We start from the raw sequence: 134,279 nt of genomic DNA, 5'->3' as shown, positions 1-134,279 counted from the left end.
GTGGAAGTTTTATCTTTATCTTTTGGACAAACTCCACACTGAGTCCCACTGCTGTTAGCAGTCACACCAATGGTGAATAAATTTTCCCTTCTCCCACATTCTTAGTACCCTTTGTTGTCTGTCATTTTTTCCTCATGGGTAGACACTTTGACAGGAGTGAGATGGAGTTCCATAGACTTATTTTTCATTTCTTTGGTGTGTAAGAGTTTTGCCCACTTTTTACAGTATTTATTAACCTCTGTACTTATCCTTTGAGAATTTGTTGTTCAGTTCCATACACAATGGCTTATGTTCTTGTCACTTAGATTCTTGTGTCTTTTGTAGAGTCCTGATATTAACATTCTGACATATGTACAGCTAGCAAAGCTTTTCTCAAAATCTTCAGGATGCCACTGAAGATCATCAGCAGCAAACACTGGTCTCCATCTATAACTGTCCTTTCTTCTTCTTCTTCTTTTTTTTTTTTTTTTTTTGAGACAGGGTTTCTCTGTGTAGGTTTGCGCCTTTCCTGGAACTCACTTGGTAGTCCAGGCTGGCCTCGAACTTACAGAAATCTGCCTGACTCTGCCTCCCGAGTGCTGGGATTAAAGGCGTGTGCCACCACCGCCCGGCTATAACTGTCCTTTCTACACAGAGGTGTTTAAATTTTATATTGTTTCATATCTTTATTTTTTTTTTACTTATTCCCCCTATGGCTAGAATCCTAGTCAGAAAATCCTTATGTGTGTGTATTCTTTAAAATACAAGTTTCAGGTGTCTTCAGTTGAAGTACTTTACCCAGCTGGATTTGATTATTGTGCACAGTGGGAGATAGGGGTCTAGGTTGTTTCTTTTACATTTGTCTGTCTCATGGCACTACTTGTGAAAGATACTGTCTTTTCTCAAATGAGTGTTTTTTCATCTTTGTCAAAAATCAGGAGTCTAACTTTCATCTATGTCCACTTCTTTATTTATTAAAACTACTTTGTCTGTATGATTATTTGCTTATTATCAGTGTACCTTGTGAGCATGGGTACTCCTTCATCCATATTGATTGTTTTTTATCAAGATGACTTAGGCTGTTGCGAGTCTTTTATGCTTCCAAATGAATTACAAGACAGTTTTTTTTTTTTGGTGTTTCGAGACAGGGTTTCTCTGCGTAGCTTTGCGCCTTTCCTGGAGCTCACTTGGTAGCCCAGGCTGGCCTCGAACTCACAGAGATCCGCCTGCCTCTGCCTCCCAAGTGCTGGGATTAAAGGCGTGCGCCACCACGCCTGGCTCAAGACAGTTTTTTTTTTAAAGAATAGCCCTGCAGTTTTCATTGAGCTACAGGATCCATGGTTCCCTTTAGAAAGTATGTCCATTTTCACAATATTAATGTTTTGCACCAATGAGGATTGAAGTTACTTCCATCTTCTAATGTCTTCAATTTATTACGTCAGTATTACAGAGCTTTATTGTAGATAATTGTGAGGCCTTTGATGACCTTTATTCAAAAGTAATTTTGGAACCTATGGGATATGAGATTTCTCCCCTTCTCTCTGACTCCGTGTGTTATTCCCTGTTACAGAGGAAGGTTTTGTGATTTTTTTATATAATCATTGTAACCTGCCACAACCTGAAACTGCTGTGGCATATTCTTTTATGCTGTTTGAATGTATGTGATTGTAACTGGTCTAATAAAGAAACTGATTGGCAAATATCTGGACAGAATAAGTTTAGGTGGAAAACCCAAACAAAGCACAGGAAAGAACAGTGATGTCTGGAGGGAAACCATCCAGCCACTGAGGGAGCAAGAGATACTAGAGGACAGGCAAAGCCACAAGCACAAGCCATGTGGTAAAACATAGATTAATAGAAGTGGGTTCATTTAAGTGTAAGAGCTAGTAACAAGCCTCTGAGTGGTTTTTTGGGACCAGGCAGTTGGGACAGGAAAACTCTGCCTACATGAAACTGTTTATCAGCTCTAGGAATTGTTCCATGAAATCTTCTAATACCTTAATTATTTAATCAGATAACCTGCAAAGATGAATATTCTGACTTTCTCTTATTTACATGTATTTGTCCTTCACTTGCCTTGTTTATCTACCAGAAATTCCAACCCTTGGTTACTTGGCATGGAGAAAGGTTTTCTGATTACTACTGTCTTGATTATGATGTCTTTAGGAATATTTTTCTCCATTATCATGATGTTTGACTACAGGTCTGCTATACATAGCCTTTATTATATTGAGATATGTTCCATTCCTAATCTGTAATCCCTCCAGGGTTTTTGATATAAATGGATGCTGGATTTCCATACCTATTGACACAATCATGAAATTACTAATCATGAGATCATTGTGAGGTAAATTACACTTATTGATTGATGCCTGTTGAAGCATTCCTGCATGTTCATATTAAAACTGACTTGAAAAGGATGAGTTACATTTTTGATGTGTTATTGAAATATGTTAAAAGGTGTTTTACTGTGTTATTTGCCTATGATCATCGGGGTAACAAATCCACAATTTTCTTTTCACTGTGTATTTTTCTGCTTTTGCAACCAGTGTGATACTAGCTTTCCAGAAAGGTTTTATATTATATTGAGTAATTTGAAAATAACTGGTTTTCAATCTTTTTTTTATGTGGTAGAGGAGCTAGTACGATGGACTAACAATTTTTACTTGTGAGTGGTTATGAATGAGTCATTGTAAAGCAATTCCACTATAATCAGGGACAAGACAAGGCTGTCTACTTTCCCCATACTTATTCAATATAGTACTTGAAGTTGTAGTTAGAGCAATAACACAACAAAAGGAGATCAAGTGGATACAAATTGGAAAGGAAGAAATCAAACTTTCATTATTTGCAGATGATATGATAGTATACATAAGTGACCCCAAAAAATCTACCAGGGAACTCCTACAGCTGATAAACTCCTTCAGTAAAGTGGCAGGATACAAGATCAACTCAAAAAAAAAAAATCAGTAGCCCTCCTATATACAAATGAAAAAGGGGCTGAGAAAGAAATCAGATAAACATCACCCTTTACAATAGCCACAAATAATATAAAATACCTTGGGGTAACACTAACTAAGCAAGTGAAAGACCTGTATGATAAGAACGTTAAGTCTCTGAAGAAAGAAATAGAAGATATCAGAAAATGGAAAAATCTCCCATGCTCATAGATAGGTAGAATCAACATAGTAAAAACGGCAATCTTACCAAAAGCAATCTACAGATTCAATGCAATCCCCATCAAAATACCAACACAATTTTTCATAGACTTAGAAAGAACAATACTTAACTTCATATGGAAAAACAAAAAACCTAGGATAGCTAAAAGCAACCACTGGAGGCATCATGATCCCTGAACTCAAGCTCTATTATAGACCTATAGTAATAAAAACAGCTTGGTACCGGCATAAAAGCCGACATGTGGACCAATGGAATCAAGGCCCTGACATTAATCCACACACCTATGAACATGTGATTTTTGACAAAGAAGCCAAAACTGTACCATGGAAAAAAGAAAGCATCTTCAACAAATGGTGCTGGCATAACTGGATGTCTACATAAAGATGATTGGAAACAGATCCATATCTTTCACCATGTACAAAACTCAAGTCCAAGTGGATCAAAGACCTCAACCTAAGACCAGTTACACTGAACTTGATAGAAGAGAAAGTAGGAAGTAGTCTTGAACGCACTGGCACAGGAGAGCACTTCCTAAATATAACACCAGTAGCACAGACACTGAGAGCAACAATTAATAAATGGAACCTCCTGAAACCGAGAAGCTTTTGTAGAGCAAAGGACAGCCTACAGAATGGAAAAAGATCTTCACCAACCCCAAATCTGACAGGGCTGATCTCCAAAATAGATAAAGATCTCAAAAAGCTAGACATCAAAATACTGAACAATCCAATTAAAAATGGGCTACAGATTGATTCCCAATTTTCTAAGAAAGCACCATATTGATTTCCAAAGTGGTTGTACAAGCTTGCATTCCCACCAGCAGAGGAGGAGAGTTCCCCTAGCTCATTCTCCCCCAAGACCCAGCTATACCACTGTGGTGGTATTCTATTTGTACTGAAATGTGATTTTGATTGTATGTTAATAAATAAAGTTGCCCGGGGGTCAGAGCTATTAGAGCCATAGCAAGAGTATAGTGGTGGTGGTGGTGGCGGCGGCGGCGGCGGCGGCGGCGGCGGCGGCGGCGGCGGCGGCGCACGCCTTTAATCCCAGCACTTTTAGACAGAGCTAGGTAAGTCTCTGTGTGTTCAGGGATACAGTCAGCATTGGAGACACACACCTTTAAGACCTGGAAGGGTGTACTTACAGGCAGTGATGAGGCAGTCACGTGTTTGGGTTTGCAACCAATGAGAAGGCAGAAAAGAAAGACTATATTAAAGACAAACACACAGGAAGCAGCTCTCTTTCGTAGAGGTAGGAGCACCGCAGGAGGAAGGGTAAGATTTTAGCTCTGAGCTCTGACCTCTTGGCTTACTCTTTTACATTGGTTCTGAGTTTCTTATTTAATAAGACGATTGGTTACATCTACATACCACTCTTGGACATATACCCAAGGAATGCTCAGTCATACCACAAGGGCACTTGCTCAACTATGTTCATATCAGCATTGTTTGTAATAGCCAGAACCTGGAAACAATCTAGATGCCCTTCAACTGAAGAATGGATAAATAATGGTACATATACACAATGGAATACTACTCAGCAGAGAAAAACAATGACATCATGAGGTTTGCAGGCAAATGGATGGATCTAGAAAAACATCATCCTGAGTGTGGCAACCCAGACACAGAAAGACAAACATGGTATGTACTCACTCATAGGAGGATACTAGATGTGGAACAAGGATGACTACTCACATCACCAGTGAGGCTACCTGGAAAGCAGGACCCCTAGAAAGACACGAGGATTGCCCAATGACGGAGAAATGGATGAGATCTACATGAACAGCCTGGACATAAGTGGGGGTAATGAAGGGTGAGGGTCGAGGGAAAGAGAGCTTGGGGGAGCAGGAGATCCCAGCTGGATCAAGAACAGAGAGGGAGAAGGAATAGGAGACCATGGTAAATGGATACCACATGAGAATAGGAAGAAGCAAAGTGCTAGAGAGGCCCACATAAATCCACAAAGATACCCCCACAATAGACTGCTGGCAATGGTCGAGAGACAGCCAGAATTGACCTACTCTGGTGATAGGATGGCCAAACATCCTAATTGTCGTGCCAGAAACGCCATCCAATGACTGGGGGAATTCGATGCAGAGCTCCACAGCTAGGCCCCAGGTAGAGCTCCGGGAGTCCAATTAGCGAGAAAGAGGAGGGTTTATATGGGTGAAAATTGTTGAGACCAAGGCTGAATAAAGCACAGGGACAAAGAGCCAAATGAATGGAAGCACATGAACTATGAACCAATGGCTGAGGGGCCCCCAACTGGATCAGGCCCTCTGAATAGGTGAGACATTTGATTGGCTTGATCTGTTTGGGAGGCAACTAGGCAGTGGGGCTAGGTCCTGTGCTCAGTGCACGAGTTAGGTGTTTGAAACCTGGGGCTTATGCAGGGACGTTTGGCTCAGCCTTGGAGGAGGGGACAGGACCTCCCTGGACTGAGTCTACCAGGTTGATCTCAATCCTCTGAGGAATCTTTGCCCTAGAGGTGGTGGGAATGGGGGAGGGCTGGGGAGAAGGGGAGGGTTGCGGGAGGGGGGAGAACAAGGGAATCTGTGGCTGATACGTAGAACTAAATTATATTGTAAAATAAAATAAAATTTTAAAAAATGGGCTACAGAACTTAACAGAGAATTCTCAACAGAAGAATCTCAAATGGCTGAAAGACATTTAAGGAATTGTTCAACATCCTTAGTCATCAGGGAAATGCAAATCAAAACAACTTTGAGATACCATCTTATACCTGTCAGAATGGCTAAGATCAAAAACACTGAAGACAGCTTATGTTAGAGAGGATGTGGAGAAAGGGGAACACTCCTCCACTGTTGGTGGGAATGCAAACTTGTTCAGCCACTCTTGAAATCAGTATGGTGGTTTCTCAGAAAATTGGGAATAAGTCTTCCTCAAGAACCAGCTATACCACTCTTGGGTATATACACAAGGAATGCTCAATCTTACCACAAGGACACATGGTTAGCTATGTTCATATCAGCATTATTCATAATAGCATGAACCTGGAAACAACCTAGATGCCCCTCAACTGATGAATGGATAAAGAAAATATGGCACATATACACAATGGAGTAAAAAAAAAAAAACAATGAAAAAACAATGATATCATGAAATTTTCAGGCAAATGGATGGATCTAGAAATTGTCATCTTGAGTGAGGTAACCCAGACTTAGAAAGACAGACATAGTATGTACTCACTCATAAGTGGATACTAAATGGGAGGGAAGGGATAGCCAGACTACAACCCACAACTGCAGAGAGGCCAGCTAACAGGAAAAGACCCTAGGAGGAACACATGGATGACTCTGTGAAGGAGAAGTGGATGAGTTCTATATAAGTGGACTGGGTGTGGGGCGTGGCAGAGGGCAAGGAGTGGGGGATGAGAACATAGGGAAATGGGAGCATCAAGCTGGAACAGGAACAGAGTGGGAGAGCAGGGAAGAGGATACCATGATATATGAGGACATCATGGGAGTAGGAAGAGTCAGGGTGCTGGGGAATCTCAGGAATCCACAAGGTTGACCCCACCTTGGTCTGCTGGCATTTGCCCAGAGGGTGCCTGGACCAGTCTACTCTGGTGTCCAGCCTAGCAAATAACCTACCTGTCATCATAGAGCCTTTGTCCAGTGACAGATGGAGGCAGATACAGAGATCCACAGCCAGATACCAGGCTGAGCTCTGGGAATTCAATTGATGAGAGAGAGGAGAGATATTGCAGGCAAGGGATGTCAAGAGCATGATGGGAGGATGTGCAGAGATGAGTGGCCACACTAGTGTAAACCCATGAACTGTGGACTGGTGGCTGTGGAGCCCCCATGGAACTGGACTAGGGCCTCTGGACACAGAAGTTATTTGTTTGGCTCTGTTTGGGGGGCCCCCAGGCAGGGGGATCGGGATCAGTCCCTGGTGCATGGACAGGCTTCTGGGAATTTGGTGCCTGTGATGTGACACCTTGCACAGACTTGGTGCAATTGGCAGGGGCTTGGACCTGTCTAGGCTCAGTGTTCTGGGCTCTGCTGACTCCCCATGGGAGAACTCAATTTGGGGGATGTAGGGATGCGGGGTGGCTTGGGAAAGAGGACTGGGGGTGAAAGGAGGGAGGAAGGGGGTCTGTGGATAACATGAGGAGTGAGTAGAAATTTTCTTAATAAAGAAAAAAATGAGTCATTGCTTTGGGGTTTGAATGGAATCATGTCTCTTTTCCCCTCTCATCACTGGTACCTCACCTGACTTAGGCTTGTACGGGCCCTCTGTATCCCATCCCAGTCTCTGTGCATTTTTATTGGCATTGGCCCTGCTGTTCTTACAAACCTTGTTTCCTTGGTATCTTCTGTCTCCACTATCTCTTACAATCTTACTGCCTCCACATTCATAGAGTTCTCTGAGCCCTGAAGGAAGGGATATGATGGAGACATCCAACTCAGGACTGAGTGTTTGATAGTCTCACACTCTGCACATTGCCAGTAGTGGGTATCTGCATTTGTTCCCATCCAATGCAGAATGAGGAAATCTTTGATGGTGGATGAGTAAGGTACTGACTATAACAAAATGTTGTGAGAAGTCATTTACCACTGTATTCCTTTTGTAAAACAGAAGTAATTTTCCCCTTAGATGCATGGTCTATCTGACGTCAAGTTCTTAGCCTTGGAAAGATGCAGAAATGGGTACCATCTCATGGAGTAGGCCTTAAATCCAATCATCTAGTGGTTGGTTACCACCACAACTTTGGTACCATTATTGAACCAGCATATGTTGCAGGTGAGTCACTATTGTCAATCACAGGATTCGTAGCAGTGTTGGTGTTTCCTTTCTCCTCTGGTAGTGTGCAGATCACCTTCCTGTACCCTGAACACTACTCAGTGGTGAAGGCTCTACATAGGCACCAAGTGATCTCAATGCTGTCAACTGTATGTAAGAAACAAAATATGTATCTGAGTCTCATGACCTTTCATTACTCCCCTGGAACCGATCTAAACACATGATGAGTATTCAGACTTTTCTAATTACCTGATTTTCTGGATGGACCTATTTATTTTCAAATTCATATCATATTATAGATACAGTGTTTATTTTAGTAGGCTTTCCTGGATAGATTTGTGTCAACTTGAGAGAAGGTAGATTCAGTTGGAAAGAGGGAACTTCAATTGAGAAAATATAAAGACAGGTTTGCCTGTGGAAAAGCCTGACTTGTGAGGATTTTCTTGATTGATTCATATAAGAGTGCCTACCTCATTGTGGGTTGTGCCACATATCAGCAGATGTTCCTGTGTGCAAAAGAATCAGACTGTGAAAGTCATAAGAAGCAAGCCAATAAGCAGTTTTTTCCCATGACCTCTGAATGAGTCCCAGCAACCAGGTTCCTGCCTTAAGTTTCTTCCCTGGCTTCCCTAGATAATAGACTGTAAGCCGTAAGATGAATTAAACTCTTTCCTCCTTAAGGTGAGTTTTGTCTTTGTTTTTTCTTTTAATCAGAACAGTAGGAACCCTAACCAAGACAGTTTACTTTCCAACATTTCCCATGGTCAGTTGTGGTTTTCCTTTTAGACTTGTAGCAAGAGAAAAGAGAGCGATGAAGATATGTAGCTGTTTTAGTCATATGTTTTGCTTCTTCAAAAACAGTACCTTATAAAATAATATATGTGGATTTTTTATTAAGAGATTTTCTATTCATTTTACATACCAACCACAGATTCCCCTGTCCTCCATCCTCCTGCCCCCACCCCCAGCTTTTCCCCCAACCCATTCCCTCATTCCCACCTCCTCCAAGGCAAGGTCTCCCATAGGGAGTCAGCAGAGCCTGATACACTCAGTTGAGGCAAGTCCAAGCCCCTCCTCCCTGCAACAAAGCTGTGCAAAGTGTCTCACCATAGGCACTAGGTTCCAAAAAGCCAGCTCATGCACTAGGGTCAGGTCCCAATATGTGGATTTTTCTTGGCTCACAGTTTGTGAGTATATTCTGTCACAGCAAAAAGTCATGTCCTTAGGAGATGGAGGCAGCTGGACACATGGGATCCCACATAGTGAGAAACAACGAATGTGCCTTGCTGCTACTAACATATGTTCCTCTTTTTCACTTTTTAGGGACCATGTCTGATTAATTGGTGTTATCTACCCTTAGGATCTTGCTTCTCAAACTAACCTACTCTAAAAAATCTCGAACACCAATGTTCCAAGATTGGTTTTCACAGTGATTATAAATCTTGTCATGTTGACCTGACTGACCATTGAAGGAAAACTCACTTTAATTTGCAGCCAGGAGGCCAGAGATGGGATGGGTTTGAAATTCCAATAAGCCTTTCATGGATTTACTAGGAAGGACCCAATACGGTCCTTCTTTGCTTCACTTCATAAGGTTTCCACAATTTTCCAGTAAATTTGGTGGAGTCCCCCAGCATTTTTGGAGAAACCAAGTCTTCTTGATGATAACAAAGAACAGCAACGGGTGACAACTGTGTATGCTGTGGGTTACAGAGTAAAAGGAATGAAGGTAATTAAATGTGGCCCCCAAAGGCCTTGAGTAAATCCCATAGGAAAGATTTTGAATTACTAGATAGAGTTAATTAATTTAATTTAATAAATAAATTATTAATAATTTGTGAATAATAAATGAATTTAATTTAATTTTTTTTTGCTTTGTTCAGATTCTGACTCTATCCTGGTTCTCCTCTCTTAGAATAAGTGTATTAGATATGTTGGATTATATATTACCTCACAGGGAAATACCATAGATTTTGTGGTGGACTATAGTGAGAGTGGGTAGGGTTGGGAATGGTGGGGGATCAAATTCAGAGGAGGGGGCAATACACTTAGAGAAATGACTGAAATTGGTGGGTGCAAGGTGAAAACCTAGTGCAATGGAAACTCATACAATCTACAAGACTAGCCCTAGCAAAGAAGCCTATCCATGGGGGATATGGAGCCTGAACTAGGCATCTGTAACCAGTCAAGGCCTCGAATGCAGGGACTGGGGCGTGATCACAGCTGCAAAACCTTCAACCTACAGTTGACCCTGCATCCAGAATTTTCTGGGACCACAGCCTAGCAGAATCATCATCAAGAGACCAGAGAGACTTCATCCAGCAAGTGATGGGAGCATATGCAGAATCCCAAAGCAAAACATTAGGCAGAGTTTGGGGAGTCCTGTGGACGACGAGGAGGAGGAAGGATGGGAAAAATCTGGAATTAGGGACACCAAGGGAACATGGACCACAGATTCAGTTGACCTGGACTCACATAGGCTCACAGAGATCAGGGAGCCTATACGAGTCTAATCTAGATCTCCACATATATGAAGTGACTGAGTAGCTTGGTGTTCCTGTGGGATTCCGACATGGTTTTGGGGACTGTCACTGATTCTTTTGCCTACTTGTGAAACCGTTTTTCTCCTACTGGAGAAACTATCCCATTTTTTCCTTTAATTTATTTTATTTTACAATACCATTCAGTTCAGCATATCAGCTACAGGTTCCCCTGTTCTCCCCCCTCCCATCCCCTTTCCTTACCCCGAACCCATCCCCCATCCCCACCTCCTCCAGGGCAAAAGCCTCCCCCAAGGACTGGGATCGACCTGTTAGTCTCAGTCCAGGCAGTTCCAGTCCCTTCCTCCCAGACTGAGCCAAGTGTCCCTGCATAAGCCCCAGGTTTCAAACAACCAACTCATGCAATGAGCACAGGACTCGGTCCCACTGCCTAGTTGCCTCCCAAACGGATCAAGCCAATCAACTGTCTCACCTATTCAGAGGGCCTGATCCAGCTGGGGGCCCCTCAGCCATTGGTTCATAGTTCATGTGTTTCCATTCGTTTGGCTATTTTTTTATAATTAAAAAAGGAAATGCCTATGAAGATACAAGAAGCCTATAGAACAACAAACTGACTAGACCCCCCAAAAAAGTCCCCTTGACATATAATAATTAAACAACTAAATGTACAGAATAAAGAAAGAATATTAAGAGTAGCAAAGGAAAAAGGCCAAGTGACCTATAAAGGCAAACCCATGAGAATAACACCCGATTTCTCAATGGAGACATTGAAAGCCAGAAGGACCTGGACAGATGTAATGCAGACACTAAGAGACCATGGATGTCAGCCCAGACTAATATACCCAGCAAAACTTTCAATCATCATAGACGGAATGAACAAGACATTCCAAGACAAAGCCAGATTCAAACAATACTTATCCACAAACCCAGCCCTACAGAAAGCACTAGAAGGAAAATTCCAACCGTAGGAAATCAGATACACACTCGAAAACACAGGCAATAGATAAAGCCACAGCAATAAACCCCAAAGAAGAGAAGTACACACACGCTACCACAAAAAAATAACAGGGATGAACAATTATTGGTCATTAATATCCCTTAATATCAACGGACTTAATTCACCTATAAAAAGACATAGGCTTACAGAATGGATACGAAAGCAGGACCCATCTTTCTGCTGCATACAAGAAACATATCTCAAACTCAAAGACAGACACTACCTAAGAATAAAAGGCTGGGAAAAGACTTTCCAATCAAATGGTCTTAAGAAACAAGGGGGTGTAGCCATCCTGATATTCAGCAAAATAGACTTCAAACTAAAATCAATCAAAAGAGATCAAGAAGGGCATTACATACTCATCACAGGAAAGATCCACCAAGATGAAGTTTCAATTCTGAACATTTATGCCCCAAACACAGGAGTACCCACATATGTAAAAGAAACATTACTAAAGCTTAAACCACATATAAAACCCCACACATTAATAGTGGGAGATCTCAACATCCCACTTTCATCACTGGACAGATCTCCCAAATAGAAACTTAACAGAGAAATAGAGGACTTAACTGATGCCATGACTTTAAATACACCTAATAGATATCTACAGAACATTCCACCCTAGCAAAAAAGAATATATCTTCTTCTCAGCACCCCATGGACCCTTCTCTAAAATCGACCACATACTTGGCCACAAAGCAAATCTCAACAGATACAAAACAATTGGAATAACCTCCTGTGTTCTATCAGACCACCATGGTTTAAAGTTAGATTTCAACAACAAAAACTACAGAAAACCTACAATCTCATGGAAACTGAATAAGGTTCACCCGAATCACCAATGGATTAAGGAAGAAATAAAGAAAGAAATTAAAGACTTCCTAGAGATCAATGAAAATGAAGACACCACATACCCAAACTTATGGGACACTATGAAAGCAGTGCTAAGAGGGAAATTCATAGCACTAAATGTTCACATAAAGAAGTTGGAGAAATCTCACACTAGTGACTTAACAGCACACTTGAAAGCTCTAGAAAAAGAAGAAGCAAAGTCTCCCAGGAAGAATGGATGCCAGGAAATTATCCAAGTGAGAGGTGAAATTAATAAAATAGAAACTAAGAGAATAATACAAAAAATTAATAAAACAAAGAGTTGGTTCTTTGAGAAAATCAACAAGATAGACAAGCCCTTATCCACACTAACCAAAAGACAGAGAGAGAGAATCCAACTCATCAAAATCAGAAATGAAAAGGGGGACATAACAACAGACATTGGGGAAATCCAGAGAATTATCAGGTCATATTTCAAAAAGCTCTACTCCACAAATCTGGAAAACGTAAAAGAAATGGACAATTTTCTAGATAGGTACCACATACCTAAGTTAAATCAAGACCAGATGAACTATTTAAATAGTCCAATAACCCCTAAGGAAATAGAAGTAGTCATTAAAAGTCTCCCAACCAAAAAAAAGCCCAGGACTGGATGGTTTCAGCACAGAATTCTACCAGATCTTCAAAGAAGAGTTAATACCAATTCTCTCTAAATTGTTCCACATAATAGAAACAGAAGGAACGTTACCAAACTCCTTCTATGAGGCTACAATAACCCTGATTCCCAAACCAAACAAGGATACAACAAAGAAAGAGAACTACAGACCGATCTCCCTCATAAACATTGATGCAAAAATACTCAATAAAATACTGACAAACAGACTCCAAGAATACATCAAAACAATTATCCACCATGATCAAGTAGGCTTCATACCAGGGATGCAAGGGTGGTTCGACATATGAAAGTCCGTCAATGTAATACACCATATAAACAAACTCAAAGAAAAAAACCACATGATCATCTCACTAGATGCAGAAAAGGCATTTGACAAAATCCAACACCCCTTCATGATAAAAGTCTTGGAGTGATCAGGAATACAGGGAACATACCTAAACATAATAAAGGCAATTTACAGAAATCCAACAGCCAACATCAAATTAAATGGAGAGAAACTCAAAGCAATTCCACTAAAATCAGGAATGAGGCAAGGCTGTCCGCTCCCCCCATACTTATTCAATATAGTACATGAAGTTCAAGCCAGAGCAATAAGACAACATAAGAAGATTAAGGGGATACAAATTGGAAAGGAAGAAGTCAAGCTTTTCCTGTTTGCAGATGACATGATAGTATACTTGAGTGATCCCAAAGATTCCCAGGAACTGATAAAGCTTATAAAGACCTTTAGCAAAATAGCAGGATACAAGATCAACTCAAAAAAATCAGTAGCCCTCCTATATACAATGGACAAAGAAGCTGAGAAGGAAATCAGAGATACATCACCCTTTACAATAGCCACAAATGACATAAAATACCTTGGGGTAACATTAACCAAGCAAGTGAAGGATCTATATGACAAGAACTTTAAGTGCCTGAAAAAAAGAAATTGAAGAAGATGTCAGAAAATGGAAAGATCTCCCATGCTCATGGAGAGGCAGGACCAACATAGTAAAAATGGCAATTTTACCAAAAGCAATCTACAGATTCAATGCAATCCCCATCAAAATACCAACACAATTCTTCACAGACCTGGAAAGAATAATACTCAACTTCATATGGAAAAACAAAAAACCCAGGATAGCCAAAAGAATCCTGTACAATAAAACAACCTCTGGAGGCATCACAATCCCTGACTTCAAGCTCTACTATAGAGCTACAGTAATAAAAACAGCTTGGTATTGGCATAAAAACTGACATGTGGACCAATGGAATCGTATTGAAGGCCTCAACATTAACCCACAGACCTATGAACATATAATTTTTGACAAAGAAGCCAAAAGTGTACAATGGAAAAAAAAGCATCTTCAGCAAATGGTGCTGGCATAACTGGATATCAACGTGTAGAAGGCTGCAAATAGATCCATATCTGTCACTGTGCACAAAACTTAAGTCCAAGTGGATCAACATAAATCCAGCTACTCTGAACCTGCTAGAAAAGAAAGTAGGAAGTAGTCTTGAATGCAATGGCATAGGAGATCACTTCGTAAATATATCACCAGTAGCACAGGCACTAAGAGAAACAATCAATCAATGGGACCTCTTGAAACTGAGAAGCTTTTGTACAGCAAAGGATAGGGTCAATAAGGCAAAGCAACAGCCTACAGAATGGGAAAAGGTCTTCACCAACGCCACATGTGATACAGGACTGATATCCAGAATATATAAGGAACTCAAGAAATTAGACATCAAAACAACCAACAGTCCAATTAAGAAATGGGCTATAGAACTAAACAGAGAATTCTCAACAGAGGAAACTCAAATGGCTGAAAGACATTTAAGGAATTGCTCAACATCCCTAATCATCAGGGAAATGCAAATCAAAACAACTCTGAGATACCACCTTACGCCTGTCAGAATGGCTAAGATCAAAAACACTGAGGACACTTTATGCTGGAGAGGTTGTGGAACTAGGGGAACTCTCCTCCACTGCTGGTGGGAATGCAAGCTTGTACAACCACTTTGGAAATCAATATGGTGCTTTCTTAGAAAATTGGGAATCAATCTCCCCCAAGATCCAGCTATACCATTCTTGGGCATATACCCAAGAAATGTTCAATCATACCACAAGAGCACTTGCTCAGCTATGTTTATATCAGCATTGTTTGTAATAGCCAAAACCTGGAAACAACCTGGATGCCCTTCAACTGAAGAATGGATAAATAAATTGTGACACATATACACAATGGAATACTACTCAGCAGAGAAAAACAATGACATCATAAGGTTTGCAGGCAAATGGATGGATCTAGAAAAAATCATCCTGAGTGAGGTAACCCAGACTCAGAAAGACAAATATGGTATGTACTCACTCATAGGAGGATACTAGATGTGTAACAAGGATGACTGGACTGCTACTCACATCACCAGGGAGGCTACCTGTAAAACAGGACCCCAAGAAAGACACGGGGATCACCCAATGACAGAGAATTGGATGAGATCTACATGAACAGCCTGGACATGAGTGGGAGCAATGAAGGGCGAGGGTCGAGGGAAAGAGAGCAGGAGATCTCATCTGGATCAAGAACAGAGAGGGAGAACAAGGAATAGTAAACCATGGTAAATGAAGACCACATGAGAAAAGGAAGAAACAAAGTGCTAATGAGGCCCACAGAAATCCACAAAGATACCCCCACAAAAGACTGCTGCCAATGGCCGAGAGACAGCCGGGACTGACCTACTCTGGTGATGGGATGGCCAAACACCCTAATAGTTGTGCCATAAACCCCATCCAAGGACTGAGGAATCTGGATGCAGACATCTACAGCTAGGCCCCGGGTGGTGCGCTGGGAGTCTAATTAGCGAGAAAGAGAAGGGTTTATATGAGCAAGAATTGTTGAAACCAAGGTTGGATAAAGCACAGGGACAAATAGTCAAACGAATGGAAACACATGAACTATGAACCAAAGGCTGAGGGGCCCCCAACTGGATCAGGCCCTCTGAATAGGTGAGACAGTTGATTGGCTTGACCTGTTTGGGAGGCATCTAGGCAGTAGTACCAGGTCCTGGGCTCGTTGCATGAGTTAGCTGTTTGAAACCTGGGACTTATACAGGGATGCTTGGCTCAATCTGGGAGGAGGGGACTGGACCTGCCTGGACTGAGCCTATCAGGTTGATCTCAGTCCTCGGGGGTGGCCTTAATCTGGAGGTGGTGGGAATGGGGGGTGGGCTGGGGGGAAGTGGAGGGGGGCAGGAAGTGGGAGAACAAGGGAATCTGTGGCTGTTATGTAGAACTGAATAGTATTGTAAAATAAAAGAAAAAAAATAAACCGGATTAAAAAAATTATAAAAAAATGAAAAAAATAAAAAAATAAAGTCTTTTAAGGAGGCAGTAAAATAATATAAAAAATAAGCCATGTAGAGATGGAAATCACACAGCAAAGCTGTATTATATTGTCTTTGGGATTTTTAACTGTAGAGAGACATTTGATTGTAAAAACTGCTGAGTTAAACCAATATGTGTCTTTTAAAGGTATCTCAACTTATTTATGTCTAAGGATACATTGCTTTGGAAAAGAGGTTCTGCTTTTGTTTCCACAGAAGATGAGAACTTGTGGATTGCTTTCAGGCTAATATGGTTTAACCAGCCAATACCCCCTTAAAGGTCTCTGATGACACCATGGTCCATATGACCCAACATCCAGAACGGCTTCAAGGCAACTGTTTCAGAGAATATAGCATGACAGACTATTCCTGTCAGGACTTGACTGTAATTCTTAATTTTCTCAGGATCCCCATAAGACTACCAGCAGGAAGTAGCCAAGAACACTATGCCCACATTCTCCCTCTCCCCCCCCAAAAAAAATTGATTATGGATATTTGTCTTTCTAAGAGATGGGTTACAAATTGCTATTGTTCATAGTCAATATCTTTCTAAAAGTTAGTAGGGGGTAGGATATAGATATGATAGGATGAAAGGGTAGATTTTGAACCTACTTTTCAAGAGCAAAACCAGTTTAAAAATGTTCTATATTGCTATGGATTTTAGTTTATTTTTACAAATTTAGAGTTGATTTTGTTATAATATATATTTCTACTCTTGTTTAAGATATTATGTTTATGTAACTCATTTAAATTGTAATGGATAATTAAAAAATACAGATTAATAGTCAGTCTTTATGATAGTCAAATTTGCTGTCGTGTTAAGTTTTCTAGGTATACATAGATATAATTCAATTAGGTAGGTATCTTCAAACACTTCAAAGATTATGGCATTTAAAATGTTTAAAAAACTTAGACTTTCTGGACAATAAGACACATCTGCTCCTGGCAGCAGTGATTTATTTCACAGAGAAAGATGGGCATTGAAGAACCTCTATATGGGATTTATCTTCTTCATGGCAAAATTAGACATTAGGTCAAGAAACTGTTCTTGCCTAGACTGCTTGACAAAATATTGTATAAACTGGCCATACAAGACCCATAGAAAGGTGACCAGTAAACTTTGAAATGCAAGATGGTCCTTCAGGTTCCTAGTTCACAGAAGAAACAGCCAGACATTATACAGGACACAGAGAAAAGTGACTAAGAGACTCTAGTTCTATGGGCTAAAGATGGATGCACCAGCATTTCAGAGGAACTTTCGATGACTATCCAGGCAGGCAGCTGTCTCTGTTATTTCCAGAATTTTGGAAGTTGCTTACAATGCACTTCCTGTTTACTTAGGTAATGTTATATACTTCTGGGGACTTTGATGTACATGAAGACTAGGTAGTTATAATTTTCCTAGGTTATGATAAAGGTTAGATAATTTTCCTAGGTTATGATATAGATGTGAAACTTTAGACTCACAAATACAGGTTAGAAGATAGAATTTTTTTAATTTTGGAAAATATTAATAGACTAGATATCTATGGTAACTGTTGCTTGATAACTGTTCTATTATATGTAATTTTACTATGTTAAATTTAAAACCTTCCTTTGATTAGACAGAAAAGGGGAAGTGTTATGGAATGTCATTCTGTATGCTGTGAATGTTTGTTGTTCTGATTGGTTCATAAATGAAATGCTGATTGGCCAGTATCCAGTCAGGAAGTGTAGGCAGGATAAGCAGATGAGGAGAATTCTGGGAAAGGATGGCTGAGTCAGGATTTGCCAGCCAGACACAGAGGAAGCAAGATGACAAGGTAGAACTGAGAAAAGGTACAAGGCACATGGCTAAAGATATGTAAGAATTATGGGTTAATTTAAGTGTAAGAGATAGTCAGTGATAAGCCTGAACCATGGCCATACACTTTGCAAAAAATATAAGCCTCTGTATGTTTATTTTGGTCTGAGTGGCTGTGCGACAGGGCAGGAAAGAGGAAAACTTCTGACTACAATCTGATAATTCTCTTGTACTATTCTTTTTTTACTAATAAAAAGAGTAAGGTTGTAATGACATGAAGAGTGAACAGGCAATCCATACAACAGACAGGGGTTCCAACACATGCTTAATGGAAACAGATACAAAATACAGGATATCTAAAAGTTAACCTAAAAGGCAGATTGTTCACAATATTAAATGACAACATGTCAAGGATAAGATTTGGCACACAATTTGCAGTTGATGTGTTATGAGAAGTGGTGATCTGAACAAAGTTTCAGGGCCTTCCTCTTCTCAATTTATGTCTGTGTCTTTTTTCAATCTAGTGTTCAGGTATTTAGTTTGGAAAGCATGGTAACCATAGTAACAAAACATCATTAAAGTAAACCTATAGAAATAAAAAAATCTATGATTTAACAATTAGAGAGAGAATAGTCATTTGCTCCATCACTCAGTATTTGTTACTGCTTTCTGATGCTGTGTAATCTGAATTCAACACAAGCTGAAAAGTGAAAAGCATGAGGCCTTCTGCCTATTTCCTGAACCCCTTCCTGAACTTCCCCATCTCACAAGCTTCCTAGTCCTAGAAGACTTTCCAAACCCCCAGGTGTGGTGATATTTTATTTGTGCAGAAATGTGATTTTTTTTAGCCCATCACACAGAGATGTATATTACTTATAAACTGTATGGCCGTGGTAAGCTTCTTTTTATCTAGTTCTTATATCTTAAATCAACCCATTTCTATTCATCTGTAAGTTGGCACATGGCTTGTGGCTACCAATCCTTTACAAATTGCCATTCATGGTGGCAGTGGCTAGCAGCGTCCTCTCACTCAGCCTTTCACTTCCCAGCATTCTCCACTCTGTCTATCCCACCTATACTATACTTCCTGACCGGCTACTGGCCAATCAGCATTTTATTAATCGATCAATAAGAGCAACACAGTCACAGCAAACAGAAAGACATATTCAGCACTTCTCCTTTCCTTTTTTTCAAAAAGCAAGGTTTTAACTTTAACATTGTAAAATAACATATAACAAAACAGTTATCAAGAAAGAATTACAATTATAATATATAGTGTATTTGTATTTGGCAAGATTAAACAAGATATCCTATCTATCCTATATTTGTGAGTCTAAGATTTCATATGTAACTAAGCTTTCATCATAACTAAGGAAATTATAACTATCTAGTCTTCGACTACATCAAAGTGCTCAGAAGGATACAATATTAGATGAGAAACAAGGGAAGGATGCAAGCAAACTTCGGAAGTCTCATGAGTGTAGACAGAGACTGCTGGCAGCCTGGATAGTCATCCAAAGATGCTCTGTAAAGTTGGGACATCTGTTTTCACCCCACAGGCCTAGAGTCTCTCAGTCACTTCTCTATGTGTCCTGGAGAATGTCTGGCAGTTTCCTCTGGAAAGCAGGTTCCTGAAGCACAATTTTGCCAATCAAAGTTCAGTGGTCACCTTCCTATGGGTCGTGCATGTCCAGTCAATCAAGCAGTCCAGACAAGAACAGTTTCTTGCCCAAATGGCTATTTTTGCCAAGAAAAAGATAAAGTCCATATAGAGTGTATTTAATGCCCATCCTCCTCTGTGAAGTAAATTGGTGCTACCAGTAGCAGACATTCTCATTGTCCAGAAAGTCTAAACTTTTAAAAAATAGTTTAAATGCCATATTCTGTAGGTCTTTGAAGTGTTTGAAAATTAGCTATTTATCTGAAATATATCTACATATACCTAGAACACATGACTATAATTTTGACTATCATAGAAGACTAATTGTTAATCGGTATTTAAGTATCCATTACAATTTAAATGAGTTGTATAAACATAATACCTTAAATACCTTCTATGAGAGTAGAAATATATACACAGTATAACAAAATTAACTTTAAATTTGTATCAATAAACTAAAATCCATAGCAATATCAAATATCTCAAACAAGCTGTTGCTCTTTAAAAGTAGGTTCAACAATCTACTCTTTTCTATTCTAATATCATATCAATATCCTCTCTCCCTTTGTTCTTTTAGAAATGTATTGACTTTGACCACCTACTGGAAGAAAAGAAAGCCGGAGAGACTCCTCTGTTCCACATGGGATGAAGATCCAGCTGTGTGCAGCTCCAGCCTGAGCAGTGCAGCATAGGCCTGAGCCAAAGGGTCTGTAAGGCCACAACAGCTTTTTATTGAATTCTTGCCACAATTGTTGGAGCACCCATTGTAGATGAATTGCTAAATGGTCTTATTAATAAAAACATGGAGCCAGAAATTTGGATTAAAGCCTGAGAAAGATCAGAGGAATAGAAAAAGCCACAGCTAACCTCACCTCACCAACTCTGCAACCTCCAAAGCAAGCTACTTTCTGTCTACCCACACCTATACACCTTTCTTTTCTGTTCTCTCACTTGCATTCTCAGCCCAGATAATTACTTCCTGTCCATCTGTAGAGACCTCCAGGCCTCTATGGCTAGTACTGGGATTAAAGGCATATATCACCATGCTGGGCTCTGTTCACAGTGTGTCCTTGAACTCACAGAAAACCAGACAGATCCCTGCCTCCCAAGTGATAGGATTAAAGGCATGTGCTACTATTACTTGACGTCTATATGATGGCTGGACTTTTCCTCTTTTCTCCATACAGGTACTGTGGGGGGAGCAGTGTATTGGGAAACACAATAGATCACCACAGTGGACCTAATGTTCAAGAAATAAAGTGTATCATGACAATATGTTGATTCAGTGATTCATAGTGGATAAAAAAATATTGCAGAAGGTCAAAGTTCAGATTCAAACAGGAAACTTGATTTTTTCATTGACATAAAGTTAATCATTTAGAAGTCAACTCAACAGAATCATTATTTTTGTCAGAAAAAGACAGAAGTATTCAGAGTCAACCAGAGACATAATATATTCATTGAGACATACATTTGTAGAAGAAAGAATATTCCGTGACTCATGGAATGCTGGAAGGCAAAGCAATTGATCGGCTCTAGTCTACAGAGCATTGTCCCTGGTATTGTGACTTGGTCAGGCCTGTCATGGGCCTTTTCTGATCCTTTTCCCTTTCATCTACTATTGCTTCATCTAGTTTCACATGTTTGTATCATCAAAAATGGCTTTCTCAAAAGAAGTTTCAAGGTTCACACTAACAGCCAAATCCAAAAAGAATTTCATGCCTTGGGACAGGTTCTGTCTGATCTTAGATGAAGTCATACTGCCAATGGCTGGAGAAGATCATAAAAAATATTTTTCATCCATCTTGTGATTATTAATGTGGGGCCTGAGATTCAAAGCCTGAGGGAAGAAATTATTGGATAATTCCACATGGGAGTGAAGAGTGTTGTCAGGAAGAACTTGGGATGATTCAAGGCATAGCTCCAGTCACCAATAAAATTCTAAACAAACATGCACACACATATGAGCTATGCACATCCACACTGGATGCTTGGAGTTCATGCTATGATGCTCATGTGTGGCCAGATATGTTGTTAACATGCTGTTCTCTTGGATTTTAATTTCTTGCTTTCTGCAGATTCCTGTCCTTGTGTGCTCCTACAGCAGCAATGAGTGCTTAGTCAGAATGAATTACCGTTTAATTGGTAAAGGAAATGTGGTGATTACTGGTTTTATTCCTGCATATGCTATCTATCCACTCAACAAAACAATTGATTGGCGGATGATTAAATTTAACAGAGATTTTATGGTTGAGTATGTCTTTTTTCCATTTATTCATTATCTAACTTTGACACTCATATGCCTTGATGGAAGTAAGGATTCCAACATCATTTTTCCTCTCTTCCATTCCTAGATCTCTTCTCTGGTGCTGTCTTCTTAGTGACTCATCTTGTGCTTTCAAGGGGGAAATGAGAATTTGGGTTTTATTCATTTTTTCCCACAGTAGACAAGGGGGAAGATCCCCCATATTATCAGCCAAGCCTCTTACTCCTCAGGATTTGGATGTTTTCAATATTAGCTCTACTATAGATGAATTAGATAATAAAAGTATGATAGAGTATTTGGTGGGACTCTAGAAGTCAGGCTGTGCTCCTGTGAGAAGAAATGAATGCCACTGGAGTTAGTGACCAGCAATTACGTTGTGTGTGAGTGACAAGTGTTATGTGTGTTTGCTGCTCAAGATTTTGGGGCAGGGATGTCAGAAATAGACATTCGGACCAACTTTCTGCTTTAGAAATATCTTCATCTATCTCAGATTCTTTTATCTGACGACTAATATTTGTATTATCTGATAACTTAGATGCTTACCTGTTTGCGCCATGAAAATACAGTGTGTATTTGTTCATTGTTATGAATGTGTTTCTGTGTGCTCCTCAATTGTGACGGAGCCTCTGAGGACTGCTTCTACTTATTCTCATAGATGCAAGATTAAGACATTGTGTCAGACAAGTCTAATTGAGGTATCTTAGGTCCTGCTAGAGAAAAACAATCATGTATGTTAGGGTTTAAAATAAGTCAGGTGTGTTTTATCTCAGACTGACCTGCTCACAGCTATAGGTATTCGCACAATAAGTGTCTGAAAATGAGAAGTGCAGCTTGCTCTCAAGTCTGAACTAAAAAAAGGCAACATGGAAATACATATTCAAGAGTTAGGTTGGAGGCAATGGGTGGAAAATCACCTAAAATAAACATAAGACTGAGGATGGATAATTATCAGTGTGGCAATACTGTGTCTGCTGAGCTGTGGCTGTGAAGAAAGTAATCAGTTCAGCAATGGAAGAGGAAAAATGTTCAAGCACGGAATGTCATTTTACATGAAGGATATTGTAAAAGGTTAATTCTGAAATGATACAATGAAGGCAGCAGGGGAAATTTTAAAATTGGCAACTAGATAAAATATTCTGTGGAAGAGTCTACTGGCTCCAGGGATCATTGCTTACTTCATGTGAAGTTAAGAAGCTCTATGGTCTACTAGACATTTGACTTTGTATGCAGGAAGGAGATGCATCTGCCTTACTGCTGTCCTGTTAATAACGGTGTCTCTGTTATTCCCCGTTCCTCCTCTTCTTCTCTGCTCTCCAATCTCAGCAGCTCAGGCACCACTGTGCATCAGCCTAAGTCCCTCTTCAGCTTATACAGCAGCACCCCCATGCCTCCAAAGATACTGTACTAATGTGAGTTCTTTGTGGCTGGGTTGTCTAATATGTAAATGAAGAGAGTGTTGTGTAAGTTTGATTTAATATCTTATGATTGAAAAAATAGAACTAAATAAACTTGCAATTATAAAAGCTACAAAACCCAATATGTTTGATTTAGACAACTCATTTTCAAATTATGCTTTTCATAGAGAGTGAGGCACATGCAACTATATACACTGCAAGGATCACAATTGTTGTCATGCTTTTGATAAACTTTTTACAAAGATGTGAGAAAGTATATATGTAATTACAAAAGTGTATTGTTCTGTCCTTCTCCAGTTAAATTTCCTCATGTTCTAATGGTAGAATTATAAGTATATTCATCTACATTGCCATAACTACAAAAGATCATGAGTTGTGGGCGTAGCATTATTTTCTATTTCACTCTTTTTGTGTGGACTAATTATCTAATTGGATTTTACTTTCTTGTTGAAAGATGGTCAATAAATATTTGAGAAGTACAGAATAATGTCTAATAGGTACAAAACATGTCTACCATCTGATTAAAGCAGATTAATCTACATAAGCACATGTTGATGCACACTATAGAATCTTTTATGCACGGTGGTTAATTTCCCTGCAAAGTAATAATGATATATAGCTTCTCTCACTGGGTATTAGTGTGCTTTTCCTTAACACTAACTTAGAAATACGGCTGACTTAGTATGTCCAAGCTGCATTGCATCAGTTATGTGTGCATTTGTGTATCAATAACTTGAAACAATTCATGTACTAGATGAACATGAAAAGTCAGATTTTAAGATTTTTTTCTAGTTTACTGTGGATATTCACCATTTTTCAGTATTTATCAAATTGAAGGACATAAATATCTGGTTACAGATTATTTGAAAATATTTTAGAATGTAAGGTTTATTGTAAATATTTACAATATTTCATTCTGAAGGTGTAAAAAAACAAGAACTTTTAATTGTACAAAGTCTATTTATCTTTCTTAATTAAGGAATTTTTAATTCATTTTACATACCAACCACAGATTCCTCTCTTTTCCTTCAGCCTACCTTCCTCCCTACCTACACCCCATTCCCTCCTCCAACAAGGTAAGGCCTCCCATAGGGAGTCAGCAGAGCCTGGTCCATTCAGTAGAGGCAGGTCCAAGACCCTCCCCCTGCCTCAAGACTGTGCAAGGTGTCCCACCATAGGTAGTGTGCTCCAAAAAGCCAGCTCATGCACCAGGGATGGATCCTGATCCTATTGCCAAGGGGCCCCTTAAGCAGATCAAGCTATACAACTGTCTAGCTTATGCAGAGAGTCTAGTCCAGTACCATGGAGGCTTCACAGCTGTTGGTCTAAAGTTCATGAGTTCCCACCTGTTTTGTTTGTTTGTCTCTGTAGGTTTCCCTATCATGATCTTGATGCTCCTTGTTCATAGAATCCCTCTTCTCTCTTCAAATGGACTCCTGGAGGTCAGCTTGTTGCTTGGCTCTGTGTCTCTGTATCTGCTTCCATCAGTTACTGCATGAAGTCTGTATGATGACAGATAGGGTATTCACCAATTTGCTTATCTTTTATTCTTGTTCATCTTTGGTCATGAATCCCTAATCTAAAATAACAGGGGGAAAAACATGTTAAATATACTACAGCTTTTTCCTTTCATAATAATTCAGACTTTAAATGATTGGGTTTTCTCTGAAAATAAAAAGATTAGGTAAATATCAAGTTGTAAATTGAGTTACCTTCATCCATTTTATTTAGAAGAATGAATATTTATTGAATCTCTTTGGCTATAGAGTACAAATGATGTGAGGCTGGAAACACTTAGCAACCCACGCAGGATCTTGATGCTTTCCTGCTTTTCCTACTGACCAATCTGTGAATTCTGACACCATTCTCCTACTTCTTAAAATATTAATAATTATCAATTATCAAAGCTATATTTTTCAGTAATGGCACATCTTTTCTGTTTAATCCTCAGTTATTTGCACTGATTTCTTTAAGCTTTGAATTGCCATGGTTCTCAGTAATATTATACAAGCTCATAGAATTTTAAGCATGTTTTGAATGTATTTATTATCATGATGTCAATAATTATTTATGGAGTAGAGAATGATAAATAGTCATATGTAAAAATGTACAATGATTAAATTATGGAGTTTAATATGTTCTCCTTTCAACTTTAATCATAATTATATATTTTCTGGAAAACCATGAACCATGTACTATCCAAACCAAGTATGTTGCTGGATAGTGTGGTGGTGCACACCTATAATCTGAGCATTTGTTTGGCACAGACCGGTTTTCAAGGCAGGCTTGGACTATATAGAAAGTATAAGGAAACCCAAAGAAATATTTATATATTTAATAATAGCATTCCTTTAAAAAAATCTTTCTTGATGCTCTTAAGTGCAAGAAATACTTTGTAAGTAGACCAAATAAAACAACACAGTTTGTGAATATCTTTTAATTAAAAATTATATTTAATAAATTTGGGAGAGGATATAAAATCCTATGTAGTTGACCACAGTGGATTGGTATCTTAGTTTCCATGAGAACAAAATACCAAGCTCCACATCTGTGTGCTTACAGTGAAGCAGAGAATCATTCTCGCATTTTTTGCATTGATGTGTACATAATGCATAGAAACATAAAGTAGTCCTTATTTACATCATCTGAGCTCTATAGTTTTTTAAAGCTTTTAAACTAATATGTTTTGTGTTGAAACTGTCTTCTCAAGATTTTGAGCATCATAGCCCATTGGTTTGTATAAAATCATGTTTCTGGGCCAGACACCCATGTTTTGAGGGCATTTTGAAAGTATTGTTTCATGTGGGTGTGTTGTTGAAGGCTGCTATATGCACAGTGGACCAGCAGTAATTTCTGTAAATACATCAGCTATCTAGAGAATTAGTAATGCACTAAGTGTGTTCAATATAAAGATGGAGTTGACTTATGATGTTCTTTGACTTCAGAATTTCTCTATTTAGGATTTTTATTCTGTATTACTTGTCTATCAAAAGTGGGGAATTGAAGCCACTCACCATCTCTGTTTTGGGGTTGATCTGTGCTTTTGAATCTAATACTGTTTCATTAGTGAAGTTGGGGACTCCTGTGTTTAATGTGTACATGATTAGAATGTAATGCCCTGCTATTGGATTTTTCCCTTTAATGAGTAGAAAGTATGCTTCACTATTTCTTCTGAGTAGGTTTTGTTTGATGCATTAGTTATAAAACCTTATGAGTTACACATGCTAAGTTTTTACTTGCATTTGCTTGGGATTCTTTTTCCATCCTTTAACTGTAATTGAGGTCTATCATGGTTGTGAATTGTGTTTCTAGGAGACAGAAACATCCTGGGTATTGTTTTCTGATTCAATCTATTTGTGTTGTCCGTGAAATCATTAAGTTACTATTGGATGGTATGTATTACTTCCTGTCATTTGTTGTTGTTGTTGTTGTTTTTAATTGTTCTATTAGATGTCTATTATTCAGTATTCTAGAGTTGTTCATTGCTCCCTACCATCTTGGATATATTTAGCCTTTTCTTCAGACCTAACTATTCCTTCCTGTTTCCTTTGCAGAACTGGTTTAGTGGTGATAATTCCCTTCAACCTCTTTTATCATGAAAATTTTTCCTTTACCTCTTTCTATGAGTGAAAGTTTTGTTCTTTATATTAGTCTGCTGGAGCACTGGTGCTGTTTCATGACTTGTAGAACATCCATCCCTTCTGGCTTTCTAGTCTCTACTGAAAGAATGTGCTGCTATTCTGATGAGTCTCCCTTTAAATGTGACTTCATCTTTCTCATTTGCAGCTTTCTGCATTCTTTTGTGGCTCTGTATACTAACTGTCACTACTACTTTATTATATTGTAAAGCTTTTTGTGGTCCTCTATATTTGGAGTTCTGCAAAATCAAATAGATGCAACATATGCCTGTAGAACATTGCAACCAAAAGCTAGAGATTACACATTCGTCCTTGCAGTTCATGGGACTTTCTGCAAAATAGACCATATATTAAGATAAAAGCAAGTCTCTGAAATACAGAAAAATTAAAATCACATCCTGCATTCTATCAGTCCTTCATGGACTAGATCAGGATAGAAACAACAAAAGAAAAAAGTGAAAAAATAAATTTATGGACGGTAAGTTACACAAAATTGAATCAAACTCAATTGAAGGAAGAAATAAAAAAGGAACTTGAAAAATTCTAAGAGTTGGGTGAAAATTAAATCACAAGATACCAAAACCTGTGTGAAAACTGAAAATGGTCATAAGAGAAAAGTTTTAGGGCACTGTGAATCCACATCAGAAAGTCTCAGAAATCACAAATTAATAACTTGATGAGACACCTGAAAGCCTTGAAATATAAGAACAAACAACAACTCAAAAAGACTTTCGTATGTTGAACAACCCTTGGATCCCTGGGATGAAGCCTACTTGATCATGGTGGATAATTGTTCTGATGTGTTCTTGGAGTCTGTTTGCCAGTATTTTATTGAGTATTTTTGCATCAATGTTCTTGAGAGAGATTGGTCTGTAGTTCTCTTCCTTTGTTGTATCCGTGTTTGGTTAAGGAATCAGGGTAATTGTAGCCTCATAGAAGGAGTTTGGTAAAGTTCCTTGCTGTTTCTATTGTGTGGAACAATTTAGAGAGTATTGGTATTAACTCTTCTTTGAAGATCTGGTAGAATTCTGCGCTGAAACCATCTGGTCCTGGGCTTTTTTTTTTTTTTGGTTGGGAGAAATTTAATGACTGTTTCTATTTCCTTAGGACTTATTGGACTATATAAATAGTTTATCTGGTCTTGATTTAACTTAGGTATGTGGTACTTATCCTGAAAATGGTCCCTTTCTTTTAGGTTTTCTAGTTTTATGGAGTAAAGGTTTTTGAAATATGACCTGAAAATTATCTGGATTTTCCCAATGTCTGTTGTTATGTCCCCCTTTTCATTTCTGATTTTGTTGATTTGGATTCTCTCTCTCTGTCTTTTGATTAGTTTGGATAAGGGCTTGTCTATCTTGTTGATTTTCTCAAAGAACCAACTCTTCGTTTCATTAATTTTTTGTATTGTTCTCTTAGTTTCTATTTTATTGATTTCATCTCTCACTTGGATAATTTCCTGGCATCTATTCTTCCTGGGAGACTTTGCTTCTTCTTGTTCTAGAGCTTTCAGGTGTGCTGTTAAGTCACTAGTGTGAGATTTCTCCAACTTTTTTATGTGGGCATTTAGTGCTATGAATTTCCCTCTTAGCACTGCTTTCATAGTGTCCCATAAATTTGGGTATGTGGTGTCTTCATTTTCGTTGATCTCTAGGAAGTCTTTAATTTCTTTCTTTATTTCTTCCTTAACCCATTGGTGATTCAGTTGAGCATTATTCAGTTTCCATGAGATTGTAGGTTTTCTGTAGTTTTTGTTGATGTTCAAATCTAACTTTAAACCATAGTGGTCTGATAGAACACAGGAGGTTATTCCAATTGTTTTGTATCTGTTGAGATTTGCTTTGTGGCCAAGTATGAGGTCGACTTTAGAGAAAGTTCCATGGGGTGCTGAGAAGAAGGTATATTCTTTCTTGTTACGATGGAATGTTCTGTAGATATCTATTAGGTGTATTTAAAGTCATGACATCAGTTAAGTCCTTTATTTCTCTGTTAAGTTTCTATTTGGGAGATCTTTCCAGTGGTGAAAGTGGGGTGTTGAGATCTCCTACTATTAATGTGTGGAGTTTTATATGTGGTTTAAGCTTTTGTAATGTTTCTTTTACATATGTGGGTGTCCTTGTGTTTGGGGCCTAAATGTTCAGAATTGAAACTTCATCTTGGTGGATCTTTCCTGTGATGAGTATGTAATGCCCTTCTTGATCTCTTTTGATTGATTTTAGTTTGAAGTCTATTTTGCTGAATATCAGGATGGCTACACCTGCTTGTTTCTTAAGGCCGCTTGATTGGAAAGTCTTTTCCCAGCCTTTTATTCTTAGGTAGTGTCTGTCTTTGAATTTGAGATGTGTTTCTTGTATGCAGCAGAAAGATGGGTCCTGCTTTCGTATCCATTCTGTAAGCCTGTGTCTTTTTACAGGTGAATTAAGTCCGTTGATATTAAGGGATATTAATGACCAGTGATTGTTCATCCCCGTTATTTTTTGGTTGTAGTGTGTGTGTACTTCTCTTCTTTGGGGTTTACTGCTGTGGCTTTATCTATTGCCTGTGTTTTCGAGGGTGTATCTGAATTACTTAGGTTGGAATTTTCCTTCTAGTGCTTTCTGTAGGCCTGGGTTGGTGGATAAGTATTGTTTAAATCTGGTTTTGTCTTGGAATGTCTTGTTCATTCCGTCTATGATGATTGAAAGTTTTGCTGGGTATATTAGTCTGGGCTGACATCCATGGTCTCTTAGTGTCTGCATTACATCTGTCCAGGTCCTTCTGCCTTTCAAAATCTCTATTGAGAAATTGGGTGTTATTCTGATGGGCTTTCCTTTATAAGTCACTTGGCCTTTTTCTTTTGCTGCTCTTCATATTTTTATTCTTTATTCTGTACATTTAGTTGTTTAATTATTATGTGATGAGGGGACTTTTTTAGGGGGTCTAATCTGTTTGGTGTTCTATAGGCTTCTTGTATTTTCATAGGCATTTCCTTCTTTAAGTTGGGAAAGTTTTCTTCTATGATTTTGTTGAATATATTTTCTGTGCCTTTGAGTTGGTATTCTTCTCGTTCTATCCCTATTATTTGTAGGTTTGGTCTTTTCATGGTGTCCCAAATTTCTTGGACATTTTGGTTCATGACTTTGTTGGCTTTAGTGTTTTCTTTGACTGATGAATCTATTTCTTCTACTCTATCTTCAATGACAGAGATCCTCTCTTCTATTTCTTGCATTCTGTTGGCTATACTTGCATCTGAAGTTTCCGATCCTTTACTCAGATTTTTTATTTCCAGCATTCCCTCTGTTTGTGTCTTCTTCATTTTTTCTATTTCCCTTTTCAGGCCTTAAACTGTTTCCTTCATCTGTCTCATTGCTTTTTCAAGATTTTCTTTCAGGGCTTTATTTTTTTCTTCCAGAGCTTTATTGTTTTCTTCTACTTTATTTGTCCTTTCCTCTAGTTTTTTATAGCATTCTTCCCATTTTTTGTTTGTCTTTTCCTCAATTTCAGTTGTGATTTCTTCTATATAAGCCTGTACCTTCTTCATGATGTTATTCATAAGGCTGTTTTCTTCAGCTTCTTCCATTTTTTGATGTTCAGGTCTAGATGTTGGAGGCGGGCTAGGATCTGGTGATGCTGTATTGCTCTTCATTTTGTTGTATGTACTTCTGCCTTGACATCTGCCCATCTCCTTGTGGTTTGTTCTTGGTCTTATCAGCCCACCTGGTTCATACAGAGCTGACAGATTCAAGAAGTCTCTCTCTCTTGTCCAGATGGGAGCTCTCTTGTCCAAATGGGAACTCCAGGGCAGGATGGGAGCTCTTGTCCAGACAGGAAGTTCAGGGCAGGATGGGCGCTCTTGTCCAGAAGGGAAGTCCGGGGCAGGATGGAAGTTCTTGTCCAGAAGTGAATTCCTGGGCAAGATGGGAGCCGTCTCTGGTCCAGAAGGGAAGTCTGGGGCAGTATGGGAGCTGGGGGCTGGTCTCTAAGTCTCAAGAAGTGGCTGGGGTCTTGGGTGGATGGGCATGGGGGCAGGGTGTGGAGATTGCAATGTCTCCTAGGGGTCTTGGAGAAGGGGATCCTTCCCAGTGGGGCTAGAAGGGAACCTGCCCGGTGGCCGGAACCTGTGGCCAAGTTGGGCAGATCTTCCCCTGAGTAGCTGGTGCCCAGGGATGGGGTCCCATCTAAGCTAGGACACTAACCTCTGGTCCAGAAGGGAAGTCTGGGACAGGATGGGAGCTAGGGGCAGGTCTCTAAGTCTCAGGAAGTGGCTGGGGTCTCAGGCGGATGGGTGTGGGGGCAGGGCATGGAGATTGCAGGGTCTGCCGGGGGTCTTGTAGAAGGGGATCCTTCCTGGTGGGGCTAGAAGGGAACCTGCCTGGTGGCCAGAACCTGGGGCCAAGTTGGGCAGGTCTTCCCCGGAGTGGCTGGTGCCCAGGGATGGGGTCCAGGCATCATCTCCTTTATTAAATACCAGTCTACTATTGAGTGGTTAGACACCCTCAGCCTAGTTACTCCTTCAAGAGTAACTGTTTCAGCTACTGTTCCACTGCACACCAGAAGCCGTCGGTCCATTGCCTGTTCAGCTGCCTTCGAAGAAAGGGGTACTTTACCTTTTCCAGATTGCAAAGCCACTTCAGCAATGGTGTCATATTGTCCTGGAGGACCATATGTCCTCAGAGGACACCTGTTGCCAAAGCTGCAACCATACAGGATTGGTAATTCTTTGTTTTATGTCCTGTTTGTCAAATTTGGACAGTATTCTGTTAGCAGTCAATGTGAGGGCAATTCCATGCCCAGTGGCTAAATTTTGCCACAGTGAAAGTTAACTCCATTTACAGTTTCTTCAATGCCAATATCTTCTCTGAAGTAGATTGGTCCTGCCAGGAGCCAACATGTCTCATAGTCATAAAAAAAAAAACTATGTTATTAAAACATTTTAATATTCTGTAGATCTCTGAAGGGTTTGAAGATGACCTGTCTATCTGAAATATATTTCTGCTTAACCCTGAAAACATATCTAGTATGACTACAAGTTTAGTTGTAATGTCTAACTTCTAACTTTCATTTCTTTATATCCTAATAGTTGGTAATAATAACATTCAAGGATTAGCAGTTCCATTACATTGTTAAATGAACTGTATAGGTACAACATCCTGAACAAGATTAGAAATATACATACAGCATTTTCTAACAATATCAATCTCAAATTTGTATCAATATACATAATTTGTATACAATATATAAAAATCCAAGGCAATGTAAACTACTTAAAACTAGTTGTTGCTTTCAAAAAATAGATTCAATAATCTAACTTTTCATCTGTATCATATCTATATCCTCTCTTTTTTCTTTTCAGAGTAGATTCAATAATGTACATCTTATCTACAGCCTTTTTTTTTCAAACAAGAACCTTAAATATAATCTCCTTTTGTTTAGACTTTTTTCCTGGCCATTAACAATAACAACTTGTAACCAACCATCCTAAACAATGACAATTATCCCAAACCTAAAACCCATTGAAAGTCCAGAAACTACCTGTCCCCCTCAGGCAATGTGGTGTCATGCTCTTAAAAATTGCTTCCTGCTGTTGGTGGGAGAAGTCATCTTTAGGGGATCCTGAAAAGAAAAATTTTGGGTTAGTTGTCAAGTCCTGAGAGAGGAAGCTGTGCTTCACACAACAGGTGAAGACAGATCTTATGTGCAGACACCCAAGATCCTAGGATGCTGCTGTCAGCCCAGCAGTGCCACCGTTCTGACTCCTCATGATGACTCCTTGGTGGCCTCCCAGCCAGAGCAGTCAAACACTGCAGGGGACCTGGTGGCCACTTTTTCAGCCTCTGTACTGTGGCTGCTGCCTACCCTCAGCCCAGCCCCATTGTCATCGGGCAGCACCAGGGGCCATGTGTCACTTGGTCTCGAGGCACAGCATGGGGCCTGGTCTGCACCAGGGGCAGGGGTGTCATGATCTGCTCAGGGGCCAGATGTAGTTGGACCTTTTTCTGTGTCCCAGTTGTCTGGCATTTGGAGCAATTCTCTCCAACTCACGTCCTCCAAATAAACACAGGCTTATACTAAATATAACTGCTTGGCTACTAGCTTGGGCTTATTACTGACTATCTCTTACACATAAATTAACCCATAATTTGCCGGGCGTTGGTGGCGCACGCCTTTAATCCCAGCACTCGGGAGGCAGAGCCAGGCGGATCTCTGTGAGTTCGAGGCCAGCCTGGGCTACCAAGTGAGCTCCAGGAAAGGCGCAAAGCTACACAGAGAAACCCTGTCTCGAAAAACCAAAAAAAAAAAAAAAAAAAAAAAAAAAAAAAAAAAAAAATTAACCCATAATTCTTATTTATGTTTAACCACATGGCTTGGTACCTTTTCTCAGTTCTGACTTGACATCTTGCTTCCTCTGTGTCTGGCTGACTCTTCCCTCCCTCTTCACAGAGTTCTTTTAGTCTTCTTGCCCTGCTTATACTTCATGTCTGCATACTAGCCAAACAGAGCCTGGTTGGGGATGGTGGTAGTTTGGCCTGCTGCAGGAGACCTGCCAACTGGCCTGAAACTAGGACTGTAATGGTGGTGGTGTGGGGACACAGGGTTGTGCCCCTGGTTCCAAGCCTAGAGGTTGATGTGATGGGCTATGAGAACCCAGACTTAGCTCTTAGTCCAATTGGTGCTGATGGACTCTGTCTTAGGGAATAGCTGCAGTCTTGAAGGATTATGGGGGCTTGTAGTTTACAGAATCTGGTGGGGGATGGTTGTAGTCCAGCCTGTCTGCAAGAGACTTGCCTGCTGGTCTGAAACTGAGGCTGCAATGGGTGGTGGTGTGGGGTGCAGTGTTGTGCCCCTAGGCTCAAAGCCTACAGGCTGGGCAATGGGGACAAAGAATTACCTCTTAGTGCAAATGGTGCTGGCAGATTGTCTCAGGGTTACAAAGTATTCATAAGGGCAGGCCCCAAGCTCAGTAGTAGATGGGGGAAAATAAAAGCTCAATGGTGTTTTTTGGAGGTTAATTTTTTTCAACCTTATATGTCTTTTGTGTGCATATTATAGTTTCTGACCTTTTATAATCATTCAGATTTATTGGACAAGGAGATGTTTTAGACAGGCAAAGTAACACAGATTCACAGAGTTAAACAACTGCAACATAAACAAAATAAAATACCTTAAAATAATAGTCTATAACATTTCTCCTTTTCTCTAAATAAAAAGAAAGGTTTTAACTTTAACACAGTATAACTAAACACAACAAAAAGTTTTCAAGTAAGAATTCCATTTACAATATTCAGTCCATTTACATTTAGCAAATTCAGAGAAAGCACCCCACCATCCATCCATCTTAGTGACTCCAAAGGTTTATACATAATCTACTTTCTATCATAACTAAGGAGAACTGCAACTATAACTACCTAACCTTCAACTACATCAAAGACCCCAGAGAGACATAATATTATTTAAGTAAACAAAAGTGCATTGCAAACAACTTCCAACAACACTAGACATGACACAGATATCTTACTGCCTGGACAGTCACCCAAAATTCCTCTGCAACATTGAGACATCCATCTTCAGCCTACAGGACTAGAGTATGAGGCAGATTTGTCAGTGAAGTAGGAAATTTGAAGGACTGAGTTTCTGACTTTTTTTTGTTTTCTGTGTATTAAAACATGTGTGTGTCTCTGCCTCCCTAGGTGTTCTTTTTTCTTTGGCGCTTATTCTTCTGTTTGTTCATTTTGTCTCTTACTGATTTGTTTATTTTTATTTTAACTTACTATTATTTTTAGATGCCTGCTTGTTTTCTAATGAGAGAGAAGAAGGTGTGGATATTTGCAGGAAAGGATGTGGGGAGACCTGGGAGGAGTTAGTGGGAGGGACTGTAATTAGAATATACAGTATGAAAAAATCTATTTTCAATACTAGAAATAGAAACAATACTCCTATTCTAATTCTACCAAATGCTGGAAAGATACTTAAACATGGACTTTTGGAAACAGAAGAATTCAAATTGTAAAACCTGTTGCACTAAACTTACACATATACCACGTGTTATGGTGAGAATCTTCATCCTAAATATTGTTCTACCTTCTGTGCAGGTTTAAGTTGAGGAACTACCAATGTATTCTGGCCATGATGTTTGCCATTGAGGAGATCAACAGCAATCCCTATTTTTTACCAAACATGACCCTGGGATTCATTGTCCAGAATGTCCCTGAGGGTCAAAGATATACTCTGGCCTATCTTATTGGTACATTTTCAGGCCCTGGTTATGCCATCACTAACTACAGATGTGCAAGAGAAGGCATGCCAACTGCTGTACTTACGGGACCATCATGGGCAATATCAGAATACATAGGGACACTGTTGGATCTTTACAAATATCCACAGGTGAGAGAGGCTGCTGGCATAGGACATGATGTCAACTCTGCTTGGTGACATTTTAGGTGGCTGTGGGGGAAAACAGGAAACTTAAATCACTCAGGATGGGTGGGGAAATGATACAGACAGGTGGTGATGCATCTATATTTCTCTAGCTTCGAATGGAGAGAAAGGAAAGGGTGGAGTAGAGACAGAAAACTATTGAACCTCTGAATATTTTCTGGAGTTTTTGGAAAACCCATAGGAAGGCAGGTTTGACCTTCAAAGCAGTGAAGTCTACAAGCTTCAAACCATTGCTGTAGAATTGAGTTTATTTTCATGACAATATTCTTCTTTCTGATTGTTTCTCTCTGCAGCTTACTTTTGGGCCTTTTGATACTACCCTCAGTGAACAAAGAAAGTTTTCTTCCCTGTACCAGGTGTCCCCCAAAGACACATCTCTGACTCTTGGCATTGTATCATTAATGCTTCATTTCCACTGGAACTGGATTGGGCTGTTCATCATAGATGATGACAAAGGTGCCCAGATTCTGTCAGATTTGAGAAGTGAGATGGAGAAATATGGAGTCTGCATAGCATTTGTGGAAATGATCTTAACTGTCAGGGGTTCATTCATGACAACATCCTGGAAAAATCAGGTGCAGATCCTGGAATCATCAGCAAATGTGATTATTATTTATGGGGACACTGATTCCTTATTAAGCTTAATAGTAAATATTAAAGAGAAGTTACTCACATGGAAAGTCTGGGTCATGAACTCACACTGGGATAATTCCAAATTTGATAACTATTTCCTGTTAGATTCATTGCATGGGGCCCTTATTTTTTCACACCACAAGGAGGAGATCATTAATTTTACAGATTTTATTCAGCTAGCCAATCCTTTCAAATACCCACAAGACATTATTCTTCATGTATTGTGGCACTCATTCTTCAATTGCTCATTTTTGAGAAAAGATTGTAAAATTGTGGATAACTGTCTGCCTAATGCCTCCTTGGGATTTTTGCCAGGGAACATGTTTGACATGACCATGAGTGAAGAGAGTTACAATGTGTACAAAGCAGTGTATGCTGTGGCCCACAGTCTACATGAGATGATGCTCAATCAAGTACAATTTCAATCTCATGGAAAAGGAAAAGAGATGGAATTCTTCCCCTGGCAGGTAATGGTGCTGTTGTGTGTTATAACATCAGCAACACCACACACTAAGAGTTATAAATATAATCAAACTAGACAATATGTATTTTAGATTATTTTGTGAAAAATCTACAAGAGAGACTGTGCAAGAAGGAGACTGTTTTAAGTCCATATGCAGTTGTATTGCAAAGTGTCACACAATATTTCTAGGAAATATTTTCAACATAAAAAGTCCATTTATCCCAGAGATTTCACACAACAGAAAAGTCATAGGCAGAGATGGTCTCAGTGGATATGAAATCTTCTAAGATGCTTATGTTATGTAAACCATCACTCATAAAAATCATTCATTTTACATAGTGAAACTCTAAATATTTTCAAAACTTAATTGGATATGACTGTAGATTCAAAAAGGGGGAAAGTTTTCTCTATGCCCACTCTGAGTGCTTGCTTCTAAGTTTTCTAATGGAACTGATTCAAATGTTTAAGAAGCATAAAGATGCTCGCATTATCCTAGGGTATTAATTGTTTGATGTAATTGGTACCTATATTAAAGGTGCTTTTCACAATAGGGATTAAATTCAATAAGAGATGTTCTCTGATTCTGCCTCTGTTGTACTTCTCTGGAGATTATGTAAGGTAACAGCATGCATCTCTTTTAGCTTCACCCTTTCCTAAGGAAAACAAAACTCATCAATCATGCTGGAGACCTTGTGGTTCTGGATCAGAAAAGGCAATCACATGTACAATATGACATTCTCAATTTTTGGAATTTCCCAAAAGGTCTTGGGATAAAAGCAAAAGTAGGAACATTTTCTCCAAATGCTCCAGAGGGCCAGAAATTGTCCTTATCTTCTCACATGATACAGTGGGCCACAGGATTAACAGAGGTGGGGTTCATCATCCTTCAGTATTTTGACCTGTATGTAAATTTAAAAAATACATTTCTGTGTTTAATGACCATTGACTTCTCACACAGGGCCAATTTATAGACACATAATGACTTCCTATATAAAGAATTGCCTTCATACCTAATTTCGGTGGATGAACTATTTATTTTCCAATCTGTTCATTTATTTCATGTCATAAATATAGTATCTGATTCATGATTATTTATATTATTGTCATGAGTCACTTGACATATTTATTTTGATCCCATCTTGAAAGGTTTCATTCAGTGATCAGTTGGTCTTTTCTTTTGGACCTCTGTCAATATAGAACATGATTAGAATGTGTAGATGTATTATTTGTTGATTTTGCTGTTGCAAAAAAACTACCTGATGAAAAATATAGGATCATTTTTCTTGGCTCACAGTTGTTCTAGGGTGTATTCAATCACTTCAGGAAGCCATGTTTTTAGGGCATTGAAGCAGCTATTCACAATGCATCAATAGTCAGGATGCAGAGATAGCTGAAGGCTACTCTTATCATCCTTTCTTCATTTTCATTCATTCAGGGACCAGGACCAATAACTAGGGGTCACCTACTTTAGAGAGGATTTTGAACACAAGTAACATAATCTAGGAAACTTTTTACAATAATCCTTATTTATTGGTTTCCATAGTGGTTCTAAGACCTATGAAGTTGACAAGATGAACCAATACAATGGAAGAAAAATGTATATGTCTTTGTATCCGAGAGTCAAGAGACAGTAGATTTTTAGTCTCACCAAGACATGCTACCAAGGACCTGAATTTTTACCTCTATACTCTGCTTCATTATCTTTCAACAATTTTTCATCAGAGTTGTGTTATTGACCAAGTGTTGACCAGTTGTGCTTTTGAATGACTCATCCTACTAGTAGAAACAATACAACTCTTTACATTAAGAGACAATAAAAACAAATTAATGGTTACATATTTTAAAACACTCTACCTATTATAGAATCCAAAAAATCCTGAATATTTGCTACCATTCATTCTATTATTCTCAGATTCCTCAGTCTGTATGCAGTGAAAGCTGTGATTTGGGATTCAGGAAAACTCACCAGGAGGGCAGAGCAGCCTGTTGCTTTGACTGTACCCCTTGTCCAGAGAATGAAATTTCCAATGAGACAGGTAAATCCCAATCATTTCATAGATAGATAGATAGGTAGATAGATAAATAAATAGATAGATAGATAGATAGATAGATAGATAGATAGATAGATAGATGATAGGTAGGTAGATAGATAGATAGATAGATAGATAGATAGATAGATAGATAGATAGATAGAAAATAAAATCTAAATCCATTGCATGTAAGTATAATTATGTCATTATGCGGAAGAAGAAGGTAAGTCATACACAGATTTATCTTGCTAACACTTTTATGAATAATTAATTATGTTTTTTATTCCTGGAATATTTTAATTGAATAAATACTATTTAGAAAATACTTTTGGACTTACATTCTTTACCTCTATAATAGGGATTTTTTTAATTTTATTTTTTTATAATTGGAATCCTTTCACATTATATATGTACATAGATCTAGATCTTTTAGTAAATATATTGAGGTTGACAAGATGGAGAACCTCATCATTACCTTAAATGTGTATGACTTATACATACTGGCCATGTATGAGGTTCATATGCTTTTTCCATTTGCACAAAGGAGGAGCACTTTACTCACCCACCACAGGCAAATTCCATAGGGTTACATGTTAATAACTAAACACTAAAAGAAAATGAAGGCCAAGGATGAGAATAATGCACAAATATTAGACAGGTGAAATTCAATATGCTACTCATTCAAATACTGTAGGGTAATCTGAAACTATTCCATAAAGGAACATTCTTAATACTGTATAAAGTAATTTGTATAGCTTGCATATTACATGCCTTTCTTTAAATAGAGATGGAATTCTGCATATGAAGCTTTTATTATGACAGGACATTAAGAGCAAAATAAATACTCCAAATACAGAAGAGAAGAAGTAACAATGGATAATGTACTTGAAAGTACAGTATAAAAGTTTAACTTCAGAAGCTAATGATGTGGGCTTGAGAAATGGCTCTAAAGTTCACAGCACTGGCTACTCTTCCAGGTTCAGGTTCCAGGACACACATGGTGGCTCACAGTCTTCTGTAACTCAAGTTAAGCCCTATACTGGTCGCTTCAGGGCTGGGATGCTCATGGTTTCTAGACCTTCAGAAGACACACACACACACACACACACACACACACACACACACACACACGAATTAAAAATAGATTTATTTATTTTCAAATAAATGAAATGGGCATAGGTGTTTACGCTGAAGAAATGTAAGAAAAACATGTATTGACAAAGAGATTTAATACTTTTAAAATTTTGATTAATTCTTAAATTCAATAACAATATCAACAAAAGTAAAATTAGAGTCTACTCAACAGGACTGAGGCACATAAGAACCCACAGGGACTGTGGCAGCATGCACAGTGACTGCACAGGTAAATCCAGATGGGATCAAAGCATGCAGATGAAGACGTGGACATGAGCTCCCACCCCTGACCAAGACCATTTCTGCAATTGATGCCCACTTGTAAAGAAATACCAAATTTCCCAATTAACTATCACTGGGTAGAGTAATAACCCTTAAGGACAGGACTGTTGCACAGGGGTATATTGCCAACATGAAATGATCTCAGATGTATCTTTGTATCATTTGCTTTCTTGGCCTCAGTTTTGTTTTGTTTTTATTGGACTTTTCCTTTAGTTTATTTTGCAACGTCATGTTTTATAGTTTGAATGTGTGTGTGTGTGTGTGTGTGTGTGTGTGTGTGTGTGTGTGTGTGGTGAGAGAGACAGACAGACAGACAGACAGAAAGACAGACAGAAGGACAGACAGACAGACACAGACACACAGAGGGGAAAATCAAGATCCGAATGTATTATATAGGGAGTATGAATGGAAATGTGATGACATAAAGACAGTTAAATATATATTAAAAACAAAAAGGCATATAGAAATATGTAATGAAAATATGAGAGAAAAGTCCATAGCAGGCAATAATCTAAGAAAATTGATAAGATGTCAGGAACCAAGTGTTCAAATATTGTTCCATGGATACTTTAGAATGTATGAGCAGTTCTTTTGTTCATTACATAGATAGTGTTGTACAGAATTATGAGAACACTCTCACTTGTGAAGCCATTCAGGGCTCTAATAATTTAAAAATACTAATTCACTCAGGATCCTTCAAAGAATGAGGAAATAGAGAACACCATGGACTTTCTGAATATAGGTACATTTGGGATACATATAAAAGAATATTGTTGTAAGAATAGGATGTCAAAGTACATTCTGTCTATCACACTGAATTCCCATGTCCTCTTAAGAATGGAGATGTATTGATGAAGAGGCAATCTCAGAGCCAAATGAGGTTCATTCAATGTAAATCAATTCTCTAATGATATATAAAACAGATACCACAGTGTCACTAAGGTGAGGATACCATATGCCTAAAAACAGAGAAAGCACTGGGAGTGTTTAATTTCTGTCAGCATGAAGCAGAAGGCAAATGGAGTTTAATCCTTCTGTATTTGTATCTGATAACATTTCAATGTTCTGGAGGAGAGAAGAAAGTGCCTTAGGATAAAAGGGAAAACCTGAGTATGCACTCATGATCACCTGCATTTCTGCCAGATGTGGACCAGTGTGTGAAGTGTCCAGAAACTCACTATGCAAATACAAAGAAGAGCTACTGCCTACAGAAAAGGGTGACATTTCTGGCCTATGATGACCCCTTGGGGAAGACACTCACCTTCATGTCACTGGGCTTCTCCTCACTCACAGTTGTTGTGCTTGGGGTGTTTCTGAAACACAGAGACACTCCCATTGTCAAGGCCAATAACCAGGATCTCAGTTACATCCTGCTCATCACTCTGACCCTCTGTTTTCTCTGTCCCTTGCTTTACATTGGCCATCCTAGCAGAGTCACCTGTATCTTGCAGCAGAACACTTTTGGACTTCTGTTCACTGTGGCTCTTTCCACTGTGCTGGCCAAAACTCTCACTGTACTTATAGCCTTCAAGATCACTGCTCCAGGGAGAATGAGGAGGTGGCTGCTGATAGCAAGGGCCCCTAATTTCATCATTCCCATCTGCACTCTGCTGCAAGTTGTTCTCTCTGGAATCTGGCTGGCAACCTCTCCTCCATTTATTGACAAAGATGTTCATTCAGAACATGGACACATCATCATTATCATTTGCAACAAAGGCTCAGCTATTGCCTTCTACTGCATCCTGGGATACCTGGGAACACTGGCTCTAGGGAGTTACTTTATGGCTTTTTTGTCCAGGAATCTGCCTGACACATTCAATGAAGCCAAGTTCCTGGCTTTCAGCATGCTGGTGTTCTGCAGTGTCTGGGTCAGCTTCCTCCCTGTCTACCATAGCACCAAGGGGAAGGTCATGGTGGCTATGGAAGTCCTCTCTATCTTGGCTTCCAGTACATCACTCTTAGGCATCATCTTTGCCCCCAAGTGCTACATCATACTGTTAAGGCCAGAGAGGAACTCACTTCATCACATTAGGGAGAAAACATACGCTAGGAGGAAAAACCTTGAAAACTAGCTACCGTGTTTTTTAAATCAAAGAGCTTTGAAGCATGATTGTTCTTCACTGTCTGAACACTCACATACAAAGTTATAATTTGGTATTTGATCCCCTATGCTGTTATTTCTTTAGGTGATCATAATAGGCTACATTAATTCTGTATCCATCTTTTTGTCACATTGAAATACAAGTTTCATGTTGAGTCTTCCTCTTTTGTTGACTATTGCTTCTGTGTTTTGGTTTCATTTGCTGATGAAATCTAAATTTGTGAATTCTTGCACTTGGATCATTCACATATTTTATTCATTGAACAACAGAATTCCAAAAAATATTTACTCTATCAACTGTGGGTGATCAAAAACATATTCAAGTCATGTATGTAAATATTCTTCAACGTTTTGTATTTGACATTCAATACAGCATATATGTGTCAATATAGTATATTGTTTATGAAGCACTTAAGACACTTCACCAATTTATCATGCTTTCTTATGGTATATTACTATATTCCAATGAAATTCAAATTCTTTACATGCTGTATATCCTTTCATGATTATGCTATACCAGATTACTACATACTAAGTTAGGACCTCATTTTATAACCCAACTACAAACATCAACCAGAACAGCCAATTTGCAGTCAATGCATGGAGGCACTCTTTAATTTTGCTGATGTAGACAAAATGTGTAGCTATAACTACTCTCACTTTGTTTTCATTTCTTGTTTTGACACTAAATATCTAAACAGCCTTTATCTCCTTACTTCTCGACCGATCATCACCCTTTATTATATTGTTGTGTATTCCTTCAACTCACAACACGGACTTGGAAAGGCTTTCAATCCAGAAGGGCATTATCAGCCACAAAAGTGGAGGCTTCTCTGTACCTAGGAATTCAGATGAAATCAGCACAAGATCCTGTGCCCCAGTGCCTGTCTGTGTATTGAGTGTATGTGAACCAGGGTGTTCACATCATGTCTGAGAATGTGAGACCAGTCAGGAAGACTAATTCAAGAAGTTTAAATTAGAAGTCATAAAGGCAAGGAATAGCTCATATAGGATCTCCATAACATTGTACTACTATTGCCTTATCTGTCTCTAAAGGCCCAGGACTCTTCCCATGATGCATTCCCATCATGCATAGGGAATCTGTCTTTTTATCTTCAAAACTCAGCTACCTGGTCCCTTCAAATAGTAGCTTATAGACGTTCTAAAATGTCTGCATGAGGGTCATGGCCTCTAGTTAAGCTTCCTTATCATAGAAGTTGCCACACATGTGAGCCCAAACAATGAGGACTCTGCAGAAAGACCAGTGCTGGCAGTCCTCAGCTGGCACCGTCTGGTCACCAGATGTTCTGCACTCCAGACCTTCCACTTTGAAAGTGCAACTCATCAGAGCAGTCACACCTGCTATTGCTTAGAAGGATCATGACCCTGGGAAAGGTGAGCAGGGTGATATCAGTACATAGACACTTATATTCACATAAGACCCCTCAAATGCAAAGAAGAAAGCCACAAGAACACCAAGCTACTCAGCCATCACATATATGTGGAGATCTAGGTTAGACTCGTACAGACTCCCTGATCTCTGTGAGCCTATGTGAGTTCAGGTCAATCGATTCTGTGGGCCATGTTTCCTTGGTGTCCCTGATTCCTCGATTTTTCCCATCCTTCCTCCCCCTCTTCCACAGGACTCCTCAAGTTCTGCCTAATGTTCTGCTTTGGGATTCTGCATATGCTCCCATCACTTGCTGAATGAAGTCTCTCTTGTCTCTTGATGATGATTCTGTTAGGCTCTGGTGCCAGAAATTCTGGATGCATATCCAACTGTAGGTTGAAGGATTTGCAGCTGTGTTCATGTCCCAGTCCCTCCACTTGAGGCCTTTATCTGGATGCAAAATCAAAAAGATACACAGTGAAAAGAAAATTGTGGATTTATTTTTCTGGTGATAGGCAAATAATATAGTAAAATACCTTTCAACATATTTCAATAACAAATCAAAAATGTAATTCATCCTTGTCAAGTCAGTTTTAATCTGAACATGCAGGAATGCTTCAAGATGCATCAATCAATAAATGTAATTCACAACACAATTATCTCATGATTAGAAATTTCATGATTGTAGAGACTGGCTCCCAGCTCCCATCCTGCCCTGGATTTCCCATCTGGACAAGAGGTGAGTGCCTGGGCTCATCCTAGATCCCATCCCAGGGCACCAGCCATTCCGGGGATGACCTGCCCAACTTGGCCCCAGGTTCTGACCATTGGGCAGGATCCCCTCCACCCCCACAGGGAAGGCTCCCCTTCTCCAAGGCCCCCCGGCAGACCCTGCAATCTCCACACCTTGCCCCCACGCCCATACACCTGAAACCCCAGCCACTTCCTGAGACTTAGAGACCCTCCGCCAGCTCCCATCCTGCCCTGAACCTCCCAAATGGACAAAAGAGAGAGACTTCCTGAATCTGTCAGCTCTGTCTGGACCAAGTGGGCTGATAAGACCAAGAACGAAACCACAAGGAGATGAGCAGATGTCAAGGCAGAAGTACATACAACAAAATGAAGAGCAATGCAGCATCACCAGAACCTAGCCTTCCGCCAACATCTAGACCTGAACATCCAAAAAAAAAAAAAATGGAAGAAGCAGAAGAAAACAGCCTTATGAATAACATCATGAAGAACATAGAGGCTTATATAGAAGAAATCACAACTGAAATTGAGGAAAAGACAAACAAAAAATGGGAAGAATGCTATAAAAAAACTAGAGGAATGGACAAATAAAGTAGAAGAAAACAATAAAGCTCTGGAAGAAAACAATAAAGCCCTGAAAAAAATCATGAAAAAGCAATGAGACAGATGAAGGAAACAGTTTAAGGCCTGAAAAGGGAAATTGGAAAAATGAAGAAGACACAAACAGAGGGAATGCTGGAAATAGAAAATCTGAGTAAAGGATTGGGAACTTCAGATGCAAGTATAACCAACAGAATGCAAGAGATGAAAGAGAGGATCTCTGTCATTGAAGATAGAGTAGAAGAAATAGATTCATCAGTCAAAGAAAACACTAAAGCCAACAAAGTCATGAACCAAAATGTCCAAGAAATTTGGGACACCATGAAAAGACCTAACCTAGGAATAATAGGCATAGAGGAAGGAAAAGAATACCAACTCAAAAGCACAGAAAATATATTCAATAAGATCATAGAAGAAAACTTTCCCAACTTAAAGAAGGAAATGCCTATAGAGATACAAGAAGCCTAGAACACCAAATGGACTAGACCCCGAAAAAAGTTCCCTCGCCACATAATAATTAAACAACTAAATGTACAGAATAAAGAAAGAATATTAAGAGCAGCAAAGGAAAAAGGCCAAGTGACTTATAAAGAAAACCCATCAGAATAAAACCCGATTTCTCAATGGAGACTTTGAAAGCCAGAAGGACCTGGACAGATGTAATGCAGACACTAAGAGACCATTGATGCCAGCCTAGACTACTATATCCAGCAAAACTTTCAATCATCATAGACGGAGTGAGCAAGACATTCCAAGACAAAACCAGATTTAAACAATACTTATCCACAAACCCAGCCTTACAGAAAGCACTAGAAGGAAAATTCCAACCTAAGGAAGTGAGATACACCCTCAAAAACACAGGCAATAGATAATGCCACATCAGTAAACTCCAAAGAAGAGAACTGCACACACACTACCACCAAAAAATAACAGTAATGAACAATCACTGGTCATTAATATCCCTTAATATCATTGGACTTAATTCACCTATAAAAAGACACAGGCAGCCGGGCGGTGGTGGCGCACGCCTTTAATCCCAGCACTCGGGAGGCAGAGGCAGGAGGATCTCTGTGAGTTCGAGGCCAGCCTGGGCTACCAAGTGAGTTCCAGGAAAAGGCGCAAAGCTACACAGAGAAACCCTGTTTCGAAAAACCAAAAAAAAAAAAAAAAAAAAAAAAGACACAGGCTTATAGAATGGATATGAAAACAGGACCCATCTTTCAGCTGCATACAAGAAACACACCTCAAATTCAAAGATAGACACTACCTAAGAATAAATGGCTGGGATAGACTTTCCAATCAAACGATCTTAAGAAATAAGCAGGTGTAGTCATCCTGATATCGAACAAAATAGACTTCAAACTAAAATCAATCAAAAGAGATCAAGAAGGGCATTACATACTCATCACAGGAAAGATCCACCAAGATGAAGTTTCAATTCTGAACATTTATGCCACAAACACAAGGACACCCACATATGTAAAAGAAACATTACAAAAGCTTAAACCACATATAAAACTCCACACATTAATAGTAGGAGATCTCAACACCCCACTTTCACCACTGGACAGATCTCCCAAATAGAAACTTAACAGAGAAATAAAGGACTTAACTGATGTCATGACTTTAAATACACCTAATAGATATCTACAGAACATTCCATCGTAACAAGAAAGAATATACCTTCTTCTCAGCACCCCATGGAACTTTCTCTAAAGTCGACCACATACTTGGCCACAAAGCAAATCTCAACAGATACAAAACAATTGGAATAACCTCCTGTGTTCTATCAGACCACCATGGTTTAAAGTTAGATTTGAACATCAACAAAAACTACAGAAAACCTACAATCTCATGGAAACTGAATAAGGCTCAACTGAATCACCAATGGGTTAAGGAAGAAATAAAGAAAGAAATTAAAGACTTCCTAGAGATCAATGAAAATGAAGCCACCACATACCCAAACTTATGGGACACTATGAAAGCAGTGCTAAGAGGGAAATTCATAGCACTAAATGCCCACATAAAAAAGTTGGAGAAATCTCACACTAGTGACTTAACAGCACACCTGAAAGCTCTAGAACAAGAAGAAGCAAAATCTCCCTGGAAGAATAGACGCCAAGAAATTATCAAAGTGAGAGCTGAAATCAATAAAATAGAAACAAAGAGAACAATACAAAAAAAATAATAAAACAAAGAGTTGGTTCTTTGAGAAAATCAACAAGATAGACAAGCCCTTATCCAAACTAATGGAAAGACAGAGAGCATCCAAATTAACAAAATCAGAAATGAAAAGGGGGACATAACAGAAGACATTGAGGAAATCCAGAGAATCAAAAACCTCTACTCCACAAAACTGGAAAATCTAAAAGAAGTGAATAATTTTCTGGATAGGTACCACATACCTAAGTTAAATCAAGACCAGATAAACTATTTAAATAGTCCAATAATCCCTAAAGAAATAGAAACAGTCATTAAAAGTCTCCCAACCAAAAAAAGCCCAGGAACAGATGGTTTCAGCGCAGAATTCTACCAGACCTTCAACGAAGAGTTAATACCAATACTCTCTAAATTGTTCCACACAATAGAAACAGCAAGGAACATTACCAAACTCCTTCTATGAGGCTACAATTACCCTGATTCCTAAACCAAACAAGGATACAACAAAGGAAGAGAACTACAGTCTGATCTCCCTCATGAACATTGATGCAAAAATACTCAATAAAATACTGGCAAACAGACTCCAAGAACACATCAGAACAATTATCCACCATGATCAAGTAGGCTTCATCCCAGGGATGCAAGGGTGGTTCAACATACGAAAGTCCATCAATGTAATACACCATATAAACAAACTCAAAGAAAAAAACCACATGATCATCTCACTAGATGCAGAAAAGGCATTTGACAAAATCCAACACCCCTTCATGATAAAAGTCTTGGAGTGATCAGGAATACAGGGAACATACCCAAACATAATAAAGGCAATTTACAGCAAGCAAACAGCCAACATCAAATTAAATGGAGAGAAACTCAAAGCAATTCCACTAACATCAGGAACGAGGCAAGGTTGTCCACTCTCCCCATACTTATTCAATATAGTACTTGAAGTTCTAGCCAGAGCAATAAGACAACATAAGGAGATTAAGGGGATACAAATTGGAAAGGAAGAAGTCAAGCTTTCCCTGTTTGCAGATGACATGATAGTATACTTGAGTGACCCCAAAGATTTTACCCAGGAACTGATAAAGCTTATAAACACCTTCAGTAACATAGCAGGATACAAGATCAACTCAAAAAAATCAGTAGCCCTCCTATATACAATGGACAAAGAAGGTGAGAAGGAAATCAGAGATACATCACCCTTTACAATAGCCACAAATGACATAAAATACCTTGGGGTAACACTAACCAAGAAAGTGAAGGACCTATATGACAAGAACTTTAAGTCCCTGAAAAAAGAAATTGAAGAAGATGTCAGAAAATGGAAAGATCTCCCATGCTCATGGATAGGCAGGACCAACATAGTAAAAATGGCAATTTTACCAAAAGCAATCTACAGATTCAATGCAATCCCCATCAAAATACCAACACAATTCTTCACAGACCTGGAAAGAATAATACTCAACTTCATATGGAAAAACAAAAAACCCAGGATAGCCAAAAAGAATCCTGTACAATAAAACAACCTCTGGAGGCATCATGATCCCTGACTGCAAGCTCTACCATAGAGCTACAGTAATAAAAACAGCTTGGTATTTGCATAAAAACTGACATGTGGACCAATGGAATGGAATTGAAGACCCTGACATTAACCCGCACACCTGTGAACATATAATTTTTGAAAAAGAAGCCAAAAGTGTACAACGGAAAAAAGAAAGCATCTTCAACAAATGGCGCTGGCATAAGTGGATATCAACATGTAGAAGGCTGCAAATAGATCCATATCTGTCACTGTGCACAAAACTTAAGTCCAAGTGGATCAAGGACCTCAACATAAATCCAGCTACTCTGAACCTGCTAGAAGAGAAAGTAGGAAGTAGTCTTGAATGCATTGGCATAGGAGATCACTTCCTAAATATAACACCAGTAGCACAGACACTGAGAGAAACAATCAATCAATGAGACCTCTTGAAACTGAGAAGCTTTTGTAGAGCAAAGGATAGGGTCAATAAGGCAAAGCGATAGCCTACAGAATGGGAAAAGATCTTCACCAACCCCACATCTGACAGAGGACTGATATCCAAAATATATAAGGAACTCAAGAAATTAGACATCAAATGACCAACAGTCCAATTAAGAAATAGGCTATAGAACTAAACAGAGAATTCTCAACAGAGGAAACTCAAATGGCTGAAAGACATTTAAGGAATTGCTCAACATTCCTAATCATCAGGGAAATGCAAATCAAAACAACACTGAGATACCACCTTATGCCTGTCAGAATGGCTAAGATCAAAAACACTGAAGACACTTTATGCTGGAGAGGATGTGGAACTAGGGGAACTCTCCTCCACTGCTGGTGGGAATGAAAGCTTGTACAACCACTTTGGAAATCAATATGGCACTTTCTTAGAAAACTGGGAATCAATCTGCCCCAAGATCCAGCTATACCACTCTTGGGTATATACCCAAGAAATGCTCAATCATACCACAAGAGCACCTGCTCAGCTATGTTGATATCAGCATAGTTTATAATAGCCAAAACCTGGAAACCACCTAGATGCCCTTCAACTGAAGAATTGATAAATAAATTGTGGCACATATACACAATGGAATACTACTCAGCAAAGAAAAACAATGACATCATGAGGTTTTCAGGCAAATGGATGGATCTAGAAAAAAATCATCCTGAGTGAGGTAACCCAGACTCAGAAAGACAAATATGGTATGTTCTCACTCATAGGAGGACACTAGACGTGGAACAAGGATGACTGGACTGCTACTAACATCACCAGGGAGGCTTCCTGGAAAACAGGACCCCAAGAAAGACTCGAGGATCGTCCAATGACAGAGAAATGGCTTAGATCTACATGAACAACTTGGACATGAGTGGGAGTAATGAAAGGCGAGGGTTGAGGGAAAGAGAGCCTGTGGGAATGGGAGATCCCAGCTGGATCAAGAATAGAGAGGAGGAACAAGGAATAGGAGACCATGGTAAATGAAAACCACATGAGAAAAGGAAGAAACAAAGTGCTAGAGAGGCCCACAGAAATCCACCAAGATACCTCCACAACAGATGGCTGGCAATGGTCGAGATACTGCCAGAACTGACCTACTCTGGTGATGGGATGGCCAAACACCCTAATAGTCATGCCAGAAACCCCATCCAAGGACGGAGGAATCTGGATGCAAAGATCCACAGCTAGGCCCCGGGTGGAGCTCCAGGAGTCCAATTAGCGAGAAAGAGAAGGGTTTATATGAGCAAGAATTGTTGAATCCAAGGTTGGATAAAGCACAGGGACAAATAGCCAAATGAATGGAAACACATGAACTATGAACCAAAGTCTAAGGGGCCCCCAACTTGATCAGGCCCTCTGAATAGATCTCTGAAGTATTCGAAGGCCACCTGACCAAACATCCTAATTATCATGCTAGAAACCCCATCCAACGACTGAGGGAACCGGGTGCAGAGATCCATGGTCAGGCCCCAGGTGGAGCTCCAGGAGTCCAATTGGTGAGAAAGAGGAGGGTTTGTATGAGCAAGAATTTTTGAGACCAAGGTTGCAAAAAGCACAAGGACAAATATACAAACGAAAGGAAACACATGAACTATGAACCAATAGCTGAGGAGCCCCCAACTGGATCAGGCCCTCCAGATAAATAAGACAGTTGATTAGCTTGATCTGCTTGGGAGGCATCCAGACAGTGGGACTGGGACCTGTCCTCAGTGCATGAACTGGCAGTTTGGAACCTGAGGCTAATACAGGGACACTTGGCTCAGCCTGGGAGGAGGTGACTGGACCTGCTTGGACTGAATCTACCAGGTTGAACTCAATCCATGGGGGAATCTTTGCCCTGGAGGAGATGGGAATGGGGGCTAGGCTGAGTGGAAGGCGGGGGTGGGGTGGGAGGAGGGAGAACAAAGGAATCCGTGGCTGATATGTAAAATTAAATTTAATAAATAAATTTTAAAAATGAAAAAAATTAATTAATTAATTAAAATAAAGGAAAGGAAACCACGCACAAGCTGATAAGAATAGGCAGCCAAATTCCAAAACCACCACCAATTTCCAGAATTTAAAACCCTGAACCATGAAAGGACAGTGGTGGAATTCAGGTTTATCTGGTAAATGGAATACTTGCACCAAACGTGAGGTCGAGCTGCTGACCTTGTGTACATCGTACTTCACAAATGAGTCTGTCAGATATACTAATCCTGTGGACTGAAGATGATGCCCCAATGTTGCAAAGAAGCCTTGGGCGACTGTCCAGGCAGCTGGCTGTTTCTGCCAGCTCACATTTTTTGGAAGTCTCTTGTTTGCACTTCATGCTTAACTAGGTAATATTATTTCCTACTGGGGGTTCTGAAGGAATTGAAAATTAGATAGTTATAGTTATAAATTTCCTTGTTATGAAATTTCAGGAAAGAAACTCATTAAGGAGATATAAAATATAAAAATTTGAAAAACATAATAAGATACTTTTCTGTTGGTAATATATAAATTAGGATAGAAAGTGAATCAGGTACATTTTGGACTCACCAAATTAAGAGAGATAATGGAATATTTTCACTGATTTTGCCAAATACAAATAGACTAGATCTTGTAACTGTAACTTTTGCTTGGTAACTATTCCATTATATGTAATTTTATTATGTCAAAGTTAAACCTTCCTTTTGAATTAGACAGAAAAGGGACAGTGCAGTGGGATAAAGCTCTTGTACATTGGTTTAATAAAATGCTGATTGGCCTGTAGTCAGGCAGGAAGTACAGGCAGGGAGAGAAGACTAAAAGAATTCTTGGAAGAAGAAGGGCAGAGTCAGGACTCACCAGCCAGAGAGGAAGCAAGATGTCAAGGAAGAACTGAGAAAAGGTACCAAGCCACTTGGCTACACATAAATAAGAATTTTTATGGGTTAATATAAATGTAAGAGCTAGTAAGTAATAAGCCTGAGCTAATGGCTAAGCAGTTATAATTAATATAAGCCTCTGTGTGTTTACTTGGAGGACACAAGTGGGAGAGATTTATCCCCACTGCCAGCCAGCAGGGATACAGGAAAACTTCCAACTACAGAATCTGAAAGCCAGAAGGTCCTGGACAGACATAATGCAGACACTAAGAGACCATGGATGCCAACCTAGACTATTATACCCATCAAAATTCTCAATTGCCATAAACGGAGTAAACAAAATATTCCATGATAAAACCAGATTTAACCAATACCTATTCACAAATCCATCGCTACAGAAAGCACTAGAAGGAAAAATCCAACCGAAAGAAGTTAGATACAAACATGAAAACATAGGTAATAGATAATCCCACACTAACAAATACCAAGAAAAGGGAAACACACAATACGACCACCAAAAAATTACAGGAATTAACAATCACTGGTCATTAATATGCCTTAATATCAATGGACTCAATTCAGCTATAAAAAGACACAAGCTAGCAGATGGATCAAAAAACATGATCCATCTTTCTGCATACAAGAAACACACCTCAACTTCAATGACAGACATTAACTCAGAGTAAAAGCCTGGGAACAGACTGTCTAATCAAATGGACTTAAGAAACAAGCAGGTGTACTTATCCTAATATTTAACAAAATAAACTTTAAACTAAAATCAATAAAAAAAATTAAAATATTACATATTTATCACAAGAAAAATCCACCAAGATGAAGTTTGATTTATGCCCCAAATTTATTTATTTACTATAGAAGTTCATCTGAACAAGGGCACCCACATTTGTAAAAGAAACATCAATAAAGCTTAAATCATGCATCAAATCCCACACACTAACAGTGAGAGACATCAACACCCTACTCTCATCAATGGACCGGTCTGGCAGAGAGAAACTTGTCAGAAAAATGAGTGAACTAACATATGTTATGACTCAAATGGACTTAATACATATCTACAGAACATTCCATCCTAACAAAAAAGAATATACCTTCTTCTCAGCACCCCATGGAAACTTCTCTAAAATTGACCACATGCTTGGACAAAAAGAAAATCTCAACAGATTAAAAAAAAATGGAATAACCTCCTGTGTTTTATCTGACCACCATGCCTTTAAGTTAGATTTCAAAAACAAAAAATTACACAAGGCCTATAATAACATGGAAACTGAATTATGCACAAGTGAATTACCACTGGGACAAGGAAGAAATAAATAAAGAAATTAAATATTCTCTAGAATTCAACTTAAATGAATGTACAACATAGCGCAACTTATGGGACACTACAAAAGAAGTGTTAAGAGAAAAATTCATAGCACTAAATGCCCACATAAAGAAGATGGAGAACTCTGGTACATATACACAATGGAGTACTACTTAGCAGTAAAGAACAATGGCATCATGAAGTTTGCAGGCAAATAGATGGAACTAGAAAATATCATCCTGAGTGAGGCAACCCAGACTCAGAAGGACAAACATTGTATGTACTCAATCATCAGTGGATATTAGATGTAAAGCAAAGGACAACCATACTACAACCCACAGCTCCAGAGATGCCAGCAAACAAGGAGGGCCCTAATAGGGACCCTGTGAAGGGTAAATAGATGAGATCTTTATGAGCACACTGGGCATGAGTGGGGTAGGCAATGGAGGGCATGGATGGGGGATGAGAACATAAGGGAATGGGAAGTTTGAGCTGGAAGAGGGGCAGAGTGGGAGAGCAAGGAGAGAGATACCATGATAGATGGAGACATGATAAGAATATGGAGAAACATGGTGCTAGGGAATTTCCCAGGAATCCATAAGGATGACCTCACCTTAGACTACTAGCAATAGTAGAGGGGGTGCCTGAACTGACCTACCCTCGTAATCAGATTGGTGTATACCTTAACTGTCATCATAGAGCCTTCATCCAGTAACCTATGGAATCAGAACCAGAGACTGGATCTCAGCCAAGCACCAGGCTGAGCCTCAGGAGTCCATTTAATGAGAGAAAAGAGGGATTCTGTGAGGAAGGGGCATCAAGATCATGATGGGGAAACGTATAGAGACAACCAAACCAAACTAGTGGGAACTCATGAATTATGGACCAAAGGCTATGGAGCCCCATGGGACTGGACTAGGCCCTCTACATAGGCCAGACATGTATTTAGCTTGAACTGTTAAGAGGCCTCCTGGAAGTGGGATCAGGATCTGTCCCAGGTGCATGAGCTGGCTTTTAGGAGCCCAGTGCCTATGGTGGAACACCTTACACAGCCTTGGTGTAGGAAGAGGGCCTTGGACCTGCCTGAACTGAATGTAGCAGTCTCTGCTGACTCCCCATGGGAGGCCTTACCTTGGAGGAGGTATGAATGGGGTGTGGGTTGGAAGGGAAGCCTAAGGCATGGGAGGAGGGAGGGAAGGGGGATCTGTAGTTTGTTTGTAAAATAAATAGAAAAAAATTTTAATAATAAGAGGAAATACAAACCAAACAACGCAAAAATAAAAAAAGAATACTTTGTATAACTATCAAGTCTCCCTTAGAGAAAACTAATTTTCTCTTTACCACTGGGTTAGGGATGGAGGCTTGTGATAGCTTTGAGATAGCTTCTGCATTAAAAATGGGGACTTGTGTCCACTCAGTTCACTTGTGTTCACCTCTCAGCACAGGCCCTGCATCTGTCCTGTACTGTACAGGTCCTGGGCAAGTTTCTGCGTTTATCTGAGTTCACATGTACAGCAGTCCTGCTATGTTTAGATGACTTTGTTTCCTCAGTGTTGTCCGACTTCCCTGGCTCTTACAATGTTTCCACCTCCTCTTCTGCAGCCTTCCCTGAGACACAAGGGAATGGGTTTTATGAATGCATCCCATTAGGACTGACTGTGCTATACTTGCAGGTAACTTCTCTGGTGATGGCCGAGTAAAACACGTATCTATGTATATAGCAAAATGCCCTATGGAGTCATTTTATTTCTACATTCCTATAGCAAAACAATAGTATTTGGCTTCTGCCTAGGTCTGTGGCCTATCTAGTCTCATGTTCTTGGCCACCTGAACAGTGTTGGATTTTCCTTACTCTACTCAGTAGCGATTCAGTGTGGCTGGCATTTAAAAAAAAAAAAAATTTCCATATTTTTGACCAATAGTATTATTCTCTCTTTGACAAAAATCAGGTGACTATATGAGTGTGGGTTTATATGTCTTTATATATTCTCAATTCCATTCCATTGTTCAATCAAAAACATGGTATTTGTCCTTAACAGCTCACCAGGAGAAGGCTTCTGGCTGCACTGTGATCCCTAACACCTGGTGCAGCCCTGTCCAGCTAATAAAGACTTCATTTTGCTTAAACCCGCTTCTGGGAATTCTCTAGTGAACACCACACAACAGTATCTTTTTAAAAATCTTTCATTGTCTTAAAGATTTTATTGCATCTGTCTTTCACCTCCTTGGTTACACTTATCCACTGATACTTTATTTGGGGAGTTATTTTTAGAGGGATTGGTTTCTTGATTTCTTTCTCAGTATGTTTAGCATTCGTCCATCACATTTTCTGTGAGGCTTTTGTATCCTGCTGTGCTACTGAATGTCTGTATCAAGTGTATAGATTTCTGAGACAGTCTTCAATATCTTTTATGGTATTTCACTACATCATCTGCAAATAAAGATGCTTTGGCTCTTTTCCTATCTGTAACCTCTCTGTTTCTATCATTTCCCTTATTTCTTTTGGTAGGAATACAAGTTCTATGTTAAACAGAAGTGGTGAGGATGGATCTCCTTGTCTTTTTCAGAAGTTTATTGAAACATATTCAGTTATTTTTTATTTCTGTTGATGCTAGCTGTAGGTTTATTATATGTTACTTTTATAGTACAAAGGTACATTCTTTGTATCCCTATTTTCTCCTAGACTTTTATCATGAAACGCTCTTGGTTTTTATCAGAGGCCTTTAATCCATTTAATCAGCTGATCAATTTTTCCTGTACTTTAGTCTTTTTATGGTGTCTTACATTAATTAATTTAGGAATGTTCAACCAGCCTAACATGTCTTGGATGAGACAACAAGATTATGGCATATAACCATTTTGGTGTGTTCTGAAATTTAGTTTTCAAGCATTTGATTGGTGTCTATGTTCTTCAGATACTAATCTATACTTTTTCCATTTTTGGTTGGGTCTTTGTATGTTTTTGAAATCAGAGTAATACTGCCTGATTTCATAAAGTGTATGTTCTTTCTTCTCATTTATTGATATATTAGTGTAAGATCTTCTTTGAAAGTTTTGTACAATTATGCACTGACTCCATCTGATCTTGAATTTTTTTTACATAGAAGATTTTTAATTAATGTTTTGATCTCACTGGATGTCATGGGTCTATTTAACTTAATAATGTTATCTTGATTTAATGTCGGTAGAAAATATGTATATTTGGAAATTTATCCATTTCTTTAAACTTATTCAATTCAGAAGAACATATATGTTTTTAAATGTCTCTTTACAATTCTCCAAATATCCTCAGTGTCTGTTATAATGTCTCTCCTTCCATCTCTAATTTTATTAATTGTGATTCTTATTATGATATTATAATATATAAAATAATATAGTTATAAAATTTACTAATTTTGATTATGTTTTTGTTAATTGGCTCAAGTTTTGTCAGTCTTTTATCTCTAGTTTCATTCATTCTTTGTATAGATTTTTCCATTTGTAGGTCATTAATTATTGCCCTGATTTTGATGATCTCTTCCCACTTGCCTTTATGACTTGTTATTTGTTCTTATATTTTCAAGGCTTTCGGGTGTCTCATCAAGTTATTAATTTGTGATTTCTGAGACTTTCTGATGTGGATTCACAGTGCCCTAAAACTTTCCTCTTATGACCATTTTCAGTTTTCCCACAGGTTTTGGTATCTTGTGATTTAATTTTCACTCAACTCTTAGAATTTTTCAAGTTCCTTTTTTATTTCTTCCTTCAATTGAGTTTGATTCAGTTTTGGGTAACTTAACGTCCATAAATTTATTTTTTCACTTTTTTCTTTTGTTGTTTCTATCCTGATCTAGTCCATGAAGGACTGATAGAATGCAGGATGTGATTTTAATTTTTCTGCATTTCAGAGACTTGCTTTTATCTTAATATATGGTCTATTTTGCAGAAAGTCCCATGAACTGCAAGGACGAATGTGTAATCTCTAGCTTTTGGTTGCAATATTCTACAGGCATATGTTGCTTCTATTTGATTTTGCAGAACTCCAAATATAGAGGACCACAAAAAGCTTTACAATGTAATAAAATAGTAGTGACAGTTAGTATACAGAGCCACAAAAGGATGCAGAAAGCTGCAAATGAGAAAGATGAAGTCACATTTAAAGGGAGACCCATCAGAATAGCAGCAGATTCTTTCAGTAGAGACTAGAAAGCCACAAGGGATGGGTGTTCTGCAAGTCATGAAACAGCACCAGTGCTCCAGCAGACTAATATAAACAGCAAAACTGTCAGTCATAGAAAGAGGTAAAGGAAAAAAATTTCATGATAAAAGAGGTTGAAGGAAATTATCACCACTAAACCAGTTCTGCAAAGGAAACAGGAAGGAATAGTTAGGTCTGAAGAAAAAGCTAAATATATCCAAGATGGTAGGGAGCAATGAACAACTCTAGAATACTGAATAATAGACATCTAATAGAACAATGAAAAACAACAGCAACAACAAATGACAGGAAGTAATACATACCATCCAATAGTAACTTAATGATTTCACAGACAACACAAATAGATTGAATCAGAAAACAATACCCAGGATTTTTCTGTCTCCTAGAAACACAATTCACAACCATGATAGCCCTCAATTACAGTTAAAGGATGGAAAAAGAATCCCAAGCAAATGCAAGTAAAAACTTAGCATGTGTAAATCATGAGGTGTGATAACTAAGGCATCAAACAAAACCTACTCAGAAGAAATAGTGAGGCATACTTTCTACTCATTAAAGGGAAAAATCTAATAGCAGGGCATTACATTCTAATCATGTACACATTAAACACAGGAGTCCCCAACTTCACTAATGAAACAGTATTAGATTCAAAAGGACAGATCAACCCCAAAACAGAGGTGGTGAGTGACTTCAATTCCCCACTTTCGACAGACAAGTAATACAGAATAAAAATCCTAAATAGAGAAATTCTGAAGTCAAAGAACATAAGTCAATTCCATCTTTATATTGAACACACCTAGTGCATTTCTAATCCTCTAGATAGCTGATGTGTTTACAGAAATTACTGTTTGTCCACTGTGCATATAGCAGCCTTCAACAACACACCCACATGAAACAATACTTTCAAAATGCCTTCAAAACATGGGTGTCTGGCCCAGAAACATTATTTTATACACACCAATGGGCTATGATGCTCAAAATCTTGAGAAGACAGTTTCAACACAAAACATATTAGTTTAAAAGCTTTAAAACAACTATAGAGCATGGATGATGTAAATGACTACTTTATGTTTCTATGCATTATGTACACATCAGTGCAAAATATGGGAGAATGATTCTCTGTTTCACTGTGAGCACACAGATTTGGAGCTTGGTATTTTGTTCTCATGAAAACTAAGATACCAATCCACTGTGGTCAACTACATAGGATTTTATATCCTCTCCCAAATTTATTAAATATAATTTTTTATTAAAAGGTATTCACAAACTCTGTTGTTTTATTTGGTCTACTTACAAAGTATTTCTTGCGCTTAAGAGCATCAAGAAAAATTTTTCTGAAGGAATACTATTGTTAAATATATAAATATTTCTTTGGATTTCCTTAAATTTTCTATATAGTCCAAAACTTCCTTGAAAACCTGTCTGTGCCAAACAAATGCTTAGATTATAGGTGTGCACCACCACAATATCCAGCAACATACTTGGTTTGGATAGTACATGGTTCATGGTTTGCCAGAAAATGAATAATTATTATGATTAAAGTTGAAAGGAGAACATATTAAACTCCATAATTTAATCATTGTACATTTTTACATATGACAATTCATCATTCTCTACCCCATAAATAGATATTGATGTCATGATGATAAATATATTCAAAACTGGCTTAAAATTCTATGAGCTTGTATAATATTACTGAGAACCATGGCAATTCAAAGCTTAAAGAAATCAGTGCAAATAACTGAGGATTAAACAGAAAAAATGTGCCATTACTGAAAAATATAGTTTTGATAATTGATAAATATTAATATTTTAAGAAGTATGAGAATGGTGTCAAAATTCACAGATTGGTCAGTAGGAAAAGCAGGAAAGCATCAAGATCCTGCGTGGGTTGCTAAGTGTTTCCAGCCTCACATCATTTGCACTCTATAGCCAAAGAGATTCAATAAATATTCATTCTTCTGAATAAAATGGATGAAGGTAACTCAGTATACAACTTGATATTTACCTAATCTTTTTATTTTCAGAGGAAAACCAATCATTGAAAGTCTGAATTATTATGGAAGGAAAATGCTGTAGTATAGTTAACATGCTTTCCCTCCTGTTATTTTAGATTAGGGATTCATGACCAAAGATGAACAAGAATAAAAGATAAGCAAATTGGTGAATACCCTATCTGTCATCATAGAGACTTCATCCAGTAACTGATGGAAGCAGATACAGAGATACAGAGCCAAGCAACAGGCTGAGCTCCAGGATTCCATTTGAAGAGAGAAGAGGGATTCTATGAACAAGGAGCATCAAGATTATGATAGGGAAACCTACAGAGACAAACAAACAAAACAGGTGGGAACTCATGAACTTTAGACCAACAGCTGTGAAGCCTCCATGGTACTGGGCTAGACTCTCTGCATAAGCTAGACAGTTGTATAGCTTGATCTGCTTAAGGTGTCCCTTGTTAACAGGATCAGGATTCATCCCTGGTGCATGAGCTGGCTTTTTGGAGCACACTACCTATGGTGGGACACCTTGCACAGTCTTGATATAGGGGAAGGGTCTTGGACCTGCCTCTACTGAATGGACCAGGCTCTGTTGACTCCCTATGAGAGGCTTTACCTTGTTGGAGGAGGGAATGGGGCATAGGTAGGGAGGAGAAAGGCTGAAGGAAAAGAGAGGAATCTGTGGTTGGTATGTAAAATGAATTAAAAATTCCTTAATTAAAAAAGATAAATAGACTTTGTACAATTAAAAGTTCTTGTTTTTTACACCTTCAGAATGAAATATTGTAAATATTTACAATAAACCTTACATTCTAAAATATTTTCAAATAATCTGTAACTAGATATTTATGCCCTTCAGTTTGAAAAATACTGAAAAATGGTGAATATCCACAGTAAACTAGAAAAAAATCTTAAAATCTGACTTTTCATGTTCATCTAGTACATGAATTGTTTCAAGTTATTGATACACAAATGCACATGTAACCGATGCAATGCAGCTTGGACATACTAAGTCAGCCGTATTTCTAAGTTAGTGTTAAGGAAAAGCACATTAATACACAGTGAGAGAAATTATATATCATTATTACTTTGCAGGGAAATTAACCACCGTGCATAAAAGATTCTATAGTGTGCATCAACATGTGCTTATGTAGATTAATCTGCTTTAATCAGATGGTAAACATGTTTTGTACCTATTAGACATTATTCTGTACTTCTCAAATATTTATTGACCATCTTTCAACAAGAAAGTAAAATCCAGTTAGATAATTAGTCCACACAAAAAGAGTGAAATAGAAAATAATGCTACCCCCACAACTTATGATCTTTTGTAGTTATGGCAATGTAGATAAATATAATGCTACCATTAGAACATGAGAAAATTTAACTGGAGGACAGAATAATACACTTTTGTAATTACATACATACTTTTCCACACCTGTGTAAAAAGTTCATCAAAAGCATGAAAACAGTTGTGATCCTTGCAGTGTATATAGTTGCATGTGCCTCACTCTCTAGGAAAAGCATAATTTGAAAATGAGTTGTCTAAATCAAACATATTGGGTTTTGTAGCTTTTATAATTGCAAGTTTATTTTAGTTCTATTTTTTCAATCATAAGATATTAAATCAAACTTACACAACACTCTCTTCATTTACATATTAGACAACTTAGCCACAAAGAACTCACATTATTACAGTATCTTTGGAGGCATGGGGGTGCTGCTGTATAATCTAAAGAGGGACTTAGGCTGATGCACAGTGGTGCCTGAGCTGCTGAGATTGGTGAGCAGAGAAGAAGAGGAGGAACGGGGAATAACAGGGACACCATTATTAACAGGACAGCAGTAAAGCAGATGCATCTCCTTCCAGCATACAAAGTCAAATGTCTAGTAGACCATAGAGCTTCTTTTTTTATTTATTTATTTTATTTTACAATACTATTCAGTTCTACATAACAGCCACAGATTCCGTTGTTCTCCCCCTTCCTGCTCCCCTCCCCTTCCCCCCAGCCCACCCCCCAATTCCCACCACCTCCAGATCAAGGCCACCTCCGAGGACTGAGATCGATCTGATAGACCCAGTCCAGGCAGGTCCAGTCCCCCCCTCCCAGACTGAGCCAAGCATCCCTGTATAAGTCCCAGGTTTCAAACAGCTATCTCATGCAGCGAGCCCAGGACCTGGTACCACTGCTTAGATGCCTCCCAAACAGATCAAGCCAATAACTTTACTTGAAGTAAGCAATGATCCCTGGAGCCAGTAGACTCTTCCACAGAATATTTTATCTAGTTGCCAATTTTTAAATTTCCCCTGCTGCCTTCATTGTATCATTTCAGAATTAACCTTTTACAATATCCTTCATGTAAAATGACATTCCATGCTTGAACATCTTTCCTCTTCCATTGCTGAACTGATTACTTTCTTCACAGCCACAGCTCAGTAGACACAGTATTGCCATACTGACATTTAACCATCCTCAGTCTTATGTTTATTTTAGGTGATTTTCCACCCATTGCCTCCAACCTAACTCTTGAATATGTATTTTCATGTTGAGTTCAGACTTGAGAGCAAGCTACCCTTCTCATTTTCAGACACTTATTGTTTGGTTACCTATAGCTGTGAGCAGATCAGTCTAAGATAAAACACACCTGACATCTTTTAAACCCTAACACACATGATTGTTTCTCTCTAGCAGGACCTAAGATACTCAATTAGACTTGTCTGACACTATGTCTTAATCTTGCATCTATGAGAATACGTAGAAGCAGTCCTCAGAGGCCCCATCACAATTAAGGGGCACACAGAAACACATTCATAACAATGAACAAATACACACTGTATTTTCATGGCACAAACAGGTAAGTATCTAAGTTATCAGATAACACAAATATTAGACGTCAGGTAAAAGAATCTGAGACAGTTGAAGGCATTTCTAAAGCAGAAAGTTGGTCCCATTGTCTAATTCTGACATCCCTGCTCCCAAATCTTGAGTAGCAAACACAGATAACACTTGTCACTCACACACAATGAAATTGCTGGTCACTAACTCCAGTGGCATTCATTTCTTCTCACAGGAGCACAGCCTGACTTCTAGAGTCCCACCAAATACTCTATCATACTTTTATTATCTAATCCATCTACAGTAGAGGTAATATTGAAAACATCCAAATCCTGAGGAGTAAGAGGCTTGGCTGAGAATACGGGGGATATTTCCCCCTTGTCTACTGTGGGAAAAAAATGAATAAAACCCAAATTCTCATTTCCGCCTTGAAAGCACAAGTTGAATCACTAAGAAAACAGCACCACAGAAGAGATCTAGGAATGGAAGAGAGGAAAAATGATGTTCGAATCCATACTTCCCTCAGGGCATATGAACGCCAAATTTAGATAAATGAATAAATGGAAAAAAAGACATACTCAACCATAAAATCTCTGTTAAATTTAGTCATCCGCCAATCAATTGTTTTGTTGAGTGGATAGATAGCGTATGCTGGAAAAAAAAAAACAGTAATCACCACATTTCCTTTACCAATTAAACGGTAATTCCTTCTGACTAAGCACTCACTGCTGCTGTAGGAGCACTCAAGAATAGGGATCTGCAGAAAGCAAGAGATAAAAATCCAAGAGAACAGCATATTAACAAAGTATCTGGCCACATATGAGCATCATAGCATGAACTCCAAGCATCCAGTGTGGATGTGCACAGCTCATATGTGTGTGCATGTTTGTTTAGAATTTTATTGGTGACTGGAGCTAACCCTTGAATCATCCCAAGTTCTTCCTGACAAGACTCTTCACTTCCCTGTGGAATTATCCAATAATTTCTTCCCTCAGGCTTTGAATCTGAGGCCCCACATCAACAATCACAAGATGGATGAAAAATATTTTTTATGATCTTCTCCAGCCACAGGCAGTATGACTTCATCCAAGATCATTGAACCAGTCCCAAGTCGTGAAATTCTCATGTTGGATTTGGCAATTAATGTGAACCTTAAAACTTATTTTGCGAAAGCCATTTATGATGATACAAATGTGTTAAACCAGATGATGCCATAGTAGATGAAAGGGCAAAGGGTCCAAAAAGGTGCATGGCAGGTCTGCCCAAGTCACTGTAGCAGACAAGATGCTCTATAGACTAGAGACTATCAATTGTTTTGCCTTCCAGGGTTCCTATGAGTCACCAAATATTCCTTCTTTTACAAAAGTATGTCTGAATGAATATATTAAGTCAATAGCCTACTCTACGTACTTTCTGTCTCTTTCTGATGAAAATAATGGTTCTGTTGAATTGATTTCTAAGTGATTAACTTTATGTCAATGAAGAAATCAAGTTTCCTGTTTGAATCTGAACTTTGACCTTCTGTAACATTCTTTTACCCACTATGAATCACTGAATCAACATATTGTCATGATACACTTTATTCCTTGAACTCTGGATCCACCTACAACTTCTTAATTTCCTAGATAATAGTGGCAATAAGAAATATAATACCTTAGAAATACCTCCATGTTTTCAAGCCTCTGGGCTTTAGGCTGAGGGGCATAACCCATGGCCCCATACCTCCGCATACTATAGTCCCAGTTGCAGGCCCCAGGGGACAGAACTCCTGCAGGCAGGCCTGACTACCACTCCCCATCAGACTCTGTAACAGATTAGCCCCACCCCACCCATCCTCTGAGACCACAGATGCTTTCTGAAACAGATTCTACTCACTCTAATTGGACCAAAAGGTGAATCTTTGTTCTCTTAGCTCATCACCTTAGCCTCTAGGTTTTAGGCCCATAGGCAATAACCCATATTCCCATATCCCCATTCATTGCAGCCCCAGTTACAGGCCATCAAGCAGGACTCCTGCAGGCAGGCCTGACTATTATCATCCCCCATGGGACCTTGTAACCTACAAACCTCACCCTGCCCCAAACCTGCCCATCCCTGATGCAAGTGCTCCCTGAGACATGAACTCTGCCATCTCTGATTGGACCAAGAGCTCCCATCAGACTAAGAATGCCAACTGGACACAGAGTGGCTCCCTGAGACACAGACATCATTTGCACCAATTGGAGAAAGAGATGAGTTGATGCCAGTGCAAGAATACATTCAACTACATAAAGAGCAATATGACACCACCAGAACCCAGCAATTCTACATCAGCCAGACCTGAACATCCCAACATAGAAGAAGCAGAAGAAAATGTTCTTTAAAATTACTCTAGGAAGAGGATAGCAGCCTTTAAAGAGGAAATAAAAAAATCGTTTAAAGAAATCAAGGAAATGACAAACAAAAAAAAATGGAAGAAAGCAATAAACCCTAAAAGAAAGTCAAGAAAACCAATAAAAAAACAATCAAATATGTAAGAAGAATTGCTAAACAATATTATTAATTAAAAAAAAACCTGGAGCCAGATATTGGGGTGAAAACTGAGAGACCAGAGAAGCATAAAGAATCCAGCCATGTTCTTACCACTAGGAAATCCTCAGCCAAAGAGAGAGCTGCTTCTTGTATACTCATGCCTATATCCTTTTTGTGCCCAACCATCTCACTTCCTCTCTCCACCCAGTCATATCACTTCCTCTTTCTGCTCAGCTCTATCACTTCTTGTCTGTCTGTCTGTACATACCAGCAGACAACTATGGTTAGCTAGTGCTAGGATTAAAGGTGTGTGTCAACATGCCCAGCTCTGTTCCCAGTGTGGCCTTGAACTCACAGAGATGCAGGTGAATCTCTGCCTCCTGAATGCTGGGATTAAAGGCATGTGCTACCATTACCTGACTTCTATGTTTAATATATTGGCTTGCTTTTTCCTCTGATCTCCAGATAAGCTTTATTGGGGTACACAAGTAAAATATCACCACACAAACAGGTGAAGAAAACAGAGACAATAAAGAAGACACACACTGAGGGAATGCTGAAAATGGAAAATCTGAGTACATGACAGAAACTACAAATGGAAGCATGACCAGCAGAATGCAAGAGATGGAAGAGAGAATCCCTGCTATTGAAGATACAATAGAGGAGATAGATTTGTTAGTCAAAGAAAAATTTAAAGCCAGCAAAGACATAAAATAAAACTAAACATAAAGAATAAAGAAAAATATTAAGAGCTTCAAAGGAAAAAGGCCAAGTAACATTTCTCAACAGAGATTCAGAAAGTCAGAAGGTCCTGGACACACAGAAAGCCTACAAACTCATGGAAACTGAATAATGCTAAACTGAATTACCACTAGGTCAAGGAAGAAATAAAGAAAAAAATTAAAGACTTCCTAACATTCCATGAAGCTGAATGTACAACATACCCAAACTTATGAGACACTATGAAAGCAGTACTAAGAGGAAATTCCATAACTCTAAATGTCTACACAAAGAAGACTGAAAAATCTCACACTAGTAACTTAAGAGCACACCTGAAAACTCCGGAACAAAAAGAAGCAAACTCATCTAGGAGGAGTAGACACCAAGAAATTATCAAACTTGGGACTGAAATCAATAAATTAAAAACAAAGAGAATAGTACAAAGAATCAATGAAACAAAAAGTTGGTTCTTTGAGAAAATCAAGTAGACCAGCCCTTATCCAAACTAATGAAAAGGCAGAGAGAGAGAATATACAACTTAACAAAGTCAAAAATGAAAAGGGAGATATAACAACTGACAATGAGGAAATCCAGAGAATCACCAAGTCATACTTTGAAAACCTGTACTCAACAAAATTGGAAAATCTAAAAGAAATGGACAATTTTCTGAATAGGTAAGATTAAATCAAAACAAGATAAACAATTTAAATACACCTATAACTCCTATGAAAATAAAAGCAAAATTAAGTCTCCCAATCAAAAAAGCCCAGGGTGAGATGGTTTCAGTGCAGAATTCTACCAGAATTTCAAAGAAGAGCTAAAACCACTAATCCTCAAATTGTTCCACACAATAGAAACAGAAGGAACATTGCCAAACTCTTTCTATGAGACTACAGTTACCCTGATAGCCAAAGCACACAAAGATGCAACACAGATAATTACAGACCAATCTCCCTCATAAACATTGATGCAAAAATACTCAATAAAATATTGGCAAACTGAATCCAAGAGCACATCAAAAAATTATCCACCATGATCAAGTAGGCTTCATCCCAGAGGGGCAAGAATGGTTTAACATATGAAAATGTTCATTATAATACACCATATAAACAAACTGAAAAACACATGATCATCTCATTAGATGCTGAAAAACCCTTTGACAAAATCCAAACCCCCTTCATGATAAAGGTCTTGGGAAGATCAGGAATACAAAGAACATACCTAAACATAACAAAAGCAATTCACAGCAAGCCGACATCAAATTAAATGGAAAGAGAGAAACTCAAAGTGATTCCACTAAAATTAGGAATAAAACAAGGCTGTCCACTTTCCCCATATTTATTCAGAATAGTACTTGAAGTTCTAGCTAGAGCAATAAGACAACAAAAGGAGATAGAGGGGATACAAATTGGAAAGGAAGAAGTCAAAACTTTCACTATTTGCACATGATATGATAGTATACATAGTGACCCCAAAAAATCTACCAGGGAACTCCTACAACTAAAAAACACATTGAGTAAAGTGATAGGATACACTCAAAAAAATCAGTAGCCCTTTTATGTACAAATAATAAATGGGCAGAGAAACATCACCCTTTACAATAGCCACAAATAATACAAAATACCTATGGATAACTCTAACAAGCAAGTGAAAGACTTGTATGACAAGAACTTCACGTCTCTGAAGGAAGAAATTCAAGGAGATATTAGAAAATGGAAAGATCTCCCATGCTCATGGATAGGTAGGATTAACACATTAAAAATGGCAATCTTACCAAAAGCAATCTACAGATTCAATGCAATTCCCATCAAAATACCAACACAATTTCTCACAGACCTGGAAAGAGCAATACTCAACTTCATTTGGAAAAATAAAAAAGCCCAGGGTAACTAAAACAATCATGTATAATAAAGCCACCTCCTGAGGCATCCCCATCCCTGACTTCAAGTCCTAATATAGAGCTATAGTAATAAAAACAGTTTGGTGTTGGCATAAAAACTGACACATGGACCAATAGAATAGAATTGAAGACCCTGACAATAACCCACACATTTAAGAACGCCTGGTTTTTGACAAAGAAGCCAAAACTGTACAATGGAAAAAAGAAAGCATCTTCAACAAATGGTGCTGGTGTAACTGGATGTCTACATATAGAAGATTGCAAATACATCCATATCTTGTCATGCATGTAACTCAAATCCAAGTGGATCAAAAACCTCAATATAAAACCAGTTACACTGAACCTCATAGAAAAAAAGTAGGAAGTAGTCTTGAATGCATTGGCACAGGAGACTACTTCCTAAATATAACACCAGTAGCACAGACACTGAGAGCAACAATTAATAAATGGGACCATGAATTGCTTAATAAATGGCTCAACTATTTGCTTAGTCATCAGGGAAATGCAAATCAAAACAACTCTGAGATACCATCTTACACCTGTCAGAATGGCTGAGATCAAAAACACTGAAGACAGTTTATGGTGGAGAGGATGTGGAGCAAGGGGAACACTCCTCCATTGTTAGTGGGAGTGAAAATTTACACAGTGACTTTGGAAATCAGTATGGTGGTTTCTCAGAAAATTGGGAATCAATCTTCCTCAAGACCCAGCTACACCACTCTTGGGCATATACCCAAGGAATGCTCAATCATACCACAAGGACACATGCTCAACTATGTTCATAGCAGCATTATTCATAATAGGAAGAACCTGGAAATAACCTAGCTTCCCCTCAACTGAAGAATGGATAAAGAAAATGTGGTACATATATACAATGGAGTACTACTCAGCAGAGAAAAACAATGACATCATGAGGTTTGCAGGCAAATGGATGGAACTAGAAAATATCATCCTGAATAAGGTAAACCAGACTCAGAAGGACAAACATGGTATGTACTCACTCATAAGTGGATACTAGATGTAAAGCAAAGGATAACCAGACTAAAATCCACAGCTCCAGAGAAGCTAGCTAACAAGGAAGACCCTAAGACGCATGCATAGATCACCCAGCAAAGGAGAAATAGATGAGATCCACATGAGCAAACTAGGGGTGAGGGGAGATAACGGAGGACAAGGGATGGGGGATGAGAACATAAGGATTTACTTCTATAGCTCAACTCACTGGCCTTTCAGGGACTCTCTGCTGAGAATCTGACCCTTCTACATACTATCTGGCCTCATTGGCTTTTTTCCCTGTGATTCTTGGCATAACTCTCCATGAACCTGTAGCTCTTGCATTCTGCATCTCTGCAAAACTTGCACCCATATGGATTAAATTAAGTTCTGCTTACAGTTTGAGCAGTTAAAAGCCCTCTTTTACCATGGTTCTGCTTGGCTCTGACTGCCTGGTTAAAGAATGCAGCAAAACACTTCTCAAAGATTCCTTGTTATAGCAGGGCATGCTGAAGACTCTCTGGAGCCAGGCATTTTTTAAAGGATCTTTTTTTTTTCAAATGAAAGTCTTACAAATGAATTTATATTTTTACATCCTTCAGCCTTTGATAGAGAGGGTCTTGCCCTTTCCTATTGTCTCAGTGCACAGTGCTGGGCTACTTTTTAAAAGCACTGAACTTTTGGATAACTCAATCTTTTTTCCTTCATTTTACATACCAACCATAGATCCCCTTCTCATCCCTCCTCCTTCTCCCCAACCCCTGCCTTTCATTTCCCATTCTTCACCCCTTCCTCCAATAGGGTAAATTCTCCCATGGGGGGACAGCTAAGCCTGGTACATTCAGTTGAGGCAAGACCAAGCCCCTCCTTGGTGCATGAAGGGTGAGCAATGTGTCCAACTATAGGTAGTGGGATCCAGAAAGCCAGCTCATGAAACCAGGGACAGAGCCTGATCACATTGTCAGGAGCCCCTCAAACAGATCCAGATACACAACTGTGTTCTATATGCAAAGGATCTAGTCCAGTCCCATTCAGGTTCCATAGCTGTTGGTCTAAAGTTTGTGAGTTCCTATGAGCTTGGTTCAATTATCTCTGTAGATTTCCCCATTATGACCTTGACTCCCCTTGTTATATTATCCCTCTTCCCTTTCTTCAAATAGACTCCCACAACCTGGCCTGGCATTTGGTTGTGGATCTCTGCATCTGCTTTCATCAGTTACTGGATATAGGCTCTATGATGACAGTTATGGCATTCACCAATCTGATTACCAGGGTAGGTCAGTTCAGGCACCCTCACCACTTTGCTAGTAGTCTAATCTGAGGTCCTCCTTGTGAGTTCCTTGGAATTTTCCTAGCACCAGGTTTCCCCATAATGTCTCCTTCTATCAAGGTATCTCTTTCATTGCTCTCCCACTCTGTCCCTCCCCCAGCTCAATCATCTCGTTCCCTCATGTTCTCATCCCCCATACCCTCTCCTCTATTGCCCCCCATCCCCAGTTTACTCATGGGGATCTCATCTGTTTTCCCTTTCCAAGGTTATCCATACTTCCCTCTTAGGGTTCTCCTTGTTTCCTTGCTTCTCTGGAGTTGTGGGTTGTAGTCTGATTATCTTTTGCTTTATCTCTAGTATCTACTTATTAGTGAGTGCATACCATGTTTTGACAACTAACTCTGCTTTGTCTTTAGCACTCACTCTACAGCTTAAGTTTTTAATTAATAAAGGTCTTGTAGTTCTGGGGTTTGAAGCACAGGCTTGGTGCACACTGTGTAAGCATTCAAATACTGCCTCCCAAGTATCTGGGTGACAAAACTTTATGTACAACTTTAACCATGTTCACATTGTTTTCCCTTTTAAACCTCACATTCCTCCTTCTGTTTAACTTTTTGTTCTTGTTAATATCTGGCTAAAATCAATGAGCAATAACCTCACATCACAGCCTAATGTCATGCTACCTGAAGTTTCCTCTTCCAAAGTCTTCTACTTTCATTTCAGGCTTACACAAAATTTCAGGACATGATCAAACTGTAGCTAGATTCTTTGCCAGAAGGCAACACAAATGTCCTCCATCAAGTCTCATTCTTTATGGAATTCTTGCTTCTCCTTGAAACCTCAAGAGCATAAGACCTGAGTTCTTACCCTCAGCACCAACATAAGAAGTCAGATGTACCAGCATGTCCCTGTAATCCCTTACCAGGAAGAGGTGAGATAGAAGGATCTCTGGGGCTTCATGTCCAGACAGTCTACGCAAATCAGTGACCTGCAGGTTCAGTGAGAGACCCTGCCTCAAAAACAAGATGGAGGGATGGAGAATAAGAAAGATGGCTTAGTAGTTAAGAGCACTTGTTACTTTTCCAGAGGACCTAGCTTCAGTTCCCAGCATCTATTTTCAAGCTTCTCCCAACTGCCTGTATTTCTAACTCCAGGGGATCTGATGCCCTTTTCTGGACACAGTGGGAACTTGCACATAAGTCACACACACACACACACACACACACACACACACACACACACACACACAAATAAAAACAAATCTTTTATAACACAATGGCAAGTGGTAAAGGTAAGACACATGATACTAGTCCCCACATGCACACATGCATGTACAAACACAGACATGTGCACATATAAAATGAACAAAACATCAACCCAATAACTTATCAGAAGCATTAAAAGTTATTGTATAGAAGATACATGTAATATATACTTCATAAATGTACATATACATAATTGGCATACATTGAGCCAAGGATACCTGAGAAGGTAAACAAAATCCATTCTTAAGAAGTGATCAAATAAAGCCTTATAGATCATGCTAACACAATCACATACACAGAAACAGACCCACAGTCCGTGGTTTTGGTTGATGATCTAGGCAGCATGCCCTATCTTATAGGGAGAAATACTACTGTAGTTTCAGTGTAGCAATTGTTAATCAGTGAAGTATCCCATGAGCATCTGTGCCCAGTTCTGTCCTCTGTGCCATGGGAAGAATGAAGAGTCAGAGCTGCCATCCCATGTCTGGAGAGCTCTCAGAGAGCTGGCAGTGCAGGCTTCATAGACAACTGAAGAGCTGCTTGTGACCTTCACCAAGGATTCATGGTGGCCCTGGGGTGCTGCAGGGCCTATGGGAAAAGAATATTAGACCTGAATTGATTGAGAAATATTAACTCTTTTGCCATATTTTGTTTATTTCATGTGCATGTGTGCATGCATGTGTGTGGCCATATATGGGTGCCATATTATGTGTGGGGAGGTCAGAGGATAACTTGTGAGGGTTGGTTCTCTTCTACTGTGTGGATCCTGGGGATCAAACTCAGGATGTAAAGCTTAGAAACAAATGCCTTTACCCACTAAATCATGTCAACTGCTTCAAAATTAACCTTTTAGGGTCTCCAAACATGAGTTCTACTCTTGAGTGTCCCCACCCCAACTTCCCATCACTCCAACTTGAGATGTTTGAAAGCAACAGTAGGTAGATGGTGCTTTTAAAAAAGATACTATTCATTCTTTTTTAAATGTGTGGGGGGGAATAGGTATGTGCATGATGGGGTAGGGGCTGCAGAGGCCAAAAGACAGCATTTGATCCCCTGGGGCTGGAGTTACAGGTGGATGTGAGCTAGACTTTTTGGACCCTCAGAAACAAACTCAGCTTCTCTACGAGAGCAGTACACTCTTAACCACTCAGACTTCTCTCCAGCTCCATGAGAAATTTTTTGTTTCTCAAATTTGAGGCCTCACCTGCCATTTAATTGGAAATGACATTGTACTGCTTAATAAAATATAAAATGATATCAGTGGCCATGTGGAAACTATGAGAAGTCTTTACAGTAAAGCCTGATTTTTAGATAACTTCACATAATGATCAAAAGTACAGTTGTGGTGACCATATTGGTTAATGGAAATTTTGTATAACAAGTAAATTTTTCATAAGTAGGTTCATTATGTACTTTGTGGTAATTATTTAAATATTAGTGTAGCTACTTAATATATAATTAAATGCTTAATTTTATCCCATGTTGATTAATGTAAAATTAATAAATCCTAATTATATCAGGGCATCATTTGTTTTTTATTGTTTTATTATTTGTATTTGTTTTGCATTTGTTTTTTGTTTTTGAAGGCAGGGTCTTACAATGTAGGCTTAACTGGTTTGGAACTCACTATGTACACACAGCTGATCCTGGATTCATAGAGATCTACCTGCTTCTGCCTCCTAAGAGCTGGAAATAAAGGCATATACTATTACATCTGGTCATTTTTATTCTCAGTTATAGTTCCACTAATTTGGTGGTCAAACACTCTTCATAACTACCCAACTGGCATGAAATAGGGAAAATCTCAGTTATTTTACCTGAGTCTGCTTGGGGACACTCTCTGGCTGTACCAGGCTTCAGCCAGGAAGACTGCCATAAACATCACAAATATGGCAGACATTCCCAACCTGATGAGATTAATCTTGGTGTAACATTTTGACAAGGCACTTGGGGACACTGAAAGAGAGAAGATAATCAACACTGTTTGTAATGAGCATCCTTTCTCCCTAGAAGGATCAACAGGTTTTAATTTTCTTCCATGCACTTAAACATTGGTGGTGGGCAACTTTCCATTCTGAACAGAAAATGTATGATTTTATGAGAGTTGAAGTGACTTGTGTTTTTTTAAACCTTATTTTCTACGTATTCATTCTGTCTATTCTACTTTATTTTCTATGCTATGATGAAAATATTCTGATAAAAAGCAGCTTTAGGGAGGAAACTGTTTATCTCATCATTCAGGTTACAATCCATTGTCAACATAAGTCAGAGCAGAAGCCGAAAATAGAAAACAGAGAAGGGCCACAGAGATGGCTCAGTAGTAAACAGCATTGGCTGCTCTTCCAGAGGGTCAGGGTGCTACTCCCAGACTCACATGCAACTCACAACCACCCAAAACTAAAGTTCCAGGGGCTCCAACACCCTCTTCTCATCTCCTTGGGAACCTAACAAAAATGTAGTGCACAGACATACATCTGAACAAAATACTCACAGAGATAAAATAAATAAATCTTTAAAAGGAAAAGAGAAGCCCTGTATTCAAGCTGGTTCTAGCTCTTTCTCAGCTGCTTTATATACAACTCAGAACCACTTACCTAAGGAGTGATGTCACTCGAAGTAAGATAGAGCCTCATACATCAACTAATAATCTGGACAATCTCTCACAGACATTTCCACAGACAAATCTGATCTAGGTATGTCTTCAACCGAGACTTCTTATTTCTGATGATTCTAGGCTGGAGCAAGTTGACAATCAAGGCTAACTAAGATTCTGACCGTCTTGACTAGGCTTTCTATTGTTATGATAAGAAGCCATGACCAAGAAAATGTTAATTTTGTGCTCAGAGTATGGGAGAGTGAGAGTTCATGACCATCATGGTGGGGAGCATGACAATAAGCAGGCATGGTACTGGAGCAACAGCTGAAAGCTTACATCTTGACTCATAAACATGAGGCAGAGAGCTGACTGAGAATTGCATGGGCTTTTAAAACCTCAAAGTCCACCTGTTGTGACCTACCTTGTCTAACAAAGCCACACCTCCCAATCCTTCCCAAACCATTCCATCTACTGGGCCATTCTCATTCAAACCACCAGACTATCTCTTCTCCATTGTTCTCTCTCTCTCTCTCTCTCTCTCTCTCTCTCTCTCTCTCTCTCTCTCTCTCTCTCTCTCCATTTTCAAGACAGTGAAACCTCAAAGTCCACCTTATGGGACATACCTTCTCCAACAAAGCCATACTTCCTGATCCTTCCCAAGTATTCCATCAACTGGAGACCTAGCATTCCAATGTCTGAATATATGGGACCATTTCATTCAAAGCACCACACTTCCTTAACTCTACTCCCTTGTTTATTTTGTATTTATCTAATTTTTTTGTTTTTCAAAACAGGGTATCTTTGCATACCCTTGGTTGTCCTGGAACTGTCTCTGTAGACCAGGGTGGCCTTGAACTCAGAAATCCCCCTATCTGTGAGTGTTGGGATTAGAAGTGTGCCACCATCACCACCACCTGTTTCCTTTATCTCATTTCTATAATTTTACTCAATTCCTTTCCTCCCTCCATTTCCTTTGATACTGTAAGGGTTAGTCCTATGAGAAAAACATAGACTTAAGGAGAACACAGAACACAGAAATCCAGGGAAGATCAGCATCTGTCCCAGACCAAAGATGATATGTGGTCTTTGAGCATAGCAGAGCTTCACCTAGCATCTGAGCCCCTGGAACATTATAAATCTCAGTTGTACTCAAGAAAGGCTATTGCAGTGTGTTAGTAACACAAAACAGACACATCGATCAATGGAACATAACAGACAACCCAGATAGAAACTCATAAGGTTGCAGACACTTTTTAACAAAGATGCCAGAAGTTCACACTGAAGAAAAGATGGCCTCTTCAGCAAATGCTGGGAAACCAGGACTCCCACACAAAGAATGAAACTAGATCCCTATATCTCACCTTCAAAAAGATCAACTCCAAATGAATCAGAGACTTTAATGTAAGAACTGAAAATGAAAATACTAGAGGAAAACATTTAAATATATAGGCATTGGCAAAGATCTGATTTCAGTTTCCAGCATCTGAATCAGGCAACTCACAACCACCTGTAACTCCAGCTCCAGGGTAAACAATGCTCCCTTCTGGCCTCTGTGTGCTCCTCACTCATATGCATATGCTCACATAAAGACACACACATATACATAATTTTCAAAAATAAAATAGGTCTTTTTTAAAGAGAGAAGAAGGGGTAAATGTGATGAGGAAATGGAATACTTACTTGCCACTGAGATATCAATATAATCACTTGGATGGGAGGTCCTGAAAGGGGCTTCTGCCTGGTGGTACACACAACTGTACCTCCCTGCATCTTGACTTGTCACATTCTGAAGGGTAAATTCTACCACATCATTTTCTGAAGTCAGAGGCTGTATGAGAGATGAATTTCCCTCCTTTAGCAGAGCAAACATTTGGGACAACTCTGTTGAATTGTGTGGCTTCTGACACTGTAGCTTCACCACTTCTCCTGTGGTGACCTGACCCAAGTGCTGGACTCGGAGGGAAGGCTTAGGCAAGTCCCCTGTAAGAGGAACAAGAGTCAAGGGGAAGGGGTCAAGCCTAGCATCCTGTATTCACCCTCCCTGCATACTGAAACTTTCCCATGGTCGATCCTGAATCTCAACAGATGGATTTTTATTAATTATATTTGTTTGTAAACAATTTTGCACATGTATACAGTACATACTGACTATTTTCACCCCATCTCCTTAACACATTCCTCATCTCCACAAATCTCTATCCATTTTGTTTGGGGACCCACTGAGACTACCCGGGACCATTTGTGTGGCCATGAGTTGGGAGCAGTCTACTGATGACCACTGGGCTCAGCAGAGGTTACACATTAGTGATAGTGGTCCCTCTCTCCCAGAGTCTGATAGTTTGGTTTTACACAATAAGGCCATGTAAGTCCTTCTCTCCACTGACTTATTGTTGATAGGGCCATTCTTGTGTGTTATGAGTGTAGAACAGAGATTTTTATCTTACTTTCACGGATCTGAGGAAAGCTGAGGTAATCAGTTTTGTCCTTATCACGTCATGTCTTCCTTAACTGCTCTAGAGGTACACTTCTTCCAAAATTATATTTTATTTACTTATTGGACAGGGTACAGGCTGTGTCATGAATGTGAAGGTCTGAGAACCACTTGTGGGTGTCTCTCCTTCCATCATGTAGGGCTCTGGGATAAAACATGGGTTGGCAGACATGACAAACAAAGTTTCTCCCACCTGAGCCATCTCATCAGCTTCAGGTGACGTCTCTTTTGTCCCAAACTACATTCCCTAGGGCAAACGATCATCCCTGTTTGAAAATCACTGATTTTTTGACTGAGGAAGGTTCTCCTCACCTGTGACCAATAGTATTAGGACATCACTGGAAGGTGAGATTTTATCAGGGGACTCCTTTAAATAGTATTCACAGGTATAATGTCCAGCATGACTCAGCCGAAGATTAGTCAGACGAAACTCAGCTGTCCCCTCTGTCAAGTGATGTGGAAGCCTAGAATCCAAAATTTTATCTCCCTTTCTGAGAACAAGTCGTATGCCTGGCATGGGACTCACACATTTCAGTGTCACGTTGCTATTCTCTGATGCCACTGCGTTGGGCCAAGCACTGAGGCTGGGTTTGGGAAGGAAATCTGGAGAGAAATAAAAAATATGTCTTTATCTATCACATCCACCTGCTCCCAGGAAGCCCAGGGAGGAAATAGGGAACATTTGTGATGAAAGCTCAGATTGGGTGTGGTTGAATCACTTTTCATCTCTCTTTGTTTTGCCATCATTCAGATCTGCAAAACAGTTATGAATGATGTACAAGTACTGCTGAGAGTCATGTGATTACCATCCTCGGTTCTGGGGAGCATCCCAGAGGTTCCAGCTGAGCTGAGAGCCCAAGTTCACACAGTCAGGGTTTGCATGCTCCCACAGCTGCACTCTGGCTCTAGGCCAACCTAACACCTCCTTTGTTTCCCTAGACTCTCTTCTGCCACCTCTCTGCTTTCACTCCCAATGCTTCAGAGCTTCTTGGTTCCCTAAAACCCATAACTCCTTCCATTCTCATATCATTCTATCCCCAAATTTTTTATTCTTGTCACTTCACTTATGGCCTTGGTTTTTGTGTCTAGGTTCCATTCTTCATTCCAGGGAAAGACAGAGCTATGTAGGACACTGGGTAATATCTACAGACTGAGTATGAGTCTGGCTCCTTCCTGATGTTAGAAATGCCTTCCACATGCCTGGGAGTTGTCTGAAAATCTCTTGGAACAGGGTAACCCTACTATCATGACTGGTCATTGCTTTAGGTGACATGCATCAGGATAGATATTTTCAAGGCATGATGAAGGATTAGATGAGTGACACCAGATATATTAACTATCAGGTATCAAAGAATCACTTCTACCCAAAAAGAGGAAGAGGAAGAGCATTAGAAATCATAAAAGATGGGCTGGAGAGTCCACAGAGGAGTTAAGAGCACTAGCCACTCTTCATGAGGACCCAGGTACCTACATGGTGTCTAACAACTGCCTGTTACTACAGTTCCAGGGCCTGTGACACTCCCTTCTTGCCTGTAGAGGCACAAGGCTTGCACTTGGTTTATTGAATACATGCTGGCAAATAGCCAAAATGTAAAAGAAAGAAAAACTGAAATGATTGATGGGATTATATGAAACTTTGATCAGAGAAGCTTCTTTTTGCCGTTGGCAGCAGTCAATGGAGCAATGCAGAACTTATCTGAGTGCTGAGAGTAAGAGGGACATCCATACCACTATCACCACTACCACCAACAAACCATCACCCCCACCACCACCATCACTTCTACCATCACCATCACACCCACCCACAATCATCACCACCACCACCACCAGCACCAGGACCATCCTCAGCTCCAACACCATCACCACTACCACCAGTACCACTACCACCACCATTATCATACCACCAATACCACCATCACTGCCACCATTGCCACCACCATCACTTCCATAGCCACCACCACTACCATCATCAAACCTCAGGGAACATCATAGAAGGGGGAGAAGCAGAAAGAGTGTAAAAGCTAAAGGATGGGAAGGCGTGCTGTGAAATGCTGTCTTCTGGACATGACTCAACTATTACAGAGATGAACATGCAACAGCTATGGTTGCCTGAACTAGACCTGCACAAGATCACGTCAGCCAAAACCTGATCATAGATGGGTAAACGATCTCTGGACCCCACCACTTACTGAGTGGCTGTTGGCAGCTGATAGTTGCCAGGAGTAGTGGGGAGGGTGATCTTTTTTGAGGATATGACCACTTGGATGTTCCCATGCTCCAATGATGGCACAACACCAATGCACATAGGGGCAGCATAATTGTACTTAGTGGGTTATATCAACAACAAGAACAACAAAAAGACAGGGCTAGAGAAATGTCTCAGTGTTTAACAGCTTGTATTGTTCTACCAGAGGACGTGAGTTTGATTCCCAGCCCCTGTGTTAGACATGTCTGCCCAGTGCAGATATGTTGAGAAGTTGATGCAGCAGGAGCCTCGGACTGTGAAGGGTACAGTGATCAGTGCCTGCACTCTGTGGTGAGAAATAGATCCCATCACCTCAAGATAAATGGAGTGAAAGATAGCCCTCCCTCAACACACACACACAACTGAGATCAACAGACAGATCAAATATCAGAATCTGTGGAACAGGAGAAAGGGCTGTGGCAGAAAAAAAAGGTATAAAAAAAATCTATTCACTGGGATGGCAGTAAAATATATTTAAAGTTTAGGGAAGAAAATAGATATCCAAACACCAGGTTATGAATAGACATATCAGAAAAGAGCATCTCCATGACAAATTATCATTAAAATGCTAATATGACAGAAAAAAGAAAAATATTAAAATCTGTAAGAGGCAAATAAAATTTTGAAGTCACAAAAAATAATACCACTAGAAATAATGTAGAGGGTGCCTGAACTGAACTGGCTTACCCCAGTGATCAGACCAGTGAATGCTCTAGCTATTAACACAGAGCTTTTCTCCAATGAATGATAGAAGCAGATGCAGAGATCTGCAACTAAACACCAGACAGAGCTCCAGAAGTCCAGTCAAAGAGAGAGAAGATGATTTCTATGAGCAAGTGCATCAGGATTATGATGGGGAAACCTGCAGAGATGACCAAACCAACTAGTGGGAACTCATGAGCCTGCATGGGACAGTACTAGGCCTGCTGAATGGTGTGTAAAATGAATGAAAATTTTTTCTACATAAAAAAGGAAATCTCTTCTAGGTGTTAAGAACTCTCTTCTAAGCTGGGAAGTGCATGCCTTTAATCCCAGCATGCAGGAGGCAGAGCCAGGTGGATCTCTGTGAGTTTTAGGCCAGCCTGGTCTACAGAGTGAGATCCAGAATAGGCACCAAAACTACACAGATAAATCCTGTCTAAAAAAAAAAAAAAAAAAAAAATGGCTCAGGCTGGGAGGAAGGGACTGGACCTGCCTGGACTGAGTCTACCAGGTTGATCGCAGTCCTTGGGGGAGAATTTGCCCTGGAGGAGGTGGGAATGGGGGGTGGGCTGGGGGTAAGGGGAGGGTGTGGGAGGGGGGAGAATAGGGGAACCCGTAGCTGATATGTAGAACTGAATGGTATTGTAAAATAAAATAAATAAAATTTTTTTAAAAAAAAGTGGGCTGAGCAAGCTGTGGGAAGCAAGCCAGTTAGGAGCTCCCCTCCATGCCCTGTGCATCAACTCCTGGCTCCAGCTTCTCTGCCTGCTTGAGTTCTTGTTCTGACTTCCTCCAATGATGGACTATGATCTGAAAGTATAAGCCAAATAAACCCTTTCCTTCTGAGAGAGAGAAAAAGAGAGAGAGAGAGAGAGAGAGAGAGAGAGAGAAGAAAGAAAGAAAGAAAAGAAAAGAAAAGGAAAGAAAAGAAAAGAAAAAAGAAATCTCTTCTAGATGTTTGCTAAGTTCTGCTAAGAGATTCTTTCTAGTATAAGTTAGTACTATTAAGAGAGTCTAATAGTTCTATAGTTTCCTCTTAAATATAAATTTGGTAAATAGTTCTAAGAAATCTCTTCTAAAAACATGCTAAAATTTATAAAAGTTTCCCTTTGAATGTGAGTTTGTAAGAAGTGTAAATGTTGAATGTGAGTCTAAATGTTTAATGTAAGCTTGCAAAAAGTGTAAATATGTATAGTGATAATAGTTAAGAGAGTTGTAAATATACATAGTAATATTTATACTAGAATTATGTTGATGTTAATGAACCAGAGTTTGGTAAACGCTAAGGGAATCTTTAAGTTTGAAGTAGTTTATCTGATTCAGTTTTCATCAAGTTTATTGATTTTAAAAAAGGGCTTGGCACAGCTAAGGCTGTTATAGACACCTTAAAACCAATTCCAAAAGAAGATATTTCATCTTTATCACCCTCTACTTCTGTAATAAGAGGGTTGGCAGCTGTGAAGATTGCTGTGGGTGATTGTAAGCTCAATAGAAACCTGGGCCAGAGCTGAGTTAAGCTCAGTACCCACTCCTGCCAGAGGCTGAGAGTCAAGAATGGACAACTTTCTTCTTAATAGCTTCCAGCTTAAGACAGTATGCTTGATGGAAAGCATATCTCCATGAAAGGTAAAGAAAGAAATAATCAAGGAGAACAACCTAACACAGACCTCAGTCTATCTGAGGTGCCTGAGAGGCTCTTTGAAAAATTAAGAAGAGGAAATTTCTCACTTCTCCCTGCTGAAGAGTGGCCTGGGGGAAAAGTGAGAGCAGACCCCTTATACCATGCTTCCTAGTAACCCCAATATTAACCCATCAGTTCTCCAACTTGGACATTTACAGCAACTGTTTCTTTGGTCCCGGGGCTCCCTTTGTGGGATGAATAAGTTTGTGTCTTCTGTGTGTGTGTGTGTGTGTGTGTGTGTGTGTGTGTGTGTGTGTGTGTGCTCAAATATTTTGCATCTACTCAGGAAAAGAATGTCACATAAATGCCATAAAGCAAGTCTTAATGAATGCAAAATTATATAAATAATTTCTTTGAAATTGTGGTTTTATTTCCATGTAATACTGATTTTCATTAGTTATAAGTGTATTGTAGGGGGAGGTCTATGTGTCTGTGTTTCTTTGTGCCTGAATGTGGAAACGCGCATGAGTTTCGGTGCCCTCAGAGCCAGAAGACAGTGCTAGATCCCATGGAGAGCTGGAGTCACAGGTGGTTGCAAGCTGCCTGGTGTGAGTACAGAAAACTGAACTCTGGTTCTCTGCAAGAACAGTAGTGTGCTTAACTCTAGCCCCTCAACAATGTCTTTTATCTCTATAGCCATTAATAAAATAGTTTTTTAAGAAAATATTTAAAACTTACCTGACACCAAGATCTTAAAGTGATCACTGGGGTGTGAGGCCCAGAAAGGGGCTTCTTTCTGGTGGTAGACACAGCTGTAGTTTCCTGTGTCTGTGGGTGTCACATTATGAAGTGAGAAGTCTGCTCTGTTGCTTTCTGAACTCTGAACCTGGACAGGTGATGGAATGCCTTCCTTCAGGAGCATGAACATTGTGTACTCAGTCATATTATCTGGCTTCCGGCAGTACAGAGTCACATTCCCTCCTGCTGTCACTTTGCTCCATTGGTGAGATTGGAGGGACGGCTTAGGTAAATGTCCTGAGAGAGAAGAATCCTGTGATCGTGCTGAGGAAGGCCTGGGTTACACTCCCACCCTTGTTCTCATGATGCCCAATCTCTCCCACTTGGATCTGATCTCACTGTGCATCTCTGGCTGTCCTGGAACCCACTATGTAGACCAGGCTGGTCTTGAACTCACAGAGATTCATGTACCTCTAGCTCCTGAGTATTGGGATCAAAGTAATGAGCCAGATCAAACCCAGTTGAAACTGGAAACCTTTTTCCTTCCTTCAACTCTTAGTTAAAACTAAGTTATTAAGGTTGAGATGGCTCAGCAGGTAGAGTACTTGCTGTCCAAAAGAACTCTCCTGGGGCGGGGAAGCCATGGCCCTGAGCTAAGTGAGTTCTAGGAAGTCAGCTATCTGGGGACCACAGAAGAAATGCAGCTGACTCCCTCTTCCAGACACTGAGTGATTGTAGGATGATACAAAGACCCTGCATTTGGAAACCAGCCTATCTAAGGAAGCAGCTAACCTCACATGTGTGCATGCATGTGGAATCTGGAGGGTGATGTTCACAATCATCCTCAATGGCTCTTCCACCTTATTCACCAAGGCAGGACCTCACAACCGAATCATAGCTCCTGGATATGGTTACTCTCATTAGCCAGCCACCCTGTGGATCCCCTGTCTCTTCTGAAGCTGGAGTTACAGGTGGATCATCACACACACCAAACAATCACATGGTGCCCAAAGGAATCTATCTTTGCCTTCTCTATCCCTAGCTACCGAAACCTCATCTTAAATCATGTCACCTATGTTCTGCTCATTGAGTGACCAGGTCCTGTGCCCTGATTGTGGCATGGACAGGACTAGAGACCACACCCCTGTGACATCATTAAAGAAAGCCTGCACTAGCTCTTTGAGGTCATGTAAATTCTCATATCTCCTTTTTCCTACAATCTTAATTCTTTCTTATTCTTATACAACCCAGGCATGAGGACCAGAGTTTCTATCCTCATGGCCCACGTAATTTTTAAGTGAGTGGCCTGCCTGTAACTACAGCTTCAGAAGGCCAAGACAGGGGACCTTCCAGAACAAGCTGGGTACCAAAAGTAATCCTATTTGGGAGCCATGATTTGATTTTGAGTTCCACCCTTGATGAATTAGGTGGAAGAACAACTGGTGACTTCTAGAATTCATATGCATGCACACATATGTGCATTCACAGCCACACCCAAGGGTACCCACACACATGCTCACAGGCATACACACACATGCACAACACACACATACAAAAATGAAACAATAAGTAAAAGTATTCATTTCTGTCGCTGTCACTTCCTCCCCTCACCAACTGCTCTGAAGGTGATCGCCCTTTCTCCCTCCCTTTCTTCCTTTCATAGATTGACACATGTCACTCTAAGGAAGGCCCGTCTCACCTGTGACTAAGAGTAGACTTGCATCACTGGACATTGCATCAGAATCCTCACTTTTGGAGCATTCACAGGTGTAGTATTCAGCATCACTCTGCTGTAACTCTGTGAGAAGGAATTCAATTGTACCTGTCCATCCACTAATGACAAGTAAATTAGATGTCTGTGTTGTCAAAACTTGCGTGGTCCTGGGATCCAAATAAGTGCCTCCCTTTTTAATAACACACTTTACATCTCGTGTAGAAGTGATACACCACAGTGTCACATTGCCCCTGGTGGGAACCACAGAACTGGGCCACATGCGGAGGATGGGCTTGAAAGGGGGCTCTGGAAGAAAGCAAAACTCAGTTACGTATGACATATTGTCATGCTACCTGGGAACAATTTAAAGTAGGAGATGTATGAAGAGATGCTTACCATAGTTCCCACTTATGTCTGTTTGCCCAACACACACCCCTGCAAGAGAATGACTCATGAGACTCGGTACCTGCCAGGAGCTCCCTCATCACCCTCCCTGATCCCAAGATTCTGCTGCTGAGCTCAGAGGCTGGCTTCCCTTGTGCAGGAATGTCTGTGGTCCCCACACTGGACTCTGGCATGTTTCTTGCTCCCCAACATTCCATTTCTTCCCTGAGAACATGTTTCCCGTCAGTATCAACCTAAATGTCCATTTCCTAGGAATGCTGTAACAAAATAATCCATTCTGAAAAGCGTTTTATGCCATTATGTCATGCATGCAATGCCCGTAGAGGCCAGCAGAGGGCAGCAACATGGCTTTCAGTGGCTGAAATCAAGATGTCAAGACTAGGTGTTCTTTTCTAGACTCTCCAGGGCAAGATCTATTGTATTACTTAGAAGATCCTAAAGAAAGATTCCACCAGAAGAATCCTTACATCTCTAACTTACAGCAGGGCCAGAGAGAAGGCTCACTTGCTTGCTGCCAAGTCTGATGACCTGAGTTCAATCCTTGGGACCCACATGATAGAAGGAGAGAACCTATTCCTGAAAGTTGTCCTCTGACCTCCATAGATGTGCTGGTGTGGTGTGTGTGTGTGTGTGTGTGTGTGTGTGTGTGTGTGTGTGTGTGTGTGTGTGTGTGTGTGTGTAATAAACAACTCAAAATCAACCCAAATAGCTATAGTCATCTGGTTGGCAAGGCTGAATACACTTGAATACATGTACAATGATGCCTCAACCTCAAGACTTTTGATATCTGGGACCAGGTGACTATTGACTGTAGAGCCTGCCTGTGCATTCTAGGGTAGCCAGCAGCAGGCCTGGCCTTTTGCACTCTGGGTGCCACCAGCACACATCCCTTGGGTAAAGCCAGCAAAGTTGAAGCCATGATCAACCCTGGTTGAGAAGCACTGGTTTATAGAAACATGTCCAGAATGAAAGAAAAATAATGAACCCTATGTGGACAGTCACCACCCAACAAGTACGTCTATATGTACTGGGTGCCAGGTACTATATCAAGCACTTGATAGGGATTAACTCAGTGCTGGCTGTACTTCTCAGGTGGAAAGTCACTTGCTAGGTAAGCCTGGCAACCAGAATTCATCCCTGAAACACACACACACACACACACACACACACACACACACACACACACACACACACACAGATGTAGGGCCCTGGCCTCCTCCCATACTGAGTAAGCTGTTGCCTGCTTGCTGACCTTGACCAGATGTCCTCCCTATGTCCTCCCTAATTCCCTGCCAGTTTCCACCCTCCTGAATGCTTAAGGGAAGTTCCTTGTTTGTATATCCTGCATATTGGGCGTTAACAGCTTAGATGCAAGATTGTAAACATCGGTAGCGAACTTCTGCCCTCTGGGGTTCTCCCATTGTGCTGTAAGCCTGTATTTAAGGTTTCCTCCCTCTTTCAATAAACGGCATTGGGCATTCAGCATTCTGCTGAGGTGAATGACCTGCTGTATTTTGTCTCTGTTTTTCGATCCCACAGCCCCTCACTCAGACATGGTGAACAGGTGGTGGTAGCGAGGGCGTTATCGCTACAGAGAAAGAGATATTTATGTATGAATATACTTATAGAACTATATATAAATGTATGTGATTAATATTGTCAATTTCAAAGGTTCTAGAATGTGCCAGGTGGTGGTGGCACATGCCTGTAATCCCAGCACTTGGGAGGCAGAGGCAGGTGGATCTCTGTGAGTTCAAGGCCAGCCTGGCCTACAGAGCTAGTCCAGGACAGGCTCCAAAGCTACAAAGAAACCCTGTCTCAACACCCCCCCCAAAAAGGTTCTAGAATGACCTCAGCAAAAAGCATTTGATCATGCCTGTGAGGGATTACCTAAGGTTAGTCTCTAAGAATGCCCATGGGGTATTTATTCAATATAGTACTTGAAATTCTAGCTAGAGCAATAAGATAACAAAAGGAGATCAAGGGGATACAAATTGGAAAGGAAGAAGTCAAACCTTCACTTTTTGCAGATGACATGATAGTATACATAAGTGACCCCAACAATTCTACCAGAGAACTCCTACAGCTGATAAACTCCATCAGTAATGTGGCAGGATACAAGATTAACTCAAAAAAAATCAGTAGTCCTCCTATATACAAATGATAAATTGTGGGGCATACATGGGCTGCAAAGAGGGTGCCGAGATAAATTCAGATAAATAGAGTTTAAGCTTTAAGGTGTTTACGCAGAGAGTGGATACAAATGGTGAGAAAGAAAGTTAGCTCAAGTTATTTATGCTAAGATACTAAAAAAAACAACTTGTAAATAGGGTGCCCTTTAAAATGATTAGTTGGTTCCTTCACCCCCCCCTAGGGTTCTGAGGTTTTCTGGTATAAAAGAGACTTACTACCCATCAATAAAGGAGTTCTTGCTTGACTTGACTCCCCACTGGGTCTGATTGTCTCCGGGTAAGAGGGAATCTGGGGAACAGGCAAGCAGTGAGCACTTGCCTTTCCTCGGTTCCAAGCCACCTCTTCACAGGTGACCTAAGTTCCTAGTGGGGCAGGTCCCCACAATAAATGGGCTGAGAAAGAAATCAGAGAAACATCACCCTTTACAATAGCCACAAATAATATAAAAGACCTTGGGATAACTCTAACTAAGCAAGTGAAAGACCTATATGACAAGAACTTTAAGTCTCTGAAGGAAGAAATTCAAGGAGATATCAGAAAGTGGAAAGATCTCCTATGCTCATGGGTAGGTAGGATTAACATAGTAAAAATGGCAATCTTACTAAAAGCAATCTACAGATTCAATGCAATCCCCATCAAAATCCCAACACAATTCTTCACAGACCTGGAAAGAACAATACTCAACTTCATATGGAAAAACAAAAAACACAGGATAGCAAAAACAATCCTGTACAATAAAGCAACCTCTGGAGGCATCACGATCTCTGACCTCAAGCTCTACCCTACAGCTATAGTAATAAAAACAGTTTGATATTGGCATAAAAACTGACATGTGGACCAATGGAATCCAATTGAAGACCCTGACAATAACTCACACACCTATGAACACCTGATTTTTGTACAAAGAAGACTGTACAGTGGAAAACAGAAAGCATCTTCAACAAATAGTGCTGGCATAACTGGGTGTCAACAAGTAGAAGATTGCAAATACATCCATATGTGTCACCATACACAAAACTCAAGTCCAAGTGGATCAAAGACCTCAACATAAATCCAGGTACACTAAACCTGATAGAAGAAAAAGTAGGAAGTAGTCTTGAACACATTGGCATAGGAGATCACTTCCTAAATATAACACCAGTAGCACAGACACTGAGAGAAACAATAAATAAATGGGACCTCCTCAAAGAAACTGAGAAGCTTCTGTAAGGCAAAGGACACAGTAAATAAGACAAAACAACAGCCTACAGCATGGGAGAAGATCTTCATCAATCCTATATCTGAGAGAGGGCTGATCTCCAAAATATATAAAGAATTCAAGAAATTAGACATCAAAATACTGAACAATCCAATTAAAAATAGTAGAGCTAAACAGAGAATTCTCAACAGAATTACAAATGACTGAAAGGCATTTAAGGAACTGCTCAACATCCTTAGTCATCAGGGAAATGTAAATCAAAATGACTCTGAGATACCATCTTACACCTGTCAGAATGTCTAAGATCAAAAACACTGAAGACAGTTTATGTTGGAGAGGATGTGGAGCAAGGGAACACTCCTCCACTGTTAGTGGGAGTGCAAATTTACACAGTGACTTTGGAAATCAGTATGCTGGCTTCTCTGAAAATTAGGAATCAATCTTCCTCAAGACCCAGCTACACCACTCTTGGGCATATACCCAAGGAATGCTCAATCATACCACAAGGACACATGCTCAACTATGTTCATAGCAGCATTATTCATAATAGGAAGAACCTGGAAATAACCTAGCTTCCCCTCAACTGAAGAATGGATAAAGAAAATGTGGTACATATACACAATGGAGTACTACTTAGCAGAGAAAAACAATGACATCATGAGGTTTGCAGGCAAATGGATGGAACTAGAAAATATCATCCTGAATAAGGTAAACCAGACTCAGAAGGACAAACATGGTATGTACTCACTCATAAGTGGATACTAGATGTAAAGCAAGGGATAACCAGACTAAAATCCACAGCTCCAGAGACTAAAATCCACAGCTCCAGAGAAGCTAGCTAACAAGGAGGACCCAAAGAGGGATGCATGGATCACCCTGGGAAGGGGAGATAGATGAGATCCACATGAGTAAACTGGGGATGAGGGGTAGGCAATGGAAGATAGTGGATGGGGAATGAGAACATCAGGGAATGGGATGGTCAAGGTGGAACAGGGATGGCGTGGGAGAGCAATGAAAGAGATAACATGATAGAGGGAAATATTATGGGGATAGGAAGAAACTGGGTGCTAAGGAAGTTCCCAAGAATCCCCAAGGATGACCCCAGATTAGACTACTAGCAATTGTGGAGAGGGTGACTGAGCTGGCTTACCCCAGTAATCAGATTGGTAAATACCCTAACTGTTACAGAGCCTTTCTCCAGTAATCCATGGAAGAAGATGCAGAAATCCATGGTGAAACACTAGGCTGAACATCAGCAGTCCAGTTGAAGAGAGAGAAGAGGGATTCTATGAGCAGGGGGGCATCAAGGTCATGATGGGGAAAACCTACAGAGACAACTAAACCAAACTAGTGGGAACTTGTGAAATTTAGACCAACAGCTGTGGAGCCTTCATGGGACTAGACTAGGCCCTCTACATAACCAGACAGTTGTGTAGCTTGATCTGTTTAAGGGGCCCCCTAGCAGTGGGATCCGAATCCATCCCTGGTGCATAAGCAGGCTTTTTGGAGTCCAGTACCTATGATGGCACATCTCACACACAGCCTTGATGCAGGGGGAGGGGCTTGCACCTACCTCTACTAAATGTATCTCCCAATGGGAGGACTTACCTTTTTGTAGGAGGGAATAGGGTAGGTTGGCGGGGGGGGGGGGGGGGGGGGGGTTGGAGGAGAGGGAGGAAGAAAGAGGGAACTTTTGATTAGTATGTAAAATGAATAAAATTTTTTTTAATAAAAAAAAGAATGCTCATGTGGGATCCTCTAGATTAGGTAAAGCAAGGTTGGAAAACCCACCTTAACTGTGGGCATCATCATCCCATTATCTGTGGTCCTGAGCATCAACATTTACCATTATGGGTATGCATGTAACATGACGGCCTGCCATAGCCACAGTAATATGACTTCTCACCATGACTAGACCCTCAAACTGTGAGCAAAAATAAACCCTTCCTTCCTTAAGTTGATTTAGTAGAGTATCTCATCACACTAACAAGTGAAGTTTCTAATACATGCATGTATATGTGTGTGTGTTTGTGTATGTATGTATGTATATACATATACATATAGCAAGAAAGTAGAAGAGGGATCATGACAGGAGAGGAATAGGAGTGTGAGAAGGGGACAAGGGAATATAACAGGAAAAGAAAGATAAAGATCACATACTTTGTCATATGCAAATATAGATTTCACTCTATATATTGTGACACCAAAGCAGAGTGGGGACTATTTGAGAAGGAGAAAGGAGGACCAGAGAGAGGTAGAGAGGGGATATGGGGGAGGGTAGTTGAGAGAGGGAATAGTAGCAAGGCTCAGTGGTTTGTACATGTGAAAATGTCACAATTAATCCCATGATTTTGCATCCTAATGAAACATACATAAATAACCTGAGTGACTCAAGCATGTTTTCCTTCCTTTATTCACATTGATCATGTAGGTCAGTAGGTCAGCATAAAGCATATGCGATTTCATCATCATGTCTTTTTATTACCGTTACTTAAGGTGGTTCACGTGCATGCTATGGTGCACATGTGGAGGTCAGGGGAGACCCTGTGAAGGTCAGTTCTTCTCTTCTCCAGTGTGGGTCCTAAGGACTGAACTCAGGTCATCAGGCATGGCAGCAGACATCTTTACCCACTGAGCCATCTCACGGGCCTGTCACCAGAATGCCTTCATACATTTGTGTTACTGTACTGTCTTCAACCGTGGCTCCCTCTCAGTGTCCTCCCCTGTCCCCTCTCCTCACCCCAGCCTGTTCCTCTTCTTCACTCACAGTCGTCACACCTCTCTTTCCCTTTTACATGTAATCCACGCTCTCTTTATTACCCACCTCTATAGCAATTTTTCTGTTCCTCTCATGATCCATTTTGTGACTTACACACACACACACACACACACACACACACACATGCACACGAATGCGCACATGCATGCACACACACACATTTCTTTCTGAGTCTGGCTTATTTTCTTTAGCACATGGTTAGCACTTGCATCCATTTTCCAGGAAATGTCATGACTTCATTTTCTGAAGAATAAAGGGCTACATAAAATTTCATTGTGTGCCGCGCGGTGGTGGCGCTCGCCTTTAATCCCAGCACTCGGGAGGCAGAGGCAGGTGAATCTCTGTGAGTTCAAGGCCAGCCTGATCTATAGAGTGAATTCCGGGATAGGCACTAAATGCTACACAGGAAAACAAACAAAAAAAAATTATTGTGCATGTACATCTTATTTTATTTATCTACTCATCTGATTTTGGGATCACGGCAGTTTTGATTAAAGATTTTTAGCAGTAGCTGAATGTGGGGGGAGAAACAGACATTTTCTCTCTTTTTTTTCTTATAAAGGAAAGCATTTAATTGGGGCTGGCTTACAGTTTCAGAGGTTTAGTCCACTATCATCATGGCAGAACATGGCAGCATGCAGGCAGACGTGGTGCTAGAGAAGGAGTTGAGGGTTGTACATCTTGAGGCAACAGGAAGTGAACTGTCACACTGAGTGGAGTTGGAGCAAGGGGACCCGCACTCAGAAGGTGGAGTCAGAGGGCCCCCAATGCAAGCTGGCTGGCAGGAGTAGCTGTATCAGCCAGTCCTGGGTTCCAGCTGAAAGACTCTGCCTCAGTGAATAGGTGGGGCGTGATTAAGGAAGACTCCCAACATCAGCTGTGTACCTGCTCACACACATGTGCGCTACATGCACATACACAGTTACACTACACACAGAGACACATGCAAAAAAGATTATACAGAATATGGGAAAGCATGAACAACTGTTAACAATCTTTCTGGGGAAAAAAATCCACTACATTGGGGGCATCAGTCTTCCTGATTCAAAGATACATGATATTCCCGTAGTTATCCAGATGCTGTGGCGTTGGAATGGGTTTTAAAAGCACACAGATATAGATGGAATAGAAAAATAGAATTGAATAGAGTAGAATAACCCAGAAGCAATAACCCCTCCCAAACACTTCCCAGATCATTGTTTTCTCTTCCTTTGCACTGTGGTGGGGATCAAGTCCAGAGGCTCACATGTTGTGGTGGTTTAAAAGAAAATGGCCCCCAGAGGGAATGGCACTACTAGGTGGTGAGAAACAGACATCTTCTTTACTGGTGTGTCTACTGGTACAGTAGGTAAGAGCAATTTCTGTGAAAGCAAGAAGACCTGAGATCAAATCCTTAGCATCTACATAAAAACAGGTCATGGCTGTGTATGCCTGTAACCCCAGCACTGGGGAGCAGAGATATGCAAATCCAGGGATCTTGCTAGCCTGCCAGTCTCGCTGAAATAGCAAGTTTCATTCCCAATGAGAAATCTCAAAGAATAGAAGAGAACAAGCAAAGGTACGTAATGTCCTCATTGGCTTGCTGCATGTATGCACACAGGCACCTGCCTACACACACATACACACACACACACACACACACACACACACACACACACACACACCAAATACAAAAGAAAGACTGTAAATGTCATATTCAAGTGTCAGAAAGCCACTGAGAAGTTCAGGACCTACTGATTTGGAGGAAAACAGGAAAATATGTATAAAGCACTGAACATGTTCCCCACACATGATATGTGTTCACAAAATGAAATTTATTCACTTCTCCTACAGCCTCACTAACCTCCCCACTGGCCTCACCAACTCCAGCTGCCTCCACAACCCGCCCACCCACCACAAACAGCCCTGCTCCCCTCAGACTTACCAAGACAGAACAAGAGCAAGAATTGGGAGTTCATGATGCCCCTCCGTAAGAGGATTTTCCAAGAAGACCTCTTCAGTTTGTCATTCCTGTTGTCTGTTTAATCCCTGGACCAGCAGCAATGGCCTTCCTTCAGTTTTTAGCATTTAGAGCTGGCTCACAGCTTTTGTATCATGGTCATAATCAGAATGTGATCTCTTGACCATATCACACCACTTCCTACCGGCTTGGCTCACATGGGCCTCTCACCACACAAAAAGGACTCAGACAACTTACTTCTAAGTGTACTTGTGTATTCTGAACAAGTTTCTGAGAATATGCTAATCAAATACCAACTAACATGGTGCCCTGCCCTTTTGTGCTCTGTTTGGTCTGGTTTGGTTTGTTTCAACAGAATTTTTTAATTATACATGTAAACAATATATCTCAAGAATATCCATTCCCAACTCTCTCCTCTCACTTCTCCCAGACACCCACAATATATCCTTCTCCTGACTTCTCCTTCTCCCCCCACATTTTTGTAGCCCATTGTGCTGACTAGGTTTATGTCAACTTAGCACAAGCTAGAGTCATCTGAGAGGAGAGACCTCAGTTCAGAAAATGCCTCCTTAAGTTTGCACTGTGGACCATTTTCTGAATTAGTGACTAATGGAAGACTGTTCAGCCCATCATGGGGAGTACCACCCATGAGCTGGTCATCTGGGTTCTATAAGAAGGCAGGCTGAGCAAATCATGAGGAACAAGCCGGTAAGCAACTTTTCTCCATGTCCTCTTCATCAACTCAGGCCTCCAGGCTCCTACCTGGTTTAAGTTTCTGTCTTGGCTTCCCTCAATGATCTGTGACCTGAGATAAGAAAGCCAAAGAAACCTTCTCTTTGGTGGGGATGCGAGAGATATAGATGTCCCATTTAATGTACTCAATAGTCATTTATTCTTGGTACTTTGACTAGTTGTACAACTCTACATTAATTGCTGACTACTGCAGAGAAGTTTCCCTGGCCAAGGTTGAGAATAGCAGTATTAAACATTGATATCTAGAAGGCAGTTTAACAATATGTCCATTTAGCAAAACAACAGCAGCAGATTCCACCCTACAGCCCGTGATCTCCTGAGCTAAAGACAGCCCAGTATCTAGGTATGAGTACAGACATAACATGTGCACACAATGACTAAATCACCTAACCACTCCCCTATCAGATGGTTCCGGCTACTGAGCAACACATGGCTATACTTTGGGATCTGTTTCTTACAGCAGCCTAGACTTTTTGTTTGCTTGATTTTGTTTTTTTCTTGTTGTTCTTTTGTATTTTGAGACAGTGTTTCTCTGTGTAGCCCTGGCTGTCCTGAAACCATCTCTATAAACCAGGCTGGCTTCAAACTCAGAAATTTGCCTGCCTCTGCCTCATGAGTGCTGGGATTAAAGGTGTGCACCACCATCACCCAGCTCATGAATAAATCTTTAAAAGCTACTGTCCCTCTCCCAACCTAGAAGAATATTGGAGTTTTACTTTTGAGATATGTTTGTGTAGAGAAAGTTCTAAGTTCTTCTCTAGGAAAAGGAGACAGATGATTGGCAATGAGAAAAGGGTATCCCAGACAGTACAAACCATGCTCCCTTCCAAATCCAGCTCCAGGAGCACTACAACAGTGCCACCCCCCTGCGGGGGACAATAAGATCCTCAAGGAAGAGACTTAGACACCAACATTTGCTCTTCTTTGTTGTGAAATATTAGTTTAAGTTGTGTTACATTCATTTATTGTGGAATATTTGTCTTATGATGTGAAGATGTGTTGCATTCTTTTATGTTGCATTTGTTTAACTCCGTAAAGCTGTGTTACTTTGCCTGTGTCAAACACGTGATTGGTCTCATAAAGAGCAGAATGGCCAATAGCTATGCAGGAGAGAGAAATAGTCAGGACTGCCAGGCAGAGAGAATAAAAAGAAGAGTCTGAAAGGAGGAGAGGAGGACACCATGGGCCAGTCACCCACCAACACAGCCAGTCATGGAGTAAAAAAAAGATACACAGAATAAAGAAAGGTTTAAAAAAAAAAAAAGGCCAGACACAAAACATAAAGAGAAATGGAATGATTCAAGTTTAAAAAAGCTGCTTAGAAACAAGCTAAGCTAAGGCTGGGTAGTAATAAGCAAGAATAAATCTCCCTGTATTTATTTGGGAGCTGAGTGGCTGTCTCCCAGAGTATAACAAAGAACCAACAACATTTTGACACTCCAACATGAGGCTTGAATTTCTATAGGGCCTGAGAAAGCTTTTAAAAAAAGGGGGGGGGGCATGGTTCCTTTAAGAAACTATGCTGTACAGCAAAGTACTTAAACAGTCTTTTTCACACTAAGTAGAATCAAAAAGTAAGTAAAAAATGCCTGCCACAGTACAGGGCCCTGGTATTCCACATCTGAGGGTTTGAATGTAGTTCTTGGCCACACCTCCAATTGGGCCGCTTGACTCTAAACTACCCAAGAAGTGAGCAGAGCCAGCCCCAAAAGCCTCAGTGGAGATTCTGGCCACACCACTTAGCAGTTTAAAGGCTCATGGAGTCAGAAAAAGATATACTAGATAAAAGAGGTCTAGATTGCTGGGGTGGGGGGGGGATCTAAACAGGTTCCAATGTGATTAAAACTGTACATCTGTACATAGGCTTAAGAAAGAAAAGAGAAAGATTATAGACAGGCATAGAAAGAGAAAAATAGTTTTAAAATAATGAAGTCTTTAAACAGAGAATAAAAGTAATATTAAAGAAATAAGGCACAAAACAATGGAAAATACACAGGAAGTCTGGATCCTATATAGTATTGTGTTGATTTTGAATTTTTTTTTTGACTGCTGATAAGCAAATGACAGCTGCCATGAGACATGGGATTGAAAGAAGGACTGCCGAAACAAACCAGCCTAGATACTTTAGGAATGCCTTAATTTAAAAACAGAAGTCAAAAAACATATTTGTCAAACAGTAATCAAAAAATGCTCTGGGTTTGCTTTTGCTTCCACAGGAAATGAGAGGCTGGGGATTTCTTCCAGGTTAATATGGATCTGGTTTGATCAGGGGAGGCTTCCTGAATCTTGACAGGCGATATACATCAACAAAGGTTACAGCTGCTCTTCCCAGGACTTGGCCATTATCTCAATTTTCTCAGGATCCCCTAAAGATGCCTTCACACACAGACAACAAAAAGCAGTATAAAGAACTCAACACCCACATTCCCAAGAGATGGGGTGAGTGGTCTTTGGTTGTTTGGTGGGTTATGGATATTTGTTATCATTTAGAGGAATATAGGATAAAAGACTGTCAATCTCAGATTTTTTGCATTTGGCATGGATTTTGGTATATTGATACAAATTTGAAGTTATTTTTGTTATATTGTATATATGTTTCTACTCCTGTTTGAGGTACTGTGCTTAGGCAGCTCATTTAAAAATACAATGTATAATTTAGAAATGAGGTTTGTAGATAATCAATAATAATCAAACTTGTAGTCACATTGGGTATGTTTTGAAAGTTAAACAGGTATATTTTAGACAGATAAATGATTTTCAAACACTTCAAAGGCCTACAAACTATGACATTTAAGATACGTAGTAACCCAAGGTTTTTCATGACCATGAGACACATCTGCTCCTGGCAGCACCAGTTTTCTTCAAAGAAGATGATGGGCATTGAAGAAACTCCACATGGAGTTTGCTTTCAATGTGGCAAGGTGCTCGCCCTATTTGGGCATGAAACTGCTCTTGCCTTGACTGCTGACAGTATGCTGTACAGAATGGACAAGTGAAACACAGGAAAAAGACTGTTGAACTTTGCCGAGACAAGACAAGACCATCTTTTGAGATTCCTGCTTCACAGAAGAATCTGTCAGATATTCTGCAGGACACAGAGGAGAGTGACTAACAAATTTGACAATACAAGGCAGGACAATCCTTCAAATTGCCTGCTTTGCTGAAAAGTTTGCCAGATATTCTGGGCCTGTGGGCTGAAGACCAAGGCCTCCAACACTGTAGAGGAACTTTGGGTGACTGTCCAGGCAGCCAGAATGTCTGTTGTAAGGTAATATTATATCCTTCTGATTCTTTGATGGTGTTATAGACTTACAGTTACAGTTTTCCTTAGTTACCATAGAAAGTAAATTAGGTATAAAACTTTGGAATCACTAAGATAAGATAGATAAGAGAGTAATTTCTCTGAATTTGCTAAATAAAAATGGACTATTTTAAATGAAATTCTTACTTGATAATTGTTTTGTTGTATATAGTTTTACTATGTTTAAGTTAAAACTTTCATTTTATTCAGATAAAAAGGGGGAATGTAATAGAATATTAGTTTAAGATGTGTTACATTTGTTTATTCTGTGGAATATTTGGTTAATGATACTAAGATGTGTTGCATTCTTTTTTTAAGATTTATTTATTTATTATGTATACAGTGTTCTGCCTGCACACCAGAAGAGGGTGCCAGATCTCATTACAGATGGTTGTGAGCCACCATGTGGTTGCTGGGAATTGAACTCAGGACCTCTGGAAGAGCAGTCAGTGCTCTTAACCTCTGAGCCATCTCTCCAGCCCCCATGTTGCATTCTTTTACATTGTATTTGTTTAACGCTGGAAAGCTGTGCTAGTTTTGCCTGCTCTAAACACCTGATAGGTCTAATAAAGAGTTGAACAGCCAACAGCAAGGCAGGAGAGGGACAGGCGGGGCTGCCGGGCAGAGAGAATAAACAGGGGGAGAAATCTAGGCTTAGGAGAAGAAGAGGGAAGAGAAAAAGAAGGAGAAGAAGAGGGAGGACTACGGGGTCCAGCCACCCAGCCACACAACCAACCATGGAGTTAAGAAGGAAAGAAAGTTATATAGAATACAGAAAGGTAAAAGCCCAGAGGCAAAGGATAGATGAGATAATTTAAGTTAAGAAAAGCTGGCTAGAAACAAGCCTAGATACGGCTGGGCATTCATAAATAAGAATAAATCTCTGTGCATTTATTTGGAAGCTGAGTAGAGAGCCCCCAGTAAATAAAAGAGTTAAAAAAAAAAAAAAACCAACTACAAAGGTTCTGACCCTCTCTCTTACCAGCTGCTACACTTGAGAATGCAGGTCCTACACCTCTCCTGGGAAGGACGGTAGAGTTGACCCTGGAGACAAGAGTGGGGGTGGGCTGGCCCCACCACTCATCTTCTATAAGGTGTCGTGGGTGATGGAGAGATGCCCCCCAGAATAGAGCTTAGCCTGTTGGTGGGGTCAGGTCCGTGAGCCCTCGGAATGTGAGCATGAGATATCTGGCCCTATCCCCTCATCTTTCATAAGATGGCAAGGGTGAGTGAGAGATGACCCACTTGCCCTTTCCCCTTACCACCTGTGGCAGGCTAGGGAGATGACGCTCCGCCTTTCCAGGTGCAGCACTCCAGAAAGTGGGCCCTCCACCTCAACCGGGCAGCACAGTAGAGCTGACCCTGCAGACAGAGGTATGGGTGAGCTGGCCCCAAGAAAATGAGTGTGGGAGATCTGGCCCGGCCACTCATCTGCCATAAGTTGTCATGGGTAAGAGAGAGATGCCTCTACCTTCCCCTCCTGCGGCAGGCAGTCGGGAGAGCTGGCCCTGAGGCCATGGAAGCAGGGAGTTGTCTCTGCCGCTCATCAGCTGCAGCACTCAGGAATGGTCCTGGGCCCCGCTGAGCAAAACTGTAGAGCTGGCCCTGGTGGTGTAGGTGTAAGTGAGCCATCCTGGAAGGTGTGAAAGAAGGAGAACTGGTTCTGCCTGTTGTTCCTTGCTCCATGGGGTAAACTAGCCAGGGCAATGCTGGAGAGTCACCCTGGTGGTGAGGATGGGGAAGAGCTGGAGAGCTGACCAAACCCTGTAACCAACCAGCCCCAGAACCAGGAATACATATAGGCCCACCCAACATCCACCATATCTGTGGTCTGCTGGAGCATGTGAAGGGGCCAGTCCTATAGATCCAAATCTACAGGATCTCCAAAACACAGGACAACAACAATATCTAAACAAATGAGTCCCAGTGAGAACCTGGTATCAACAGTGTAGCAGAAACCAGAGGCCTTCAAACCAGACAAAAGACTCTTTGCAATGAGCCCTTGCAAGTAAAGATATATGGTATAAAGAGTACACTGTGTGAATCACGGTGTCAAACTACAACTTCCACTATGAGATTTTTCTCTTTTTCTTAATTTCCTTCTAAGTTTTATTTTATTTTATGTTTTGGTGGGGAGGTTGCCAGGCAGAGGTATATAGGAAAGGATGGGGAGATGAATGGGATCAGGATGCATGATGTGAAAGCCACAAAGAATAAATCTTTAAAAAGAAAAAAGCCATCATAAAGAATATAATCTTTTGGCATAAAAACAGACACATGTATCAATGGAATCAAATCAAAGTCCCTGACATAAATCCACACACCTATGAACACCTGATTTTTGACAAAGTAGTCAAAGTTATACAATGGAAAAAAAGAAAGCATCTTCAACATATGGTCATGGCATAACTGGATGTCAGCATGTAAATACATCCACATCTATCACTATGCACAAAACTCAAGTCTAAGAGGACCAAAGGCCTCAACATAAATCCAGTTACACTAAATATGATAGAAGAGAGCATGGGAAGTAGCCTTGAATGCATTGGCACAGGAGATCACTTCCTAAATACAACACCAGTAGCACTGACAATTAATAAATGGGACCTCCTAAAACTGAAAAGCTTCTGTAAGCAAAGGACATTGTCAATAAGACAAAACAGCAGCCTACAGAATGGGAAAATATCTTCACCAACCTCTCATCTGACATAGGGGGTTAATCTCCAAAATATATAAAGAACTCAATAAATTAGACGTCAAAATACCAAATAATCCAATTTAAAATGGGGTACTGATCTAAGCAGAGAATTCTTGACAAATGAATCTCAAATGGCTGAAATACACTTAAAGAATTGTTCAACATCAGAGAAGTGCAAATCAAAGTAACTCTGAGATACCATCTTACACTTGTCAGAATGGCTAAGATCAAAAACACTGATGACAGCTTGTGTTGGAGAGGGTGTGGAGTGGAATAAGGGGAACACTCCTCCACTGCTGGTGGGAGTGCAAACTTTGAAAATCAATGTGGCAGTTTCTCAGAAAATTGGGAATCAATCTACCTCAAGATTCAGTTATACCAGTCTTGGTAATATACCGAAAGGATGCTCAATCCTACCACAACTTGCTAAACTGTGTTCATAGAAGCATCATTCATAATAGCCAAAACCTAGAAACAATCTAGATGTCCCTCAACCAAAGAATGGATAAAGAAAATGTGGCACATGTACACAATGGAGTACTACTCAGTAGAGAAAAATAATGACATCATGAGGTTTGCAGGCAAATGGATAGAACTAGAAAATATCATCCTGAGTGAGGTAACCCAGACTCAGAAGGCCAAACATGGTATGTACTCACTCATAAGTGGATATTAGATGTAAAGCAAAGGATAACAAGACTGAAACCCATAGTTCCAGAGAAGATAGCTAACAAGGAGAACCCTAAGAGGGATGCATGAATCACCCTGAGAAGAGGAAATAGATGAAATCTCCATGAGTAAACTGGGGGTGATGGGGCAATGGAGCGTAAGGTATGGGGGTTGAGAACATAAGGGAATAGGATAGTTCAGCTGGAACAGGGACAGAGTGAGAGAGCAATGAAAGAGATACCATGATAGCGGGAGACATCATGGAGATAGGGAGAAACCTGATGCTAGCTAGAGAAGTTCCCAAGAATCCACAAGGATGACCCTACCTTAGACTACTAGCATTAGTGGAGAGAGTGCCTGAACTGACCTACACTGGTCATCAGATTGGTGAATACCCTAACTGTCATCATAGAGCCTTTCTCCAGTAACTGATGGAAGCAGATGCAGAGATCCACAGCCAAACACCAGGCTGAGTTCCAGGAGTCCAGTCGAAGAGAGTGAAGAGGGATTCTATGTGCAAGGGGCATCAAGATCATGATGGAGAAACCTACAGAGACAACCAAACCAAACTACTGGGAGCTCATGAGCTTTAACCCAATAGCTGTGTAACCTTCGTGGGACTGGACTAGACTCTCTGCATAGCTGAGACAGTTGTTTAACTTGATCTGCTTAAGGAGCCCCCTGGCAATGGGATCAGGATCCATCCCTGGTGCATGAGCTGGCTTTCTGGAACCCATTACCCATGGTGGGACACCCTACTCAGCCTTGATGCAGTGGGGAGGAGCTTGGTCCTGCCTCAACTGAATGTACCAGGCTTTGCTGACTCCCCATGGGAGGCCTTACCCTTTTGGAGAAGGGGATGCGGAATAGCCTGGGGTGGGGGGTGGGGCTGGAGGCTGGGGGAGAAGCAGGAGGAGGGATGAGAGGGGATCTGCAGTTGGTATGTAGAATGAAGAGAAAATTTCTTAAATAAAAATAATAAACGAGATAAAAGGAGAGAAAAAAGAAAATGGTCCACAGGCTGGCCCACAGTGCAAACTTAAGAAGGCATTTTCTAAACTGAGGTCTCTCCTCTCAGATGACTCTAGCTTGTGTTAAGTTCGCATAAACCTAGTCAGCACAATGGGTACAAAAATGTGGGGGAAGAACAGAAAGTGGGGAGAAGGATGTGTTGGGGGTGTCTGGGAGAAGTGGGAGGAGAGAGTTGGGGGTGAATATTCTTGAGATACATTGTTTACCTGTACAAAATTGTCAAATGATAAATAAAAATATTCTATTCAAACAAAGAACAAAAGGGAAGGGCACAATGGTAATTGGTATTTGATTAGCATCTTCCCAGAAACTTGTTCAGAATGCACAAATACACTTAGAAGTAAGTGGGCTAACTCCTTTCCTTGTGGTGAGAGGCCCATGTGAGCCAAGCCAGTAGGAAGTGGTGTGATATTGGTAAGAGATCATATCCTGATTGTCACCATTAAACAGAAGTTGTGGGCTAGCTCTGAAGATTAAAAACTAAGGGAAGGCCATTTCTGCTGGTCCAGGGATTAAACACAGACAACAGGAATGACAAACTGAAGAGGTCTTCTTGGAAAATCCTCTTACTGAGGGCATCATCAATCCCCAGTTCTTGTCCTTGATCTGTCTTGGTAAGTCTGAGGGGAGCAGGGCTGTTTGTGGTGGGTGGGTGGGTTGTAGAGGCAGCTGGAGTTGGTGAGGCCAGTGGGGAGGCTAGTGAGGCTGTAGGAGAAGTGAATAAATTTCATTTTGTGAACACATATCATGTGTGGGGAACGTGTTCAGTGCTTTACACATATTTTTCTGTTTTCCTCCAAATCAGTAGGTTCTGAACTTCTCAGTGGCTTTCTGGCACTTGAATATGACATTTACTGTCTTTCTTTTGTATTTGAGGTGTGTGTGTGTGTGTGTGTGTGTCTGTCTGTCTGTCTGTCTGTCTGTCTGTCTGTGTGCATTCAGGTGTCTGTGTACACACATGTGGCAAGCCAATGGAAGGAGGACACAAGGTATCTTTCTTGGTTCTCCTCTATTTTTTTGAGATTTCCCACTAAGGCTGACGCTTCCTGTTTCAGAAGGCTGGCTGGCTAGCAAGCTCCCTGGATCTGCCTGTCTCTGCTCTCCAGTGCTGGGTTGCAGATGTATACAGGGAGGATATGGGCTGTTGGTGAGCAAGACACATGTGGGGAGCACAGACATGCCTGGGTAAGGGAAGCCAGCCTCTGAGCTCAGCAGCAGATTCTTGGAATCAGGGAGGGTGATGGGGGAGCTCCAGGCAAGCACTGAGTCTCATGAGTCATTCTCTTGCATGGGTGTGTGTTGGAAAAACAGACACATTTTGGGACTACAGCAAGTGTCTCTTCAATCAAGCCCCACCTTGATCCTTCATCCCAAGTGTTTAAATGGCTTCATCCCTTTCTTGAAATGGTTCCCAGGAAGCAGGATGATTTGTCATATGCAACTCTCAGTTTTATTTTCTTTCAGACCCCTTACCCCAGCCCATCCTCAGGGCCCGGCCCAGCTCTGTGGTCCCCACCAGAAGTGATGTGACACGGCAATGTATAAATTTTGCACAAAATATGAACTGTGATATTCATAAGAGGGACACTAATTTGGATCCTCGGCCAAAACTTAGGTTGAAAAAAAAGGCCATCTAAACTATATTCAGTTTGGGCAGTTCTGGGTTCATTTCATTTCTGCCTGGTTGAAATAGAGGAGAGTGATGCTGGGTACAACACATGTAAATGCTATGAGCATGATGACATTGCTTTATTGTTTCGGTACAGTGATACAGTTCTACTACTGGTCACAGGTAAGGAGGGGTTCCTCAGAATGACATGAGTCAATCTATCTGAGGGAGAAAAGAAGGGAGGAAAGGTTGATCATCCTCGGGGCAGTTGGGGATAACAGGGAGTGATAGCAACAAAAATGAATACTTTTAGCTGTTGTTTTCATTTTTGTATGTGTGTGTGTTGTGTATGTCTCTGTGTGCATCTTTGCGGGCACCCATGGGTATGGGATGGTGTGCCCATGTGTGTGCATACAAATGGAGTCTGGAAGTCGTCAGTTGTTCTTCCACCTAATTCATCAAGGGTGGAACTCAAAATCAAATCACACCTCCCTATAATGGTTACTTTGGTACTCAGCTTGCGGCAGGGATCCTCTATCTTGGCCCTCTGATGCTGGAGTTAGAGTCAGGCCACTCACCCAGAAGTTAATGAATCATGGGAATCCAAACTCTGGTCCTCATGCCTGGGTTGCATAAGAATAAGAAAGAATTAAGATTGTAGAAAAAAGGAGATATGAGAATTTGCATGACCTCAAAGAGCTAGTGCAGGCTTTCTTTAATGTCACAGGGGTGTGGTCTCTCGTCCTGTCCATGCCATGATCAGAGCACAGGACCTGGTCACTCAATGAGCAGAACATAGGTGACATGATTTAAGATGAGGTTTCGGTAGCTAGGGATAGAGAAGGCAAAGATAGATTCCTTTGGGCATCATGTGATTGTTTGGTGTGTGTGATGATCCACCTGTAACTCCAGCTTCAGAAGAGACAGGGGATCCACAGGGTGGCTGGCTAATGAGAGTAACCATATCCAGGAGCTATGATTTGGTTGTGAGGTCCTGACTTGGTGAATAAGGTGGAAGAGCCATTGAGGATGATTGTGAACATCACCCTCCAGATTCCACATGCATGCACACATGTGAGGTTAGCTGCTTCCTTAGATAGGCTGGTTTCCAACTGCAGGGTCTCGGTATCATTCTACAATCACCCAGTGTCTGGGAGAGGGGGTCAGTTGCTTTTCTTCTGAGGACCCCAGATAGCTGACTTCCTGGAACCTTGAGATCAGTTCAGGGCTGTGCCCCTCCCTCCCCCTGCACCCGGGAGAGTTCTTTTGGACAGCAAGTACTTTACCTGCTGAGCCATCTCCTAAACCTTAATATCTTAGTTTTAACTGAGAGTTTAAGGAAGGAAAAAGGTTTCCAGTTTCAACTGGGTTTGATCTGGCTCATTACTTTGATCCCAATACTCAGGAGCTAGAGGTACATGAATCTCTGTGAGTTCAAGGCCAGCATGGTCTACATAGTGGGTTCCAGGACAGCCAGAAATGCACAGTGAGATCAGATCCAAGTGGGAGAGATCGGGCGTCATGAGAACAAGGGTGGGAGTGTAACCCAGGCCTTCCTCAGCATGATCACAGGATTCTTCTCTCTCAGGACATTTACCTAAGCCATCCCTCCAATCTCACCAGTGGAGCAAAGTGACAGCAGGAGGGAATGTGACTCTGCACTGCCGGAAGCCAGATAATATGACTGAGTACACAATGTTCATGCTCCTGAAGGAAGGCGTTCCATCACCTGTCCAGGTTCAGAGTTCAGAAAGCAACAGGGCAGACTTCTCACTTCATAATGTGACAGCCACAGACACAGGAAACTACAGCTGTGTCTACCACCAGAAAGAAGCCCCTTTCTGGGCCTCACACCCCAGTGATCACTTTAAGATCTTGGTGTCAGGTAAGTCTTAAATATTCTCCTTAAAAAATTGTTTTTATATTTACTGTAGAGATAAAAGATACTGCTGAGGGGCTGGAGTTAAAAGCACAGTTCTTTCAGAAAACCAGAGATCTGTTGTCAGGACTCACACCATGCAGCTCACAACCACCTGTGACTCCAGCTCTCCATGGGATCTGATGCTTTCTTCTGGCCTCTGAGGGTGCCTGCAGTCATGCCATTCCCACATACAGACACACATACAGACACAGAGACATATAGACACACAGAGACATAGACAGGCACACACACACACACACACACACACACACACACTCACGCTAATGCACCCATGCACACAAGCACCTCGGCGTACAGCCACTCACCCCACAAAACAAAGAACCAGTTGCAGTAAACGTTCACGTTGGTGAACTGGTGGGTTATTGATGGGTGACTGTGGGGAGCATGGGCGGGGGGGCTTTTCACCTGGAGTAGGGATGACTCCACAGCAGCTGCATCAGCAGAAAGCCCACTCCAGCATGGCTGATGACTCATGATCCCTGCAGCCCGGGAGCTCTCTGCACAGCTTGCAGGCATCTGGACAGTCACAGAATCCTCTTCTCTCTGTGGTTGGGCTGGTCAGAGTCTCCTCCCCCAGCAGTCACTGACTCCTTTTGGTATTCTGGAAAGAGGCCTTTGAGGACCTTCCCTCTACCACCAGCCTCCTCTTACTTCCTGAGGGAATGTTTCAGTTTGAATGAGGCTACCTTACAAGAATGCCCCAAATGTGCTTTATTTAGGAAAAAGTTATTGTGAGGCATGTGTACTTCAGTACTGTTGGATAGAGTATCATTTAGAAGTCTTCTCAGTTCATTTGTTTGGAGTGTAGTTCAACTCTGAGGTTTGCATTTGATATTCTTTCTGGATGATGTATCTAAAGGTAACAGTGGTATACTGAAGTCATCAATTATTCTTGTATCTGGAACTGTCTCTTTATACCCATTAGTATTAGTTTTATGAAAATGGGTGCATCGGCACTCAATATATATAGCCTTTCTGACTTTTTTATTATTTTTATTTTATTGCTTTGGTGTTTTCCTACATGTATATGTATATGACGGTGTCAGATCCCCTGGAACTGGAGTTATAGACATTTGTTATCTGCCCCGTGGGTTTTAGAAATTGGATGCAGGTCCCTGGAAGAGCAGCCAGTGCTCTTAACCACTGAGCCATCTCTCCAGTCACTAAGATAGATCTTTTATATAAATTTATGTCTATCTTTTTAATATTTGATACAACCCCTTTTGGTACTTGATTTCACTGCTATTACCATGGCTTCTGTAAGGTTTTTTTGTTTATTTGTTTCTGAGGCAGCATCTTGTTATACACTTTAAGCTATTTTTTTTCTGTAGTCTAGGCTGGCCTTGAACTCACAGGCTTCCTGAGGATGAAGACATGAGTCACTATGCAAAACTCAATCACTACAACTTTTTCTTTCCTTTTTACACTTCTTTATTTATTGTGGACATAGGTGCACATGTGTGTATGGGCATGTGCATGCCGCAGCATGCATGTGGAGTTCTTAGGACAAGTGGAGAGATTCAGTTGTCTTCTCCTACTCTGTGAGATTCACATTGAATTCAGATCATCAGGCTCAGTGTCAAGTGCCTTTACCTGCTGGGACATCTCCCTGCCCTAATCTTTATATTTTCTTGATGGATTGTTCCCTTTATTAATACACGTTTATCTTTGCATCCTATAACTAATTAGTTTTTGAGACAACTTCTCACTACAAAGGTCTGCCTGGCCTGGAACTCACCATACAGTCCAGGTTGGCCCTGAATTCACAGGAGTGTGCCTGCCTCTGCCTCCCCAGTGCTGGGATTAAAGGCATGGACCTCACCCCATGGATGCCTTATTTTTGTTTAACTATGTGTCTGTGTGTGGGTATGTGCACACGAGTGCAGCTCCTGTAGAGGGCAGTAGAGGGCATTGGATCTCCTGGCTCTGGAGTTATAGGTAGATCGGAGCCTGTTTCTGTGAGTGTTGGGAATTGGTCCTCTGCAAGAGCAGCACCAGCACTCCAATCCTGAGCCTCACTCTAGCTCTTAGGACGGTTTCTGAGACAGACATCCTGATTTCTGTAATTCTGCTGGTTGTTTCCTTGTGGATATGAATCATGTTTCTTCTTTCTCCACTATTCATGTTAAGGATTTGCTGTTTCACTGAACTGTCCATGACCAATCCTTTCCTAGTTATTGATTATAATCTGTACATGGTAACCTTGGTTAGAAGTTACTCACTTTCAGGGAGTGAAATACATCATTGCATGCTTCCATGGCTTTGGGGGATGCTGAGAGGTGTGGTATTATTTTTTATGACTTCAGAATTGTATTTACCTCTTACAACTTTTAATATTACTTCTGTCATATTGGCATTTTAATGATCGTTTGTCATAGAGAGGCTCTTTTCTGATATGTCAGTTCATAACCTGGTATTTGGATATCCATTTCCATGCCTAGATTTTAAAAATACTTTACTGCCATCCCACTAAGTAGGTTTTCTGTGCCTTTTCTTTGTATCACGGCCCTTCCTCCTGTCCCACAGATCCTGATGCTTGATCTGTCTGCCGATCTCAGGTGTGTGTGTGTGTGTGTGTGTGTGTGTGTGTGTGTGTGTGTGTTATGTGTGTGTGTGTGTCTGTGTCTGTGTCTGTGTGTGTCTGTGTGCGTATGTGTGCATGCAGACAAGAAGGGACATCAGATCCCACGGAGCTGGAATTACAGGAACTTGTAAGATGTCTAACATGGATGCTGGGAATCAAACTCAGGTCCTCTGGAAGATCAATAAAAGATCTTAAACACTGAGTCGTTTCTCTAGCCCCCTGACTTTTTGTTGTTGTTTTGTTATAACCCACTAAATACAATTAATGCTGTCCCTATGTGCATGGGTGTTGTGCCATCACTGGAGCATGGGAAACACCCAAGTGGTCGCATCCTCAAAAATAGATTGGTCCCCCTACTCCCGGCAACTATGAACCGACAGGAGCCGCTCATTGTAGAGTGGCACCTGGAGATCTGGTACTCTCTCTGCCAAGGTTTTGGCTGTCTTGATCTTCTGCAGGACTTGTTTGGCAACCATAGCTGCTGCAAGTTCATGAATGTAATAGTTGAGTCACGTCCAGAAGAATGTGTTTCATGGCACTTCTTCCCATCCTCTAGCTCTTACATTCCTTCTGCTCCTGCTTCTTCCATGATGTCCCCTGAGCTTTGATGGTGACAGTCACGGTGGTGGTGGTGGGACAGTGGTGGTGGTGGTATGGTGGTGGTGGTGGTAGTGGTGATGGTGTTGGTGCTGGGGATGGTCCTGTTGCTGCTGGTGGTGGTTGTTGTGGGTGGGTATGATGGTGATGGTGATGGTGATGGTGATGGTGGAGGTGATGGTGGGGGGGTGATGGTGGTGATGGGGGGGTGATGGTGGGGGGGTGATGGAGGTGATGGTGGTGATGGAGGGGGGATGGTGGTATGGATGTCCTCTTACTCTCAGCACTCAAATCAATCCTGCATTGCTTCATTGACTGCTGCCAATGGCAAAAAGAAGCTTTTCTGATTAAAGTTTCATTTAATCCCATCAATAATTACAATTTTCCTTTCTTTTACATGTACAGCTATTTGCCTGCATGTATGTCTATAAACCAAATGCAAGCCTGGTGCCTCTACAGGCAAGAAGGGAGTGTCACAGGCCCTGGAACTGTAGTAACAGGCGGTTGTTAGACACCATGTAGGTACCTGGATCCTCATGAAGAGTGGCTAGTGCTTTAACTCCTCTGCGGACTCTCCAGCCCATCTTTTATGATTTCTAATGCTCTTCCTCTTTTTGGGGAAAAAGTGATTCTTTGATACCTGATAGTTAATATATCTGGTGTTATTCATCTAATCCTTCATCATGCCCTGAAAATATCTATCCTGATGCATGTCACCTAAAGCAATGACCAGTCATGATAGCAGGGTTGCCCTGTTCAAAGAGGCTTTCAGATGACTCCCAGGCATATGGAAGGCATTTCTAACATCAGGAAGGAGCCAGACTCATGCTCAGTCTGTAGATATTACCCAGTGTCCTACATAGCTCTGTCTTTCCCTGGAATGAAGAATGGAACCCAGACACAAAAACCAAGGCCATAAGTAAAGTAACAGGAATAAAAAATTTGGGGATAGAATGATATGAGAATGGAAGGAGTTGTGGGATTTAGAGAATCAGGGATCGCTGAAGTATTGGGAGTGAAAGCAGAAAGGTGGCAGAAGAGAGTCTAGGGAAACAAAGGAGGCGCTAAGTTGGCCTAAAGCCAGAGTGCAGCTGTGGGAGCATGCAAACCCTGACTGTGTGAACTTGGGGTCTCAGCTCAGCTGGAACCTCTGGGGTGCTCCCCAGAACCGAGGATGGAAATGAGGTGGCTCTCCACGGTGACCTGTACATCACTCATGACTGTTTTGCAGATCCGAATGATGAACAGACCGACATGGAGAAAGATGGTAAGTGACTCCACCACACCCAGCCTGAGCTTTCATCACACGTGTTCCCCCATTCACTTCCTGGGCTGCTGGGAGCAGGCAGATGTGTCAGTTCCAGACAGATTTTTGTTTCCCTCCAGATCCTCTTCCCAAGTCCAGCCTCAGTGCTTGGCCCAATGCAGTAGCATCAGACAACAGCAACGTGTTCTGTTCTATGTGTATACGATGTGTGAGTCCCACCCCAGGCATATAACTTGTTCTCAGGAAGGGAGATAAAGTTTTGGAACCTAGGCTTCCAGATCATTTGACAGAGGGGACAGCTGAGTTTCATCTGACTAACGTCCGGCTGAGTCATGCTGGATATTATACCTGTGAATGCTATTTAAAAGAGTTCCCCGATAAAATCTCATCTTCCAGCAATGTCCTCTTACTATTGGTGAGGACAGGCTGCCTCAGAAGGACATTCACAGATCTTTAGCCAAGGGTGAAGGTGGATCAAAAGAATGTTGGTAGGGAAAAAGGGGCATCATCTGGAGCTGGTGGGATGGTCCAGCTGGCAGTAGCTTCAGCTGCCATGTCTGCCCACATGACATTGATCCCAAAGACCCATATGGTGGAAGGGAAGACATGCAGAAGTTGTCCTCAGACCTTCACATTTATGGCATGGCTTGTGCCCTTCCCAATAAGTAAATGCAAATGTTATTTTAGAAGAACTTCCCCTCCAGAGCAGTTGAGGTGGACATGAGGTAACCAGGACAAAATTGAATACCTCCGCTCTTCTCCGATATGTAGGAGTGGAGAAAAAAAAAAAAAAAAAAAAAAAAACCTGTGTTCTGCAAAATATCTGGTTCCTTATAAGAATGACCCTATCAACAGTAAGTCAAGGGAGGAAATGGACTAACAGGGCCATATCGTGCATGACTAAACTATAAGCTATGGGTAAATTCTTGGAGAGAGGGAGCACCATTTTAATTGTGTATACTCTGCTGAGCACACTGGAGTCCAAAAGGTAACCGCAAACAAATGTTTACCCAAATGGCCCTAGTTAGTCTCAGTGGGTCCCCAAACAAAATGAACACAAGTGAACACAAGAGAGATTTGTGGGGATGAGGAGTGTGTTAAGGAGATGGGGTGAAAATGATCAGTATGTACTGTGTACGTGTGCGAAATTGTCTACAAACAAATATATAGTTAATAAAATTATGTCTGCTGAGAGTCAGGATAGACTGTGGGACAGTTTCAGCATCACAGGACACTTGCAGGACAGGAAGGATGAATACAGGATGCTAGGCTTGACCCCTTCCCCCATGGCTCTTGTTCCTCTTACAGGGGACTTGCCTAAGCCTTCCCTCTGAGTCCAGCACTTGGGTCGGGTCACCACAGGAGAAGTTGTGAAGCTACAGTGTCAGAAGCCACACAATTCAACAGAGTTGTCCCAAATGTTTGCTCTGTTAAAGGAGGGAAATTCATCTCCCATACAGCTTCTGACTTCAGAAAACAACACGGCAGAATTCACCCTACAGAATGTGACAAGTCGAGATGCAGGGAGGTACAGTTGTGTGTACCACCAGGCAGAAGCCCCTTTCAGGACCTCCCATCCAAGTGATCATCTTGATATCTCAGTGGCAAGTAAGGATTTCATGATAGCAAGAAGTTTTGTATAATCATAAGAGTTTTTTGCCTAATAGGACATAATTTATTCTGTAATATCATTGCTACATCATTGCACTCTTTCTTCTCTCTTTTAAAAAAAAGATATATTTTATTTTTCAAACTTGTGTGTATGTGTGCGTCTGTGTGTGGGTATATGCACATGATTGCAGTGCATACAATACAGAGAACAGAAGGGTCATTGTTTCCCCTGGAACTGGTGTTACAGGTGGTTGTGAGTTGCCTGGTGTGGATGCTGGGAACTGAAATCAGATCTTTGCCAATGTCTATATATTTAAATGTTTTCTTCTCATATTTTCAGTTTCAGTTCTCACATTAAGGTCTTTGATTCATTTGGAGTTGTTTTTTGCAGGGTGAGATATATTGAACTAGTTTTATTCTTTGCATGGGAGTCCAGGTTTCTAAGCATTTGTTGAAAAGGTCATCTTTTCTTCAGTGTGAACTTTTGGCATTTTTGTTAAAAAATGTCTGCAGTTATGTAAGTTGCTCTCTGGGTTGTTTCTTGTGTTCCATTGATCTATGTGTCTGTTTTATGCCAATATCATACTGCAATTGCCCTCCTTGGGTTCAGTTGAGATTCGCAATATTGCAGAGACTCAGATGCCAGGTGAAGTTCTGCTGTGCTCAAGGCCCATTTGTCATTTTGTAGTCTGAGGAGAAATACTGATCTACTCTGGATTTCTGTGTTGTGTGTTCTCCTTTGGTCTATGTTTTACTCATAAGATAAACCCTTATATATCAAAGGAGGTAAGTGAAATTACAGAAATGAGATAAAGAAGCAATATGGTAGCGTCACACTCTTTAAATCCAAATACTCCAGACACAGAAGCAGGAGGATTTGTGAGTTTTAGGTGACCCCAGTCTGCAAAGCTGGTTCCAGAACAGCCAAGGCTGTACAAAGAAAACCTGTCTCAAAAAAAAAAAAGAAAGAAAGAAAAAATAAAGAAAAGAAAAGAAGAGAAAGGGAGATAAAGACAAAATAAACAACAGAGGAAAGCTACGGCATTATGGTCATTTGAATGAAATAGACCCACATAGAATCATACATCAGAATGCTTTGTCTCCAGTAGATGGAACAGTTTGGGAAGGACAGGAGGTATGGCTTTGTTGGAGAAGGTATGTCACAAAAGGTAGACTTTGAGGTTTCAAACCCATGCCAACCCCAGTCAGCTCTCTCTGCCTCATGCTTGTGGATCAAGACATGTGCTCTCAACTCCTACTCAAGCACCATACTATTGTCATGCTCCTCACCATGATGGTCGTGAACTCTAACCTTCTCATACTGTGAGCCCCAAATCAATGCTTTCTTTTATGACTTGCCTTAGTCATGGTGTCTTATCACAATAATACCAACTCTAGTGAACACAGAATCTTGGTTATCCTTGATTGTCAGCCTAGACGTATCAGAAATAAGAGGCCTCAGTTGAAGAAATTCCTAGGTTAGATTTGTCTGAGAGCATGTCTGTGAGATTGTCCTGATAAGTTCTTTGGTGTCACACTTTGGATGACAATACTCCTCAGGCAGATGATCCTGAGCTGCATCAAAGAGCAGCTAACCATGAGGCAGAGCAAGCCAGAGAGCAAGCTTGAATTCTGGGTTTCTCTTTCTTTTTAAAGATTTGTTAATTTGATGTGTATGAGTATTTTATTCGTGTGGGGTGTGTGTGTGTGTGTGTGTGTGTGTGTGTGTGTGCGCGCGCGCACACCACAGTCTTGCTAGGTGTGCCCCAGAAGGTGAGAAGAGGATGTGGAGTCCCTGTAACTTGAGTTATGGATGGTTGTGCCTTGCGTGGAGGTGCTAGGAATGGAGCTCAGGTACTATGGATGAGCCACCAATGCTCTTAACCACTGAATCATCTGCAGCCCTGCTCTGTGGTTTCTACTTTCAGTTCCTCTCTGACTTCCCTTGACAATGGAGTGTAACCTCTGTGAGGAGATAAGCCATTTCCTCCCTAAAGCTGCTCTTTATCAGAATGTTTTCATCATTGCACAGAAAAGAAAGTGGAATAGACTGAATGCACAGAAATAAGATTTAAAAAACGGAACACATCTCCATTCATTTCAGCTCTCATTAAAGTCTGTGTTGTGTGTTCCAGGGTTAAAACTGCAAGGACTAGACAGCTGGCCGCTGGCCAGTTTCTGAGTGGAGGGAAGAAAGTCAGATCTGGTTGCGCATTTGGGGGAGGAAGAATGCTCCTTACAAACAGTGTTGATCATCTTCTCTCTTTCAGTGTCCCCAAGTGCCTTATCAGAATGTTACACCAAGATTAATCTCATCAGGCTGGAAATGTCTGCCATGTTTGTGGTGTTGATGGCAGTCTTCCTGGCTGAAGCCTGGTACAGCCACAGGGTGTCATCTAGCAGACCCAGGTAAAATAACTGAGATTTTCCCTATTTCATGACTGGTGGGTAATTATGAGGAATGTTTGACCACCACATTAATGCAGCTGCAACTGAGAAGCAAAAATGACCAGGTGTGATGGTGTATGCCTTTATTCCAGGGTCTTAGGAGACAGAAACAGGTGGATGTCTATGAATTCCAGATCAGCTGGGTGTACATAGTGAGTTACAGACCAGGCAATGCTGCATTGTAAGACCCTGTTATCAGAAACCAAAACAACAAAAACAAATACAAATAACAAAAAAGTTAAAAAAAATTAATAACAAATGATGCTCTGATATATTTAGGTTTTGTTAATTATACATTAATCAACATGGAAAAAATTAAGTATTTAGCTATATATTAAGTAGTTACACTCATGTTTAAATGATTACCACAAGAGAGCTGATGAACACACTTATGAACATTTTACTTTATATAGAAATTTTCCATTATCCATTATAGTCATCATACTGTACTTTTGAACATTATAAGGAGTTATCTAAACATCAGGCCTAGCATGAAAACTCATAGTTTTCCACATGGCCACTGACATCATTTTATGTGGAATAGATTTTTACCATGTTGTATTGTCCTGTTTGTTTTAGGCATAGGTATATTTAATATATGTAGATTATTAATACAATGTCCTTTCCCATTAAGTGTCAATGAAGGCCTCAAATTTGTGAAAAAGGAAATTACCAATGCAGTTGAAGAGATGACTCAGTGGTTAACAATGCCTTACTCACACAGAGGAGCTGAGTTTGGTTCCCAGTGTCCACAGGGCTAGCTCACAACCACATGAAACACCAGCCCCAAGGGACCAAATGCTCTTTTGGGGCCTCTGTAGCCCTGCACCCTAACGTGCACATACCTACACACACACACACACACACACACACACACACACACACACACACACACACATTTTTTTTAAAGTGAATATTATCTTTTTTAAAAATACCTTCTACCTACTGTAGCTTTCAAACATCTCAAGTTGGAGTGATGGGAAGTCAGGGTGGGAGCACCCAGAGAAGAACCCATGTTTGGAGACCCTAAAAAGTTAATTTTGGAGCAGTTGGACATAACTTAGCGGGTAAAGGCACTTGACGCTGAGCCTGACAACTTGAGTTTGATCCCCAGGATCCACATGGTAACAGGACAGAACCAACTCCCACAAGTTATCCCCTGACCTCCCCACACGTAATGTGGCACCCACATGTGGCCACACACAGGCATGCACACATATACATAAGAAATAAATAAAATATGACAAAAGAGTTAATATTTCTCAATCAATTCAGGTCTAATATTCTTTCCCCACAGGCCCTGCAGCACCCCAGCGCCACCATGAACCCTTGGTCAAGGTCACAAGCAGCTCTTCAGTTGTCTATGAAGCCTGCACTGCCAGCTCTCTGAGAGCTCTCCAGACATGGGATGGCTGCTCTGACTCTTCATTCCTTCCAGGCACAGAGGACAGAACTGGGCTCAGATGCTCATGGGATACTTCACTGATTAACAATTGCTACACTGAAGCTACAATAGTATTTCTCCCTATAGATAGGGCATGCTGCCTAGATCATCAACCAAAACCATGGACTGTGGATCTGTTTCAGTGTTCATAATTATGTTAGCCTATTCTATCATTTCCTTAGAATGTACTTTGTATAACTTCACAGGTATCCTTGGCTCTGTACGTAGTATGCTAATTAAGTTCTGTATCTTTATGCAGTGTGTATTGCCTGTATCTCATATACAGCGATTTTAATTCTTCTGATTCTTCTGATAAGTTATTGGGTTGATGCTTTGTTCATTCTGTGTGTGCGCACATGTGTGTGTTTATACATGTATGTGTTGAGTGGAGGTCAATATCATGTGTCTTTCCTTTATTACTTTCATCATGTTTTAAAAGATTTATTGTGTGTGTGTGTGTGTGTGAGAGAGAGAGAGAGAGAGAGAGAGAGAGCGAGAGAGAGAGAGAGAGAGAGAGAGAGAGAGAGAGAGAGACTTATGTGCAGGTGCCCACTGTGTCCAGAAGAGGGCATCAGATCACCTGGAGTTAGAATTACAGGCTGCTTGATAATAGATACTAGGAACTGAATCTGGGTCATCTAGAAAAGCAACAAATGCTCTTAACCACTAAGCTGTCTCTCCCATTCTCCATCCCTCCTGTTGTGTTTGAGGCAGGATCTCTCACTGAACCTGGAGTTCACTGATTTGCCTAGACTGTCTGGACACTAAGCCCCAGCAATGCTTCTGTATCCCTCTTCCTAGTAAGGGATTACAGGGACACGTTAGTACATCTGACTTATGTTGGTGCTGGGGATAAGAACTCAGGTCATTCCCACATACAAACATTAGGCAGAGAGAGAGTTCAGGATAGAGGTTTCCATTGGGTCCCTCCCCTTGGAATTCTGGGAACCCAGCAGAAGTGAGAGCGGAGGAATTATGGCGTCCAGAGGAGTCAAGAACACCAGGCCTGCAGAATCTCATACACAATGAATTTTAGTGCTTCTGATATTGGGTTGCTGTTTTGTTCAGTTTGTATGTGCACACATGTATGTGTGTTTGTGCATGCATGTGTCGGGGGGCAGTATCAGGTATCTTTCTTTTATTATTCTCCACCATGTTTTTAAAATTTTACTTTTATTTATGTGTGTGTTTCTGCATGTGAGAGAGAGAGAAAGGGGGCAGATACCCTCTTTGGCCAGAAGAGAGCATCAGATCCCCTGGAGATGTGGGCTCCTGGGTGCTGGGAATTGAACCTGGGTATTGGTGAAATTATTAAGGCCACTCCACATAGTTAAAAGAAAGATTTATTTAGTGGGTAACTTACAAATGAGGGAATAGGTAGGTCACAGAATTTGTGGAAGGTGTATCGCATACCAGCGGTGTTCTCTGGAGTTCTGCTCGGTCAACCTCTACCGTCCAGGGTACAGGAATAGAGAGAGTGCTGGACCATCCCGATCTCGGGTCTCCAGGGTCCTCCCTTAGCCCCACCTTGTAGGCATGACAGGTGCCGAAGCCTCAATGGGAGTTGGAACTTCCAGATTAAAGTTGGAATGGCTACACACTACACCTGGATCCTCTGGAATACCATTAAGTTCTCTTGACCACTAAACCCTCTCTCTCTCTCTCTCTCTCTCTCTCTCTCTCTCTCTCTCCATCCTGTTTTTGAGGCATGGTCTCCTGATAGACTAGACTGGCTGAATATGAAACCCCAGACACCCTCCCATCTCCAGCTCCCCAGTAGGGAATTACGGAAACAAATTGGTACATTTGACTTCTTGTATGGATACTGGGGATAAGAACTCAAGTCCTTCCCACATACAAACATTAGGCAGAAAGAAAGCCCAGGTAGAAGTTTCCATTGAGTCCCTCTCCTTGGAACTCCTGAAACACAACAGAAGTGGGGAGGAGGAACTATGGGAGCCAGAGGGGTAGAGGACATCAGGAGAGCATGGCCTGCAGAATCAACTAAGCAGGGCTCATAGGGGCTGAGAGAGACTGAAGCTGCAATCACGTAGCCTGCATGGGTCTGTGCTAGGTCCTCTGCATATGTGTTATGGCTATTGGCTTGGTATTTTGGAGAGACTCCTGACAGTGGGAGTCGAATGTCACTGATTATTTCTTCTGCTCTTGGGAGACTTTTTCTCCGATGGGGTTGCCTTGCCATGCCTTGATGGGAGGAGTTGTGTCTACTCTTATTGACTGTTCTTGGGTAATGCTAAGTTGACATCCCTGGGAGGTGTGCAATTTTCTGGAGGAAGATGGGGAGTGGGGTAGTTTGGAAGTAGATGGATTTGGGGGAAGACCTGGGAGAGCTGGAGGGAGGGGACGAAGTGGTTGGGGTGTGTTCCATGAGAGAAGAATACAATTAAAATAAATAAATAAATACGAACTCGGGTCCTCAAGCTTCTACAGCAAGCACTTTCCAGGCTCTGCCATCTCCTTAGCCCCCTTGTAGTTATTTTATTTACCTTTTTGTGCTTTCAGTCATAAGGAAACAGGAGGGCTTTAAGCTGGAAGGCTCTCAGTCTTGCCTGGCAGAAAATCACATGTAAGGACTGGAGAGATGGATCATTTCTTTGAGCAGAGATGCTCTTTCAGAGGATCCAGGTTCAGTTCCCATTGCCCACATGCTAGTTCAGAACCATCTATAACTCCAGTTCCAGGAGAGCTAACATTCTCTTCTGATATCCACAGTCACCAGGCTAATAGATGTCATAGAGACACACAAGGAGACACTCCCTGTCCATGACAGCCATTGTAAGTGGTTTGATCTTGTGCAGGCCACACTTGCTGTGAGTCTATGTGAACATGTGACAGCTGAGAAAGCAGCACTTGGCAGCTCACCTTCCATCCAAGGCCTTTAGACCTTCTGCCCCTCCTCCTTGATGTTACCTCTGTCCTATCTTGATCTCCAGGTCTGGCACTGCCCTATATCTAGAACCCTCCTAGTCAAATACTCCTCCCAGGACTTGATATTGTTGCTTGCTTACTTTCAGGATGAAGAACCCCAGGCCTCAAGCTGAAGAAGCCCATGGCGTGACTTGTATCTAGTGGGGAGCCAGAACTATGAGGGAGAACCCTTCCATCCGGCCAGCTAGCCTCATGACACTTGGGTCTGCTCAGTTCTGAGGAAGTAGAAGAGCTGGAGTCTGAGGGAAGACATCAGATGATTTTACAGGGGTGGGCCAGAGGCCACATTGGGTTTCCTTTCTTGAAATCTGTAATGAAGACTAATTGCCTTCTTATTAAAAATGTCTTTTTCATGAGCAAGGGGCATCAAGATCATGATGGAGAAACCTACATGGACAACCAGTGGGAACTCATGAAATTTAAGCACCTATGGAGCCTCCATGGGACTGGACTAGGCCCTCCATATAAGCCAGACAGTTGTGCGGCCAGATCTGCTTAGGGAGCCCCCGGCAGTAGGATCAGGATCCATCCCTGGTGCGTGAGCAGGCTTTTTGGAGCCCACTGCCTATGGTGGGACACCTTGCATAGCCTTGATGCAGGGGCAGGGGCTTAGACCTGCCTCTACTAAATATGTCAGGCTCTGCTGACTCCCCATGGGAGGCTTTACCTTCTTGTAGGAGGGAATGGGGAGTGTGTTGGGGGACGGGAGGCTGGAGGGTCAGGAGGAGGGAAGAGGGTGATCTGTGATTGGTATGTAAAATGAAAAAAATCTTAATTAAAAAAAGTAAAATATCGAACGTTAAAAAAAAGTCAATGTTGGTCACCTACTTTTAAAGAAGGATTTTTATTTTCAATTATGTGTTTTGTACAGGACTATCCTGTGAGCTAAACTGCCACTGTTTTCAGGGTTCAGTAAAACATGGCCACAGCTGGGTTTGGTGACTGTTGACTTTCCCCCTTAGAAGGAGAGGTGGGGAGGGTCGTGGCACTGTCACGTGAGTATCAAGCCTCTCCTTCAGAGCAGTGTTTATGTAAATCTGTCTTCATTGCAAGTGGCTTCAGTGGGGACTAGAAGAACACAGGTCGGGAAGGACCAATGAGGGGGCACCATCTATGCATAAATCTCGGCCTTGACATCAGAAATCAGAAATCTCAGTTTACATCATCTCAGAATGAACCTGGCAAGCCCAGTGTTAGACCTTTTGAAAGTGACCTGTGTAAGGCCTGAAAGTTGACTGTGACAGAAAAGTACCAAGTGAGTCAAGTCTCTGAAGGAGTTCAGAGGAACGGGTTGCAACAGAGGCCATCTACACATTTCCTGAAAGTGGATGTGGGAAGAAGGAACTGAGCAGCCAGCTCAAAACCTCAAAACCAGTCTTGCCTACTCATTGAGGTTGGAAGGACTGCAATACCCTGGTCCAATTCTTCTGCTAAGAGTCCCGAAGAAGACCCTTGGACCAGCCTCTGAGCCACCATGATCCCTAGGCTCCTTTCCCTTCTCTGCCTCCGTAAGTTGCTCCAGGAAATCATAAAATTGTTGAGATTCTTGGATGGGGATTGAAGCCAGAACTCACACAGAGCTCAGATCAGTGCCTGAGTGCACAGGATGAATCAGAAATCTTATTGTACATATTAGGGTAAAACCAAAGTAATAGACATAGATGGGGGAAACACAGGGTCTAGGCTGTAGCTGTGTTGGCAGGATGCTTACCTAGTGAGTGTGGAGTCCTGGGTTCTATCCCCAGTGCTATAAACCAGTTGTGGTGACACAAATCTGTAATCCCAGGACATGGAAGGTGGAGAGAAGCAGATGATGAATTGAAGGAAGAACATTTTCAGCTAAGTAGGGAGATCAAGGTCAGTCTGGACCACTGGAGACTACACACACACACACACACACACAAACACACAAACACACACACACACACACACACAGAGAACATAGGTATAATGTAAAGGACTCAAAACTGGCAAGTTCTATATGCTGTTGCTAGCCAAGGTTGAATCAGCAGCAGGCTATTTCTTTTCTGTGATGCCAAGTTGTTATGACTAAGATACAACAGAGACCAACCACAGAAAGAACTTCTTGTTTATTATATTTAAATTGTTTTGAGACAAGCTTTTACTATGCAACCTGGCTGACCTGGAGCCTAGTATCTAGGCCAGGCTGGCCTTGAACTCACAGAGATCCTCCTGCTTCTGCTCTCAAAAGCCGAGATTACAGGCTGTGAGACCAGGTGATAAGACAGGGATAAGAGCTTGTACAACTATGCCTAGCATTTTTTTATATAGTAATAACTACAGTTGGTGATCAATGCTATTCAGTAACTTTTCATGGTGGGGTGTGGTGGCACACTCGTGTATTCCCAGCTCTGGAAAGGTAGAGGCAGGAGTGTCAGAAGTTCAAAAACATCTGGTTACATAATTAATTGGTGCCTGAATGGGTACATGAGACCCTACATCAAAAATAATAACCCAGGTGTGGTGGAACATCTTTAATCCCAGTACTGACAGCAGGAGACAGGTGGATGTCTATCTGTCCTACAGAGTGAGTTCCAGGACAGCCAGGGCTACTACACACAGAAATCCTGTCTCTAAGCACCAAAAGAAAAAAAAAAGACAAGCATGAGCACAGGGCCCACCACTTCTTCCATTGATCTCAGAGCATCTTTCCCCAATTCATGATCTTTTCTTTAATTCATTATTATATATAGATGTGTATGTGTGTGTGTGTATATATGTTATATGCATGCATATGAGCACATATATACAACCATTGACCGTTAATCCTATGCATATGTGTCTATGACTGACTGACTTCTTGGGATTGGACTACCTACATGGGAGCTCATCCCTGGAGGAGACTGATTCTCCTCTCAGCTACCATTCACCATTTGTAGATCTTTATCTAGGGGGTGATACCATGTGGAGGCATGAGGGCTTTTATTACAGATATATTTTTATTACATTTATTTATTTGTGTACATAGTAAATAAATTGTGTGCTTGTGTGTGTGTTCACATGAGGCTCACTAGTTGGGCTAGGCTAGCTGGCCACTGAGCTCAAGGGATCCTCCTGTCTCCACCTCCCCAGCATTGGGAAGACAAGCATACGCCATCACAGTGATCTTTTTCACATGGGTGGTGAGTATCAAACTTGCTTGTATTGAGAGTTTACTGGCAGAACCATCTCCCAAGCCTCCCTCCATGGGGTCTTTTTGTCTGTCTGTTTTGAGACAGGGTCTCTCTATGCAATCCTGGCTATCCTAGAATTCACTATGTAGACCAGGCTGGCCTCAAACTCCCTGAGGTCCTCCTGCCTCTGACTCCTGAGTGCTGTAATTAAAGGGGTGCACCAGCTTCCTCCTGAGGTTCTTGACATCATTAGGAGTAGGCTAACTTCTTGTCCTCCCCAGTGTCCTACAAGGCTGGTGTCCCTTCCCTGGAGGAGAGGTGATGACCCAGGCAATGTGATCCCTGCTCCTCCAACAGAGATGGTGATTGTGTGAAGCTTGGGGGTGGGAATGAGAATTGGAAGTTTTTGAGAGTTTGGAGAAGTAAGAAGGGACCCTTGGAGTGAGATCAACAAGATGATAATAGCCAACCTCAGATACAAGCTGAAGTCACAGCCCAGATGAGGGACCATGCAGCTCCTGAGAGGGAGACTCCAAGTGATAAGATGACAGTGCTCCCTGAGTACCCCTCTGGACCAGGGAGGGGGACTAGGAACTTGTGACTCATGTGGGATTTTTTTTCCAGGGCTGTGTGTTGGGCAATCAGACATTCCGGTCAATGGTAAGTGGGTCTTCAGGCAAACTCTCCTTGATCTTTCACTTCAAATTTTTTCCTCCCCTTTTTATATCTTCTGTATGTGTGTCCATGTGCATATGTGAGTACACATGTGAGTGTGCATTCATGTACAAGCCAGAGGTCAACAACTGTGCTATTTTCCAATGCTGGGGGACCTGCCTCCAGCAGTGCAGTGCTCAAAGGGAATTCCATGGAGTCGGCATACTGTGACTTTTTATCTGAGGGATAGGGGAAAAAAAAACACTCACATACTCTCTTGATGCTTTCCTTCTTTGTTTTATCACTGCATTCTCTTCTCTACTGCTTATATACCTCAACAAAGTCTCTCAGGCAATGTAGGAATTGCAAGGTGGTTACATTCTATTTTACCAGTGAATACTTATAATGAATATGTTTTTTTGTCTCTCACATGATTAAAAAGAAGCCATCCCAAGACGCCATGTACATTTACATCTAAGAAACTTGTTACAGATTTTCACAGTGTGATCATGCAGTGGGTATCTTTCTCAGCCATCTTTTACTGGCAGGCTGTATTTACAGTTACAAAAAAGGATTCAGTCACTTTATTAGTTATCTTGAAAGGTAATCTTATAAGGAATTTTAATGGAATCGCAATCCTAAAATTTTACATGTAAAACAATCATTCAGCTCTACTTTAAATCTTTAGGGTGCATACCCACTCATCAGTAGTTTCTTATATCCAGAGTTTGAGGGCAAAAATGGACACAAGGAATTAATCATCACCTTTGATCATCAACCAGTCCTAGCAAGGAAAGTACATTAGCTGTAACAACTGGACTGCTTTGTATTTCTGACCCTAACCCAATGTGTCTTTGTGAACTTTATATTGCTTTCTAGGCTTTTTCATCTCAAAGCTATTATCAAAGCATCTGACCTAACCTGAAGTTATTTTAAGGCTTTGCTTCAGCTATGATGCACACCAAAACCTGTGAATGCACCTTTCAACAAGAATTAAGATTAAAAGAATGTGAGCCAGTCTGGCTCTTGGAACTCAATCCCTTTCCTTAATCATTAACCTGAACTGCAGTCTCTGCGGCTCCTTAGGTGAAACTCATAGGCCCTAGCTTGTGTAACACTTTCCTGTATTTATTTGTAATCATCAAAACTCTGTTTAAACCAATATTATCATGTTCAAATAGACAGTACAGCTTAGGAAGGAATCATCTTCATAATAATTCACAAGTAAAAGTACCTAGTAGAACAGGATGTTTCCGTGAGATAAACACACTTCATTACAGGCAGTGGGGATCTCCCCACACCCATTCACACCATGCAGATACCAGAGAAAGATCTCAGCAGCAAACATGTGAAGGCACAGCAGAAGCAAAAGACATTCTGGCATCTGTGGTCTAGAGGCCTTGCCTATCACCCCAAACTTCAATTGCCATCGCCTGCTCCTCTGACACAGACTCCGCGGCAGGTGTTACTTCCCAGGAGTTTTCCATGCTTTTTATTTTAGTTCATTTTCTTATGTGTGTGTTGGGGGGGGGGGGGCGTTACTGTAAATATTTTTTTTCTTTCTTTATTTCTTTTTTAAGGCAATTTTTTCCCAATGGACCTGAGGCATGCCAATTAGGGTAGAATGGCTGACCAGAAAGCCGAAGTGGTGCATCAATCTCTACTTGCCCAGCAATGAGATTTCAAGAATACATACCACATCCTGATTTCTATGCTCACTCCAGGAGTCCGACTCAAGTACTCATGCTTGCATAACAAGCATTTCACTAATTGAGCTACCTCCACAGTGCAGTCTCCTTCTCTAAATAAAAAAAAAAAAAAAGCAGCAGAGGCTCTGGGAGAAGGTAAGCACATCAGATACAGCTCTGAGCTCTGTTTGCTTCCAGGGCCACCCCCCAAGCCCAGCCTCAGCGCCTGGCCCAGCTCAGTGCTTCCCACCAAAAGCAGTGTAACAATGCGATGCAGGAGCCCTGCTCCAAGTGAATACTTCATCTTCAAAAAGGAAGGCTTCGTTTTGGATTCTGGGAAGCCACATGATTTGACAGAGAAGATGGCTGAGTTTCATATCGCTGAGTTACAGCAGAATCATGGAGGGCATTACACCTGTGAATCCTTCAGCAAATGGCCCAATGGCACCGGGACCCAGCCCAGTGATGCCCTTCTCCTATTGGTCACGGGTAAGGACGGTCTATCTCGGGAAGACATATGGCATCTTCAGGCTGGGGGTAAGGGAGGGACCGGGAGAAGGAATGAAGAAGGGTAGGATCTCCAGAGCAAAGGATAGAGGAGTGGGAATGTGCTTCCACCCAGGGTTTGTGGGAATGAAAAAAAAATCTCTGTTCTAGAGTCACGGTAGATAATGAGAGGGATGAGGCTCAGTAGATTGCTCCCACAAGAAAAAGAATGGAAAAAAAAAAAAAAAAAAAAAAAAAACATTACCCGGCAGTGGTGGCACACACCTTTAACTTCAGCACTGGGGAGGCAGATGCAGGTGGATCTCTCTGAGTTCAAGGCCATCCTGGTCTATAGAGTATGTTCCAGGACAAGGGCTACCCAGAGAAACCCTGTCTTGAAAAACAAAGAAAGAACACAAGCAACAACAAAGAACAGGAATGTGCACAAGGCCTACAGCGTCTCCCCTTGAGCTCAGAGCCTCTTTCTTCTCCAGGGTACTTGTCTAAACCTTCCCTCCAAGCCTACCACAGGGGCACAGTGCCTGCAGGGAGCCAGGTGATACTGCAGTGCCAGAAAGTGGGCAGTGTGCTCGGACCCGTGAGGTTTGCATTGCTGAAGGAGGGAAGCTCAGCTCCTGTGCAGATAAGGAGCGCCACAGGAAGGGTGCTTGACTTCTCCCTTCTGAATGTGACAGCCAGAGACTCGGGGAGATACAGCTGTGTGTACTACCAGGCAAAGGCTCCCTATCGGGCCTCAATCCCCAGCAATCCCCTGGAGGTCTCTGTGACAGGTAAGGTTTGCTATCATTTTCTGAACACCTGTGGGAGGGGGTAGTGGTCCCTCAGCCGCCTTCAAAATAATCACTCAGAGGCTTACTACTATTTACAAACTGTATGGCCTATGGCAGGTCTCTTGCTAGCTAGCTCTTATATCTTAAACTAATTTATTATCATTTAGTTTCATTTCTATTAACCTATGTTTTGCCACGTGTTCCATGGCTTTACAGGTCTGCTGGCATGTTGCTTCTTGGGCAGCAGACGGGTATCTCTCCAGACTCTACCTTTCTCTTTCCTGTTTCTCTCCTTGGATTTCCTTCCTGCCTCTAAGTTGCCTTGCCATAGGCCAAAGCAGCTTATTTATTAACCAGTGGGAACAACATATATTCACAGCATACAGAAAGACATCCCCCAACAATTTAGCTATGCAATATTTATATTTTTTATTGTTGTTATTACTGTTTTGAGGCACATTCTCACTATGTAGCCCTGGCTGGCCTTGTAACTCACTATGTAGACCAGGGCAGCCTCAAATTCACAGAGATGTGCCTGCCTTTGCCTCTGAATGCTAGGACTGAAGGGGTGCACTGCTACTCTGACTTCTTTTTATTTTAATTAGTCTTTCAGGTTAATATAAAGTTAATCTTATTGGGTTATAGAACTACCAAGAAAACAAATCTCTGGGCTTGTCCACGAGGGGTAATCTAGACAAGGTTAACTAAGGTAGGAAGACTCATCCTTAAAATAGGTGGTGCCATCAATGGACTGGGATCCCAGACTTAATGAAAAGGCCAATGTGAACTGAGTCCCAGGATTTATCTCTCTCTCTCTCTCTCTCTCTCTCTCTCTCTCTCTCTCTCTCTCTCTCTCTCTCTGCTTCCTGACTATGAATGCTACATGATTGTTTGCCTCCTGCTTTTGTTACCATGCCTTCCCCACCATGATTTACAGCAACCTCACACAGTGAGTCAAAATAACCCTTTCCTTTGGTTGCTTCCGTCAGGTGTTTATCACTAATACAATTAGCACACAAATCAGGGTGACTCTGTACAAGCAATAAGGACATTTATTGTGTGTCTTCTCTCACACACTGCCCTGCCTGGCCCTGTCCCCCAGCTGCCCTCAAACTGCTCTCTTCTCTTCACAGGGTGAGTTTCCATGTCTCCTCTACTGTTCTATGCATTCTTCCACCTAATTCTCGTCCCCACTTCTCATGATCCCCTGTATGGTTCAGTGACCCCATATAGAAATACACACACACACACACACACACACACACACACACACACACACACCTGTACAACATGGATACAATTTTAACCGAGTTTCCTCATTTGAAAGAAAACATGATGCTTGCCTTCCTGAACCTGCTTTATTTTATTTAACGTAATGATCTTCAGCAGACTCCATGATCTTGTTTTTCTTCATGGATGTATAAAATTCTGTTAAGTACACACATCACATTTGCTCCATTCTTCCGTGGGTAGACATCAAGGCTGGTTTAGTTTCCTGATATTTATGACTAAGGTAGAAATAAATATGGATGGGCAGACATCTCTGCAATATGTTGACTTCCAGTCCTCCAGATACGTACCAAGGAGTGATTGATATAGCTGGGTTGTATGGTAGTCATATTTTCAATTTTTTGAGAAACCTCCATACTGATTTCTATGAAGGCTGGTACAAGTTTACACTCCCACCAGCAGTGTTATGGATTCCTCTCTACCCACATCATCACCAGCATTTGTTGTTACTTGTTCAGCCATTTCAATTGCGATAAGATAGGATTTCGTAGCAGTTTTAGTTAACATTTCCCTGATGGCTAAGACTACTGCACACCTTTTTCAACTATTTAATGGCCATTTGTGTTTCTGGTTCTGAGAATGGCCTATTCAGTTCCTTAGCTCGTATATTGTTTGGAGGATTTTTGTTGCTTTATTTTCAGTTCTTTATACATTCTATGTAATACTCTTCTGTTTGATGCACAAGATTTTCCCCATTCTTCATGATGTGTTGTCACACTGTAGAGTGTTTTCTTTGTAATACAGAAGCCTTTTAATGTCATGTAGTCCCATTTGTTAGTTCTCTGGATCATTTTCTGTGCTACAGAAGAGTTTTTCAGCAAATCCTTGCCTATGTCTATATCTGTAGTGATTTCCCCATAGCAGTGTTCAAGTTTCTGGTCCAAGGTCTTTGATCTATTTAGAACTGATCTTTGTGCAGGGTGAGAGAGATGCATCTGATTCCATTCCTCAACAACTAACTAGACATCAGTTTTCTCAGCATCATTTGTTAAAGAGCATGTCTCTTCTATAATAGGTTTGTTTGTTTTTGAGACAAGGACTTGGTCTTCTCTGTAATTCGTTTGTTTGTAGTTGAGATAAGGACTCACTATGTAGCCCAGGCTGCTCTGGAACTCATAGAGATCTGCCTGCCTCTTCTCCCAGAGCACTGGGATTCAAGGTGTGCACCACCATGCCTGGCTGTGATGTATGCTTTTGACCACTTTGTCAGAATTAGGTGAATCACACCATGTGGGATGATTTCTAGCTTCTATTTAACTGGTCTACATGTCTGTCTTGACACCAACGCCATTCTGCTTCTTGTGGTTTTGTTGTTGTTATCACTCTATTATATATTCAGAGATTGGGTATCACGATGCTCTCAAGTGGATTTTAGGATCAAAGGATCAGTTTTGCTACTTGATATCTTCCATGCTTCCATAGGAATTTCAGCATTGTTTCTTCTAATACTGTGAAGAGTATCATTGAGATTTTGATGCAGATAGCATCAAATCTGTCAACTGCTTTGGTAAGACAGCCCCTTTTACAGTATTAATTCTGCCAATCCATGAGCACAGGAGGTCTTTCCATGTTCTAGTGTCCTCTTCATTTTCTTTTTTTGTGTTGAAGATTCCACTGTGGAGGTCTTTTACCTGTTACACTTATTCCTGTAGATATAGTTAAACAACTGTAAGTGGGTTTTCTCTCTGATATCATTCCTTTACTGTTTGAAGTCTTCAAAAGTATCCCGTTTCCTGCCAGAATGTTGCCCCATTAAATGCTACACACCTTGCTCATAAATTCCCCCTTTTTGCCTTTGAGATTTTCAATAGTGTGATCAACTGTTAGATATGAAAGTCTGTGTAGTCGGCAATGATAGGTAAAGAATGATGTTCTTACATAGCAGTGAGATTATTTGCCTTTCCCTGTGGGTCATGCCTGCAGGTAACCTTGCTGTTGGTGTGTTTAGTTATGAAGCTGCACTTTTTGGGATGAGCTGACTCATGTGCAGTGTCTTTTAGTATAGCTAAATGCCAAGCATCACATCAGCTCCTCTTTCTCCTCTTCCTCTTTCTCCTCCTCCTCTCCCCTTTCCTCCTCCTCCTCTTCCTTTTTCCCCTCCTTCTTTTGCTTTTGCTGTGTGTGTGTGTGTGTGTGTGTGTGTGTGTGTGTGTGATCTGTTTAAGTGCAGGCACTCACATACCAAGGTGTATGTGTGAAGGTCAGAAGACAATCACTCCTTGCCTTTTGCTCTGTGTGAGACAGGGTCTCTTGCAGTTCACTGCTGCAGATGCCAGGCTAAGTGGCCTTCAAGCTTCTTTGGATTCTCCTCCTGTCTCACTACAGTGTGTATGGATTTTAGATACACACTACTGTATCCAGCTATATGTGGATTCTGGGGTTCAGGCCCTTTATCCACTTAGCTGTTTCCCTTGCTCCTTACCATTCAACAGCTCCTCTGCCAGGTTCAAATTTTCTGAAGCTCGCTGCCCATATGGCATTTTGTGATCCAAGGAGGCATCCTGACCCACCACTGATTCCTGTGTTCTGTAGATCTATGTGTAGCTCTGTCTCCTTTGATCTACATGTTGCATCTAAGAATAACCCCTAATGCATCAAGGGAGATAGAGAAATGGAAGAGAGCAGAGGTGGAAATAAGGTAAGGCCAAGCAAAGTAAAAGAGACTGAGGCAGAGTGAACAAAAAAATAAAGGTACAGGATACCCATTTCAACTTAAATTTAAAAAATATTTAAAGTTAAATCTTTAGAGAACAGAGTCCATGACGCCAGTGGAAATATGGGAGTCAGATTTGGTCAATCTGTCTGTGAAGGAGGGATGCGCTCTGTGGCCAGTGACGATCATCTTCTCCCTTTCAGAGCCCCCAGATACCATGAGAGAAGGCTACACCGTGGGTAACCTCATCCGGTTTGGAGTGGCTGCTGTCACTGTGCTGATATTGGGAGGCTTCCTGCTTGAAGCCTGGCATAGCCAGAGGCTGTCTCCAAATAGACCCTGGTAAAATAACACTCTTTTTTATGGGCTGTTGTGTAATTGCGAGGGTTTTCTCCATCCCGGGTTGACAAAGGTATAACTGACAGATACAAGTTGAGTTGTGTTTACTATGTGCAAAGCAAGGTCTTGACATATTTAATTTTAAGAGTCAATGTGTATGTGTGTGTTTGCCTGAATGTATGTCTGTGTACCAGGTGTGTGTCTGTACAGTGTGCATGCCTGATGCCTGCAGAGGCCAGAAGAGGGTGTTGGGCTCCTTGGAACTGAAGTTCCAGAGCACAAATCATTGTGAGCTACCATATGGGTGCTGGGAATTGAGCCAAGATCCTCCGCAAGAGCACCCAGTACTTTTACCCACTGAGTCCTCTCTCCAGCCCCAGCGTATGTAATCTTCGTGTGTTAAATATTCTCCAATCACCCTAGGGAAAGAAATAAGTAATCAATTATGTACTGAATAAGGAATTTCACTGGTCATGAAAGGGTAGCTACCAAACCTACCCACCAATTCAGAGCTACTTTTGTGGCAAATTTTAATTTGTCTTTCTTTGCCCACAGGCCCCACAATGCCCTGGGGGAATAAGGAATCCTTGGTGAGATTGGACCAAATTATCCCTGTGAATTTCTGTGCAACCACGATGCCAGCTTTTTGAGAATCATCCAGGGACAGGATGATGGCTGCCTCATTCCAACTCTTCACATAGAATGGAGGCCAGGCCTGGGCACAGATGTAATGAAGCTTTCTCTGTCCCAACCTGCCAGCTTCCAAATAACCACTCAGAGACTTATTATTAATTATGAAAGCTCGACCTTAGCTTAAGCTTATACCTAACGAGTTCTTAGAACTTAAATTAACCTGTATTTTTAAATCAATGTTCTTTTACTTGGTTGGGTTACCTTTACTCTGTGATGCCCATCCTGCTACCACCACGTCTGGCTGGCAACCCTGTCTTTCTTCTTCCCTGAGACCTCTCTGTCCCCAGAAGTCCCACCTAACCTCTTCCTGCTTAGCTACTGGCCATTCAGCTCTTTATTAAACCAACTACAGGGACACATCTTCTTACAGTATAAAGGAATACTCTGCAACACATAAACGCTTATCTGACACATTAGTGTATATGTATACATTGTGTGTGTGTGTTTCCCTTTTTTCTTTTTTCTAACACTTCTTTTCCCTTTGATGTTTTTGAGACAGGGTCTCTCTACTATGTAGCCCTGGCTGTCCTAGAACTTGCTATGTAGACCAGGCTGGCCTTGAACTCACAGACATCCATCTGCCTCGGCCTCCCAGTGCTGGGATTAACAGCATGTGTCACCACCCCCAGCCCCAGTTTGCATTTTCTTAAGACCGTATGTGTTAGGGTTGGAGAGATGGCTCAGAGGTGAAGAGCCCTGGTTGCTCTTCCAGAGGACCCAGGTTCAATTCCCAGCACCCACATGGCAGCTCACAACTGTCTGTTACTCCAGTTCCAGGGGATCAGACACCTTCACTCCAAATGCACATTAAATAAAGTTAAATAAATTTAAGAGAAGAAGAAGAAGAAGAAGAAGAAGAAGAAGAAGAAGAAGAAGAAGAAGAAGAAGAAGAAGAAGATACGTGTTGCCAGATGGTGGCAGCATACTCCTTTGATCCCATCAAAGGCATTTGGAGGCAAAGGCAGGCAGATCTCTGAGTTTGAGTTCCAGGACAGCCAGGGCTACACAGAGAAACTGTCTCAAAAAAACAAAACAAAACAAGAACATACATGTTGAGAATCTTCTCTGGCACTGTTGGTTATCTAGACTATATAAATTATATATTTGCCTCTATATACACTATATTTATTATATGTTTCTTACATATATGTTTATATTCTTTTTTTAAAGATTTATTAATTTTCACGTGTATGAGTGTTTTGACGGTGGTAAGCCAGCATGTGAGTGCTGGAAAACGGAGCAAGGTCCTCTCCAACAGTAGTCAATGCTCCTAACTGCTGAGTCATTGCTCCAGCCCTCAAATACATTCTTAGTGAATACTTCATCCATTCTTTTTAAAAGTATCAATGGCAAATAATAGTTTATAGTAAGAGAGTTTGTTGTGATTGTTCAGTATAGACATGCAATGAACTTTGATCCTCTTCACCCCTCTATTATTCTTTCTCATCCCCAGTGTTTCTTCCTCTGTTCCCTTTCCACATCTTTAATGGTTTGAATGGAAAATGGACCCCCACAGGCTCATGTGCCTGGCCTCCTGCACCCTTTGGGACAGATGGCATGACTGTGTAAGTGGGTCACAGACAGTACATTTTGAGGTTTATAGTTGTGTGATGGGTGGTCTTGACTGTCACTGTCAACCTGACACAATTTAGAATCACCTGGGTGTCTTAATGAGGAACTGTCTACATTAAGTTGGCCTGTGGTCATGTCTCATGTCTGTGGAAGATTTTCTTTTTCTTTTTCTTTTCTCTCTCTCTCTCTCTCTCTCTCTCTCTCTCTCTCTCTCTCTCTCTCTCTCTCTCTCTAGATTTACTTATTTATTATGTATATAGCATGTATGACTGCAGGCCAGAAGAGGGCACAAGATCTTATTACAGATTGTCATAAGCCATCATGTGGTTGCTGGGAACTGAACTCAGTACCTCTGGAAAAAACAGTCAGTGCTCTTAACCTCTGAGCCATCTCTCCAGCCCTGTGGAAGATTTTCTTAACTGGGTTTAATTATGGTGGGAAGACCTACTCTGAATTTGGATGGCGCCACTTCTTGGGTCCCCCAAATTTTCTGAGAGTAAAGAAGCTGAGTATTAGCATGCATGCATCAATTCATTACTTTCTGCTCTTGACCATGAAAGCAATGTGAGCAGCTGCTTCAAGTGTCTGCTGCCTTGGTGTCCTGTCAATGCTGGACTTTAAGCTGGAATTGTGAGTCAAATAAAGCCTATCAAATTGCATTTGGGTTGTTTTTGCCTTTGTTTTGAAATGGGGTCTCACAGTGTAGGCCCGGCTGTGCTGGAACTCACTATATAGACTAAGCTGGCCTTGAACTCGTGGAGATCCACCTGCTTCCACCTCGGGCTTGCTGGAGTTAAAGGTGTGCACTGCCAGGCCTGGTCTTTGTAGGTGTGTTTTATCACAGCCTAATGGGAAATGAAATTTAAGACAGCCTGCTTCTTGTTCCATCCCAAGCTCCCTGAGAGATGAGAAAAGCCTCCATCCAGCACACGCTCCCACTGCCACCTCCACACCAGGCCATGATGGACTGAAACTGTGAAGGCGATAAAAATGTTCTCCCTTGAGTTGTTTCCATCCGGTAGTTCGTCACAGCAACCAGGAAGATAAGGAATATGACATCGCTGATTGGCCCTCCTTCGGGCTGTTTTTCTTCCTTGACCCCACGTAAGAAAGAATGAATGTGACACTGTCTCGGTGGGCCTAGCGTGTTTCACTTAATGTGACCAGCTCCGTTTTCAGTTCAGTTGTTTCTGACAAAAAGCAGAAGGGAGGACTATTGGATGGGGAAGAGGACTGGAGAAGATGGGAGAAGACTGAGACAAAGGAGAGGGATGAAGAAGAATAAAAACATGGGCCTGGAGAGATGGCTCAGCAGTTAAGAGCACTGGCTGCTCTTCCAGAGGTCCTGAGTTCAAGTCCCAGGAACCACACGGTGACTAACAACTATCTGTAATGGGATCTGGTGCCCTCTTCTGGCGTGAAGGTGTAGAGCACTCAAATGCATAAAATAAGTCTTGAAAAAAAAAAAAAGAAACACAAGGATATATATGCATGAAAATGTCTATGAAATACATCACTTTGTGTGTCAACCTAACCTAAAATAAATAAACAGTATTTTCAATACTTATACTTTTTAATTATATGTATGTGTGTGTGTCCGTGTGTGCCTGTGTGTGCCTCTGTGTGTGTGTCCATGTGTGCCTGTGTGTGCCTGTGTGTGTGTGTGTCCGTGTGTGCCTGTGTGTGCCTCTGTGTGGCTGTGTGTGTGTGTGTGTGGCTGTGTGTGTGTGTCCCCCCCGTGTGTGCCTGTGTATGCCTGTGTGTGTGTGTGTGTCTGTGTGTGCCTGTGTGTGGCTGTGTGTGTGTCCGTGTGTGTGTGTGTGTGTGTGTGTGTGTGTGTGTGTGTGTATGTATGTGTGTGTGTATGTGTGTGTCCGTGTGTGGCCGTGTGTGTGTGCGTGTGTGTGTGTGTGTGTGTGTGTGTGTGTGTGTGTGTGTATCTGTGTGTGCCTGTGTCTGTGTCTGTGTGTGCCTGTGTGTGGCTGTGTGTGTGTGTGTGTCTGTGTGTGTCCGTGTGTGTCTGTGTGTGTGTGTGTGTGTCCGTGTGTGCCCGTGTGTGCCTGTGTGTGTGTGTGTCCGTGTGTGTGCCTGTGTGCGCACGGGTGCCCAAGGGCAGCTATGTCAGTTCCCCCTGGAGCTGGAGTTTCAGGCAGTTGTGAGCCACCTGGCACTTTTGTGCCTGGGTCACAAGACCCCCAAGCAAGACCACAAAGCAAAACACACAGGGGTTTATTGATAACAAGCAAGCTCGGGCTTGGTCTGTGTCCAATACTCCAGCACAGCAGGTAGAGAAGGATGTCAGCCCTGCACTCTCAGGGTGAGGAGTTTTTAAAGGGAAAAACCTCAAGCAGGGTAGTACAAGCCTTGGCATCATATGATTGGGTGAGGATGTAGATCCTTTGAATTTACTGATGGGGGTTACAGTTATCATTTTGGGGGGCAGGCCTGGACAAGTTCCAGGCTCTGTCTTTGAGCTGCCATGGAGTCTGGCTGGGCTAGCAGGTACTGGCTGTGGGGGCTGACTCAGTGGCCCAGTCTCTGTCCTTGACTCATGCACATAGCTCTAAGTTGGTGAGTAGTCACAGACAGCAAACAATTGGTTGAACCTTGAGAAGTCAGAGTACATGCAGAAAGGGAGCTACTGCAAGGACTGTGTCTTTTGTTAATGGCCCTCCTAGAAACTGCTTGCTCTGAAAGGACCAAGCAGATGCCATAACAGGCTGTCAGTCTTCTCTCAGAGATCAGGCATCAATTTCAGTTTCCTGAGACTTGAGCAAGCAGTTTCTGGGAGGGTCGTGAACAAAAGACATAGTCCTTGCAGTAGCTCCCTTTCTGCACATACTCTGACTGCTCAAGGTTCAGCCAGTTGTTTACTGTCTGGGACCCCTCACCAACTTAGAGCTACATGCATGGGCCAATGTGAACATGCAAGACCAGCCAGCCCCCATGGCACCTCAAAGACAGAGCCTGGACCACTGAGTCAGCCCCCATAGTCAGTACGAGCTAGGCCAGCCAGCCCCCATGGCAGCACAAGGACAAAGTCTTAGACTTGCCCAGGCCTGCCCCAAAATGATAGCTGTAACCCCCAACCAGTAAATTCAAAGGTTACATACTCTCCCCCAATCATATGATGGAAAGGCTTGTACCACCCTGCTTGAGGTTTTTCCCTTTAAAAACCCCTCATCCTGAGAGGTCAGGGCTGTCCTCCTCTACCTGCTGTGTCGAGTGTTGGATGAGGACCAAGCCCAAACGTGCTTGTTATCAATAAACCCCTGTGTGTTTTGCATTGGATATCGGCTCTGTGGTGGTCTTGCTTGAGGGTCTCGCGATGCAGGCACAACAGCTCAAGTCTCAGGAAACTGACATTGAGGCCTGATCTCTGAGAGAAGACTGAGCAGCCTGTCATGGCTTCTGCTTGGTCCTTTCAACACGAGTGCTGGGATTCGAACTCAGGTCCTCTGGAAAAGAGGCATATGCTCTTAGCCACTAAGCCATCTCTGCAGCCCTTAAAATAAATAATATTTAAAGGGAGACATGAAGTTTAAGAGGGAGATGTGATGGAGGTCCTGGGAAGAGTTGAGACGGTATGATCGAGATACAATGTGTATATATTTATGAAATTTTCAAAGAAAAATTATCTTCATGAGGACATAAAATAATTTGCCTAAAGATATTATAGTTACAGAATAAATAGACTCAATAACCAGAGGAGAATTATGATCAAAATGTAAGACAAAGAAAAGAAAAAAAGAGGGAGGGAGAGAGAGAGGGGAGGGAGGGAGGGAGGGAGAGAGGGAGGGAGGGAGGGAGGGAGGGAGGGAGGGAGGGAGGGAGGGAGGGGGAGGATGTAAAGGTGGAAGGGAACTAGTGTGGAAGGATGGGCCTGGTAGGAGTAGTAAGGGAGCTGAATATGACCACAAGACACTATATGGAAGCATAAAATTGTTTATTTAAAAAAAAGAGCAAATAAAAATGTAAAGCATCTTGGGTAAGATTTCAGTTGAGAAGGGCCGGTCCCAGGGTGGGCAGAGCCTCACACTGGCTGGCGGAGAAGTTGCCATCATCCATGGCTTCTTGCTTCCTGTCTCCGTCCAGGAAGGAAACTGTGCAAAGAGCTGTGCAGACAGCCCAAGTGTCGGGGCAAAGTTTCAGCCTGCAGGTTCCGGGGACAAAGTGGGGCCACGAGAGAACTGTGGTCATCTCCTGCCTTGCCTCTCCTTCCTGAGAGCCGAACACTGGATCTTGGCTTAGGGAGAAGGGAAGCTATGGACATAGATTTCATATACCTGCTTTGCCTGGGTGAGTCTCCAGGGCTGTGACAATTGCCTAGCTGGGTAAGAAAAACTCACAGCAAGGTCAAGGTGGTGACAGGGGTTGGGGGGTTGGGGGATGGGAGGATGGGGGGGTGGGGGGGTTAGAGGGCGGGTATCTCAAAGACATCAGTACCGGTGCCACACCTGAAAGACCCTGATTACTGCTAGAAATGCAAGCTCCATGGGGTCTCTGCATCTCCTTTCTGGGCCCCACAATCTTGCCTGGTCATTCCACTAGATTAG

The 134,279-nt window shown here is 41.1% G+C and overlaps 5 protein-coding genes across 9 annotated transcripts in view; 4 read left to right on the top strand and 1 right to left on the bottom strand.

Annotated features, from left to right (window-relative positions):
- The first annotated feature begins 21,778 nt into the window (after positions 1–21,778).
- Positions 21,779–42,084, top strand: LOC143267400 (vomeronasal type-2 receptor 116-like). Its single transcript, XM_076545343.1, has 6 exons — positions 21,779–21,993; positions 35,125–35,416; positions 35,764–36,570; positions 37,208–37,435; positions 38,479–38,602; positions 41,156–42,084. Exons 1-6 carry the CDS (start codon positions 21,779–21,781, stop codon positions 42,082–42,084), a joined length of 2,595 nt encoding a protein of 864 aa, XP_076401458.1.
- A 30,606-nt stretch (positions 42,085–72,690) lies between these two features.
- Positions 72,691–91,610, bottom strand: LOC143267262 (T-cell-interacting, activating receptor on myeloid cells protein 1-like). The gene is made up of 7 exons (XM_076544687.1): positions 91,484–91,610; positions 83,381–83,419; positions 82,970–83,290; positions 81,271–81,567; positions 76,277–76,567; positions 75,154–75,453; positions 72,691–72,833 (listed from the first exon to the last, which is right to left on the bottom strand). The coding sequence occupies exons 1-7, from the start codon at positions 91,515–91,517 to the stop codon at positions 72,691–72,693; spliced, it is 1,425 nt and encodes a 474-aa protein (XP_076400802.1). The 5' UTR covers positions 91,518–91,610.
- Positions 91,611–100,425: 8,815 nt separating this feature from the next.
- LOC143272581 (T-cell-interacting, activating receptor on myeloid cells protein 1-like) lies at positions 100,426–113,779 on the top strand. 5 transcript variants are annotated; one of them, XR_013050262.1, is made up of 7 exons: positions 100,426–100,586; positions 103,170–103,466; positions 107,110–107,222; positions 107,936–107,971; positions 109,432–109,579; positions 111,853–111,991; positions 113,328–113,779. XR_013050262.1 is itself a non-coding variant. In XM_076568394.1 (5 exons), exons 2-5 carry the CDS (start codon positions 103,262–103,264, stop codon positions 113,353–113,355), a joined length of 408 nt encoding a protein of 135 aa, XP_076424509.1. In that variant the 5' UTR covers positions 100,426–100,586; positions 103,170–103,261; the 3' UTR covers positions 113,356–113,779. The 5 variants fall into 5 exon arrangements, 2 of the variants coding, with proteins under 2 accessions (XP_076424509.1, XP_076424510.1); XR_013050259.1 differs by having other exon boundaries at positions 109,280–109,579; XR_013050260.1 differs by lacking the exon at positions 107,936–107,971 and having other exon boundaries at positions 109,280–109,579.
- Positions 113,780–117,815: 4,036 nt separating this feature from the next.
- On the top strand, positions 117,816–128,982 carry LOC102915294 (T cell-interacting, activating receptor on myeloid cells 1). The gene is made up of 6 exons (XM_042266448.2): positions 117,816–117,931; positions 120,182–120,217; positions 122,098–122,388; positions 122,880–123,176; positions 127,323–127,461; positions 128,014–128,982. The coding sequence occupies exons 1-6, from the start codon at positions 117,898–117,900 to the stop codon at positions 128,036–128,038; spliced, it is 822 nt and encodes a 273-aa protein (XP_042122382.2). The 5' UTR covers positions 117,816–117,897; the 3' UTR covers positions 128,039–128,982.
- Positions 128,983–133,810: 4,828 nt separating this feature from the next.
- The window catches only part of Vstm1 (V-set and transmembrane domain containing 1), a 19,032-nt gene continuing 18,563 nt past the window's right edge, over positions 133,811–134,279 (top strand). The window contains exon 1 of the mRNA XM_076568385.1: positions 133,811–134,022. Coding sequence (XP_076424500.1) covers positions 133,989–134,022 — 34 coding nt within the window. The 5' untranslated portion in view covers positions 133,811–133,988. The remainder of the gene's footprint in view (positions 134,023–134,279) is intronic.

The sequence above is a fragment of the Peromyscus maniculatus genome, chromosome 1 (genome assembly GCF_049852395.1).
Source record: "Peromyscus maniculatus bairdii isolate BWxNUB_F1_BW_parent chromosome 1, HU_Pman_BW_mat_3.1, whole genome shotgun sequence".
Taxonomy (NCBI): Eukaryota; Metazoa; Chordata; class Mammalia; order Rodentia; family Cricetidae; genus Peromyscus; species Peromyscus maniculatus.
The sequence above is the reverse complement of the archived record's forward strand: the minus strand, read 5'-3'. Positions and strand labels throughout refer to the sequence as shown.

Coding starts and splice junctions, on each gene's coding strand:
- LOC143267400 (XM_076545343.1), top strand. CDS start 21,779: ATGCTGTTCTCTTGGATTTTAATTTCTTGCTTTCTGCAGATTCCTGTC. Junction 21,994..35,124: donor AACAGAGATTTTATGGTTGA/GTATGTCTTTTT, acceptor CCTTCTGTGCAG/GTTTAAGTTGAGGAACTACC. Junction 36,571..37,207: donor TGGAATTCTTCCCCTGGCAG/GTAATGGTGCTG, acceptor CATCTCTTTTAG/CTTCACCCTTTCCTAAGGAA.
- LOC143267262 (XM_076544687.1), bottom strand. CDS start 91,517: ATGAACTCCCAATTCTTGCTCTTGTTCTGTCTTG. Junction 83,420..91,483: donor CTTGCTCTTGTTCTGTCTTG/GTAAGTCTGAGG, acceptor ATTCTCTTGCAG/GGGTGTGTGTTGGGCAAACA. Junction 75,454..76,276: donor CCTAATACTATTGGTCACAG/GTGAGGAGAACC, acceptor TTCCTCTTACAG/GGGACTTGCCTAAGCCTTCC.
- LOC143272581 (XM_076568394.1), top strand. CDS start 103,262: ATGACTGAGTACACAATGTTCATGCTCCTGAAGGAAGGCGTTCCATCA. Junction 103,467..107,935: donor CTTTAAGATCTTGGTGTCAG/GTAAGTCTTAAA, acceptor ACTGTTTTGCAG/ATCCGAATGATGAACAGACC. Junction 107,972..111,852: donor GACCGACATGGAGAAAGATG/GTAAGTGACTCC, acceptor TCTCTCTTTCAG/TGTCCCCAAGTGCCTTATCA.
- LOC102915294 (XM_042266448.2), top strand. CDS start 117,898: ATGATCCCTAGGCTCCTTTCCCTTCTCTGCCTCC. Junction 117,932..120,181: donor CCTTTCCCTTCTCTGCCTCC/GTAAGTTGCTCC, acceptor TTTTTTTTCCAG/GGCTGTGTGTTGGGCAATCA. Junction 120,218..122,097: donor ATCAGACATTCCGGTCAATG/GTAAGTGGGTCT, acceptor GTTTGCTTCCAG/GGCCACCCCCCAAGCCCAGC.